The 144,179-nt window shown below is 43.1% G+C and overlaps 2 long non-coding RNA genes across 2 annotated transcripts; both read left to right on the top strand.

Annotated features, from left to right (window-relative positions):
• Window positions 1–11,486: 11,486 nt before the first annotated feature.
• LOC132694474 (uncharacterized) lies at window positions 11,487–48,921 on the top strand. The gene is made up of 3 exons (XR_009617316.3): window positions 11,487–11,633; window positions 48,395–48,466; window positions 48,676–48,921. It is a non-coding gene; the product is annotated as an uncharacterized LOC132694474 (long non-coding RNA).
• A 19,191-nt stretch (window positions 48,922–68,112) lies between these two features.
• LOC132694479 (uncharacterized) lies at window positions 68,113–123,073 on the top strand. Its single transcript, XR_013556776.2, has 5 exons — window positions 68,113–68,435; window positions 85,007–85,068; window positions 105,344–105,522; window positions 107,043–107,131; window positions 122,591–123,073. It is a non-coding gene; the product is annotated as an uncharacterized LOC132694479 (long non-coding RNA).
• The last annotated feature ends 21,106 nt before the right edge of the window (window positions 123,074–144,179 follow it).

Below are 144,179 nucleotides of genomic sequence, written 5' to 3'. Positions count from 1 at the left end.
TCCCCCGGCTGGCAGCCCCCCTCTTCTGTGCCCAGGCTGGGCCGTTCTCCCTGGGGAGCTGCAGCTGGACCGCTCTGCTCTTCCCTGTCAGGGGGGGAGAATAAGTCTCGTCCTGCAGGCCAGCGGGAACCTCTGCTGTGGTGGCAAAGGGCATATCGCCCACTTCCCCGGATCTCCCCCCAAACTAGGCTGTTTTTCACTGCAGTGGAAGAGAAAAGGATGCATTCCGTTACTTCTACAGGGATGTGTTCAAAAGGATACGTATTTCTAGATCTGCAAACTTATGACCTGATGAATAAGTTGAACGAGGGGAAAACAAAAATGAATATACTGAAAACACAGCACGATTACGAAACCAGGCAGTTTCCAGGATGATCACCCACGCCCCACGCTGCCGCAGCAAAACAGAAGACAAACAGGCACTGCTGGACGTATCTTCACCACAGGCCCCCACGCAGCCTGTCCCGGCTCTGTCTACGCCCACCACGTGTCCTCTCAACTTCAACAAGCCGGTTCAACCAGCCAGGCCCCTTGGAAGTGCGGGACCAGATGATTGCCCAGTATCCTTCCTTGGGACTCTGAGTCCTTCACCTTTTCCAGACAGCCCGGTGGGGAGCATCGGGAAATGGCGTGACAGGACTGGAAGATGAGATTTGACTGGTACCGTATAGCTAGTTCTTCCTTGATGAGTGAAGAGCAGAGCCCCTAATAGCACAGCTTTTTCGACATTGGCAAAGGAGAGGGACCTTTGAGAAAAATGTCCCAGTTGAGTCAAATGCTCTGCTAAGGTGGCTGTAATGGTGGGCTTGGGAGTTGCTCATGGGTGACTTGGCTCAGACTGGATTTTGATTTCTCTGGGCCTTTCTCCTGCCTTTTTTGCCCCTCGTCTTCACCCCGGACCTGAAGATGGTCCTCTCAAGCATTGCCCTCCCTGCAGGTAGCACTCAGGGCATGTGAGCAGAATGGGTATCCCAATGAAAGTACGTATGGTGCTCGGGGAGAGACTGGAAGGACAAAAGGGGGCAGAGGTGAAGGGTCAAGGCACCCAGGACAAAGAAAAGCAGTAAAAACTTCTATGCAGCACTCTAAAATTGTTTGTGGAGAAAACCAAAGACCAGGCCCCTTATGGAGGCTTGCCTGGACAAATGCACTGGCAAAGCATTTGGGTAGCTAACATGTGATTTTAAGGATTTTGAGAAAAGTGACTTTGGTGCCAATTTGAGCTTCCAATAAAGGAAAAAGTGGAGTGACATCATAAACTCAGTGGCTGGATAGGCTCTTCTGCTTTACCAGTTCCGAGTTCCTTCCTCTGACTTGTTGAAGGGGTCTTTCTCTTGCAGAGAAGCCGCACCCTTGGGGCCTGAGCCCCGAAGAAGGAGCCAGGCCAAGTCTTCCAACGAGGGCCTCCCCCTTCATGCCAGCAACAAAGGAAGTATGTTCCAAGCGTGGATTTTTCTGGCAGTCAAAGGACAGAGGGTGGGAGGCTTTCTTGAATACGTAACAAAGGATGGTAGTCACGTCCATAAGGTGGGCTGGTTAGGCTGTCCTGTTGCAGGACTCGCTTGTGCTGCTTCATGTGTTCATGGGAAGGTTGCATTTAGGGCTCTACGCATAATTAGGGTCTTAGCCCCACAGCCAGGCCTCATGGGCACTGAGGTATGGTAAAACAACCACGCTCCAGGAAGACATGTGACCAACATCCCTCAAAATGCAGAGCCACTCTAGGATTTTCTGGCTGTCACTTGAGTGTTTCCAAGTCCCAGGGCCCAGTGCTTTGCTCTTCCTCTGCTCCTCTTCATAATACAATACGTAGAAAACCCTAACAACTCCACCAAAAAACCATTAGAACAAATAAATTCAGTGAAGTTGCAGCATACAAAATTAACATACAGAAATCTGTTGTGTTTCCATGCACTAACAATAAAGTAGCAGAAAGAGAAATTAGGAAAACAGTCCCATTTAAATTGCACCAAAAGGAATAAAATGCCTAATAATAAATTGAACCAAGGAGGTGAAAGACCTGTAATCTGAAAACTGTAAAACATCAATGAAAGAAATGGAAAGCAATGCAAAGAAAGGGAAAGATATACCATTTTCATGGATGAGAAGGGTTAATATTATTAAAATGTCGGGGCACCTGGGTGGCTCAGTTGGTTGAGCCTCTGACTTCGGCATAGGTCATGATCTCACGATTTGTGGATTCGATCCCCATATCAGACCCTCTCCTGTCAGCACAGAGCCTACTTCGAATCCTGTATCCCCTTCTCTCTCTGTCCCTCCCCTGCTTGTGCTCTCTCTTTCTGTCTCTCTCAAAATAAATAAATAAACTTAAAAAATAAAAAATAAAATGTCCATACTACCCAAGACAATCTACAGATTTATTTATTTATTTTTTTGACAATCTACAGATTTAATGCAATTTCCATTAAAATACCAAGAGAGCCTTTCACAGAACTAGAACAAATAATCCTAAAATTTGTGTGGAACAACCAAAGACTCTGAGCAGCCAAGGCAATCTTGAAAAAGAAGAACAAAACTAGAGGTTTCATAATCTTAGATTTCAAGAAATACTATAGTAATCGAAACAGTATGATCCTGGCACAAAAACAGACAGATAGATCAATAGAACAGGTTGCAGAGCCCAGAAATAAGCCCATGCTTATTTGGTCAATTAACCTATGACAAAGGAGGCAAGAACATAAAATGGGGAAAGGCAGGCTCTTCAATAAATGTGCTGAGAACACTGGACAGCTACATGCAAAAGAATGAAAGTAGGCCAAACCATACATACAAATACATTCAAAATGAAGGCCTGTGAGACCTGAAATCATAAAACTTTTAAAACATTGCAATAATCTCTTGGCAAATGAGACTTAGCAACATTTTTCTGAATATCTCTCCTCAGGTGAGAAAAAGAAAAGCAAGAATAAACTATTATTGGGAACTACAACAAAATAAAAAACTTTTGCACAGCCAAGGAAACCAACAAATCAAAAGGCAAAACTACTGAATGGGAGAAGATATTTGCAAATGATGTATCCAATAAAGGTTAATATACAGCCAAAATATACAAAGAACTTATACAACTCAACACCGAAAAACAAATAATCCAATTAAAAAAAGCCGAAAGCTTTTCCACATTGAGTAGGAGGTTAGCCATGCGTCTGTCATACATGACCTGTCATATGTGATATGTCATATATGTCAAATAATATACTTTTTGATTTGGAAGGGATGTCGGAGACTGCCCAACTTTCTTGTTTTATATGTGTGGAAATCGATGCCCTTGAGTGCCAGGCATGAGGTCATCAGGGCAAGCTCCAGATATAATCACGGCTCTGTGCTCCTCCTGTCTCTGTGTCTAACTACTTTATTTTTCACCACTCTTACCATTCTATTCAGCATCCATCAAGCAAGAATCACTATTAGTTGGCATTTTCATATTTTACTTGCACCAGGATAGTTAAGGTTTCCAGTGATGACCCAAGAGATAAACAGGTAAAACTGTGTTCAGTGTTTGATTATTCCATCATTTGCCATTTCCTGAAAACTGAGCAACTCTTGTTACTACACTTGGTAACACTTCCTAACCCCTAACCTCATTTTCATCTCATTCTATACTTGAATGGTTCAGGAGGTATTTTAGGAGGATTCTTCACTCTTTCTTCTTTGCTGTCCTCCTTTTTTGCTTGGTGGAATTGAAGTATTTCTTTTTTGGGGTACATGATCCTTTGGTCCCCCACATGTCAAGCTCTTAATTAGAATTTTTAGAAAGACCTTTATTTATTTTATTTTTTTTTAACGTTTATTTATTTTTGAGACAGAGAGAGACAGAGCATGAACAGGGGAGGGGCAGAGAGAGAGAGGGAGACACAGAATCTGAAATGGGCTCCAGGCTCTGAGCTGTCAGCACAGAGCCCGACGCGGGGCTCGAACTCATGGACCGTGAGATCATGACCTGAGCCGAAGTCGGACACTTAACCAACCAAGCCACCCAGGTGCCCCTAGAAAGACCTTTAATTGGGCAGTATGGATTAGACTAGTTTGGACTGTGCATAAATGTTCAGAATCACACCTCAGGTTTTAAGAGTCCCTCAACTTTGCTCACAAGTACTGGCTGGATCATATTTCACTTTCTTGGTACCCCTCCCCCCAATCCACCCAGCCTTCCTCAGTTCCCTTTAGTGGAATTCTCCAAGGCAGTATCTCTTCATATAAAACAAACACACACAAAAAAGTTGATAGGAGAAACTAACTCCTTGGCTCTTTTATAACTATGTTCTCTCTCTCTCTCTCTCTCTCTCTCTCTCTCTTTTTAAAACTTCCAGGCTACTGGCTCAGACCTGTTCCTCCTTCTGATCTCTCATGGACCTTGCCCCTTTTAGGAAAATAAAAACCAACATAGATTGCTTTGAAACTGTATTCCCCACAGAGGTGATCTCAGACATCTAAGTATACCTTGTTCCTTTCCCAGAATAGATTAGAGACAGTATTTTAATCAATCGGTAGCTATTACAAACACAATTAGTGTTTGCTCAGCACTGTGCTCAAAGCTGTGGGTTGACAAACAAGTATGAAGTATGATCCCTGCTCCTGTGTTCCAGAAGGGAGCACGATTTAGGGCCCCAGTTTAAAACCACTTACTACTTGACCTTGGGCTTGCTTCAACTCTTCAAGCCTTAGTTTCCTTGCCTGTAAATGAGGTTAATAATCCTTCTATTCCATGGAATTTTAGTAAGAATTTAATGAAAGAGTGAGTGAAAATGCTTAATGTAGTGCCAGCTGCATACTAAAGGCTCAATAAATTTAGCTAAATTACTATTGTTATTTAGAGAAGTAGAAAGATATATTTGGGGTAGATGATGAAAACTGCATAAAGAACTTAGATTTCATGGGGTTTGGAATGTTAGAAGGGCATTTAATGCCTTCAGTCTTCCTCATCTCCCTTTAATGGAATTCTCCAAGGCAGTATCTGTCTCCCTCTCTCTTCCCCTCCCCCCACCCCCCGTCTGAAAATAAATAAACATTAAAAAAAACTAAAGAGAGATTACTAAAAAAGGAACTGTATCAGTCAGGCCAAGTTATACTGTAGTACATACAGCTCCAGAATGTGATGGAACACCACACGTTTCTTTTTCATTCCCAACACATGTCCAACCCAGGTTGGTGGGGGACACTCTGCTCAACCTGGTCGCTCAGAGACCTCTTTGGACACAAAACTGCTGCTTCCTCATATGCTCATTGTCTGCATTATTCCCCTGTGATTCTTGTAGATTTCTTTCCAGTATCAACGACTAGCCTTCTCCCTATGGAGGCATATTCAAACTTTCGAAGAGAGGAAATCTAATCGACTCAGGAAGTCAAAACCCTTCCAATTGCACCGTAGGCCACTGCCCAGCCTCCTGTTTGCCTTTTTGTCTAATTCTCTGTGGCCAAGAGGTCACGTTAAATTAAGTGACAGCCCAAAAAATTAACCTAAAGTCCTCAGAGCTTCAACTCTAGCCACAGGAGGTTTGTCCTGAAGCAGCCCCACTTACAAGGTTATTCCCAAAGGGAGACCATGGAGCCAGTATTCGAGTGAGAGCCCAGTGCTTTTTAGGGGGCGGGGTGGGGGGGGAGCTTGGTGTATTTGTAAACAGAATTCCAACTAATTTGCACTCATAGACGTGTTCTTGTTTTCCTCTTTTTCTTCAATTTCTAAAGTCATCTCAAGGTAAAAGCATCTCTTTTTGTGGTCCATATGAGTGCAGAAAAAAGAGGTAAGAAATGCTTTAATTTACTACCTTTGGTTTATTTGTAGTATGAATGCAATTCAGGGAAAATACATAAACTGAGTTATCGTTGCTAGAAGAAATGTTGTAATGTCAACTATCATATTTGTGAATATACAATGGCGAACAAACAAAGGCAATTGGAAATCAGCTCCCAGATGCCTTTCCGCTGAAACTCAGCGTCTCGAGCTCAGACACTCAGTAAATTAGAGGCCTGACCAGGGCCTAGTCCTACACGCAGCAGCCAGAGTGCTTTGCTACCTGGAGAGAAATGCCTTTCGTTCGTGCAGAATTTGAGAGCTAACAAACTGCTTTTCCCTTTTCCCTCACTGGTGTTATCTCCAGTCTTTTAAGGTAACCAGGTCTCACTTACCCTCGTTGTCAGCTGAGGAAACTAAGGCCAGAGAAGTTGTAATTTCGCCAAGATTTTGAAAGAAATGTAGACACACATTAGTATGCAGGCCTTTCTAATTCCCAGCGTTTTGTTCTTTGGCCTTGTAAGATGCTGCAGACCCAGCCCTCTCCCGCGCAGCACCTCCTGCAGGGACTAAAATGCAGATGTGGCTCTCAGCACTGCCAGCTGTGTGACCTTGGACAAATCACTTGGCTCTCTATTCTTCATTTTCCTTCTGTATAAAATTGAAGTAATTATAACCTAACTTCAGGGCCTAATGTGATTTAGATAATGTCTTTAAAGTACTTAGCATATGCTAACCGCTTGCTAACCGGTGGCTATTATTACCATTAGACCGATCCCTTTGGGTTAAGCTGTTGCTGTTGTGTCAAAATGTAAATAGGTCTTTTAGCAGGTCAAGTACATTCACCTCCAGCCGCAGTGAACTTATTAAGAGGGAACTGAGGCAGGCAGGACAGCTGCGTTACTAGAGAGAAACACGGGTGGGAGACAGTGCCCGGAAGACATGTCCAGGTGGGGCTCCTCAGGTAGGGGCCCAGACAGCCAGCAGAGTGGTTAGGAAATTGGGGCATGGCGGCTCAGAGCCCTAAGGGGGGAGTTGGGGTCACGACAGAGATAAACCCCACACTGTCATCTTTTTTGCCATGGGTTGGCGTTTGCTGCTGGGAATCCCTGGGATCTCTTCAAGCGAGTGAGGTTAAGAATGTCTTCAGTCACAGCTCAGGAGAGGCCATTCATTTTTGAGGACCATTAAAGAAAAGTTCTCATTCAAATGAGGTGGGGACACACTTTGAGAACGGCCAGGGACTAGTCTGCCTCCCCACCGCCCCACCCCCAGCCCCGTTCCCAGATAACAGCTGTAAGGAGGTACGAAGTCAGGCTGGAGAGCAAACTTGTTTGGGGAGAAATAGAGACAACTAATGAACTGAAGAAAGTATTCTCACTCTCACTAGAAATGCAAGAAATGAGAAGTGTACTGATTTTTAGATTAATAATAACATACTTTGGAAGGGTTGTAACCAAGGGAGGATTGTGGTCAGAACGCTTTCTAAAAAAAATTTGCCTCTAACTCTCTGGTACGTCAACATGGAAATGGTCAAGACACAAAATTTGTATTAAAAAAAAAATAACAGAATACCCCAAACTGGTATTGCAGTCACTATAGACATCATGCTCAGTGTCTCCTCCACTCACTTGGATGTGCCTGCCTCCCTCTGTGCCTGGCCCGACACACCCCATCGCTCCTCCCTGAGAGATGGAGAGAGACAGAACATGAGTGGGAGAGGCGCAGAGAGAGAGGGAGACACAGACTCTGAAGCAGGCTCCAGGCTCCGAGCTGTCAGCACAGAGCCTGACGCTGGGCTCGAACTCATGAACCGTGAGATCGTGACCTGAACTGAAGTCGGACGCTTAACTGACTGAGCCCTCCAGGTGCCCCCCTTTTAGGTTTCTTGTCTGTGTTGCACAGTTAAAGCATTTCACCCACTGCACGTGTTGGAGCGCTTTGCAAACAAAGGCAGAAATCTCTGCACTCAAGTTGTTTACAGCCCACTGGAGTTGAAGAGAACTAGGATACATGTCAATGTAACACAAGACAGAAGGGGGAAAATGTCCCATTTTAAATATAAATGAAATACTGCAGTCTTTCAAACAATGAGGAAGGTAGAGTTAGCTGTGAATGTGTTTTTTGGTCTCCCATTTTACAGAAGGTAGGGTTGAGACCCACAGGGAGAAAGTGATGATCTTTGGTACAAGGAACTGGTTTGGGTACCTGAACTCAGGCACTTCCTTTGTATCCGCCTTGGGGAGCAGGACTCTGAGTTGGCCAGGGTTCCAGTGAGCATTCTGAGGAACTTGAGTCAACCAAGGGGCTCCGCTTTGGTGGTCAAGTGTTTGGGAAATGTACGCCCTTTCCTGGGAGGGTCAGAGTGGCCATTCACACATAAAGTTTCTTAGAAGTTCAACAGAGAAGAAAGCTTTACTCAACCCGGAGAGGCTGGAGTCTCCCCACACACTTTCTGACCCCTGTGGACCCAGTTTTCTCTTCAGAGAGGCTACCAAATACCCCTGGAGAGGCCCTGTCTTTGTCAGTCACTCAATGACCCTTCCTCTTCCCTTAAGTTGGAAAACTAAGAGGAAAGGAGAGAAAAGCCTCTGAAGGTGAGCTTTTCCCGATTCCTTCCTCTGGCTAGCTTGCTTCTAAGGCACTTATTTGTGTTTTCATTACGAGTAATCTTTACCTAACTTTTTCGATGAAGGACATTTATCTCAGCGTGTTGGTTAGTGACAAAATTCTGGATCACGTGTCTGAGCCCATTTGCCATTACCCGTGATATAATTAATCCCTTCTCTGGGAACTTTCTATTTCAATTTTTTCTATTTAATTCTTTTCTGTTTAATTTTATATGCCAAAATAATGTGTTAACTTTTATTTATTTTAATATTGTTTGTTTTTAAAAGAGGTAATACAGTCACGTGGCACAAGGTCCAAAAGTCAGAACAACAACAGCAACAAAAAACCCAAAAGAACACCCAATTTGTACTGTGTGTGTGTGTGTGTGTGTGTGTGTGTGTGTATTTTCTTTGCCTTTCTTCCCACGCAAATGGCCAGATACACATTGTTAGCTTTTCACTTCTTGCGCTTACGGCTGCATCTGGAACAGTGCATTTTGAGTGCATAGAGTGTCCTCATTTGTTTCTCTGGCTGCATGATGCTGGATGTGCTATTTATTTAAACATAACGTTTAGGTCATTTCCAGCCTTTTGCTCTAGTCAGTGCTGTAGTAAATAACTTGAGAAACTGAGGACACTGGTAAAATCAGTAGCAGCCTCCTGCCCTCAAACCTATCCAGAAAGTTAGCTGCTGATCTATAAAAACCCTCTTCATAATGTGCAACGTAGCAAGGTGGCCTGGATAAACCAATAAATGGGGGTGGGAGAAATTCAGGCCATTCATGTGCACTGGTGAGCACACAGCACACAGGGAGCAGAAGACAGGATTCAAGACCCCCAAAGGGTCTGGGGGTTTTATTTCAGCGTGAGATGGAAGTGCCTCGTGGATGGTTACCAAATGCTCCCTGGGTGCTTAAATGGCAATGAAACTGTTCACGTAGTATTAATATGTACCGGATTTCTCAATTTTTAAAACTAAGAACGTTAAAAACTTCTTACTTTTGCACAACGTGGGGGGTTAAGGGCGCCAACCCCCTCACAGTTGAAAATCCGCGTGTAACTTTTGACTCCCCCCCCCAAATCTAAGTAATAGCTTACTATTGACCAGAAGTCTTACCAATGACATAAACAGTCAATTAATACATAGTTGGCGTTTTATATGTATTATGTACATTGTGAAATTGAATACATATTATATTCTTACCATGAAGTAAGCTAGAGAAAAGAGAATGTACTGAGAAAATCATAAGGAAGAGAAAATACATTTGTGGTACTGGACTACAGTTCTAATAAAAAAAGAAAATCTGTAGAGCCACATCGTTCAAACTGGTAGTGTTCAAGGGTTGACTGTAATTTTAGGGGCACCTGGATGGACGTTTTAGTCCGACTTTGGCTTGGGTCAGGATGTCACGGTTTGTGGGTTTGAGCCCCATGTCGGGCTCTGTGCTGACAGCTCAGAGCCTGGAGCCTCCTTCGGATTCTGTGTCTCCCTCTCTCTCTGCCCCTCCTTGGCTCACATTCTCTCTCTCTCTCTGTCAAAAATAATAAACATTAAAAAAAGGGTTGACTGTAATTTTAAAAGCTATCATTTATTGAGCACTTACCATATTCAGACACAGTTATGAACACTTTACAGGCATTACCTTATTTAATCTATTAACATCCGATGAGACTGGCGTTATTATTATCCCCATTTTAGAAATGAGGAAATTGAGGCTGAAGGAGGTTCTGTAGCTCCATCAAGAGCACACAGTCAGTGGGAAATGGAGCCAGGTTTCTGAACCCAGAGCTTCCCCCCACCTTGGCTACTGCTTGGTACCTACTGTGGGTCTTCACTTTTAAGTCTTCTCTGCTTTAACCAACAGCACAATAAAAAGAGATTTGAAATTTTTATATTCCTAAATGTGTCATGGGGTTTTGTGGTCAGCTTTGAGGACGTTAAAAGCCGTCTGAGTGGCCCATAATTCAAATAGATGAGCCATTGATTGTTACAGAACAATGTTTTCCTTTCCTCCTGTGTTGCTCTTTCTGCTTCATGTTGCCATGATTGTATTTCGATTCTTGTTTTTGTTCCCTCAAAGTAATCTGCTTGCAGCCCAACATGAAATCAACACTGAAAACGACTCTGGCATTTTGTTAAAGATAAATGTCCTTCATAGGCTGTGATATTGGGTTTATTCTTCCCACCACGTTCTTTCAAAGGCTGAATTTATCCTTCAAATAAGCTTCCAGCTGCTTTATGGAGGCAGATGGTGGTGCAAATCCCCTCTCTTAAGGTCCAGTGGGATCACCGAAGGCAAGGGACAAGTACTGGGAGGCTCACAAAGACGTCAGGAAAGATAACGACCAAGAACGGTTTACCAACAAAACGTAACGCCTCTCTGCGGGCTCGTTCTGTCCCTGTTGGTGTTAGAAATTTGGACATCTCTTGCGTTTCGAGTAGGATTTGCTCTAATTTGTAAACCAAATTATTGGTGATTCGCGCCAGTCGAGACTGGCGGAAGTGGTGTCCTGCCGGCCGAAGGTAGTTATTTATCATCCACACACCATCCAATTCCAAAAAGCACTCGAGTGGCTACTCAAGTGAGCTAAGCATCCATGAGGTAGAGACTTGAAGACCTGTCGGTAAAACCAGTCCCACTGGAGCCTCCGGTCACATGTCCTCTCCCGCAGAAGGCCGCCTTTGGTCTTTCCAAGGGGAAGCAGTCTCAGCGCATTCTTGGGGAGCCCAAGTGCCAGCTTTCTCCTCCCTTGAAAGGAATTCCTTTGGCGCCTTTGGAAAAAGGGAAGTCTTTGTCAGACGCTCTTTCTGGTGTCATTCAAGGGCAGCCGGGGTCACGTGCTGGCACCAACGCGGTCCACTCTCCGTGGGCTTCTCTTCCTTCTTGGCTGCGCACAGCGCTGGTACCGGTACCGAGGGGGGCAAGGGAGGCAACCAGGGTCCCAGGTTTAATTTCAGGAGGCATTTTCTGTAGGGATTGTGTAGGCTCAAGGTCCATCTGCACCGGTCCTGGCCCTACCCGGCCGCCCTAAACTCCACGGACTTCAGTCCTTTGTTGAGCAGGATGCAGGTGCGGTCTGACCCGCGTCACCTCAGCAGCAACGTTACCCCGGTGCCGGAGGACACGAACCGGAGGGATGGACATATTACTTCATCTCTTTGTACCTGGGCGTCCTCGTGCCTAAATGGGTTGACGACGGTAAAAAGCTAGCCCACCTTGTCGGGATGCTGTGCATTCAGACAGGTGAAGCACGAAGAGCAGCCTCGGCACCCGGTAAACCCCCAGTAAAGCCCACCTTTCTCCCCTCTTACTAGTCTTCCGGTTCCTGTCTCACATACTTCCGGGCCACCGCCCCAAGCTGTAGATGTGGATGAAGCTTTCTAAGAAGGTAGGAGGGGATTCAACAGAATTTGAAAGGAGAATTTTCAACTGTCAACCAAAACATTATTTCCTGGAGACTCAAGGGGAAAGGTCCCAGCAGCGAAGGGCTAACAGGAAGTGACGCACTTCCCGACTTCCTTTCTCTTCTCGGGCTTCCGTGTCTCCCCGGGTACTCCCATTTTCAGTTCTTTGTTTTCTGGATCTTCTGCCACCGCCTGCTTTGCGGCAACGTCATTCTATCCCCACAGAACTCTCGCCTCCAAATCCGTCCTGTTTCCCCAACTGAATACTTTCCCACCCCAGACTTTTCAGGCCAGAATAGCACCTGGAGCCATCAGCAGCCCAGTCCAGGGTGGGCCGTGGTAGACCGTATCCAGTCTCCTACGAGGTCCCCTGGGCAAATGTGCTTCTCAAAGGGACATTTTCTGGTTGTCCTCCCCATCACCAACACCACCTTGATTTTCTATTGAGGGAGTCACTCCTTCCCTATACTCAGTCCTGAAGTCAGGGTAAGATCTTCTCTTTCCTAGATCTAGCGCTGAACTAAAGCCAACAAGTCTATTCCATACTCCTGGCTCTGGTGACTGGTTCCAGATAGAGCTCCATAAGGCTAGTCCCCAACAATGAGGTAAGAGGAGACATTTGCTGGGGCTTCTGACAAAGCTGGCTTCTTCTGCAAAACTTTTTATAAAAATGTTTATTTATTTATTTTTGAGAAAGAGAGAGAGAGAGCAACCATGAGCAGGGTAGGGGCAGAGAGAGAGAGAAAGAGAGAGAGGGAGTCAGAGAATCCAAAGCAGGCTGCACAGAGTCCAAGGTGGGGCTCAAACTCACCAACCGAACCATGAGATCATGACCTGCGTGGAAGTCGGATGCTCAACCAACTGAGCCACCCAGGGGCTCCCTGCAGGACATTTCTGAAGTGGCTTTTGACCCCCACAATCTCCCTCCCTCACCAGATATATATGAGGAGGGATATAGCCTTGGAGTGCTGCAGCAGGAGGGCAGAGCCTGCCTAGGGATGATGTCAACACCAGATACACTCACACACACAGAAAGTGAGGTGAGGGAGGGAGAAAGAGAGAGAGGGACAAACAGAGACAGGCAGAGAGAGAAAGGGAGGGAAGAGTGTTGGGTTCTATATCAAGTCTCTTTTGACTGTTCAGTTATGTGAGACAATAGATTGCCTTTATTGTTGAAGCCAGAGTTATGTTTCCTATTATTTACAGCATAGTGACCTAATTGATTTTGGTGTCTTTGTTTTCTAAGAGTCTAGCAGAGAGTGTAAGGGTCAAAATCAATCTCTCTCTCTCTCTCTCTCTCTCTCTCTCTCTATTTCTCTGCCTCAATCTCTCTTCTTCCCTTCATGAAATACACACATTCCTTAGGGAAAATATTAATTCTTAGATGTTATAAAGTCACTGTCATTCATAAGAAGGAAGAGCAGCATTTTTTCGCTTAGCTGAGAGTCTTCAGGGCATTCTTGCCCAGAGAAATGATAGTCTCTGTACATTATTATGCACGACCATTTTAGTACATGTTTCTTATCTGCACCTCAAATCTCAACTTGTGCACTTGAGACCTGCCTGGAGTAAGAGACGAAGCCATTACTGAGCTATTCACTTCTTAATGGCTGCTTTGTAAGCTCCTTGAAAACTAAGTTAAAGCTTCAAAATTATAACTTGTAAAGGCCTGATTAGTTTTCCCACAAGGCCTTCTCTTCCCTAGTTGAGGAGGCTGGAAGGAACCTGTGTCCTTTTTTTTTTCCCCCCCAATACTTCTAGTTATACTTATTCCAGAGGTCAAGTTGAATTAGGAGCGTCATCACATTGCCTGAAGAATTGTGCGGTCTGGTTGATCACATTTTCTTATCTACTAACCCAGGTTAACCAAACTTCTCTGAACACTTTTGATACTCAGGGCAATGAAAGATATTAAGCATTGTCCTTGACATCGACTCTGAAGTTTTTGCCCTTCCACAGTCTCTGAACTGGTTGCCCTTCCGGATAAGAATGCGGTTCAAGGACAACTTTCATTTCCCTGTAGGGCTTTGGAGAAAAATTAAACATTTGAGATAAAAATAATCCTCAGAATGCCATATTTTCATTCTATTTTACATTCATAATTCGGCAGGTCTGAGAAGGATGTGCCTATCTCACTTTAATGGAAAGGTTCTACTTTAGGAAAGCCTTTTGTCTGAATGTTGGGGAAAGTGTTATAAAAAGAGAATACATTTACAGCAAACCGGTTTGCGATGGTGTTAGCTATTATGTGTAAGTAGAGTGATGATGTCGTATATTGTGCAAAGCAAGCTACTTTTGAGGATGAAAGTGGGGAACTATTAATAAGGACATCAAGGAACACCTGGGTGGCTCTGTTGGTTGAGCATTTGGCTTTGGCTCTGGTCGTGATCTCCTGGTTTGTGAGTTCGAGCCCCACGGCGGGCTCTGTGCTGACAGCTCAGAGCCTGGAGCTGTTTTGTATTTTGTGTCGCCCTCTCTCTCTACCCCTCCCCCACTCATGCTCTGTCTCTGTCTCTCTCTGAAAAATAAATAAAAGTTGAAAAAAAAACCCACAAAAAAAACAAGGACATCAAGACGTCCACAACTGGCCAAGATGGAGAACAGGGACAGATTTACCCTCCCACCTGAAACAACTAAACAACCAAACAAAAGATATGAAACTACAGTTTTTGAGACATTGGACGTCAGACAGTGAAGGGCAGGGATCCCTGAGACATAGAAAATGCATGACGTGAGCCTGTGATTGCCCCATATTACTGCCTGGAGAGAGTTTCTGGTCTGTAACACTAGGAGAGGGGACCCAGGCAGAGCCAGGTGGACTCCCCGAGTTGAGGAGACATTGCTGGGCGCATAACACTGTGCTGCTGGCGTTCATGGGGCAGAGTACTAAAGAGGAAATAACTACAGAGAGAAAGGGAGAGAGAGAGAGAGAGAGAGGGAGAGAGAATGCACTCTGGAGATCTGCAAAAGGTCCCTGTTAAGTACTCAGCTGATGACTGATCGGTGCACAGGTTTGAGGAAACAACCCAAGGTCAGGGAAACAACGAAATGAATGGATTAAATGAATTTCTGGAGCTGACACAACGCGAGGGACTAGCTCTCCCTCTCATCAGCCCGAGTGGAAGACCTCATAATGCCTGGGGCCTCAGGTTGAGCACTCGGAAGATTTTTATCTCAGTAGTGGGGCGACATTAACATTCTGCTTTGGGGTCCCACTTAAGAGAGCTTAAAAGTGAGGCCCGAGATGCCCAAATTATTTCCAGCTACTTTAGTTCTGTCTCAAAGCAAAGTGGAAGAATTTTTATAGAAATATGAACATATCCAACACCCTGAAAGATTAAATTCACAGCATTTAGCATCTAATTAAAACTTGCCAACATTCAAAAGAAGAAGGAAAATACAACCCAGGATGAGAAGAAAATCTATTTATTGAAACCAACCTAGAACTGATATAGAACTAGCAGACAAAGACAATAAAGCAGTTGTTATTACTGTATCCTACATGTCCAAGAAGCTTAGAGAAAAGATTTAATACAGTCAGTGAAAGCATAAAGAAGGTTCAAATTGAACTTCTAGAGATGAAAACTATAATATGTGAAAAGAAAAGTATCCCTGGGGTAGGAGAAAAGATTAGTGACTTGACAACATAGATAGAAACTATTCAAAATTATACACAGAGAGGAAAAAAGATTGAAAAGGAAGTGAACAGAGTGTCACTGAGCTGTGGAAAGACTCCAAATGGCCTAATATACCACTAGGTAACCACTGGAGTCTTCAAAAGGGGGGGCAGAAACATGATTTTAAAAAATGAGACAAAAGTCCTCCCATTCAGTGAAAACTGTAACCCATGAACCCAAGAAGCTCAACCAACCCCATGCATAAGAAATGTCAAGAAAATTACACTGAGGTACGTTGTAATCAATTGGCTTATAAACAGTGGTGCAGAGAACATCTTAAATTTTTTTTTTTAACTTTTTTAAATTTATTTTTGAGACAGGGAGAGACAGAGCATGAACAAGGGAGGGTCAGAGAGAGGGAGACACAGAATCGGAAACAGGCTCCAGGCTCTGAGCTGTCAGCACAGAGCCCAACGCGGGGCTCGAACTCACGGACCGCGAGATCGTGACCTGAGCTGAAGTCGGCCGCTTAACCGACTGAGCCACCCAGGCGCCCCGAGAACATCTTAAAAGTAGCAGAGATAAAAGACACATGAAGTATAAAAGAACAAAGATGGGCATGGCAGTAAAAGAAAAAAAAAAAAAAAAAAAAACAAGCTTTCAACCTGAGATTCAAATCTACCTTCACCCTCAATTTTAAAAGATGGAGACATACAGGAGCTGAGAGAATTCACCACCCGCAGACCTGCCTATAAGAAATGTTAAAGGAAGTCCTTTAGGCAGAAGAAAAAGGGTATCAGATGGAAATCTGGATCAACCAAAGGGCTGAAGAGCACAGAAATGGCAACCACATGGATAAATATAAATACTTTTTCTTGTGTTAACAATCTCTTTAAAGATAATTGAAGGGCGCCTGGGTGGCTCAGTCGGTTGAGTGCCCCATCTTGGTTTCAGCCCAGGTCATGATCTCATGGTTCGTGAATTCGAGCTCCACATTCGAGCGCAGAGCCTGTTTGGGATTCTCTGTGTCCCTCTCTCTCTCTGCCCCTCCCCTGCTCACTCTCTCTCTCTCAAAATAAATACATTAAAAAAAAAAGATAAGTGACTTAAATGTTTTTTACATGTTTATTTATTATTGAGAGACAGAGAGAGACAGAGCATGAGCAGGAGAGGGGCAGAGAGAGGGGGAGACACAGAATCCGAAGCAGGCTGCAGGCTCCGAGCTGTCAGCACAGAGCCAGATGCGGGGCTCGAACTCACAAACTGCGAGATCATGACCTGAGCCGAAGTCGGGCGCTTAACCAACTGAGTCACCCAGGTGCCCCAAGATAATTGACTTTTTAATACAGACTATTAGCAGTGTATTGTGGGGTTTATAACATACGGCGACATGAAATGTGTGGCTACGATAGCACAAAGAAAGGAAGGAGAAATGGAAATACGAGTGGCGTAATATTACTAGAAGAGAGGCTGCATTGCCTTACAAATATATAAACTGTAATGCAACACTAAAGATAACCGCACAAAGTGATAGCTAATGTAGCAACAAAGTAGATAAAATGATATCATAAAAAATACTCAATCCAAAAGAAGGCAGAAGAGGAGAAAAGGAAAACGAATGGAGAACCTATGGAACGAATAGAAAAATGAATAGTGATCATTGGGGTGCCTGGTCGGCTCAGTTGGTTGTGCATCCGACACTTGATTTTGGTTCAGGTCACGATGTCATGCGTCTGGCTCTGTGCTGAGAGCATGGAGCCTGCTTTAGATTCTCTCTCTCCTTCTCCCTCTGCCCCACCCCTGCTCATGTGTGCTCTCTCTCTCATTCCCTCTCTTTCTCTAAAAAAAAAAAAAAAAAAAAAAAAAAAAAAAAAAAAAAAAAAAGACCTTGGTTGTCAGATTGGATAAGAAAAAAAGCAAGAGCTGACCATATGCTGCCTACAAGAACCACTTTTAATGCAAAGAAAATAGGTTAAAAGCAAAAGGATGGGGCTTACAACAGAGGCTGGAGCCATGTCACCTGGGACGTGTGGGATTTCTCTAGGGGAGGGAGGCCACCTGTTCCACAGAATCATGAATCCTGGAATATGGCCAATTTCTCAGACTAGAGAAAACTTATCAATGAGAATCAGGAGCCCAGTCAGCTTCGAGTAACTGGGTTGACTTGGTGTCTTTTAGTGGAAACTGGGTGTGACATGTGTGAGAATGATCCAAAATTAGGGGGAACTGAAAAGAGAGAAGCTATTCCCGGATTGACATAACAACCATGTGCAGAGATAAACTACCAAAGTATGAAGAAAATGTTCCTCTAGGAACATTAGAGGATGTTATTAGGAAATAACAGATGAATGCAAGAAACACTTGCACATGGAAACAGGAGTTGTATCTTGTTTGAGACAAGGATTAAGATACTTTATAAAGAACATCTATACTTGGATGGTGCAGTTCAGTATATCTGTGATCAAAGTGGATACTTGGATGTAAGGCATGCAGAGGACAAACCGATTCAGGTTTGTATGGAGAAAGGAGACAGAACGCTTCCTAGGAGGGACTTGTCAACACCTTACTCTGGATGAAAGGAGCCATAGAAGGGCAAGGAAGCTGTTTGTTGGAGAACGGAAACTGCTGATCACAACTGACCAGCTGACCATTTTGGTGTTCAAGGACAGCTTACAAAACCTGGGGGCACAAACAGCCCAGTGGTGCTCTCTTGAAACCAATAAACCCTTCAGAGGTCCTGAGTGTGATAATTAAACAGGAATTAATTACATCGTTTCCCCTTTGCTTTCACATTGTGAACTCGAAGCTAGGCTCTTTCTCCTTGGCTAGATCATCTGGTCAGATTTTTTTAAATGAAACAAAACTGGTTTTGACATGAGATAAACTGTGAAAGTGTGGATACATTACATTTATGGAATTCGTTATGATTCGTTTTCTTTAACGAAATCAAGAAGAGTGGTTCAGTAGACCTGTGTTGGCATAGACATCCAACCACAACCTGCATGAAAGCTTAGTCTTCCAAATTATGACGACTTAGCATATTGTACCTGAATATTACCCTGAGGCTTTAAGTCAAATATCTACTAATGCCATCATTGCCCTATAAGGAATAATAGTAAATAACATAAGCAAGCAAATGGAAGACACTTCTGCCCACCACCCTTCTTTTTCCTTATTTTGAGGCATTGGGGAGAAAGCCTATCATTGGACACGCTCTCAATTACTTACACAACTTTCTTGTTCAAAGATAACAGTCTTCATTTTACAGAAATGAATGTCCACGCCTTCAATTCACGCATGTTTAGTGCTTTTGTCTAGTTCCTTGAAATCACCTTTGTTCAGAGTCTTTGTTTCAGGTTCTGTGTATCTCTGTGAATGAAAAGGTGGCTCCAGCTCGGAGCAGAGTGCCTAGGCTAACTCCCAGCATCGCAGGGGGATAACAGGGCCATGTTCTTTGATGTTCATGTTCCAAAAGGGATGGTTCCCAGGACCTTGAGGTTGTAAAACTGGCAAAAATTTACACCCATGTCAAAGGGAGAAAGAAAGGATTCACCGACATTAGGCTTCTCGCAGAAATGCTCGTAACAAGAGAGGAGAGGATTGAAGCCTCTTTCTCCTCTGGCATTTGGAAAATTCTAAATGCTTTTATTTGCCCCTACCTTACCCAGAAACCAGGTGGACAGGGGACATCGCTGTGGAGAACAGAGGAGGCAGGAGACCAAGAACCAGGAATAAGTCAAGTCCCCTTCTCCCAATCGTCATGAGGATACAGAAATCCCTTTCTTAAACTTCCAGGTGTTTATCTGGAAGAACAGCCAGGGAGGAGAAGAAAATCTGAAGTTCTGAGCATTTATCCTGATGATATGAAGTTTCCTTAAGAGATTATGCTTAAAGTATTAGCTAGAACTGAATTTGTCAGACTGTGCTATGTTATTCTTTTGCTATTCAATGGAATTGAAGTTCATGGAAAAAAAAAAAGAACAGTTATGACAAACATAGAAGTAACATTTTCTTTACCACTTTGTATCTGATACATAGATTTGTGTTTCTGCTGGACAGTTATCTATAATTCACTTGCACCATTAATTAATTAATTAATTAATTATTATTATTTTTAAAATTTACATCCAAGTTAGTTAGCATCTAGTGCAACAATGATTTCAGGAGCAGATTCCTTAATGCCCCTTACCCCTTTAGTCCATCCCCCCTCCCAGGACCCCTCCAGTAACCCTCTGTTGTTCTCCATATTGAAGAGTCTTTTATGTTTTGTCCCCCTCCTTGTTTTTATATTATTTTTGCTTCCCTTTCCTTATGTTCATCTGTTTTGTATCTTAAATTCCTCATATGAGTGAAGTCATATGATACTTGTTTTTTTCTGACTAATTTCACTTAGCATAATACCCTTTAGTTCCATCCACGTAGCTGCAAATGGCAAGATTTCATTCTCTTTGATTGCCGAGTAATACTCCATTATATATATACCACATTTTCTTTATCCAGTCATCCATCGATGGACATTTGGGCTTTTTCCATACTTTGGCTATTATCGATAGCGCTGCTGTAAACATTGGGGTACTTGCACCATTATTTTTAATTTGCATAATTGGACCTGGCTTGGCTCATGTGTGGGAAAATCAAACCAAAACATAGCAAACAAAACCCAAAAAACTTTTAAGTACAGGATGAATCACTTAAAACTCATCTATGCATGGCTGTAGTATGAAATAAATACATACGCTTAGGAGTTAATATCAAGTCTTGAACACTGTGGACAGAGTGCAATATAAGACATTCTTAAGGTCTTGTTTGCCCTTTTCCAAGACTCTCCTTCTTTCTGCATACAAACAAATGAACAAAAATTTAAAAAACATGTTATCATACATATCCTACCATATCAGAGAGGAAGAACAAATATTATGTTGAAATATTTGTTCAGTATTTGGTTTAAACAAACTTCCCAACATCAAAGGTTCACAGCAAAAGGGGTAAAATGTTGGTGAAATTAGCCAGTGGAGCAAAGAACTCTTAAGTGGAATCCCATTTAAGCAAAAAGAAAAACACTTTCAGAACGAGTTACATGGAACGAAGCTCCCTAGGGCAATGCTTTTGGTGTAATTATTTGAAGCTTCCTATTAAACAGCGAGCACTCTGGAGATTGAGTTTGCCTGTTGTATCCCAGCTGAGAGAAACCCACACTAATGGCCTTCCAGCTTCCAAATTGGGGCCTAAAACACACAATACTGAGTGTAGCCGAACCTTTCCAAAGGACTGGTTGCCAAATCTTTTTTTCCTTTTAGAAGCAGTGAATCCAATTTCCTAGGAAGTCTAGAATAAACTGCAAGGAATAGATGGGATTTTTATGTTAAAAGAGCAGTAATTGGATTGTCTGCACACAGCTTCCTAGGACCCTGTGGCTCCACACTATTTAGAGAGGGTTGTGTTCAATTCATGTAAGTCATAGTCTCTTTGCTCAAGACATGGCAGTCAGTTGATTCCAGAAAGGAGACGAACACATTCTGCAGGCATGTGTGGAGGCTTAGAGCTGTCTAGTCCTAGGAACTGGTCCTTGATTTGTGCTGACTCGTTTTGTTCAGAAACAGTAAGGGGATTTAGATTTATGCATGTTATGCCCAGAATTCGTGATCCCCAAAGACCACCAGGGAGCCGAGTCCGATGCAAAAGCAAAAGAGCCTTTATTCGAGCTAGCTCGAGCTCAATCTCCTACCTGCACCGACGCAGCGGTGAGATCCCGGGGATAGAGAGCAAGTTTCAAAAGCACAAAGGTTTTATAGGGGTCTAGGGGCAGTTGGTGAGGTAATGGCTGTGGCCTCAGCTGATTGGCTGGGGAAGGGTCGGAGTCCTGTTACACAGGTCGCTGGGCTGTGTTTTGATCAGGAAGTTTGAACGGCTGAGCGGGAGGTTACTCAAGGGGAGGAGGCATGGTCTAGGTGAAGGACACAGAACAAGATGGAGTCGGTTGGCGTAGGCCCGCCCTTTCATGCACAAAGTGTCTCCCATTCAAGAATTTTGAGAAGTTCTCAAAAATGAATCACACTATTTTAATAAATCTTACAGAAAAAAAAAAAAAAAACCCACTGCCAAACTCAAACTCCTAGACAAATCAAGAGACTGATTTATTGAACTTTGTCTTGGTTCTTGGCCCAAGATGATTTTGTTATTTTTAAAAGGTGAGCACAGCCCATCCAGAAACATCTCACAACGTTGAATATTAAAAACATTTCTTTGCTAGGCTGCTTGATTGAGAAAGTATTTGCTGATAAAACCTCTTTGTTGCTGTTGCTGCTGTATTATATGATGAAAGGGATACATCCTGCTACTCACAGGCTAAAGACTTGGATTAGTTCACAAGCTTGTATTTGACTCCAAGATGTGTCTCTGGGACAGTGAAAGACAGCCATCTGTATATATCTAGATATATCTACATATAGAATGTATATATGTATAGAATAGATATACATATATCTATACGTAGCTATATCTATCTATAGCTATATCATCTATAACTATATCATATATCTAACTTGGTAGAGATTCTTGTGATTATTTGCTCAAAGAACATTTGTAATTTCATTCCAAATTCTGCTTCTAAGAGACCAAAACTCACTATTGTTACTAATCAAAACCCAACATTATGTCTGACAGTCAGAAAGGCGTTCATTTTTTTTTAACTGAGTAAGAGAGATTCCACACTTAACTTTCATTGGCTACCGCTCCTGAGAAATTTTGGAAATGGAAGAGGGGAGTGGTGAGAGAGATGACTGGCACTGTGATTTGAGGCCTATCACTAAAGCACATTTAGCACTAAGCTCCACAGTGCAACTCTACCCTAGGTACCAAAGGTGGCCATCAAAGGTTTTCAATGTGGAAAAGAGGGATGGGATGGGAACGGTATTTTAGGAAGAGTAATCTGGCCTTTAGAGACTTGAAATTTTCAATTTCAGTGCTGGGTGTAATTTAGGCATGGAAAACAATTGATCTACCCTGTGTCACAAACACAATTCCCTTTATCATCTCTCTGAGCCCTGTAGGGTCTTCTCACTGTTTCCAAACATGCAGAACTCATGCCCACGGTAACACCCTTGACCTTGACATTCATTCTCCTGGAACGTACTACTTTTTTATTGGCAAATCCTACCATTTCTTTAACTCTGCTTAAGCCTCAGTTCCCCCCAAGGAGTTTTCCCACCCCCTAAACACATACACTACTGTGATCTCTGTCTTTAGAGAACTCCAGTAACTCTTAGCTGCACCATTTCCAAAATGCTATCACAAACTACCTTGTAGTGCAGACTTTGTGTCTCTGGAATCAATGGACTACAGTGTCTTTGAGTGAAGGGACTATGACTTTGTGAATTGAACGTGGCCCCTCCCCCAACATTAAACTGTAGGTAGTACATGAGCTTGATGGATGCCATGTGCACAAATATTAACTGATTGCACCCCCACCCTTACCCTAGATACTCTGCTTGTCTTTTCAATGTAGTCAGAAACTAGAGATAAGAATCTTAGTCTCTCCATCACTTTGTACGTTTCATGCTCTCTGCAACAAGGTGGCTTTCACTTTCTCTAAGGAGGATTATATTTCAATAGTAGGGACAGAATGGCAATATTAGCTTGCAGTTCATCCCATAAAGAAGTAGAGTCGATTTCTCTCCCCTTGGAACTTTGGTTTGGCCATAGGGTTTGTTTTGGCCAAGGGACATTAGCAAGCATGGCATAAACAAAAGTTTGGCCAGTGTTTGTTCACTGGGACTTGTTCTCTGTCTTGTTGTTTTTGGAACCAAGCTGCCTAATAAAAAAAAAAAGCCCAGAGGAGCCTGAAAGACACTGGAGATATGTGACCCAGTTACTCTATGGCCCCAGCCAAACACCAGACATACAAGTGAGCCATGCAGCACCAATCAGTCCCTGGCCGGTCTACCAGTTGACTGCAATGAAATGTGTGCTCCTCAGTAAAATTAGCAGAGGAAGTCTAGTCCAAATGAGTGATCTACGGAGTTACGAACTAATAAATAATCATTTTTAGTCTCTAAGTTTGGGATGTTTTGTTACACTGCAAAATCAAACTGATTTTGTATAGAATACAAAGTTGATTTCATATATAACAAAATCAAGAGATTAAAACATCTCCTTTTCATGCATATTTGTAGAAGTCAGCTGTGCTTTGAAAAAGAGTGCACACAAGGGGCACCTGGGTGGCTCAGTCAGTTGAGCGTCTGACTCTTGGTTTTGGCTCAGGTCATGATCTGACAGTTTGTGAGTTTGAGCCCCACATCAGGCTCTGTGCTGACAGTGTGGGTCCTGCTTGGGATTCTCTCTCTCTCTCTCTCTCTCTCTCTCTCTCTCTCTTTCTCTCTCTCTCTCCCAATCTCAAAATAAATAAATAAACATTAAAAAAAAAAGAGTGCACACAACTTCTATAGAGCAGCCTAAGAATTAAGTTATTATCTATAGCTGAATCTAAGGAAAACAAACAAATGAACACACAAACAAACCGCAAAAGAAACCCATGACTTAGGCAAGTTCATTACTTCTAAATTCTATCACAGAGAGGCAGGAACAGCTTCTTTCCTCTCTTCCTAGAGGACAGAGTAGAGATAAAAGCCCTATACCATGGAAGAAAAGAACAGATTGCAGCTGATATGGTTCTTTTCTCCACAAATATTTCTTTTTGGTTGCCCCAATACTTCAGCAGCAGACAACAACGTCAACAGAGCTAACATGGTCCAGGCACTAAGCTGAGAGCTCTTCATAGATGGTCTTACTTAATTCTCTCTGTTATTCTATGAAGGGGGCAATGCTCTGATGTCTGTGTTAAGGATGAAGAAATGGATTTAAAGCACTGAACTAACTGAACTAACTAGCTCAGGAGATTATTGAACTAGGAAAGTGGTGAAGCTGGAATTCAAATCCAGGCAGTTTGGATTCTTAACCAAGATCTACACTCTTAAGGTGCTATGCTGCCTCCCAAACAGAGGGCTTAACCAAACACCCTGCAAAGACTGGTTTGTATTTTAGTATCCTACTTTGGATAATGATACGTGATAGCTTCGCTTTTATTTTAACTATAATTCGTAGGCCTGGAAGCTAAAAAGAAAAGGTAGAATCATTAGGCTACTTTCATGTTGGATACCATCATTTTCCACTTTCTACTATTTTAAATTATTTCCTTTTTTTTTTGTCTCTATGTGTAGAATTTCAGCCATAGCAGGAAATGATGTATCTTCACAATAATGAAGCTTTGGTAAATATCGGGATATCAGAGAAAATGGCCCCTTCTGTTCCAGAAGAGTTATAGCTATAGGATCCAAAGCATAGGATTAAAGAGGTTTACAGATCCATGCGAACACAGACTTTAACACTATAGAATTCACTTACAACTCCGTTTACTAAGCCAACTAAATGAATTCACATATTTAAAGTACTCTGTGTGTTGTAAAGTGTTATATTGGGTTTTGTTTCTTTGTTTGTTTGGTTTTTGGTTTTTTTTTTTTTTTTTTTTGCTAAATCAGTTCTTCAGAAATGTAGACACAATAGGGAAAAATGATGGCAAAGCCTAAAGGGTAACAACGATTGTACTTCGTTAGTGCTTTTGTTATGAGGTTCTGCCTTATAGCAAAGCATCATGGAAATATCTTTAGGCACCTTTGACTGCTCGATGCCAGCCTAACAACTCTATTACATGACAAGCTGCATCCTTGAGTCATTTTGTCGAGCCTATGTAGTGTTCTAAAACAGACAAGCATTTACATTCTCTTATCAAGTCATTTAGATTTTCGGAGCCTCAGTTTCCTTCGCTGTAAAATGGGCCTCATGAGATCATTGTGAGATAAGGATTAATGTATATGAGGATGTTGCTATAAGAATCCATACATCTCAACATTACAGTCACTTTATGTGACAAATATGGACCAACCCAACACAGCAAGTTCAAAACCACCAAGTCAGTGGTCCCCAAAGGCCTCATAACTATTCGTTTGCATCCAAATTAGAAAGAAGTAAACACTCTATCCTCAACAAATTCTCTCTGCCCTTACAGTGTTTCCTGTGTTCTTCTCTCTCTTTTCTCTGCCCTGTCTTTTTCAAAGACTCTTTAGCAACTACAGTTGTATATCTAGCCATCATTAATCTTTTATTATCACAAATAGCACTCTGTAACTGTCTCTCTATGACCTTTATTGTCCCTTGTTCACAGAAATGTACTGAAAGATGAGACAATCCTGGCCTAATATGTGAAATATGGTGAAAATATGATGTTTTCTCAGAAACTGGAATAGAGAACAGTCCTTGGTTAAACCACTCTTTATACTTAAGATCAGAATGTCCCTTTTATTTTATTTTATTTTATTTTATTTTATTTTATTATTTTATTTTATTTTTTTCATGTTTATTTATTTTTGAGAGAGAGAGAGAGAGAGCCAGAACAAGAGAGAGCACACACGAGTGGGGGAGGGGCAGAGAGTGCGAGACAGAGGGAAACACAGAATCCGAAGCAGGATCCAGGCTCTGAGGTGTCAGCACAGAGTCCAATGAGGGGCTCGAACCCACAAACTGCGAGGGCTGGAACTCACGAACCAGCCCTCATGAACCGTGAGATCATGACCTGAGCTGAAGTCAGCTGCTCAACTGACTGAGCCACCCAGGTGCCCTGGAATGCCCTTTTTAAAACTTACAAAGAATGTGTGTTGCTATTAATAAACATTCTTTGAGTACTGATTGAAAAAAGCTCTCATAACATAATGTTTAAAGTCTGACAACGTGCTACTGGTTAAAAAGATTATCTAGGAGGAGCTGACTTAAAATAATCAAGTCCACTGGGCCACAAATGAGAAGCTATTTGGGAATTTGGGAAGGTGTATTTCTGCTGGATCTGTCCTTGGAAGAGACCCTCAGAAATCTCCTTATCTTTCCATAGCAGGAATTACCCGAAGCATCAGTAATGACAATGATTTTGCTGTGTGTGAGACCTGCTCTCAGGTACCCTTCTATCTTTCTCACTGCTCCCAGGGGGCATTATTTATTTTTTTTACATGGTGACAGCCTACAGGTCACTGAGTCAGTAAGAGATGAGTAGGGACTGAACCCAGCACTCTGACTCCAAAGCTCTGTGGTTCCTCTTTGACATAACCTCCTGAAACTCCCTTCCTCATGGGAGGATCCTTCTCAGCTGTTTTCCAGGGCTGATCTTGGCCAACTGTGATGTCTTCTTCAGTACTCTCCTCCTTGCCTTTCTCCGTTCCCTTCCTTGCTCCTTCCCTTTGCTTGATCTGGCATCATCCAGTCTGCCCCCCGTACCGTGACCACTTAGCTGTCCTTTACAGGCTCTGGCAGGCTTGGACCTCTCAGATTCTACCAGGAGGGAGAGCTTCTCCATCTGCCTTCCTCCAGATCCGCTCCTTCGAGGCTACAAAACTCACTAAGGGTCAACAGCAGCTCAGTGTCATTCTTCTTGGGGGTTGTTTGGATTTTTCAATAGGAGATAGAATAATGGCAGAGTTAAGCAGCGCAGCAGGCAGAGATAGCTGGGACAGGGCATTCGGGCAGGGGAATTGTCCTAGCATGTGTTAGTTGGGGCAACGGATGCTTTGACACTGGAAAGAGTGTTGCAATCAACTGGTGATGCCAGCTTTAGCCAAGGGTGTGGGGTATAGATAGGGGTAACTGTGGCAGGAGCTGAGGCTTGAAAGATGTGTACCTCAAGGCATGTTCGGTGCATTGTGAATACTCAATTTAGTTGAAGGAGTCTTTCTGCTATAGTCACTTCTGGTTTTTGCCTATCTATATCTATATCTATATCTATATCTATATCTATATTATATCTATATCTATATCTCTATCTCTATATCTATAGATATATAGATGTATATATTTCTTCTTGCCTCCATTTTGACACTTGGTTGTGCACAGATCTGCAGCCCTGGGGCAGGGGGGTGGGGTCCAGCCATCCATCCATTCCTGGGCCTGTGGAAGAACATTGTAGGTAACAGACACCAAGCTGGCTGTGAAGCCTGCGAGGATGAAATGGGCTGGGAAGAATAATCATAGCCCTATTCGTTAGGACTCAAAGAATCAGGGTCCTGGGAAATTCTGTGGCTCTGTGTAGAGGGAGGACAACAGGCCCACTGCTCCAGAGGACCAGTGGGCACTGCTCGGTGCTTGTAATGCTGTTTCCTGGTGGCTGACCCGTCACCCTCTGGGACTCCCCTTTAAGGGGCAGGAGCCCAGAGATATGTGCAGCCTGTCCCCTGGAGATAAATGACCTTGGGATGATTCATGCCTTGCTTTCCTGCTTCTTCTCATTTTCATATCACCTGTCAGTTCAGTTTTACATGGTGCTTGCTACTTAAAGCATCATTTCACCAAATAACGGAACCATTTCCCACCCCCTTCCCAGTGTTATGCCTAAATTTGTGGGTTTGTTTTATTCCAAAAGTGTGAGTAGAGGTCCATTATATCCCTGTCTTTTTCAAATATGTAAAAAATAACAGTTTCTCTATGATTCAAGATAGCTGTCTACAATGACAAAAGCAGAAAAATAAATAGATGGGATAGAAAATAAAACTAATAGACGTATTATATTCTGTCCAGAAGGGCCTCCGTTTCTGGATCATCAGCAAAGATTTCACCTAGGTCTAGATGAGAAACAGACTGGTCAGTGGCTTTCATTAATTTATTTTTTTTGGGGGGGGGGAGGGAATATTTGTTACATTCTTAAAATACACAATGTTCTGAAGACAACTATAAAATATTTGAGGTATGGCTATAAGCCTGGGAGAAGATGACAAAACCATGATTCTTCTGCTGAAGCCTCTTGAGATACAGAAAATATTTTCCTCTTCCTCAAGACTATCTCTCAGGATAAATCCACTGGGATCACATCATGAGAGAGAATTATTCAAGTGAACTGAGGCTAAGGAGAAAAATAGGCATTAAAAAATTTTCTGGCATTCTGTCTTCCTAAAATAGAACGCTAGATACACCGGCTCTTATGGAGTATGTTAAACACGATGCGGAGATACGATTGCATCACAGAAGTAAAACATAAGTCCCTTCACCTTGTGAGAATTAAAATGTCACAGGCTAAATTATTTCTGCTTGCCACCCAAATGCTAGTGCCCTCTGTACAGGAAGACTTTTCTGTGTATTCTTACATATTTTTACTTGCGTTTACAAGCATTTGTTACTCATAGAAAATGTATGTTATTGTGTTAGTGAGTATGCTTGTTTTAATACGAATGATAACATTCTGCATGTGTCGTTCCGCAAATTTTTCCATCAACAATGTGCCTTTGAGATATTTCCATGTGAGTATGTGCAACTCTCTCTCTCGTATAATGTATACCTCACATCACACACATAAATGTCAGTTATTATTTTTGAACTAATCCGGAATGTACCATAATGAGTACGTGCGTAGGTTATGTGACCATTCAGCTCCTGATGGAAAGACACATGGGGTGTTTCCACTTTCACTCTTACATGTCTTCAACATGCCTTTTCCATCAGATGTGCAAAGTTTCTTTAGGGAAGATACTGAAAAACAGATTTGCTGGGATATAACATAGGTACCATTGTGGATTCTGTTAGCTGGTGATCAGAATAGATATTTGCTTACGTTCTCTACCTGCACTAATATTATCAAATGTTTAAATGTTAGCCAATCTGATGGGTTAAAAAACGATACGTTACTGTTTTCATTTTCATTTTCTTGATTTCCAATTGAATTGAGCACTGTTTTTGAGGTGCTTCATGCCGTTTGTAGTTCCTTTCTGTGAGTTGCCTGCTCACATGTTTGGGGACTTTTTTTTTTTTTTTGTCTGTTTTTACACTGGGTTATTTGCTCTCCCTCCCATTTTTAGAGATTTTTTTCTTTGTCTATTCCAGAAATCAATCTTTTACCTATCACATGTCAAAGTATCTTCTCCTAGTCTATCATTTTTTAAAACTCATTTTCTGCATGATGTTGTCATGATGTTATATTGTCATATTGAAAGTAGCTAAGTGTATGAGTCCTTTCTAATGAATTTTTTGTTTCTGTATCCCACAAGGACTTACCTACCCAAGGTCACGAATGTATTTTCATTTACTTGTTTTGAATACTTTCATGTATTTTGATCTTATCTTTAGGACTTTACTCCAGTTGTAATTTATTTTGTAACTAGCATGAAATGAAAATATATCTTTTTCATTTCCCAATGGATCTCCAGTGCACCTGATGCTATTTATTTTATTTTTAAAAATATTTATTTATTTTTTGATAGAGAGAGAGAGTGCGCATGCATGTGAGCAGGGGAGGGGCAGAGAGAAAGAGGGAGAAAGAATCCCAGGCAGGCTCCAAGCTGTCAGCGCAGAGCCCGATATGGGGCTCGAATTCACGAGTGGGGAGATCATGACATGAGCCGAAATCAAGAGTTGGATGTTTAACCTCCTGAGCTACCCAGGTGACACAACACAATACTATTTATTAAGGAACCTTCCCACTGATTTGAAATGCTTTCTTTTGGAAATACGAAAGAAATTTCCATATGTGTGGAATTTCTGTTCTAGTCCAGAGAGGCACTTTATTCCTGTTCCAATACCACATTGCTTAAAAATTGCTGTATCTTATAATAAAGTTTGATACTGGAAATATCAAAAGTCCCAGAATTTGTTCTTCATTTCCAAAATTACCTCGATTACTGCTTGCATTTACTGTTTCATGTGAATTTTAGCATGATCTTGCCAAGTTACATAAAAAGATAATTTGAGGATTTTCATTAGAAGCACGTTGAATTTACAGATTAATTTGTGGAGAGTTGAATGCTTACAAACACTAAATCTTCTTGTTCACAATCAGATATATTATTTTTTTTAATGCTCATTTATTTATTTTGAGAGAGAGAGAGAGAGAGAGCAAAGTGACAGAGGGGCAGAGAGAGAGGATCAGAGAATCCCAAGCAGGCTCAGCACCAACAGTGTAAAAGCCTGACGCTGTGCTTGATCCTGTGAACCATGAGATCATGACCTGAGCCGAAATCAAGAGTCGAACGCTTAACTGAGCCACCCGACGCCCCACAATCAGATATATTCTTGAGTAATACTTTTGAATTTTCTTTAAAAGGGTCTTGTGCATCTTGGTAAGTTTATTTAGATATTTTATAGCTTTGTTACTGTTGCAAATAGCATATTTTTCAATTGCTTTTTGCATGTGTTATAGGAAAGGATAGTACTTTTAAATTCTTTTTTTCGTAACAAGTTCCCTATGCAAGGAAGACTTACTCTTTTCAGTGCTGGGAAAAATGTATTTGAAACTTTAAAATGTCTTTAAAGCTTTAAAAGAGTGAGCAGAAATGCATACAAACATTTTTTCATCAAGAAGTTGGGTCTGCTTTCACCAACTGTTTGCAGTAACGCTGGGAGTTACCTGTTGTTCTAATTGTTTTCAATACGGATTCTGCTGCTCCTCTCATTTCCCTTAAGAAGGAGTTCTGATGTTTAAGTCAAATAAGGTCAAATAGATATTAATCTTGAATATATTAGCCTTAAAGCAAGGTAGATAGATTTTTTTTTTTTTTTTTAGATAAACCAGTAAATATGGATTGGAAACTTTTTGTGCGAGACATAGTTACTGTGAAACATATAAAAATGGATCAGATGTTTCCCCTGCCCTCAAGGAACCTACAATGGAGTTAGCACTGAATGTGTTCTCAAGAAGCTTAGTGGCCACAAATTCAGCAAAATAATAAGAGCTAAAGTTACTGAATGAGTGAGTACTCTATGCCAGAAACACGTATTGCTTTATTTAATCCTTATAACACTCCCATGCAGAGGACATATTACTATTCCCATTTTAGGGATGAATCTTTTGAGTATAGGAGTATACAATAAGTGATTTGACTGGCCTTTGTTCTACATTCCCGGGAGGGAACTTGTAAACCCTTGGAATTTCCTTCAGCAATAGAAGAATCTTTGTTATTCACAGTGGGTCCTCAGATCACAACCAAAAGTTTATGACAATAAAGTGACTCACGAGGGCCCCTAGATAGTTTGCGCTAAGAAGATGACTCAACACGGGGGCTGGCCAGCCAGAAAGACCAACCATGTGATGAGAGGGTTGAGGCTTTGAGCCATGATGTTAGTCTGACGTCCAAGGAGACGAGGGGCCTGGAGATTGAGTTCAGTCATCTTGCCAATGATTCACTTAGCCATGCCTACGTAATGAAACCCCAACAAAAACTCTGTGCACTAACGATCCAGTGAGCTTCCATGGTTCGGAATACTCTGAGGATTACCACAGATCATAGCCAGGAGGAGGCAATGCTGTCCAGGACTCCACGGAGAGAGGATGATTGGAAGCTTCATGTTTGAGACCCGCCCAGAACTCACCCTATATGTCTCTCCCTTTGACTGGGTTTTGATTTGTATCCTTTTGGTATCACAAAATTATAATTGTAAGTATAGCACTTTCCTGAGTTCTGTGAGTCATTCTCGTGAATTACGGAACCTAACAAAGTTCGTACGGACCCCTGAATCTTATAGCCAGATGATTTGAAGTGAGGGTGGTCCTGGGAATCAAACTTGCTGGTGTCTGAAGTGAGGGCAGTCTTGCAGATGACTGTGCCCTTCACCTGTGAAGTCTGGCCCAATTCTGGGTAGTTGGTGTTATAAGTCATTGCAGGAAGTTCACTGCTTGCAGAGACCCCCTTGTGCAAAGTAAACGACTCCCCTCTAATCAATCTCTCTCTTTTTTAAGTTTATTTTTTTATTTTTAAATGTTTTATTTATTTTTGGGAGAGAGAGAGAGAGAGAAAGAGAGAGAGAGAATGAGCAGGGGAGGGGCAGATAGAGAGGGAGACACAGAATCTGAAGCAAGCTTCAGGCTCTGAGCTGTCAGCACAGAGCCGAACGTGGGGCTGGAACTCGTGAACCATGAGATCATGACCTGAGTCGGAGTCAGAAGCTTAACTGACTGAGCCACCCAGGCGCCCCAACTGTATTTATTTATTTTGAGAGAGACAGCGTATGTGGGAGGGGCAGAGAGAGAGAGAGAGAGAGAGGGAGGGAGAGAGAGAGAGAGAGAGAGAGAGAGAGAAACCCAAGCAGGCTCCCCACTGACAGTGCAGAGCCTGATGCAGGGCTCAAACTCCTGGACCGTGAGATCACAACCTGAGCTGAAATCTAGAGTTGGATGCTTACCTGACTGAGCCACCCAGGCACCCCTCTAATCTACCTTTCTTAAAGTTTTGGTCTTTGTGTAGTTGGTACCCAGCTGGGAGAGGGGCACATTCCCCTCACTGTTTTCCATTCTCTGCGGCAGAGGTAGCCACACCACAGCCTTCATGTGCGTAGGCAGTTGGGGATGAGTAAGGGGAAAAGCTCCCTCTGTGCTAAATCTCAGTCTAAAGGCTGCATTTTCTGTTTCGCATCAGAGTGTGCCAAAGAAAACCAGACATCAGGGCTGGTGGAGAGCTGGATAAGGACTCCTTAAAAAGAAAACTCCCAGACAAGGATTCTGTGAGCCTCTCAACCCATATTCATCTTGTACCTTAATTAATAGGCAGCTAAGCACAGAATGTGTAAAATGCAATTAAGATGCAGACGTGAGTCAGTTTTACAGCCACTGGCTTAGAAAACATATGCTTTCCTAGTTGAGAGCCACAGGATTTTTTAATACTATGCAGCAAGAACTACACACGTTAACATTTTTTTTTTAAGTTGGTAGTGCCTGTGAACAATGTTCAGTCTACACTGACTGACCCCAATACGCATGCGTGCCCTCCATATGAACAGCAAGCAGTCCCCCCTCCAACACCAAACTGCCCTCCTAGGGCATTTTCCTACTCAGAGTGGTCCAAGAATTTTAGTTTGTTCAAATGTAGTTCTAGAAAAAGAATTCTGAAGAAATTCTCCTTTCTTAACTACTGGAAGTTTCTCAAAGTGTCATCTATGTGTGAGCTCTTGGGCAAGGTTGGAGCTCCTGTCCATTTCTCTGGGGGTGGAAATGGCACCGATGTCTTTTGTGAGCAAAGCCTCAGCATCACTCAGTGCATTGCTCTCTCCCACGACTGGGGCAGCAGAAGCTATTTCTTCCAAAGCTGGAGGGTCACAGCCGGATTCTGTGCCTCTTTCTCCATAGAGGGTTGGTTTGAGGACATCTCTGAGCTATGGCCACCATGCTTGTAGGAAGGAAGGAACAAGTAAAGGAAAATCTCAGTATGTGACATTTTGTATTAGTTTTCTAGGGCCGCTGTAACAAGTTACTACAAACTGGGGGCTTAAAATGAGAGGAATTTATCCTTTCACAGGTCTGGAAGATAGACAAAATTAAGGTGTCATCAGGCCACATGTCCTCCAAAGGCTATAGGCCAGAATCCTTCCTTGCGTCTAGTTTCTGATGTCACCAGCCATTTCCTGGCTTGTGGCTCTATCACTCCAAATTCTGCCTCTGTCTTCATGTAGCCTTCTTCCAAATCTCCCTCTCCTTTCTCTTATGAAGATACCAGTAAGTAGATTCAAGGCCCACCCGAAATCTAGGATGATTTCGTCTCAATCTCCTTAACTAATTACATCTGCGAAGATCCTATTTCCAAATATAGCCACATTCTGGGGTTCTGGGTAGACGTGAATTTAGGGGAGGGGGACACTGTTTAACCTGCTACAGCATCCAAAGATGCAGGTTTGAGTGATGCATTTTCCTGATCTCATCTTTCTTGAGCCTCAGCCCTGATTTGTAAACTGAGTCTGTTAATGACCCTTACTTACCCCACTACCACCAACATTGTTAAGATTGAATGAGATAGTTGATGTGAAAATGCCTTGTAGGCTATCACAGGAGTAAGGGGATAAATACGTAATGCAATATCTTAATAGCTGGCGATAAGATGTACTATTTTTGTTCTGGGAAATATTTTGATAGGGCTGCCCGCCGCGGCCAAGAATTTGTTGTGGGTAGTAACCCAGGTAACAAACGCGGGTGCCCAGACTGCCCTGTATATGTCAAGAAGAGGAAGATTGCATTTTATTTTATTATCTTATTTTATTATTTCATTTTTTATTTCCCTTGAGGAGAGTGTGAGCAGGGAGAAGCTCGGACATAATCTGGGTTTAAAGGCTGTGCCTAAAAGCAGGGGAGCTGGGAATTCTTAAAAACGGAATGTGTGCTTTAAAGTTATTTGCTCTGTTGGTGTGTGGTGAGACCCCTTCCAATGGTGCTCAAGTCCTCAGAAATGTCAAGTGTACTCAAGGCTGCTTTCGGGAGGCAGGATTTGGGGGAAATTTGGGGGGAATCATGTCAGGAGATCAGTTTCAGGCTTCGGCCGGTGTGATCTTGGACAGAAATTGCATACGTATAAACTGAAACCATGAGAATATCATCTTTTCCCACATCCCTCCAGGAATTGGCCAAAAGTTGATGGTTGGTCTTCAGGCATGCAATTTGGGGCTGAGCCCAGCTTATCTAGAATTCCCAAGACAGGACATCCCTAGGTGACACTGTGTTCTACAGCACCGGATATAGGTATTAAGGAACTAAAATGGTTTGCAGAGAAACAATACTTACAAGCGGTAGAGAGGTAGGTCCTTCCCCGAGACTGCACCATTGTGCTCGACACTGGGCTCACAGCTACGAAAGGCACAGTTCCCAATCCAGAGAAGCTCAGGGTCCAGAAGGAGAGCTGGATCTGTGAACAAGCAGCCACACAATAGTAAGCACGTCGCCAGTGATAGGGTAGAGGCTACAGAGGCAGCAGGTGGGGCCCGGGACGGACACCTAATTCAAGGTTGGATTTTGGGTAGAGGGTTGTCCTGACGGCTTCTGGGAAGCTGAGAATTTCCAACAGTCTTAACTAATGAATGATAATTGGCCAGGAAAAAAGAAAGTGGGGGAGATCCTTCTAATACCCCTGGCCCAGCCTGCTTATCTTTCGGTACCTCACTTTTCAGTAGGAATATCAGGGGCTGCGTGAGGGCTGTTTTGGAGATGGCAGGGTCTGGCTGTAGCCCCTCTGCCTATAGCTGATGATCAATCGCATTGCAGTTGATTGATTTTCACTTCACAGGAGCCAACACGAAAGGTGGCCTGCACTTCCAGTTATAGTTACAATAAAGCAAAAAATAGTTCCAAGGAAAAACAGAAGTAATAAAAATATATTACTATTAGAGCAGGTTGTAAAAATCCATTAGGTAGCCAAAGAGATTGTATGAGATAAATTACTGATATCCACTAATCACTTGCTTAATTGTGAAGGAAATTACTCCTGATGTTTCAAAAGCCTTGTAGCACCAAGTTAACAGTCCTTCTTATCGAATTGTGCCTCATTACTTATTCAGCTTGGATTGCACCAGATGAATTATTAGTTGTCAGTCTGGATCCGGTTGCCATTTTCTCCAGAGAATGAGGCTTCTACTTCCAAAAAACATGAATATTCTGTGCGTGTGTGTGTGTGTGTGTGTGTATGTGTGTGTGTGTATATATATATATGTATATTAGTTTTATTCATATATATGTATGTATGAATAAAGCTAATATTTTACAAAAACATATAAAAATACACCATGCATGTAGTCAATCCTCATTATTTGAGGATTCCTTATTTGAGAATCTGCCTACTCACTAAGATGTATTTGTAACCCCCAAATCAATACCCTCACTGCTCTCCTACTGATTTGCAGACAGGTGCAGAGTGGTAGAAACTTTGAGTTGCTTGAACAGGCATGTTCCCAGCTCAGGTGCAATAAGGCAACAGCTCCTGCTTGTTCTGGTTCTCCTGCCGGGGTGACCAGAGGATGGTGACTGTGGGGTGGTGCAAGCTCTTGCTCTGGGGCCATCTGGGCCAGGTTTGAATCCCAAGTCCAGTTCCTGCTCCTGGGGCATCCTCAGGCAAGGCACTCAACATTTTCTGAATCTTGTTTTCACCTCTATAAAATAAGGAAAATAGAATCTACCAAGATGAGTTGTTTTTAGGATTTAAGATGATAATCTCTATGGGGGCACCTGGGTGGCTTAGTCAGTTAAGCATCCGACTTCAGCTCAGGTCATGATCTCACAGTTCATGGGTTCGAGCCCCACGTCGGGCTCTGTGCTGACAGCTCGGAGCCTGGAGCCTGCTTCGGATTCTGTGTCTCCTTCTCTCTCTGCCCCTCCCTCACTCATGCTCTTTCTCTCAAAAATAAATAAATATTAAAAAAAACTTTTTTAAAAGATTACAATCTCTGTGATACACAGTATATATAGACATGTATAATATACAGATTTTTTTAAGTTTATTTATTTATTTTGAGGAGGGGCAGAGAGAGAATCCCAACTAGGCTTCGCACTGTCAGCTCAGAGCCCGACATGGGGCTCAAGCTCACAAACTGTAAGATCATGACCTGAGCCGAAACCAAAAGCCAGACACGTAACCCACTGAGCCACCCAGGTGCCCCAATATTTCCTTTAGATACAGTTAGTTTACAGAACATAATGACTGAGAATAATTAGAATCAATGATACACATTACGTATGTATGTATATGTATGGATTTACACATGCATGCACATGCACAGACACGCATGGGGAGAGGCACACGTATACTTGAATATTTATAAATGAAGATAGAGTGTGTTTGTCTATTTGCTTATTCTCAAATACATACAGATATAATCAATAGGATATTGCTCATGGCTCTTATCTCTTCCATTTTCAGAAGTGAAGAAATTATCTCTCAAAAGAACTTTCCTCCTTATGAAAAAAGAGTAAATTGCTCACTTTTTGTAGGTACATTAAGTCTTTTGGGGAAAACCTACCTGAGCCTACTCAGTAAACTACCTCTTTTAACACACTGAATGATATCCCATTAGTCTTACCAAGTTAATGCAGCTTCAAAAGGGAAATAATTTACTCCTTTTTCAGAAATATGAAGAGAACTATAATGCACATTTTCCCCACTATTTTTCTGTAGTTTTCTATTCATTGGCTAGGATTGCTAGCTGAGACTTCCATTATTATAGTAAAAGGATGGCTTCCCATGACAGGTAAAACACGATGCCACTGACCTAACAGTAGCCTAGGAACTTTGAGAGATTTTTTTGCAAAAGTGATAATGGGTTTGTTATATTCCATTCCTGTTCTTCTGCTATGGCTCTTGATGAACAAGGGAACAGGTTTGCCAGACGGCTGGAAAGTTCCGGGCCATCCATCCTAGGAACTGGGCGAACAAACTATGAGAGATATAGACTTTCAGTCTTGACCTCTTGGAACCCAAAATACAAAGCTATTGACCCAGGGAAAACATTTTCAGAAATGGAAGTGAGGTTTTTAACCTGTTACAGCCGAGGGCAAAACCAGATATTTCTGTTTGATGTCAAGAAGAAAGAATCTCCATCCAGAAGTCTGCAGTTTTTACTAGAAAAGAGCTAGAGCTGTTTGCATTCCAAATGCTGTATTGGCTGAGGTAGATTAAGTTCAAGAATAAGCAGGCCCCCGAATTGATGATGACTCAAACACAAGATAAATGAACCTCTCAGTCATGCAAGAGTCCAAATGGTTGCTTCTGGATGGCAAGCATATTCCCTCCATACAGTGTCTTGGGGATCCAGTCTCATTCTGTGTCTGTGTCACCTCCTAGGCCCTCATTGTCATCTGCATCTAGCCGGCAGGAGGAAGAGTGTGGGTTGGCATAGCCACTTTGTAAAAGCTTTGGCTGAGAAGCCCCGGCCATTATGTGCGTGTTCCATTGGCTAGACCTCAAGTCTGTGGCCGCCCCAAACTGCAAGGGGTGCTGGGAAATATAGTTTACCTATGTACCCAGGAAGATAGATATCATGGATTTTTGTGAGCAGCTAGCCATCTCTGGCATGATGTTGTTATGCTACTGAATCTGGAAGGGGGCTATAGACAACCCCTCACCAGAGGTGGAGAATAAGATCTCAGAAAAGAGGTGGGCCATTTGTGGTATAAGTACCCTGGGGAGGATGCTGGTTTCTGTTCAGAAATAAGAACTGAGACAAAAAGGTCAAAGGCAGAAGGTAATCCATTTCTGTCTCTCAATTTTCTTTTAATCTTAGAATTGACGGGAAAAATAGTTGAGATGTTTAAAAAACAGTTCCTCACATGAAAGTGAGGAACCCAGGCAATATGTCTATGAAATTATGCCAGCAACTTGAAGCTAGACACTTCTGTCTCCTGGTACGTGGAAAAAAGTAGTGACATTTGTGGGTGTAAGAGGACATCCTCATAGATTTTTAATAACTTCTTCACATTTTTGTAGTTCTTCATCTACTTAGAGTCCATCAAAGGTAGTCGTATTTTCCAACCTTCCTTGCCTCTGGGATGCAGATGTGTGCCTTTGATTCTCCAAACAAATGCATGGGGGTGATTTGGAGACAAACTGCCTGAGGGGAACGAGCAGAGCATTGGGGCGTCTGTGTTCCTGGTGAGAGTTGTCAGGATAGGGTATTTCTGGGATCCTCAGTGATGGAGGCGACCTCCTGATCACGGAAGAGGAAGTCAGTGGTCGCAGCTACTCTGTTACCAGGCCAGCTCTGCGGGCTGATCCTGGGAGTTGCCCTTGGAAGCTTAATCTCACACTAGTCCTCCAGATCTTCCAGTGATTCCGTGAGCTTTTTAATATCCCTTAATAAATGTCTAGCATCAACTGGCTGGAATGAATTCCATTGTCTGCCTGCGACTCATAACCGAAACGAAGCTGGCTGTAGTAGAACCACATTCATTGCTTTGTCTAGAAGACCACTTAACGTTCCTTAAACTCAGACTTCACATTTTCTTATTCCACCCAGAATCAACACGGAGCTAAAAATATGCAGATGAAAAGCTCTGTCTATATTGTGCCTGAATATTAAAGCTAGAACGGAACACACTTGGAAGATTCATGGTTGTGGCAGGACAATGTCACGGTGGGGGGAAGGTACATTTCAGGAAACTAAGTCAGGGCCACTTATTTGGCTGGCCCTCCACACCAGGGAATTATTCTTCCTGAGTTAACCCGGAAGGTTCTGGGAGTATGATTTATTAAAAGGGATAAATTCCTTTATAGATAGACTATAAAAAGAAATCAACTACTCTTTTTTTTATTTAAAAAAATTTTTTTAATGTTTTATTTATTTTTGAGACAGAGAGAGACAGAGCATGAGCAGGGGAGGGTCAGAGAGAGAGGGAGACACAGAATCTGAAGCAGGCTCCAGGCACTGAGCTGTCAGCACAGAGTCTGACGCGGGGCTCGAACTCACGAGCTGTGAGATCATGACCTGAGCTGAAGTCGGACGCTTAACCGACTGAGCCACCCAGGCGCCCCTCAACTACTCTTTACAAACGGGTATCTCTAGATACCAAGATGGCAATGGTTACTTGGATCTCGTGTGTGGAAAAGTTATTTATTTTATTCAAATATTTTATACCGCAAATAATGTTTCCAGGGAAATGCCGGCCTAATGGAGCCCTAGACCAGGGGTAAGTACTGGATATACAGAAGTGGCCGTGGTTTGTGAGAGGAAACTTGGTGCAGTAGGAAGAGCATTTGAGTTCTGTTATTTAAAAGCTGCGTGTGACCTTGGTCAAATTACTTGACTTCCCTGAGCTTCATTCCTCATCTATAAACTGGAGGTAATAATCATAGGACCTTACTCACAGGATTATCATTAGGCTTAATTAAAGGAATGTCATGATTCTTTGTGACAGGCGATAGGAACCAACCCTGGCTGACATCGGCAGAAAAGCAATTATTGGAGGCTATTGAGATGCTCACAGAATTGACAGGAAGGTGAAAGAACCAGGGTCAGAGAATGAGTGGGCGTTGGGGAAAGGTGGGCAAAAGAAAAGAGTCAAGGTCACCAGCAGGTATGGTTGGTGGAGCCCATCCCTGGCTCCTCTACCACTGACACCAGTTCCTGCCGTGGCCGCCACCTGGCACTGTCAGTCACTGGTGCCAGGCTCTTCCCCGAAGGTGTCTAGGCATCGTCCCCTGTCAGAGCTGTACCGCATGGGAATCCAACCTGCTCGTGAGAGACTACCGTGAACCATTCAGGAGTTTTGCAAAATGGGTGTTGAAATATTTGTCGTTTGAAATCAGCCACTGTAATCAACACCACAGAAATTAGCAAATGATAAAAATCAGGGCTGGGTTTTGTTTTCCCAAGAGACCCAGTTTCCCAGCCCACTGCTGCCTCAAATACGGAATGTTGAACGTTGGGCGTGAGCACCTGATCCCTTGAGTCCTGGACACATGGCTGTGCATCAGCCCTAAGGGGATGGGGAAGGGGAGAGATGGCCTTTTAGATTGCAGGAGGAAGTGGCCGCTCCCTTACCAAGACTGAAACCAAGAATCCAAGAGGATTCTGCCCAAAAGGCTGGAGATTTCACCGCTGAATCACCTCCCCAAATTTCAAGGATTTTCTACGGTATAGAAAGGGCTCATCTAAAGCTATGCCTTTACTCGTAACGAGTTCCCAATACGTGCTGGGTCCCTCCTTCTTTCTCTCTTTTCCCCAGTTTGGCCACATGTATACCCCTTACTTTTCTATTTGGTATGTGTTCTGAAATTCTGGCTGTAACAAAGCCTTAATAAAGCCTTGCCCTAAGTTGTATGAAGTTAAGGAGTTAAGGCCAGCTCAAAGCTTCCAACATTAAATCAATAACTGTAAACATTATGTTCTCCATTAAGGAAATGAACATCTTTTGATGGAAGAGTTATTGTCCTTAAATCTGCACATTTAAGTATTTTTGAAATAAAAGTAACTAATATAGGCAAACACTTGAAACAAGATAAATTTCTTGCGAAGATACTAAGGGTCTGAGGTGCCTGGCTGACTCAGTAGAGACAGCATGTGACTCCTGACCTGGGGGGCATGGGTTAGAGCCCCAGGTTGGGTGGGGAGCCTACTTAAAAAAAAAGATACTGAAGGTTTTTCTGTGTATTAAGTTATACAAAATCCTACTGGGAGAATTTTTACTTGAAAAAATGAAAATAGAGCAGAGAAATCTTCCAAGCGAGAAGATATGGCAGACAGTCCTCTTTTTCCTTCACATTAATAAATAAGTTACCTGGTTAATCAGCCAGAGGTTAGAAAAAAAAATTCATAAATTTTCATGAAATTGCTTATTTATAATATCAGCTACAAATGATTTCTGTCCTAGGACTTGAATGAAGAGGAGGAAAAAGTGCTTTTCTAATAGAAATTGCATTGCCCAGCATGCTTTTTCATATGCATCTTTAATTTATGTTTAATTCATGTTGCATATTCAACATTCTGTGTGTATAGTTGGAGGGCGCCTGAGCTCACATTGGAAATTAGGAAAATTTGCCACTATTCAGAGTCAGCTTTAATTTTTTCTAGATGGTTCAAGGGGAAGAGACTTTTTTTTCCCTAGGTGGAATAACTCATTCTGAAAGAGGCATTTGGAAGTTCCTTTACCTGCAGCTTTTGCTCAAGGGTCTGGAAGGGAGGATGTGGGGGTTGAGGGCAGGAGAGGCACCACGGGCTGGGAGAAGGGGCTCCACTTGGACTCAACCCCAGTGTGTTAGTGACAGGAGCAGGTCTCCTGGCCTCCTTCAGGTTCCCCATCTGAAAAATAAGGGTGCATTCGGTAGTTCATTTCTATTTCTGTCCCCCTGAACATTTGCGTCCCAATTACTGATTCTGATCCCACCTCTCAATCGAAAAAGAACCCTCCATTACTTGTAGTTCAGTTGGACGTTAATGAAAAATTGGCAAACAGACATGAAGGGATTTTCAGTCAGTGGTGCCCCAGTTCAGACCTGCATTTCAGAAACCCCTGCTTGTGACCGTTCTCAATGAGTACACACGGATTTTTTGGTAGTGCTGGCCGGGGAATAGCGTCTCTATAGAAACCAGGTGAATGCTTCCTTGCAATTAAGTATCTTCTCGACATTTGCGTGTCAAGTTAATTGATAAAATGGGGAGCTCTTCCAACATCTCCAAGTCCTTCTGTCAGCTTACGAGTCAAATCCTAAATTAGATACAACACCTGAATGGGGCATGCAAGCTGAGAGGAGCCCTCAGTGTTGTCATGACAACAGGGAAATGCCAGGTCTCCCCACACATGCATATTCCACTGTCAGGTTTTTACACACCGGTTGTTATTATATTTTCTACCGTGAGCAGAAATGAAGTAACATCCTGGGTTTTCCCTAAGGGATTCAAAGCCATTTGTATTCTTGTGGTCGGTCTGCTTCCTTCCTCTTCTATAACCCCCAACCTGGGTGTTTTCAGAGTTGCGGCATCTGCTAGGACTCAGCTACCACAGGGCATCTCTAGAGGCTCCCAAGCGACATTTGGGGGTTGGGACCGGAGCAGTGCAGATCTAGGGAGCCTACGCATTCATACTTCCGAGTCTAGCTTCTCTGGAAACCAGCTTTATAAGATGGTTTGAGAATAAATAGAAATAATGGAAGCCCCCAAATGCATCACTGGTGGTAGGGCTATTACAGCCAGGAAGAGATTTCATTCGTACCCAAACTATAGGGCTAAACTAGGTAACACACATACAGTGTTATTCCATTTTCCCTCCTCCAGCCCATAATGTATAGATGATTGTAAAATTCCAGAGTACTACCTGTCTTTTGGAGGATGGTGGAATGATAAACTCTGGAAGGGAACATTTTCTGATGGGTCAAGTCCAGTTTCCTTGCACCTGTTACGTTTGAAAGAATCAAGAAGCTAAACCCCCCTAAGGTTTGGTTTGGAAAGCCAAGCAGGGTGTGTATCAAGGCACTGTGATAGGAAGATGTATCTTATTATAAAGAAATTGGTGTGCCAAAACTAGTCATAGTTTTGCGCCGAGCCCTTTGTTTTGAATGTCGGGTGAACAGGGAATCTCCATTCAAGAGAGATCAAGACTTTCTGACCTGGGGCTGTGTCACAGGTAGGTTTAGATCAGTTTAGAAATGTTGGTTTGATTTTTCACCCTGGAATGCTCCCGGTGCTCTGACAAGAAGAGAAACACGCTTTGTTCTGAAGCATATGCCGTCCCAGCTCTTCAGGAAGGTTTGAAACCAAGAGCCCAAATGGATGCACGCACTGTTTTTAATATTTTGTAGCAACGCATGTCTCCGCATTCACTCTAAGCTGGCTCAGTTTTCCATTTCCTGTGTAGATTTATTCTCAGACTGGGAACAACTTCATCATCTACTTCTGCAGATTAATTCCTGAGTCATGCACAGTTTCTCTTGAAAACAGATCACAAAGTCTAGATTTTGAGAACTGGAGTTTGACCATTTCTTAGTCTCAGTGTTCCAGGATAGGATGATCCGTGAAGATCTACTGTGACAGAACCACTTCTGATTTATGAGGTGGCCTGAGAATCTCCAATGAGGCAGAGAAAAGAAACAATGACAATTCCATAAGACTGCTACCAATTATTAGGAATCTGCTAGATTCCAAGCATTTTGTGTATCTTAACCTCACTTAATCTGCATTTGTGCATCTGTGCATTTGAACTCGTTTTCAGAGGGAGAAACTCGTTCCAGAGATGAACTTGCCCAGATTACATGGCTCTGGTTTGCAAAGATGCAAACCTGAGTGGGCCTGAGTCTTATGCCCGACAGTTATACACTAAGCAGTGCTGTGTCACTAGTCAATCGACCACAGAGCATGCTATATTTCTGTCTGTACCTGTAAGCTTAGTAAGTATTTTTAACGTTTGTGTTCTAGAAGACCGTGGCTCTCTATTGCACTGAAGGCCATAGAATCTATCATAATAACAGAGAGGCAAGCCCTTGATGAATAGAAATTGAATAGCGATAAATTGGAATAATACTATGTGGAAAGGAAAGAAGATATTTCTTACTAACTAGATGAGATTGTGTCCAGGGATGTAAGAGCCGATCCTTCAGTATTTATTGGAATGCCAACAGAAGCAGAGTCCCGTATTAGAGTCGTTAGCAAAAACTCAGTACAAAACCTTGGCTAACAGCTACCGGGGTTTCACTTTTCATGAAGTACAAGCGGAAGGTAAATGTTGCTTGTGCTTTGTCAAGTGATATTTACCTTGTTTGAAAGGGTCTGCCGACATCAGAGGTCAGGAAAAGGACGAGTTGCTGCAAAGGAGACTGAAAAAAGGGAAGCGCCAGTGAAACACAAGGCAAACTATGAGTTTCGTGTCCAGGATGAAAAATAAGAGGAGGGCTTTAAGGAGAGACAGATGCTGGTCATGTGCTGCTGAGTATCGGTGAAGTCCAGGGATTCCTTCCCTCTGTATTTTCTGAAGATGCTTCCTCCTCCTCAGCCCCATGACTGCTTCCTTAAATACATAGATACAATGTAAATTCATAAATACAACAAAAGTAAGTTCCAGAGTTATCTCCTCTCTAAAGTCTCCCCTGACTTTCTCTGAACAGACTAGGCATCGTCCATCTTAATATCCTGTAACTTGTCATATGTACCTTGATTGTAGCACCCCATTTGTATTATAGCTGATTTTTATTGACATTAGGATACCAGCTGCTACCATGAAGCCATGAATTCCTTAAGTAGGGATCATGCCTCCTCTTGTAATGTCCCTAGGGTTGTGTATAGCATTTGATTTCCTATGAGAAGCTCCACAAGTATCCACTGAATGAATAAGACGTCAAAGACTTCATAACAATCTGCATTTTCACATTGACTCTACTTTGGCAAAGCTTTCTCTCAGGGGATTAGTCACTTATTAAAAGTCATGGCTAATTACTCACCTGGCTCTTACCTTGCATGCTCCGGGTGAATATACTGCCCAAATACTCCCAGATTTGGTCATTGTTCTGTTTTGTGATTCATCAGGGTACATTGTTGATCATTTCTTGCAGGGGCTCACAACTGTGAGTCATACAGTTGGTTCCTTATATTAGGAAAAAAAAAAACCCCAAAACAAAGCCACTTGTCTCATTTATTGAAAGCTCAGAGTGGTGTTGCTTTAATTAAAATGAGCCAGTATTTGTCAAAGTTCCTCCAGCTACAGAGAGTATACCTTGAGACATAAGAAAACTTACTCTATTAAGTCTCCACATAAAAAATTTTTTTTTACTGAGGGTTGATGGGGGGTGGGAGGGAGGGGAGGGAGGGTGATGGGCATTGAGGAGGGCACCTTTTGGGATGAGCACTGGGTGTTGTATGGAAACCAATTTGACAATAAATTTCATATTAAAAAAATAAAAATAAATAAATAAAAAATAAAAATAAAAAAATTTTTTTTACATTTATGTATTTTTGAGAGACTGAGAGAGACAGAGCGTGAGTGGGGGAGGGGCAGAGAGAGAAGGAGACACAGAATCAGAAGCAGGCTCCAGGCTCTAAGCTGTCAGCACAGAGCCCGACGCAGGGCTTGAACCCATGAATTGTGAGATCATGACCTGAGCCGAAGTCAGAAACTCAACCGACTGAGCCACCCAGGTGCCCCAAGGCTCCACATTTTTATTAATATAATTTTTAAAGAAAATACCTTATATAACTTAGCCGTAACCCATCTAGAATAGATATAGGGAGGAGAGGTGAGTAGACTACATTAGTTTAGAGTTGCAATAGTTTATTGAGATTTATGGAAAGCACAACAAAATCAGATTCTGGCATTTAAGTACATTCCAGTAGAAAATATTTTAATATTTCCCTGACACTAGGTTGCATAATATTATGAATATGATCATCCCTCTCTTGTTTTTTTTTTTTTTTGTCTTGGCATCTATTAAAAAAAGCTATTTCAAGATATATTTACTGCTAAAAGATTAACAAGATAAAATTCAAGCTTTAAGTGTTATTAAAGCAGGCATTTTGACCTCTCCAAATTTGGCCTTTTAGATATATTCTGGCCCTTCCCTCTGTTTTGTCAGGTGTTACTAAATTCATACCAGAAGAATGAGAATCTGTCCAATTTTTAGAGGCCTAGAAAAGAAATCTCCACCAGGAACTCATTTGAGTATACACTAACCCTCTAGGACTTCTTTCTTGTGTCTTCTCAAAGCATGTCCCTATGCTTCTGCCAAAGCCCTCTGCCTTCTCCAAACCTGAACACCACCATGCATAAACCCACATCTTCTATGGGAGTGCTTTGACTTCACCTAACAGAAATCTGAATTCAAACGGCCTTACACAGTCAGAAAACTTATCACCTCTCATAGCAGCAGGTCAGAGGGTGTGTGGGCTCTGGACTTGTTTGATTTGGTGGCTCAAGAATATCCTTGAGGGCACAGATCTTTCCATGTTCCCTTGACCATCCCCAGAGCATGCTTCCATCTTAAGCAGGCAGCAAGATGGCTGGACAAGTCCTGAAGACAAAATTCAGAGGGAGAAGAGCGGTTACTTCTTCCTATATCTCCTTAGAAGAGAGGAAACCTTTTCTAGAAATCCTCCTGCACACTTCTCCTCGTGCTCTTGGTCAGAATAGGCCATTCTTGAACCAGGCACGGACAAAAATGATATGTCTATGGTTGACCGATCACGGCTGGAGTGAATCACAAAGGCCACCACATCTGCCTGGCATTCCTCTGGCATTCCTCTCTGGCCTCTGGACCTCTCCCATTACCCTGTGCCATTTCCTTCAGTGAGCGGGAAGAGAAGGACCAAGGAGAGGAGGACAAGAGAACACAGAGAGGAAAGCGAGGGTCATTCAAGATTCTACTAGAGATTAACAGCTTCAAAATGGAGAAGAGACTTGATTGGAACAAATCCTTTTGCATATTTATTAAGAGAGTTAGCTCATGTGATTGGAGTTCCTATTTAACTCTAAAATGCTCGATAGGAGTCTGGACAGTGAACTTAGACAAGCGTGTGTGTCTTAAGGTCAATTAGTTTCATTGTGTTGAGCCTCAGTTTCCTCATTCGAAAAATAAGAGTAATAAGCATCCTGGGGGTTGTCATGAGCACTAGAAATATTTTACAACAAGTGTTAGCATCACACCTGGAATTTTATATGCAGGTAGTTAATATGTGACAGCTGTTGTTTATAATAATAAAGAGAAGGAATTAGAGATGCTAGGACAGTTACCAGTACAGTCAGCAGCAGGGGCCCCAGGAAGGCAGAACACTTTTGATTGATTATCATGAGATGGTAACTGTCAATATTGAATTATTCATTGTGCGAACTGCATTATTTATGCTGTCTCATTTAACTCTTTGTTGCTCTTCTCCTTTTAGAGACGAGCATTCAGAGGGTCACAGGGGTGGTGAGGGGAAGAGCCTGGTCTAGAATCTGGATTTACCTTGGGTCAAAGCCCAGGGTGTTAAGCATAACATGATAGTTTCCAGACATGAATCCCTTTTCTCAAGGTCACCTGGCTTGTACATTCTGAACAAACCATACCAGCATAGTACTCTCACTTTTATATTTCTTTGATTTTGCTCTCTTTATCCCATTTTGAATCTTTTAAAATTGCATGTATGTTGATAATCTGTTATCATAGACAGTCTGTTTTCACTCCTTGTCGACACAAAACCTCTCCATAATCCCTACAAAGAAATCTGCTGGCACCAATGATTCGTGAGCAAAGCAAATTTCACTAAAGACTTTATGGCAGGGACAGAAGGGGGGGATTATATTATACACTTCACAGCAAGCTATTGATGATTCTCAACCAACCCATCTGCTCTCAAGATTCTTTCTTGACCACCGAATCTGCAGTGTGGTGGGTTATTCTCCTCGGTCCTTCCCCGTGTCAAAGCCCTCTCTGCGTCTTATCTCCTTTCACTTGATCCCTCATCTCCAATCCAATGATCCCATCCCCCTTTTCTTTGCACGACATTTAGCACTTCTCCGCCTTCAGCCTTCAACTTACACACCCGGCCCATCTCTGGAATCAGCTAAAAATGTCTCCTCTGCATAGGAACCCAATGTCCTTAGGAAATGGGCAGGGAAGAGAGATAAATAAGAATTCCTTGTCTTTTAAATGTATAAACTGCCTCAGATCATCTTGGGTTGAAGTGGGGGGATACATAAATAAGTATCTCATTTCCCTGGTTACACATGCTGGCCAGGTTCGCTCTCCAGCACTTATGGCCTCTGGCTCTACTGACCTGCTTCTTCATTTGTTATCAGGGTAGCCTCCTGGAAAATGTTTATGAGATTACGCGACTATTAGAAGAACAGTTATCCTCTTTATTTCCACAGGTATTTATATATCTTTTAAAAATATTTCCTCTGACTCTCCAGGTAGTACATGCTCATTATACATTATACAGAAAATCCAGGAAAGTATCAGGGAAAACATAAAATTGACTTACAATTCTACTGCCCATAGTGACCCTCTGTTAACATTTGCGTATATTATCTTACAGATTTTTTTTTTCTTTTCTGTCTCTCTTTCTGTCTACCTTCAGACCTCTTAAAGAATTAAAGAAGTGTTCAAGAACAGAAAGCTCCCTTTCCTTCACGGTGGAAGATGAAAGGAAAAGAACCAATTCGACAAATGATCTCCAAGATGAGCATCAGAACGACTCTTTGCTCTCTGCGATGAGAAGGGGAAGCCACACAAGATTAAAGAGAAAACTACAAGGGCACCTAATTTCTATAAGGACAGTCCCCAAATTCCTGCCACTCAGGCAGCAATGGTAGAATACAGAAACACAAGAAATATGTGTGTAATTTTTACATTTTTTAAAATGTTTATTTACCTTTAAGAAAAAGAGAGACACAGAGTCAGCAGGGGAGGGGCAGAGAGAGGGAGACACGGAATCCGAATCAGGCTCCAGGCTCTGAGCTGTCGGCACAGAGACCCACACAGAGCTCGAACCCACAAACCGTGAGATCATGACCTGAGCTGGAGTCGGACGCTTAACCGACTGAGCCACCCAGGTGCCCCAGTAATTTTTTTTCAAATAATTTTAAGAGTTTTATTTATTTACTTATTTTTAAAAGATGATTTATTGTCAAGTTGGCTAACATACAGTGTATACATTATGCTCTTGGTTTTGGGGATAGATTCCCGTGATTCATCGCTTACATACAACACCCAGTGCTCATTCCAACAAGTGATCTCCTCAATGCCCATCACCCATTTTCCCCCTCTCCCCCGTGCCCGCCAATCAACCCTCAGTTTGTTCTTTATAGTTAGGAGTCTCTTATAGTTTGCCTCCCTCTCTGTTCGAAACTATTTTTTTCCCCTCCCCTTCCCCCATGGTCTTCTGTTAAGTTCCTCAAGTTCCACAAATGAATGAAAACACGATATCTATCTTTCTCTGACTGACTTATTTCACTTAGCATCATACCCTCCAGCTTCATCCACGTTGTTGCAAATGGCAGGATTTCATTCTCATTGCCAAGTAGTATTTCATTGTATATGTAAGCCACATCTTCTTTTTTTTTTTTAATTGTTTAATGTTTATTTATTTTTGAGAGAGACAGAGAGACAGACAGAGCATGAGCAGGGGAGGAGCAGAGAGAGAGGGAGACACAGAACCTGAAGCAGTCTCCAGGCTTTGAGCTGTCAGCACAGAGCCTGACGTGGGGCTCGAACCCACAAGCCGTGAGATCGTGACCTGAGCTGAAGTAGGATGCTTAACCGACTGAGCCACCCAGGCGCCCCTAAACCACATCTTCTTTATCCATTCGGTGCCCCAGGAATTTTTACATTTTAAGAATATATAAAACAAATATAGCAATCATCCTGAACCTGTGATTTATTTTTATTTTTTATTTTATTTTTTTAAGTTTACTTGTTTATATTTAGAGAGAGAGAGAGAGAGAGAGAGAGAGAGAATGAGAGAAAGCGTTGAGAGAGAGGGAGAGATAGAATCCCAAGCAGTCTCTGCACTGTCAGCACGGAGCAAGCCCAACATGGGGCTCAAACTTATGAAGTGTGAGACTATGACCTACACTGAAATCAAGAGTTGGATGCTTAACTGACGGAGCCCCCCAGGCCCCCCAAGATCTTAAGTTTTGATAGTAAAAGCACAGCAATAATGAATTTCATGAAACCAACAAACGAAATGAACCCCAAATGTCTTGTTTGGTCTCCTATAGGAGAAAAATCTCTTTTATTTCTTCACTAATAAACTCTAACTTCTTTTTTAGTTTGAACTCCAGTTTTTTTTTGTTTTGTTTTGTTTTGTTTTGTTTTGTTTTGTTTTTTACTGACTTCCATCCCCTCTCTTCAGCCATATCAATGTATTACACATCTTTTATGCATACCTTCCATTTCTGATCATGCCTATCCTATTGCTACCTTACCGGCCTTGTCTTTCCTTCTTTTCTCCTCCCATGTAATTCTGAGACTATCTTTTCAGGCTTAGTTCAAATATCTTCTCTTCTGTAAAAATGTCACAGACTAACAGTTCTTGCCATACTCTAAACTCCAGTAGCAACTTTGGTCTAATTTCCCATCAGTTAGGCATTCATTCAGCAATTATTTATGTTGGACGTGATACCTTAACATTTGACGTGTGTATACACTACTTCTTCAAATGATTATAAAATTTTTCAGAACTGGGCCTATGCTCTATCCTTCTTTGTCCTCCTAGCTTCTTTCTCCTCCTTGGTGGCCACCTCCTCTACCAGCAGGTGGGATAGCACCTTGTAAAAAGTAATCAGTTAGCACTCGATGGATTGATTTATTGACCACAGTGACATTCCAGGAGACAAGACAATAATGACCCTTTTGAAGCAATGCTTTACCTTGGGTGAAGGGGGCTGTATAAAAGCCAGTGTAAACCCCAGGGGTGGTAGTTCATCCATGTTTGGGGCTTGATGTGAAATCAGCAGAAGTTATGCCAGCCCAGGTAGCTCTCAGAGAACAGAGATAATGTAGATGCCATCACATGGGACGTTCAGAGCAATCCATTTCTACCGACATTTCTACAAAGTCAGGCAGTTTTTCACTATTTCAAACTTCAACGACCTGTTCTTATGATTAAATGTGACTCATTACACATATTTAACGAGTTCCAGTCAAGGGGGAAAACACCTCGAACTGGCAGTGGTGCACGATAGATGCTCAGAAATCTTTCCTTTGCCCCCTTAGCTTTGGGTGGCAAATGTTCTGGTTGTTTCCAAAGATGGCCCCTCTTTACCCAATTCCCCACTCCTGCCTCAGAGATTTCATGGGATGAGTTTTGGGTTGTGGATGACAGTTCTTTATATTATAGTGCTTTATGGTATACTAAACTACTTCCAGGTGCACGATTTCATTTGGGTGTCACATGACTCCAGTCAGATGGAGATTATTAATCCCTACTTTTTTTTTTTTAATTTTTTTAAATGTTTATTTATTTTTGAGACAGAGAGAGACAGAGCATGAATGGGGGAGGGGCAGAGAGAGAGGGAGACACAGAATCGGAAGCAGGCTCCAGGCTCTGAGCCATCAGCCCAGACCCTGACGCGGGGCTCGAACTCACGAACAGTGAGATCGTGACCTGAGCTGAAGTCGGACGCTCAACCGACTGAGCCACCCAGGCGCCCCAATCCCTACTTTTCAAGTGGGAAAATTGAGCCTCAGAGAACTTACATGGCTTGCTTTTGGTGAATAACTTGAACTTGGATTTTCCAATTTAACAAAGGAGAAAGAATGAAAAGAAGGAGAGGAAGTTTTGTTTTGTTTTGAATGGTATTACCTTGAGAATACCACGGTGGTGGAGAGACTGCTGATGGTCTCCCGAATACAGGTAGATGTACCATTAAGTGAACGTGTTGAGTGGGGCTGGATGTTAGGGAGCCTCAGAGAGCCTCAAACATTTCATGGTTTTCCATTAGCACAAAGGTAAAGATGTACCTCTGTAACATGGCTCAAATGCTCAACAGGATGTAGCCCAGCTGTCCAGACCCATCAAAAGCTGAAAACCATGAAATGTTTGAGTGCGGGGTGCGAGGAGAACTATAATCACATAGGCCTTAAAAATTAAACAAAACAAAACAAAACAACCCACTCCTTATTGGTGAGTAGTATTCCGTGGTGTAGAAATACATAGCTTATTTAACCATTTACTTACAGAAGGACGTTATGATTATTGCCAGTTTTTAGCTATTACAAATAAAGCTGTTATGACCAAGCATGTATAGGTATTTGGGTGGACATAAGTTTTCGTTTCTTTGAGATAAATGCCCGGGAGTACCATTGCTGAGTCACGTGGTAGCTCTATATTTAACTTTAAAAAAATCGGCTCAACTATTTCCCGGAAGGGTTGTATCATTTTACGATACCATCAGCAATATATGAGAGATTTTGTTTCTCTCCACCCTCGCCAGCATTTGGTATTGTCACTACATTTGATATTAGCCATTTTTATATCTCATCATGGTCTTAATTCGTACCTCCCTAATGGCTAGTGACGTTGAAAATCTTTTCATATGCTCAGTTGCCATCTCTATACCCTCCTCAGGGAAATGTGTCTTCGTGTCTTTTGCCCATTTGCTAATTATATTGTTTGGGCTTTTTGAATGTGAAGTTTTGAGAATTCTTTATTCCAGGTCTGAGTCTTTGTTAGGTATGTGGCTCATCATTTTTGTCTCCCGCTCTGTGCCTTGTCTTTTCATCAAGGTTTTTCACAGAGCACAAGTTTTAAATCTTGATGAAGTCCAATTTATTAACATGTTCTGTTATGGTGTCATGTCAAAGACCTCTTTACTGACCTTTGACTCTCAAAGATTCTCTTCTGTCTAATCTTCTAAAATTTTTATAGTTGTTGTACATTTAAGCCTACAACCCATTTAGAGTTAAATTTTTTTTTATATATGAGACAAGATGTGGGTCAACCTTTTTATTTTTGTTTGGTCTGTGGATATCAAATTGCTCTAGCGTATTTCTTGGCAATGCTATCCTTCCTCCATCAAACTGCTTTTGCACTTTTGTTAAAAGTCAGGGAGCCATATTTTATGGAGCGATTTCTTGGTTCTCTCTCTTCTGTTGATGGACGTGTCTTATCCTTTTGCTAATACCACACAGTACTGACTACCACAACTACATAACAACTCTTAAAATCAGGTAGACTGATTCTTCTCACTGTTTTCTTCTTTTCCAGAATTGTTTTAGCCATTCTAGTTCCTTTATCTCTCCATGTAAACTTTACAATAGTCTTGCCGTATCTACAGAAAATCTTGCTGGGATTTAATACAGATAGCGGTAAGCTGTATATCAACTTTGAAAAATGGACATCTTTATTATGTTGAGTCTCTTGATCCAGAAACAGAGAATATCTCACACCATTTATTTCGATCTTTGATTTTTTCCCACCAGTGTTGTGTAGTTTCTGGTGTACGAGTCCTGGACATGTATTTCACTTAAAAATTTTTTTTAAGTTTATTTATTTACTTTGAGAGACAGAGAGATAGCAACCCAGGGAGGGGAAGAAAGAGGGAGAGGAAAAGGGAAAGAGAGAGAATCCCAAGCAAGCTCCACACTGCCAGTGCAGAGCCTGACATGGGAGGCTTGAACCCATGAACCATGAGATCATACCTGAGTCGAAATCTAGAGTCAGACGCTTAACTGAGCCACCCAGGTGTCCCCATGTACTTCACTTTTTAAAGCAGTTGTAAATGGTTTTGTATTTTTTGATTTCAGTTTCCAGATGGTCGTTGCTAGTATATAGAAATGGAATTGATTTTTGCATGTTGGTTTTATATTTTGTGACCTTGCAGAACTTGTAAGTTCTGGGAGTTTTGTGTAGATTCCTTGATATTTTGTATGTAGAATATCATGGAATCTTCAGATCTGGGCAATTTTATTTCTTCCTTTCCAATCTGATGTGCTTTATTTCCTTTTTTTTGCCTCATTGCTCTGGACAGATCTTCCTGTATTTTGTCAGACAACAGTGATAAGATTCTTCATTGTATGAGGAAAGCATTCATTCTTTTATTGTTAACTGTAATGGTAGCTAGAGATTTTTTTGTAGATATCTTTTACTAAGTTGAGGAAGTTCCCCTCCTTTCAGAAAGTTTTTTTAAAATCATGAATGGTTATTGAATTTTTTTCAAAAATTTTTTTTGCATTTATTGATAAGATTATGCAACTTTTCTCTTTTAGCCTGTTAATGTTGTGATTCACATTGATTTAATTTTGAATATTTAACCAGCCTTGCATTCCTGGAATAAAGCCCACTTGTGCATAGTATATAATTCTTTCTATATATCGCTGAATTCTGCTTGCTAACATTTTGTTAAAATTTTTTGGACAAATACTAATGAAGGTTAATTGGTCTGTACTTTTCTCTTTTTTTGGAACTGTCTTTGTCTGGTTTTGTTATTAGGGTAATACTAGCTTCATAAAGTGAATCGAGAAGTTTTCCCTTTATCTTTTATTTTGTACATGAGATTGCATAGAAATCTGTGTTCATTCTCCTTTAAGCATTTGGAAGAATTCTTCAATGAAATTATCTGGGTCTAGAGTTGTTTTGTTTTGTTTTTGTTTTTTTTTTTGGAGAGTTTTAAAATTACTAAGTCAATTTCCTTAATAGTCATCGGGCTATTCAAATTGTCTACTTCATATAGGATAAGTTATGGTAGTCTGTGTTTTTGAGGTATTACCCTTTTGATGTGTACAGGTTCTGACTGGCATTCCATTTCATTCCTGACACTGGTATTTTGTGTCTTCTCCCTTTTTTCTCCTTCTCAGTCTTGCAGGATGTTTGTCAATTTGATTGATCATTTCAAAGAACCACCTTTTTGTTTCATGAACTTTCTCTAATGCTTTTCTATTTTTAACTTCATTGATTTCTGCTCTTATCTTCATTCCTTCCTTCCTCTTTCTTTGGGTTTATGTTGTCCTTGACTGTACGACATCACTGTAAATCAGCATCTCAAAAGACAGGGACCACCTGACTTGTGATTGGGTAACTGGAAGCCCGGGAAAACTGAAAAATATACACACCCCAATCCACTTCTCTCCCCTTGGGTAGAAACTGAGAAAGATAAAACCCTTCAGGTAAAAAATTAAGAGTTCTAGACAATAAACTCAAAACATTGGCAAATTTCTGCATAAAAGGAGTTGTCTTTAAGAGTCACTCGGGGGTGCCTGGGTGGCTCAGTTGGTTGAGCATCCAACTTCAGCTCAGGTCATGATCTCGCGGTCCATGAGTTTGAGCCCCACGTCAGGCTCTGTGCTGACACCTGGGAGCCTGGAGCCTGCTTTGGATCCTATGTCTCTCTCTCTCTGCCCTTTCCCCGCTCACACTCTGTCTCCCTCTTTCCCTCTCTGAAACATAAATACACATCAAAAATTTTTTTTGTAAGAGGCATGCAGTTGGCCCTGAGCTCATTCTTTATTCTTTTAGGGCCCCAGAAAACACAATTTGAAAACAAAGAATGAAGGAAAGAAACCAATACAGCTCCACGTAATAACGTGACATAGTCATTCCATTGTGACATGCTCGCTGTGAGAGAGGTTCTGCGACATGCAGGCTGTGCGTGTGTTCTCCTTTAGCGTCAGCAGGATGGTACCATCAGAGGAAGAAGAGCTTCAACTCAGTCAACCAACTCTTCTGAGCATCTAGCATGAGCAGGACACTGAGGCAAGGTTCGCATATGGTACAAAAAAAAGAGTTTTAAAAGTCAAGAGGGGGTGCTTATCTTTAGCGAGGCATTAGAATCCTACGCACTAAAATGGCAAGTCCAGCTCCAAAATCACAGTCCCATGGTCTCTAATCCACCAGCGTATAAAATACCCCAATCCTGGCAGATAACTGAGGCAGGTGGAACACGCCAGTGCTTCTGGATCCTGTGAGGAGTGGGCCCAGGGAGTACCGAATCAGGACTGTGAGAAACTGCTGGTGAATATCTGTCACCTCCTTGGGAAATGGCTGAGGATGAAGTGTGGCTGTCATTGCCTTTCTTTTACTGTTATTGTTCAGCATGCTCCTCCAGAGCTAGCGAGGAGGAGAAAAGGCACAACATCCCGACAACATTTGTTAACACTTGGAGAGCTAGATGCAGCTCCCTGGGGACTTGCAGGTGCTTCGCTATGCTCTCTTCCCACACTAGATGTCATCTCGGATGGGCCTGGGTCCCCCAGGTGGCTTGCAAAAGTCTCGCGACACTGGGGGCACATTTCATGGCATTCCCCTCAGAAAACTCTAAAGCCAGTATACACACTGGAGAACCGTCCTTCATTTTGCACTTGTGCTGTCCTTATTCCACAAAAGAGAGACCTGAAAATGTCAGCGGTTGAATATAGAACGGGGTTCTTAAACATGGGTTTAAAAATGCATAGTGGCAAATTTAAGTTCACAATTAAGGAAGGTCCAGGATTCTGCACTTAGTAGCAATTAGATCTTCCAGACTCTTTATTTTGAAGTGCATCACCTTGTAAGGACTGTAAGAAAGATGTCCCCTGAGCCGGGGGCATGAAGATATACATCCCCAGGGAATTCACAGAAAACACTGAGGAGGGTGTTTAACTGTCTAGAGTCTGTGGGAAAGGTAAGGTTTTGCACATTTCAGTAAAATCCCAGAGCTAAATAATAGCTACCACTGAGTACTTACCCTGTACCGGCACCGGCATTAAAAAAGACCTCAGTCAAATAGGTATTAGTATCATCCCCATTCTCATGATTGTAACGTCGAGGGCTGGAAAGGCTGGGTAACATGCCTAGTGTCAATTAGCTAGTACATGTTTACGCCCAAATGAAGCCCCAATATATTTGATCTCACTGCATCTTCTGACTAGTGCTTCATAGTCAAATAAATAAAAGAGCAAGGAATCCAATTACCGATTTTTTCTATAAGTTGTTACTTGTGGTGCCATATCTGTGCCCCAGCTGTGCCTGAGAACATTAAAAGCGGACCACTCTTGGGGCGCCTGGGTGGCTCAGTCGGTTGAGCGACCGACTTCAGCTCAGGGCCCGATCTCACGGTTCGTGAGTTCGAGCCCCTCATCGGGCTCTGTGCTGACAGCTCAGAGCCTGAAGCCTACTTCAGATTCTGTGTCTCCCTCTCTCTCTCCCCCTCCCCTACTCATGCTCTGTCTCTCTCTATCTCAGATATAAATAAACACTTAAAAAAATGTTTAAAAAAGAAAAAAAAAAAGTGGACCACTCTTTCAGACCAACAGTGGGACAAATCTACAATAAATTTTATTTCTACCTACTCTACCCCATACATTAAAATTTTTCCAGGGGTCACCTGGTTAGCTCAGTTGGACGACTCTTGATCTGACTTAGGACATGATTTCATGGTTCTTGAGTTCAAGCTCCGCATCCAGCTCTGTGTTGATGGTATGGAACCTGCTTGGAATTCTCTCTCTCTCCCTCTCTCTCTGCCCCTCTCCTGCTCGTGCTCTCTCTCAAAAATAAATAAATACACATTAAAAAAAAAAAAACTTTTCCAAAGCACAAAGCCTCTTTCAAAATGTCCCTTAAATTAGGCGGGTTTCCTCTTTCTGAGCATCAGCTGTGGTATTCTCCTTCACGCACAGTATCAATTGCCATGGTGAACTGCATTCTGGAAGCCCACGGGCCTCCTTCTGACATACAGTCTGAAGGTCAATAGTAGCCTTGGGCTACGTCACAATACCGACATCATTCACCTCACTCATCTCATCATTTTATCCTCTCACATATCATCACAAGAAGAAAGGTAAGGGCAGAACAATAGGATATTTTGAGAGAGAGAGAGAGAGAGAGAGAAACCACATTCCTAAATAACTTTTATCAGCATGTATTATTATACCTGTTCTATTTTATTATTTCTTATTGTTGTTAATCTCTTTCTGTGCCTAACTAATAAATTAAACTTTACCCTAGGAACGTATGTATAGGAAAAATCATAACGTATATAGGGTTCAGTGCTATCTGGTTTCAGGCACCCAGTGGGGGTCTTGGAATGTATCCCCCGCAGATAAGGGGGGCCCACGGTACTTAGAACTAAAATATTCGTGTCTGTTGGGGAGTACAACCTCAATTCTTAACTGAATGAGATCAAAAGAGATACCGGAGTGGCTTTGTTCTTTTGCTGTTTTCTAGTTAGTGACACGCCAGCCTTCGGGGCTCATGAGTTAAATTGGAGAGTGTTCTCCCACTGCCTCAGGAACTTGTTTTTTGTCATCTATAAGAATCTTAGGGACTTTACTTGTACGGACAAACTTCTTTCACCGATGGCATGAATATCGACAGAAAAATGTATAAACAGACCGGGACGTACTCTGATTTAGAAGGTAGAACAGAATAAAACAAAGTGAATATAAAATTACCTCTGGTAGTTAGTACTATAGTCTTTGAAATGGATTGGGGGCATCTCTGGGGAGAGTGAATTAATGACAATCCCTATTTATGGTAGTGCGTAATAAGTAAGAATGATTAAGAAAATGAATATGCTGCATGGAGTTCCCCCCCCCCCCCTTTTTTTTTCCAGTGGACCCACAACACTGGGTGATTCAGCTCCTGCTGGAGCTGGATTCTTTTCCCAGGATCAACTGTGGGCCTCCCTGATGACACTTTAATAGAACAAGTGGGCACAGAGTGACAGTTGATGATGGGAAGCTCAGGCACAAAGTAGAGCTACCGTCGCCTGGGGCTAGGCAAAAATTATACTGTTTAAAAATTCAGAGTCCAATAGCTGATATGTTGTCCACAAAAGGAGGAAAGGCAGAAAGTTTCCACTAAGAGGGGTAAGTTATAAATGCCAGGAAGTCATGAAGTGTGTATTTTTGATTGAGGCAAAAAGAGCCGATATAGAAAAGGAAACAGACTGAGGACAGATGACTTCCTGAAACTCTCACACATTGTGCCATGGAAACAAATGTGGTTCTGGGGACTCACACCTGCCTGGGGGCCGAGAGGCCTTTGAGAAGGTGACTTTGTCTTTGCAGACCTCAGCCTCCTCACCTTGACAGTGACATCCTCTGATGTCCATGGCGTTGAAAGAGGCTCCTTGGAGAAGCTCCTCTCTACAAAATCACCTGTGCCAAGGAAAGAATTCTCGGGGAAAATGGAGCTGACTTGCTGTTCGCTCTAACAAATGGCTTTAAAATGCATCCAGAGAAAGATGGAAAGAGGAAATGCCACTGTGGCAATAACAGGTCTTCATGACGTTCTTCCCCTGATAATTTACTCTAAGTGAAGGGAGAAACCAGGACACAGAACTTTTGTCACAGATGGAAAGAGGAAAATGGAAGCCGGTCATTTTGTTCTAATTCCTGTGCATTAAAGAAAAAAAAAAAGAAAGAAAGAAAAGAAAAAAAACATCTCCTTCATGGTTTCCATAGCTACCCCACCCCACCAGTTTTCATTTGCAGCCAGCCTAACGCAGAGGTCAGGGACTCGTGGCATCACAGCTTTCTCGCCCTCCCCACAGCACCACATGCCCTGGGTGACACTGATCAACACCCCCGGATGTCACCCGAGGAGGGCAAAGCAAATTCAAACTGCTAAACAATTACCCTTTTCCCTTTTAGCTCTGAAATTCTTACCGAAAAGTGGCTCGAGAACGTCCTTCAAGCTAAATGCAAACTAGAGCACTGAGGTAAACAATGATTGTCTGTAACAAAGTAAAAACATAGATTTAAATATTGCCAACAAATATGTTTCGTAGCCACAGTTTGAGGCACAATTTAAGATAATATGTGTTTTAATATTGCAATACAACAATGAAAAAATACTCTGAGTGACAAAATCAATTTTTCTCCTAGGGTTCCCTCCCTGAGTAACCAGGAACATATTCTCTGGTGTTCTCCTGGGCTTTTCACACCTTCTCTGATATTACTCCGCAAGACTGTTTTCTGTCCCATTGTCATTCCAAGTGTCGATAGAGTCCACAGTCTCCATGTTCCCAAGCAGAGTAGGTCCAGACAGGGATGTCAACCACCTTTCCGGAACGTTGGGAAATGCTGGATCTTGGGGCCTTGGGGCCCTGAATAAAACCTCAGGGTCTGTGCCTGGTTCCTAGCAGGCTCCCACGCGACTCACCCTCCCATAGTGAGAAAGCTGTGGAATGAGGGTCCTCAGCCCAAGACGGCTCCTTGCTTCCAGTCCAGGGCAAGAAAATCCACCTGAGCACGCTCCCAGTTCTTGGATGAGAAGCTCCTCCTCTGCCCTCCTCCCCGCTGAGACATGCAAGAGCAGATGATCTTCCAGGAGCCACATAAGTCTAGACGTACATTTAGAGGTTTCCTGATTAAGGATGGTTTTCTGATCAAAGACCGAACACACACGCTCATCTTCCTTCCGAAGGTCCACTGGAGAGATATAAGGAAGAAACACCAAAAGTTGCAGCTCCAATGGCGAAGCGAATGGAAGGCAGCCTCAGTAGGAGAGTCATTTGAACAGAAGTCTGAAGGATGTGAAGTCAATGGGGAGTGTGAAATGGACAGAGGAAGCCATAATTTGCATTGTTCACAAAGGGGCATCTAGACAGTCTGCCCCATAAGCCAAGCAAGGACCTCCTGCACATTTGAAGGCACCCGCCAACAGGGGCGAGGTGGGGTGTGTGGGCCCAAAAGAAAGAATGAACATTCAGGGAGAAGAACGGAGGTTTCAAATGAAAAAGAAACTATAATAACTACTCATGGTATAGGAAGGTCTCCTGGAAGAGGGTTGGAGCAGGTCTTGCGTGAGCCAGTCTGAAATCTCTCCGTTCTACAGGCACACAAAATAACTCAATCTGACGTTGAGTCAATTAACAAGTATTGATTATCCATCTTTTGTGTGTTAAGCTCATCCTGGGCATTGATGGTAGCCTATTTTATTTTTAATGGCATGTGATCAATTATATTCGTGGCACTAATCACTTTCATCTGTCCCAAGGCTCTTTTACTGAGTGCAGTCTGCCCAACGGGGAGTGGGAATTATAGGAACAGAAGACCTCCTTCTCCCACACAGACATTGGAAACAGTCCCTGCAAGTGAAATGATGGAAAACGGTAGAACTAAGTACCACCTGACCTACTCTGTGATGCTTCAGAGCTTGCGAAAGCACTTCTTTATCTCACGTTGTCCTATAAGGCTGTAAAACAGGATATTTTTCCAATTGTGCTTTCCCTCCAAACCAGTGTTGAACCTACTGGGAAACGTAAAGATCGGATGATGTGATGCCTGCAAAGAGCTCCACGAGCCTGCAGTACCAGTGCCTGGTAAGAGGCGGCGGCTACAATGAGGCTTGGGACACAGAAAAAAGGAAAGTGGGGCAAAGTTTGCCTTTTCTTGCCATTACTCCCCCCTCCCCATGCTTGCATGACTTCCTCTTTCTCTCTGTACCCCAATGTGTCTAGATTTTTACGCCCGGGTGCCCAAAGTCCCTTAGGTGCCCCCCACCCAGGCTTTAACCTCTGCTCCTACCTCCCATTCAAAATACATCAGTCTTACATCTTTTCTCTTACTTTTCTCCCCCCCCCCCCCCCCCCCCCCCCCGCCCAGACTATTTGGTATTTCTGCTCTTAGCTTTGCAATCCCTTTGTGAAGGCAAGGGCTAGACTTGACCATCCCGGCCAAAGCAGACTGAATCCTTTTTACACAAGTCATAATAAAATTTAATCCGGGGCTAATGGCATAGACACCCTTTCAAATGGGTTGGAGGAAAGGAAACAAAGTTCAGAGATAAGGAGCTTCTTTTAATGGTGACAGTGGTTGATCCTGGATCCCGAAGGTTTGTTTCAGAATCACAGAAGAATCTTCAACATAGGACATTTCTGTCTTTTTGCAAATGGAAAGTCGCAATTATTCGGGTATTCGGGAAAGGTCGGGGTCTCTTGGCATTGGAGATTGTACCGCCCAGGCAGGTGGGTGCCTGCTCTGTGGGCCCAAATAGCTTGCCACAGGATTAGCTGAATGGAAGAAGATTCAGACTTTCCTCAGAAACACGTGTTGAGGGTTGGGGGGAAGAAAAGGGCTTTCCCTAGAGATTTAGCCACTGACCTGTGGAATAAATTTCAACTTTCTTCAGAACTTTTTTTTTATGTTTATTTATTTTTGAGAGTGAGAGTGAGAGAGAGAGAGAGAGGGAGCATGAGCAGGGGAGGGGCAGAGAGAGAGAGGGAGACACAGAATCTGAAGCAGGTTCCAGGCTCTGAGCTGTCAGCACAGAGCCCGACGCGGCCCTTGATCCCGCGTCACGCATCACCAGATCATGACCTGAGTCGAAGTCGGAAGCCCAACTGACTGAGCCACCCAGGCGCCCCAAATTCAACTTTCTTCAAATAGAGGAAGCAGCTTTAAGTCTTTTCCACAACAAACTCCACCTCTGAGCCTGGCACCACATCAAATTTCCTAGACGGAATATATAATTTTTACAACTACGTGGTAGAAACTTGGGTGAATATACGGTAGAGACCTGATTCCCATATGAAGACTGCTTGGTGTATAATGTAGGGTGGGTGCTGTTGCTGAGTGATAGAAATGGTGAATCTGAGTGAGTGTGTGTGTGTGTGTGTGTGTGTGCGTGCATCCATCTGCAATGAAAAGGAGAGTGAGACAGTGGAATATTTACCTACAAAATTTGGCTTCAAACCCCCCCCCCCCGGCATTCTATTTTGTTGTATATTATTACAACCATTTTCAGCCAAATAGGGCTTGTCTCACTTGGATTTTACAGGAAATAAACCCAGCATCCCGTAGTGGTGGGTGGTTGTGGAGGGATACTGTGATAGGAATTAACCATCTGCTGAATGGCTAAGCAAGGATTGTTACTGCCCAGATTCTAAGTCAGAGCTTCCTGTGGGGTCAGATGATTTCAGAAGAATTTTTATGGTGAGAATTAACTCTGAATGGCCCATCTGCCCACATTCCCTGGTCCAAATGAGAGCTGCCTCAGCCACACTGATCAACTACCTCTGAGGTGAAGGGATCCTCCTAGGTTACTGGCACCAACTGGATGTGGACCCTGAGTGCGTCACAGTTAGTTTTTTTTTTTTTTTTTTTTAACATTTATTTACTTTTGAGACAGAGAGAGACAGAGCATGAACGGGGGAGGGTCACAGAGAGGGAGACACAGAATCTGAAACAGGCTCCAGGCTCCGAGCTGTCAGCACAGAGCCCGACGCGGGGCTCGAACTCACGGACCGCGAGATCATGACCTGAGCTGAAGTCGGCCGCTCAACCAACTGAGCCACCCAGGCGCCCCCACAGTTACTGTTTTTATCTCCGGTGAGCTATGGTCTGCCTGTGACTATATATTAATAAAAGGAAGAGACAAAATGATTCTGTGCAGATGATCTAATTTTCCCTGAGAAAATCTAAAAGAATTAATTAAAAGGTTAGAACACAGTAGCTGAATACATTAAAATCAACATGCAAGATTGTGATGAGGAAAATAGGACAGACCTGGCGTAACCAGGATGAAGTCTAATGGAGGGATACCATGAGCCATTGCCCGGGGACAGCCTGTCCTCTGAGCTCCCTGATAAACGCTCTTGGTTCAGGGAAGAATCCATAAGCAGTTAAATTCTTTCCTTTGATAACCCTCAGCAGCCTATTCGGGACAGACTGTCCAGACAGACTCCTTTGCTAGACACGAGCTAATCAGTTTACTAGGAAATGTAAATAAGATTCCCTCTCCTCTTTCTCCTATAAATTCTGAAATTTTTGCCTTCCTTCCAAGACAATAGTCGATCTATTGTTCTTGCTCTTATGAGTAAATTTGCATGCTTACAGCAAACTATTATGCCATATCAATAATCACTTGGAAAATACAATTTTAAAAGAGGAATTGCAGTGGAAAAAGCAATCAATCGAAATTTAAACCTGCTATCAATTTTAACGAAAGAGGATATCTTTTTTTTTTTTTTAACGTTTTTTATTTTTGAGACAGAGAGAGACAGAGCATGAACGGGGGAGGGTCAGAGAGAGAGGGAGACACAGAATGTGAAACAGGCTCCAGGTTCTGAGCTGTCGGCACAGAGCCCGACGCGGGGCTCGAACTCACGGACCACGAGATCGTGACCTGAGCCAAAGTCGGACGCTTAACCGACCAAGCCACCCAGGCGCCCCAAGGATATCTTTTTTTAAAGGTGTACATGGCGGCTATGTTTTCATTGCTATGTAATAAGCAAACTACCCCAACTTGATGACTCAAAACAGTGCCATTTTATTTGTTCGTCATTCTGTGGGTTGGTTGGGACTCGGCTGGGTGGCTCTTCTGTTGTCTCACTTGGGGTTCTTCATGCCGTTTCAGTCAGATGGTAAATGGGGCCAAAACATTCAAGATGGCTACACTCACGTGTCTGGAAACATGGAGTTTCCATGTTTCACCAATTCATGGGATTGGTGAGGACAGCTAGAAGGCTGGAACCTCTCTATCTGTCTTTCTTTCTCTTCATGTGGCTTTCTCTGTGTGGCTTGCTTGGGCTTCTTTACATGATGGAAAGGCTCCCATGTGCAAAAGCTTGCCAGTCTTCTGCTTACATCATACTTACTACTCTCTCAGTGGATGAAGTCTGTGTGGGTGGGGTCTATACAAGAGTATAAATACGGGAGGAATGGCCAAAGTATAGGTCTACCACAATGGCTCTCTGCTCAGCCTCCAGGGGCATTGGTCAGCGCTGTAATTGCTAGTTTCTTCCCAGACTCTAAGTGCCATGGGTTACAGTCTTGTTTAAATATATTCAGAGCCTAGCATAGTACCTGGTCAGTGATAAACACCCATCGGTTGAATGAATGAAGGGATGAACACGTAGAGTAACATACTCCAGTCCTTGCTGGGAGAACTAAAGAGGAAGACATGAAACCAGCTCGTGGTCTCTAATGTCTCTAGTTTCTACCCTGCATCCTTCCTGTGCCCGCTGTGAGGTGGCAAAACATACAGAAAGGAGTGCCTTCCGCTAAGGTCTGTCTTGCTTTTGTCACAGCTTTACAAATCTCTGCGTCGTATCTCTCGTCAGTGCTTTCAGGAGACAATCGAATCCTGCAAACTATGGCATCCCGAGCTTAGCAATTTTTCAAAAGACCAGTTGAAAAATGAATGCTAACACCGGCCCAGAATGAGGCTGGCCGGGGCCACCAGGCACACGGCAGCAGACGCAACGCGATGACTAGCGAAGGATGAGGTGTTTCTCACAAGACGGGGTGGTACTCGGAAGCCCGTTGCGCCTGGCCCAGGGAATTCTCTTTGAATATATTATTCAATCCTTTTGAAAGGTTGCTTTAGTTGAAAGGATGAACCAGTCTCAGGAACCTAGATTTGGGTGTCAGCAATGAGATTGCCTTATTTGCCCTCGTGATACGGGCTGGCGTTTTCCTTGTCACGGCCTGTGAAGTGAGAGGGGAGGCCGGCTCGGGAGCTTTCCCCCTGCGCTCCTGTCTGGGTACCAGGGAGGCGTCCGGGGGGTTGAGGGGCCAACCTGACTTCAAGCAGGCCTCCTCTGCTTTCATCTCTCTCCTGTGTACGAACATGTTCTTTCCGCTTAATACTTTGTTTGAACAAAAGGTCCTGCTACTCAAATCCATCGTTTTTTAAAAAATTCCTCTCATCTCTGGAATTCTGTGGCCCTTCTCAAAATCCACAGACTACTTTGAATAATCAGTTATATAATTTCCTGTTGCTTTTCTTTCAGGGAAAGAGAAAAAAATAGGGAAAGAAACCACATTAGAAAAGCAGCCCCCGGCTTTTGATGTTGTTTTGTGTTTATTATGACATCTATAGCAAGGGCTAGGTGGGTGCTGACCCAGCTTCTGGTCTCCAGGACGGAAAAGCAGTTTGCAAACGTCCCTTTACAAGCCCTGTAACAGGGCTTGTACTTTCCAAATAGTTACTTTCCAAATTATCACCAGTTTCAGAGCCTTTGGAATCCGAAGACTACGCTATTTGTGTTTTGTATTCTCACATAGTCTCTCCTTCCCAATATTTTGGTTATGTAGGCTTATTAAATAGAAGATTTTGTGGTGTCTGAAGGGCCATCTTTCAAAGCATGTCTCATTTTCTGATTGTCAGGATTCCCTCCTGGCCGTCGTGTGCAGAAATGCTTTCATTTATTCAATCAATTGAAATCAATTGAATTGAATTCAATCAATTGTCACAGTATCTATGTGACAGATACTGATCTCAGCACTGGGGATGCAGCTGTGAATGAGAGTCCCTGCCCTCATGAAGTTTACAACCTGCATGCATGAATAGGAGAGGGAGACAACAAGGAAATAAATCACGTACTTTCAGATATGAAGAAAAAAAAAAAACCCAGTAAGAGAAAGATCATTGGCATGATATGGTTGTAGAGTAATCAGGGAGGACTCTCTGAAGAGGTGTTCTTTAGTTGAAAGATAAAAAATGAGTTCAAAGAGCTGGGGACATGGAAGGGGACTTGGTGGGGGCGGAATGTTCCAGAAAGGGGAAGCAACGAATCCAAAGCCTGGAATAGAAATGGAGCTTTATATTTTTGAAGGACAGAAAGAAGGCCAGAACAACTGGAGATTACTGAAGGAGGGACAGAATGGTAGGAAAAAGGTTGGAGGGAGGCCAGATCATGTAGGGCCTTGAAAGACATGAAAAGGAGTTTGGATTTTATTTCAAGTACAACGCAATTGACAGCCGGGGTGTGAAATGAGCCGATACCCATTTTTAAAAGCTCACTTTGGTTGCCGAGTGATGAATGACTCTCTCTATGTCAATGCCCTATTTTATCTTTTTTACAGCATACATCATAATCTTTAAAAAAATTTTTTTAATGTTTATGTATTTTTGAGAGAGAGAAAGAGTGTGAGTGGGGGAGGGGCAGGGAGAGAAGGAGACACAGAATCTGAAGCAGGCTCCAGGCTCTGAGCTGTCAGCACAGAGCCCGACGCGGGGCTTGAACTCACGAACCATGAGATCATGACCTGAGCCGACGTCGAATGCTAGACCGACTGAGCCACCCAGGCGCCCCGCATACATCACAATCTTAAATTAACTTGCCTGCTTATGTATTTACTTGTTTAGCGTCCGTCTCCTCTACCTGTACACTAATAAAATGTAAAGCCCAACTGTGATTAGTTTCCCTCTTTTGTTCACTGCTACACAGCCCAGTGTCTAAAATAGTGCCTGGCACATAGTAGGTGCTAACACTTGCTTGTTGAATGAAAGAGTGACTAGATAACTAAACCTGAGAGGAGCGTTTGTGGTATACGGGTGGGTGATAAAGTAGGAAACGATGTTATTTTGTGACCCTTTCCTAGTTGTACCTGGGGGCAATGATTCCCTGAACAGCCCTCACCACTCCTGCATCATATACAGGTGCAGTAGGATCACAGCGGATCTTAAGTCTATTCCCGGGGTGCAGGGACATACGTGTGTGTCTTCTCACAACACTTGAACTATGATGAAACATGGAGAGAGCAGACACTGGAAACAGGACAGGTGTGGCGTCCAATTTCTCCTCTGACTCTTGCCAGCTGTAGGGTTTTGAGTCAATTGCTCTAAAGTCACCACCACCCTGACCTCATGACTCTGTCACGAGCGTTTTCTATGAGGCAGTTACCCTGTTCTGTGCTTAGTAACCACACGAACCGGAAACTTACTCAGACAAGTGCCACTTCCCAATGGGAGGAAGGGGCTTGGGTGGGGACGGAGAAGTTGTAAGGCAGTTAGAGGTGGGGGGCAGGTATCCTCGGGATACCAAACACGCATCGTGATAACAGATACTCGCTGTGCCAGGTGCGGTTCTAAGCATTGCTTGTAGCGACTCACTTGGTTGGTCCTCATAAGGATCCCCCTTTACCGTGCAGCTGAGGGAACTCAATTACAGGGGTCAAGTAACTCACCCAATGGCCCAGAGCTGGGATTTGAACCAGACCATCCTGGCTCCAGAGCCTTACTCTGAGCCACCCTGCTCTCTTCAGACCCCCGGGGAACGAGAGGTGGACTGACAGGTTGGGAAGATGGAAAGTCTGTAACCCGTGTCTGTGGTCTCCAATGGTATTAGCACCCCCCTCCCCTTAACATCTCCAGGACCCACTGCAGGGCCAGGCTCCTGGACAAGCACACCAGAGACGCTTGTCTGTAGAGTATTTGCTATGTCCCAGGCCAGCCGCTGCAGAACGGTCCCAGTGTGCCACACCCCGCATTTGCATCTAGGTGGGCAGAAAAGCACACGGTTTGCAACGGCTGGTGTCTGTCGCCGTCTGCCACCTCCTCCGCACGGCAGGGGGGCGCCTTCCTCATGACACCTGTGCTGCCATCACAAACAGCTTTTAGTCTGTTGCTGTCTTCTTTCACCTCCCATCTGACTCGGATTACCCCGCACGCAGAGTGCCCCGCACACGGTAGGTGCTCAGTAAATAGAAAATGCCAGGGGTGCCTGGGTGGCTCAGTCGGTTAAGCGGCCAACTTCGGCTCAGGTCACGATCTCACCGTCCGTGAGTTCGAGCCCCCCATCGGGCTCTGGGCTGACAGCTCAGAGCCTGGAGCCTGCTTCAGATTCTGTGTCTCCCTCTCTCTCTGCCCCTCCCCCGTTCATGCTCTGTCTCTCCCTGTCTCAAAAATAAATAAAAAAAAGAAAGAAAAGAAAATGCCAGAAGAAGAGAATTTCGGACCACAGTGCAGAACCGTTCGGGACCCGGCGCTCCTGCCCCCTGCAAGCCCGAGAGGTGCGCCCTGTGAAGGGCTGACGTTCTCTCTTAAAGAGAACCCCCTTAAAGTGCGATGGCAAATTTAAACATTAGAGCATGAGGAATATTTTTATTACTACCCCTTGCCAAATGGAACTCGATATAAAAATTGATAGGAAGCAAAAGGAATGAATAAAAATAGAAAAGAAATCACTGAGCTTTGAAAGGAAGTACATAAGATGAAAATGGAATTAAATCTACCTTGACTAGAGGAGATTACATAAAAATGAAGAAATCGACAGTAAATTAACAGGTAGCACATCTACACTGTCTTGAGGGAATAACAGGAGATATTTTTATTATCTCTATGCAGAAGTTCAGTTGATTCCCCCCCCCCCCCCCCATTGGCTCCTGAAATGAGAGGTTTCGTTTTATATAGAAACAAGTGTTGTGCTTTGCCCAACTGCCGGGGAGTCTGAGATGTGTTTCTGTCTCAACCTCCCTGGATTTTCTTGGATGAAATTTTGTGTGAAGCTGACAGCAATTGCCTAGGGGTTGGAGTGTGTGTGCACATGTGTACGTGTGGGCGTGTGTGTTGTTTGGGGTTGCGGGAGACGAAACATTTCAGAGTTGAAACCCTCAGAAGTCTGATATGGCAGCTGCAGAACCTAATGAGGAAGCGGAAGACCGGGTCCCTTCTCAGAAGCTTACAATAGCTTCTGTCGGGTAAGTCGCCTCATCTCTGGGTCTCAGTTTCACTAATTATAAAATGAAGATGCTAATTGCTACTTTCCCCATCTCATTTACGAAGATCAAATGAGATAATGGACGTGAAAGTACTTGGAAGAGTCGAAATACGAGGCTAATGCAAGGAATTGTTTTATAATTTCATCTCAGTAATAAAATTATTGTAAGTGCAATTTCTAAGACAGCAAAGGTTTATTTTGAAAAAGCAGAGGAATAGAAGTACGTAGTAATCGCTTATATTTATAAATTACCCTGTAATTTGAAAACGCCACAATCCGCATTCACCTACCAGGTTCACCCAATAGTCCTGTGAGATAAGCAGCTCTTTGGACAGATGGAGAGAGGCAGAGTAAATTGCACCAAGTGCCCCGGCTCTTGAGCGGTGGAACCAGCCCTAGATACTCACATGCTGCTCAATGAACAGCATCATGTGAGATACTCTCACAGCTGATCCAATAGCTGCCATCTTGAAGTCGTTGCCATTCTTCCTATGTGTGCGAATAACATTTTTGGATTAATAAAGACACAAAAGAATGGATGGTTCCATGCTTTCCTTCCAGTGCTTTCTTCTGGACACCTCTCTCTCTCTCTGTTTTTTTTTTTTTTTTTTGACATTTGGTGACATTTTTCAATAAATATGTACCATACCGGAGCCCAAGATGGCTGCGTGGTGAAGAGGTCATTGCCTTGGTCTTCAGGAGACTTCTGATCTAGAGGGGAGGAAGGACATATAAACGGGCTGGTGCACCAGGTGACAGATGTTACAACGAGGCAAGATGACTTCTGGGTGCCTGCCCCGATTCTGTGCGGGCCATAGGGGGCCTCCAGAGACAAGTGGTGCCTTGGATGAGACTTGAGGAAGGGCAGTAGCCGGGCAGGTCAAGGAGGAAAAAGCGTCAGGCAGAGGCAGTTTCAAAAGCCTGCAAGGAGAAGCAGGATATTTGGGAGACAAAGTATTTGAGAAAGGCTGAGTGTAAAGTGTGGGTTTACGGGAAGGAAAGGGGGGGGGGCTGCTGGTGAGAGGTGAAGCTGAGACACAAGCCGGGGTGTTGAGATCTCGATCAGTTTGGTTAGGAGAGTGACAGACTATTCCAGAAGTGTGCAGAGAATGGTATGGACAGGATTCAGTGAGCAAACAAGGAGATAAGAACAAACAAAACAAGAAAGGATAAGGGCCTGAACTAGAGTGAAGGCATGGAATGGAGGACATTTGAGAGAGATTGAACCTGTTGGAGAAAGAACGAGAAGTCTTTCAAGGACTTCTCTTGAAAGAGAAGTCAAGGATGACACCCAGGCCTGCAATCAACACATGCGGACGGTTCATGTATTTGAAGACATCTCAGCGATGGATTGGCTTTTTCACGAAATGTTATGATTGCCTGGAGCTACAACCCCCCAGAGGCCACTTTATTTTACTTCCGTCCAAACTACTGAGCAAAACATACGAGTGGGAGCGTGATTGCCTCTGCCTTCCCTCTTTTCCTCCTAGGGAGACAAATCCACTGCTCTCTCTCCTTTCCCATCTACCCTTTTCTCCTCCCTGACGTCCCCCCCAGTTCTTAAGCTGCAGGAATTTAAGCCAACCCATCATGGACTACTTCTATTTATATTTGGAAGAGGATATTCACACACAAAAAAAATCTGAAGAGAAACGAAAACGTGTGCATGCAAAGACTGGTCGTGAATGTTCATGGAGCTGTATTATTCAGATCTTGAGACAGTGCAAATGTCCATCGACAGGTGAGCAGAGAAGTAAAACACGGCGTATCTGTGCCATAAAAAGGACTGAACCCCTGAAACATCCACGACATGGATAAACCTCAGAAACAGTCCGCTAAGGGACAGAGGCGAGGTGCAAATGACCACATATGATATGATTCTATCTACATAAAACGTCCAGAAAAGGCAAATCTATAGAGACAGAAAGTAGGTTAGTGGTTGCCTGGGGATGGGGGTGGGGATAGATTGCAAATGAGGGATCTTTTTGAGGGTGCTGGGAATATTCTAATGCTGGAATGTAGTGATGGGTGCACAACTCTTAATTTACTTTTTAAAAAAATCAGTAAATGTCAATTATTCTTAAATAAAGCTGTGAAAAAAACACTGGCTGGGGAGGGGGTGACTCAAGGAAATGAATGATAGTGTACATGTGCACTTGAAAGGGCCAGCTGTTGGAGAGGAGGTCTGGGTCTTAAATTAGATTTTCTCACAGGTGTGAAGGTGGCAGGAAGCCAGAGTCTAGGCCAGCTAAGGAGTGCTTCAAGGAGCAGTTAGTCTCTCAGGGTGTGACAAACTCTGCTCCCATACCTGAAGGACCGCGGAACAGACGGTTTGTCCTAACATGGGCAGCGATCAGTGGATGTCCGTGAAAGGATAGTCAGGCAGGCTGAGGGACTGGGCTGTGAAACCTCAAGGTGCCTCATTCTGGACTGGACTCCAGAGGAGTTTTTAGACTTTGGGGATGGCTACTGTCAAGGACAAGGGCACAACCCTGCCCCCAGGTTTCCAAAACCAGACTAGCTGAAGAAGAGGGAGAAAACAGGCCATAAGCATTGGAGCATTGGGGGAGGATGGGACTCAGAAAGACCAGCAGAACAGGTGTTCAGAGTCAGGGCGTTTGAAGATCCACACGAGTCACAGGGCCGTAGTGGAGGGCTGTGGTCTGTCCACCATCAGGTGAACGCCAATGATCAGAACTGGGACGCAAGGGCCTAGGTGGACAGCGGTGACCACACTGAGCTCAGACTGAGGCTAGTGAGCACATTTAATACCCCTGCTTCAGGTCAGGGACAGGTTAGGGACTCCAAATGCTCACTTTTTCCACCCCTACATGGAATTCAAAATACAACAATACTGAACCTGATCATAAGTGTGTGGAGGTCTGACGAAATTCTGATTTTCCTTATGATGACCACATCAGTACTTTTTAAGAAAAAAATCAGCATTGTTTGTGACCATTCTCCAGTTTCTGGCTTCTTCCTACTCTGTTTTCTTCATCCTCTTCATTACATTTCATCACTTTCTTTTTAAAAAAAAAATTGTTTTAATGTTTATTTTTGAAACAGAGAGAGACACAGAGTGTGAGCGGGGGAGGGACGGAGAGAGAGGGAGACACAGAATCCGAAACAGGCTCCAGGCTCCGAGCTGTCAGCACAGAGCCCGACGCGGGGCTCGAGCCCACGGACCGCGAGATCATGACCTGAGCCAAAGTCGGATGCTTCACCGACTGAGCCACCCAGTCGCCCCTCACTTCATCACTTTCTAATATACTATATAATGTGTTTATCTGTTTTGTTTGTTGTCTGTCACTAAAATTTAATGGTATAAACTCACTGCTGTGCTTCTAGAGCCGAGAACAGTGCCTGGTGAAGTAGTACTCCTTAAGTACTTGCTGAGTGAATGAATCAAACATAAAACTCCCCATTTTTTTCTCCTCTGCCTTGCAGATGCTTTGAGAATAGCTTAGGTTACAAGTTGGGTAACTTGGCACTGCCTCAGGTCACAATATGTCCTGAGAACTGATAGCCGGGCCCTTCTGAGCCCGGAGTGAAAGATCTAGTGAGTGCTGGCAGAGGGTGGAGTGGAGAGGGGCTGCAGAGGCCAGGAAGTACTGATGGTGGGATCTCAGTACCTGAGGCAGGCTGGTGGGGGGCTATTTATGGGGGGTGTTGTCCTGGCCTTTTCAAATGGCACCAGCAGGGGTTCCATTGTTGTCACTGGCAACCCAGACAGGTTCCCACCTTTGGCAGACGAGCCTAGGGATGTCAGCAGGAGCTGTCTGCAAGGAGGGCAGTGAACATCTGGCCAGAGTTCCTCTGGGTTCCATCCTTCCCATTTTAGACAATCAGGAAAAAAAAAAAAAAAAGGAAGGTAGACATATGGTAAGACACAGTTGCTCTGCTAGGGTCTTTAAAGAAAGAGGACAGTCTGATTCAGTGGGAGTCTCAGGATAATTTTGACAGGCTCAGCAGAGCACTGGCTTCTGTTACATGCGTCACGTTACCTACCCCAGACGGTCCCTACCCAAGTTTTTGTTACATTGCTCACATTTCAGATGTTCTAATAAGTCTCTGAAGTTTAGCAGTGATTGATTCCTATTTTTTTTTCTTTTAGTCAAATTAAGAACATGAATGATTTTGTATTATGGGAGGAAAGGTTCATTTGCTGGCGAACGAGGATGCATTTTTGGAATCTCTTTGGGCACCAAGGATGAAGTCATATATCTTCAGTAGGCAGACGCTTTGACGTTTGACGAACATCTTTGGTTCAGAAGTAATTGTTTAATCTTCTCCAAATGTCTCGATAACATTTTTGTTGAAGTAAACTTTTTATTGAAGTATATCTCTGCTCGTTCAGAGAGGAACACAAATGCAAAGAATTTTCCTGAAGTGAACACATTCGTGTTACAGTGTCTGGACCAAGAAACAAAAAGACCAGCTCACTGAAAGCCCCCTGGAAATTCCTTCCAGTCACCATCCCCCTCTGTCCCCCCCGCCCCCCATCATGGATAACTACCATGATGGTAGTTTGCCTGCTTGAGAATTGCTACAGGAATACAGGCATACAGTATGCATTCTTTTGTACCTGGACTCTTGCTCAACAATTTATTTGTAAAGACAAAGTTCTGGACCTGATAGCGAGGGAGGTAGAGGAGAAGAAAGGGCAGACAGTCTGGTCTAAAGGCTGGTAGACCTGGGATCAGGCAGACGGTGGCCTCGGGCAGAAACAAACAATGAAAGGAGAACCCAGATTTGCATCAACGCTATCCCCATTCTACTCCTCCGATGCCACCGACTCCTCCAGTGCCATTTTGATTATATTTGAAGGGACACCTGAGAGGACTCCCTGAAGGAGTGATTACAAGTGTGGACAGGAAAGGGGAGACATCAAGGATGATCCTTTAGGTCCCACTTGAAAACCGGGTTGCTGCTAATTACTGAGCTGGGGAAGACTGCGGGAGACACAAATCTGGGGGGAATGTTAATCAGCTGTCTTGTTTTGGCTAAGACAGGTTTTGAGATACTTCTTAAAATCTAAGTGGGTCTGGAGCTGGGTGGGAGCGGGAGGAGCAGTCAAAGTTTGAGTTGCAAATTTAGGGATCATCAGAATGAGGATGATTTTTAACTCTATGGGCGGTCAGGGGGCAGTGTTGATATCACCTGGGGAGAGACAGAAGAATGGAGTGAACAGCAACATGGTGCCTCAGGATGAAATCCTGTTTCTGTTCTTTCCCATCAGCCTTCTCCATATACTGTGCTTGCCTTGCAAAGTGCATCCACTCAATCCCCAGGCCCAAAACCTCCCCTTGACCTCCTGCCCCTTCAGTTCCTCTCCTCCCCCACCCCTTCCTATGTTTGGTATCACACAAGTCCAAACAAATGAGGAAGAGGAAATTTTCTTGAGAAAGGGGGAGGGTGGGAGGGGAGGGAAGAGGGTGGTAGGTCTGGCTATTGGAAAACTTTTTTTGACTAGAAGGAGGAAGAAAGCCTTAGTACACATACCAACTCATACTGGCGTCCATACTAATATTTTTATATTATATTAACCATGTTTTTATTATGGTGATTCATATGCACGAGTTGTTCCCAGAAATTTCTTAAAAGTTGTTCCTCCCTGTGTTCCAAGACAGTTCTACTATGGTGTAAACCAAATAGTTTAACAAAATATATTTATTGGATAAATTTTCTCCTTGCCAAAAGGACTAAATTGCTTATTTATATATTTATTCCAATACTTACCAGTTCAACTGTAGTAAGGTAAATATTTCCTGGGTCAATGTGTACATGTGTGCGTGTGTGTGTGTGTGTATAACTTAAGGAATCATAAGTAGACTCCTACATTGTGTAAGCAGTGGTATTTGGGAATAGAAAAAGAATCCTTTCAAATTAGACTTCCTCTTCATTGTTTAAGTGTTGGCATCCATTGCTGGTTAAGTACTTATTTTTCAACCAGGGATAGGACGCTGGAATGAGGCCCTGGCAATCTCTGGTGACTAAACCCAAGAACAATATGTGCCTTCCCCCTCAGATATTTTTGGGGATTAATTCACTTACATGCAACCTCTAACAGATGTAGCACTTGGGGGGAAAACAGAACCCTTCTTCATGCCTAGATTTCTCTTCTCTTCTCATAATTAAACCATAAAGAAAATAAAAGATGAGATGAAATATGCATCCTTGCCTTAAGAAGACACAGAAATGCTGAGGAAATGGCACAATGGGGGGATTGACAGACTCCCTGGGAGTCCGCACCTTGGCCAGCTGCCAGTCTGCTGCTTCTCTAACTACCACCTGCCTCCCTCCTCTTTGAGTCTCCACACGAAGCCCTGACTTGAGTCCCTGGGCTCTTTGTCATCTCTGCCCTGATGGTTATTTCTCTTTCTCTTGTATAACTAGTATTTTCACATTTCCTCAGGACAGACTGAGAAATAAGATCATATTAAAAAAAGAAATTCTATATTGTGCTAGCAAAATCAGAGATTGACAAGTTGATGAGGGCCCAAGCAAGTTGATTCGTAAAAATGAAGTCATGGACAGTACCTTCCTTTCAGAGAATACACATGCATGTTTTGTTTTCTTTTTTAACATTTTTTTTAACACTAATTTATTATCGAGAGACAGAGAGCATGAGCAGAGAAGGGGCAGAGAGAGAGAGAGAGACACAGAATCTGAAGCGGGCTCCAGGCTGAGCTGTCAGCACGGACCCCGACGCGGGGCTCAAACCCACGAACCACGAGATCATGACCTGAGCTGAAGTCGGACGCTCAACCGACTAAGTCACCCAGGCGCCCCAATGCATACATGTTTTTAACCTTTGAGACTCTGTGGGGACCCAAAGACATAGGATAGGTGGATATAAGATAAGTTTACTCACAGATGGGGACCAAGTGATGCTCCACAGAATGAGAGGTCTAATGAGCTCTAGGAGTCACATACCCTAAAATATGTCTCCCACTTGCTCTATGACTAAAATTTCTACTTGAGAACAATATTGGTAGATGCCTTACACTTGATCAGTGTTGTGAATCCTCCTGTTGTGAATATATTGTGAAGCTTTGCATTTGTACACACCTGTCTGGTTCATTGCTGCTTATGAAGGGCCTTCCTTATGTGGCCCTCACTGAGCTAAAGAATGGTGTCCCCTGTCTTCCCTGGTTCTCAGAACCACCCTAGAAAGGGGGCACGGTTTAACCGATGCCCATTTCACAGATCAGGCAACTGAGGTTCAGAAAGAACTTGTCTAAGTCAGGCCTCTTCCATGTGGTGGGGCCAGGAGTTCTGACTCATGCCTCTGGACCCTCCTTGCCTTCTAACCCAGCCGGGAGCTGGCAGTTTTAGCCATTTGTTGAGGACACGGATGTATGGTTGCCAGGGAGCCCTGACTTGTTCATCAGACTAGCTTTATTAGAGGACCACACCCTCAGAAGGTGGGAGAGGCTGGATGGGAAATAGAAGGGCAATCATGGCAGGCAGGGAGGGAGGAGGAACGGAAGGCCAGATTCACGTCCTGGATCACCACGATGTACCCAGGACCTCCCTGCACATAGATGAGAGTGAGGAGGAAAGAAAAATGGTATACTTTTGCTGGAATAGGCATCCTTCTTTCAGTCAAGGTGACAGGCATTGTACAGGGGTCCTCTTAGACCTGGGGAAACCCACAGCCCTTCAGCCTTCTGTGGTTTCAGTCCTCAGTCTGCCTAGAACAGCGGCTGACCTCCTTCACTGTTGCTGGGGAGCACCGTCCGCCGGGGTGTGGGTGTGTAAGGACAGCCCAAAGGAGGAGCCGCACATCAGCAAAGACCCCAGCAGAGGGACCCGTCACCGGCTCAGCTCTGGTCTGATCTTAACTGATCCGCAGCTACCTCTCTGTCAGACCCTCAAATGTGGGAGGAGGGGGCCCCCGCGTCCCCTTTGCCCATCCTTCTCTCTCCTTTGGGGCTCCAGTGTCCATGATCTCTGATGCTGGCCCCTGTGAATCTGCCCGCAGCACCTTTGCACTACAGAGCAGAGAATAGCTTTGCGCTATGTCCTGTTCAAAGGTCCATTTTCTCCCTTTCTTTTTCCTTTTTTCCTTTTCTTTTCCTCTCCTTCCTTCCTTCTTTCTTTCTTTCTTTCTTTCTTTCTTTCTTTCTTTCTTTCTTCTTTCTTTCTCCCTCCCTCCCTCCCTCTCTCCCTCTTTCTCTTTCTTTCCTGCACATTTTCTCCATTATAAGATCCACTACTATGTAAGCCACATGGAAGAACCCTTGCTTTCTCACACAGACCATCGCTTCCATATACTCTGGTAGGTAATAAAATTTGAATCTCCAAATAAGGGATTTCCCATAACTGCTGCATTTCTAAAGGTTTCTCTTTGTTGTGGATTTTGTGGTATCTATTGCAATGTGTGCTAGGGAGTGGTTTTGTTGCCTGGGTCACACGTAGATCCGTCTGCGTGATCAAAGGCTTCCTCACATTTACTGCGTGTGTGTGATGATCTGCCCTATGGTTACCGGCGTTGCCATCCTCTTCAAGAAATAAGCTATTGCTCTGCCATCCAGTCCCTCGTGTTGAGGGTGTGGCTTGTAAGTGACCATTTCCCGCATTCATGCTTTTAAATGGATTCTCTGTCCTGAGATTTCTCTGATTTCCAATAAGGTACAGGTTCTGCCTAAAGGGTTTTCCACAGTGATTACATTTAAAGGGCGTCTCCCCAGCTTTTGTTTTTTGATGTTGAGTAAGGACTGAGTTCGTGTACAAACTTTCCGGCACTCGTGACACACAGAGGTGTGTATTTTCACATGCATTGTACGATGGGATTTTTCCGGCATGAGTTTCCACAGTCACTGCGTAAGTAAGATTTCTTCACTTTTCCAAATTTTGAAATAGCAGTGTTATTCGCAATCGCCAAAAGGTGGAAACAACCTTAATGCACATTGATGGATGAATGGATGAGCAAAATGTGGTATGTACCTCAGCCCTAAAAAGGAAGGAAATTCTGACACGTGCTACAACGGGGTCGAACCTTGAAGATATCATGTTAAGCTAAATGAGCCACACACCAAAGGACAAATACTGTATGATTCCACTAACGTGAGCTTCCTACCACAGTCAAACTCGTAGAGACAGAAAGAGGAATGGTGGTTGGCAGGGGCCGGAAGGTGGGAGGAATGGGGAGTTATTGTTCAACGGGAACAGAAGTTCAGCCTGGGATGATTAAAAAGTTCCGGAGATGGATAGTCACAACAATTGTACACCAAGGTGAATATACTTAATGCCACTGAGCTGTACGCTTGAAAATGGTGGGGGCGCCTGGGAGGCTCAGCCGGTTAAGCGTCCGCCTTCCTCTCAGGTCATGATCGCACAGTTCGTGAGTTCGAGCCCCACGTCGGGTTCTGTGCTGAGGCTCAGAGCCCGGAGCCCGCTTCGGATTCTGTGTCTCCCTCTCTCTCTCTGTCCCTCCCTGCTCACACTCTGCCTCTCTCTCAAAAATAAATAAACATTAAAGAAATTTTTTTTTAAATGGTTAAGGTGGTAAATTTTATTATATGTAGTTTACCACAATTTAAACAAAGAGTACAAGAGCTTTATAGGATCCTTCTTTCAAAATGCTGGGATTTTTCTCTAATATCGTTTGTTTTATAGACTCTTTCTCTGGTGGGGTTTTCCTTCTCTTCCCCCTCTGCCGTCTTTTAGAGCAGCCCCTGTCTTCAAGGGATCCTCCAGAGGGCCATACACATCACCTCTGCACACATTCTGAAGCCGACAACCCCTTGGTCTCAGTGTCGTCGGCCCACTCAGCAGACAGAAAATGCTAGCTTTGTCAGTCTTAGGGACTCTCAGTTCCCTCAGTCAGTCTTAGGAACTCCCTCTTAGCTCTGTGAGAAAACAGAACTCTGGGTTCTTGCAATTTAGAAATCACAGCTTCTCTGAAAGGTGAAGAGGCCGGGGAATCTCGGGTTTTGCTATTCTCCAGCCTCTCAAGATACAACCTTTCCTCTCACATCCTCAAACTTTAAGGGATCCCCACACAATTCATGTTCACTGCAGTGGCCAGGTCCCAGAATTCCCAGAACAAGAGCCTGCTGTAGCCTGGCAGAGCGAATGGTGGCTATTACTGGAAATCCTGGACTTTCCCCGAAGCCTGGGGGATCAGGTGCAGCAATTTACCTGAGTCCTAAAATAATCTGCGGGCTCTGGGACTGGAGTGAGCCCGGGGGCCCTGCAAAGCTCCCCTCCGTGCCATTTGCACTTTGAGAAGGGATCAAGTTCTAACGGAGGCATTTCAAGCTGGAACCAGCAGGTGGGGTTGTATTTCTTCTGGTAGCAGCGCCACTGAATTTTACCTATTGCCACCTGCACGTTGGTGCCTCCTCCAGAAGTCACAGATGCTAACTAAGCCAGAGCTAGTCATGAGACTTGAGTCTGAGCCCCTGGTCTGTCCCTAACTATCAGGCCTCGGGGGTGTCATTTAACCTCGTGGATCTGCTGGGGCTACACGCTGTCCACCTGCCTAATGGGGCTGCTGGGAAGATAAAGAGCTATTTCAGGAAAAATGGGGAAATCTGTAGAGCTAAGCTTTATAGGGGTGTGTGTGCAAATCGGGAGCTTTTTGTAATGCTGCCCATATTGTATCTGAATCATTTAGCTCTTATAGCTGGGCCACATACTGGCTGGTCAGATTTACGGGAAAATGTAGCTAGGCATGGCTGGAGATGGAAAATAGAATGGGAAGCCTAGGGCACAGTGTGTCCTTTGGGTCAGATTAATGGAGATAATTTCATAATGTGTTTCGGTGACTTCTTAGGACAACACGAAAACAACATCAATGGCTCTGCACCTTGGTTCCGGGCAGATATACAGGGGCCAGGAAAGCGGTTGGGGGAAAATGGTCTCACAAAGGTCCAGCCAGGGCGCTGCTGGTCTTCTCCCTAGAGATGGCCCTGGTGGGCCAAATGCCTGGCTGTAAAACCCCGTGTGGGAACAGGATGAAGAACTAATGAGAGGGGGAGTCAACAGCACCCTGTGTTACTTTCCCATTGCTGCTGTAACAAATTACAGCAAATTCCGTGACTTACAACAACATAAATTTGTCCTCTTATAGTTCTGGAGGTCAGAAGTCCTAAGCTGGTTTCACTGGGCCAAAGTCAAGGCATGAGGGGAGAATCTGGAGGCGCCGAGGGGAGAATCTGTTTCCTTGCCCGTCCAGTTTGTGGTGGCCCCCTGGATTCCTTGGCCTGTGGCTCCTTCCTTCATCTTCAAAGTGCATGGCTCCAATCTCTGCTTCCTCATCTCATTGACTTTTCCTTTGACTCCCCCCTCCTGCCTCCCCCTTATAAGGATATTGTGATGACATCGGGCCCATTCAGATAATCCAGGAGAATCTCCCTATCTCAGGGTTCGGAATTTAATCACATCTGTGAAGCCCCATTTGCCAAGGAAGGCAAGATTCACAGCTTCTAGGGATTAGGATGTGGACATATTTGGGATTATCTTCTGTTATTCTGCCTACCCACCCCCTCTTTAATCATTAGTAGAAGAGTGAGAGAAAAAGCTGACTATGGATTAAGAACAGAATGGAGTCCCCAAGACATTTTACGCTAAATTGGCTTAAGAACAATTCACTGCGTTTCAATTTCCCAATGACCAATTTAACTAACTTTTAAATTTTATTGATATTCAAAAGATTGTCTTTTTTATTTTTTTTAAGTTTATTTATTTATTTTGAGAGAGAGAGAGAGAGAACATGAGCATAAGCCGAAGAGGGGCAGAGACCGAGAAAGAGACCCAAGCAGGCTCTGTGCTGTCAGTACAGAGCCCAACACAGGGGCTCGATCTCATGAACTGTGAAATCATGACCTGAGCCAAGATCAGGAGTTGAATGCCCAACCCACTGAGCCACCCACATGCCCCAAAAGATTGTCTTTTTTAATGATTTGAATGTCATTTTTCTATTCTTCAATGCTTAGTATTCTTTGTCAATTCCTCAAATAGCACGTGAATGTTAATTTTGAACTTCCAGCAATTAAAACGTAATTATGTTACATTAAGTCAAATTAGATTAAAACTGTAAGGGCTTAAGATAAAGGGATAAAGTTTTAGCTGGGGATTTTCGGGAAGAAACTGCAGATACAGTTGTATTTAAATTTAAACTTAAAATTTAAATTTGAGAGCAAAAAAATGAGCGGTAGTCCAAACTACCCTACAAAAAAATGACGGCATTTTAAATTTCTAAGAAGAATCAATTGAGACAAAACAAACCAAGGCAGCAGAAAGGAAGTGAGGCAGCCCAGAAGATTGTATCATAATGATTTCTATGACCAGTGCCTCAACTTTGATATTCACTGACTGTAAACACAAAATATAAAATCCTAAAATGCTGGAGAGATTGGTAAGGTGAGAAATAAACTGCAAGCTACAGGAACAATCACATCACAGAGTAGACTTGAATTATTAAATTGTTGGAGAAGTTGGGTTGACAACATACTTGAGAAATTGGCAGAATCATCACAAAACTGCTGAAATGTTTGCAAAACCAAAATGGCATGAAAGAAATCGGTACAAACTGAAAAATTCTTGCAGGAAGCAAGCACTGATATTTCGGTTATGGGATGATTTCTGAATTTGAAATACAGTTCAAAAACACTTGAAGACTTCTTTAAATGTCTCTATGATGACAGAATGAAACCTTGTCAATAAAAACTACAGAAATCCTCCTAAACTACTAAAACTGTTCCATTGGAGACAAACTAATTTACTATGACGGTTTATAAATAATTAAGAGAAGCAAGTTTTGTTTTTGTTTTTGTTTTGTAGAAAGGTACATTTGATGAACTGATGATTTTACAAATTATTTTTTGGCAGACTAAGCTTCCAGTAATTTGAGTAACCCACCCTGTTTCCCTTGGTGAGTGGGGTTTCTAGGCAGTGGGTGGGGCGGGGGGGGGACCAGTAGGGGAGGCAGAACTGCTCTGAATTCTCTCTTCTCACTTCCTGGGTCTTTCTCCGGGTGCCTGAGTTGACTGGGGGCTTTTCCACTTCCAAGGTCTGGTCCTCTCCTACCAGTAAATGTCTCCCTCCATGGTACCCGGACCATCACATGCTTCTATCACATCTCTAACACTTGATTACTCTTGTTATTTACATGTCTGTGTCCTTCAACCAGACCTTGAAGCTCTTGGGCTATGGCAATATCTCATCCAACATTTCCTTTCTGGTCCCAAACCTTGTGCCTAGCATATTGTAAGTGCTTAAAGAGTGATTATTGAATGAATGGATAGATGGGGGAAAGACTTTTTATTTTAATAATGTGTTAGTTCTCCAGGAGTCAATTCCTAACTCCTCGCAGCTGGATTCCATGTCCCTGTCCACCTCCTCCTCACTAAAGCAGGGCAACCCTTTTCAACTATACTTTTTTTTTTAATGTCTATTTATTTTTGAGAGACAGAGAGAGAGAGAGACAGAGCGTGAGCAAGGGAGGGGCAGAGAGAGAGGGAGACACAGATCTGAAAAGCAGGCTCCAGGCTCTGAGCCGTCAGCACAGAGCCGGATGCGGGGCTTGAACTCACGGACTGCGAGATCATGACCTGAGCATAAATCAGACGCTTAACCCACTGAGCCGCCGCAACTATACTTTCTATAAACAAATATGGGCGCCCGGGTGGCTCAGTCAGTTAAGCATCTGACTCTTGATTTCAGCTCAGGTCATGATCTCACAGTGTGTGAGATCGAGTCCCTCCTAGAGCTCTGCACTGATGGTGTGGAACCTGCTTGGGATTCTTTCTCTCTCCCTCTCCCTCTGCCTGAACGCGCACTCTCTCTCTCTTTAAATAAATAAACTTTAAAAACAAACAAACAAATAAAAGCAGGGCAGCCTTTCTCTCACGGGTGCCTCCCCCGACTCAGCAGCAGTGGGCCCTCAACATACGTCAGTCTAAACTAATTATTTAATGATCTGAAGTGAGCCTCCAAAGGTCAGAAGGAAATTCTCTGTGCGTGGTATTTCCAACATGACATTCCAAACTCTTTTTTAATGTAGACATCTTGAAAGCTGACTTTTTCCCACTCATCTTATTATTTATTATCTTTTGACTGATAAGCAACCAACTTAATAGCTTCTTCTGAATCTACTTTGTGCTACAGTCCTAAGCAGTAACAACAGTTGTGAATAAAACAGATGCTCTCTTTCATAAATATTATATTCAGCAATTTCTTTTGTTCTAAATATTTTCTTACTAAAAGCAACTTTGTTAGAAATAGCCGTCCCTATATTTTCCACTCCTACTGTCTTTGTAACATGAGTGGGATTTCCCAGATTAATCTTTCATTTTTTTATGGCTGAAATGAACACACTACAAATTTTTAATTGCTTAGTTCACCCATGAATATTGGAAATAATTCATCATCATCAAATGAGATGTTTTCTCATTTCTCTCTTCACGGAAACAAACCGTTAATGTTAAAAATGTTCTCTCTTCTCTTTTACATTTTTCATTTAATATTTGAAAAACCCTTGTAGTGTTAAAGGGGCATGATTTTGTCATAATAGATTCTAAAAAAGCTGCTGGTGTAAATCCCGAGTTGCATTTGGGTGAATCAACATGATGACTTCAGGTTTCTATAAATATTTTCTGCAAAGGCCTTTGTATTTTCCCGAAGGCCTTTTCCATGAATCTTTCTTCAAGTTCCCATAAAGTGTTATGTATAGTTCTATAATGGCACTTCATGCACAGCCGTTATTATTTACTTGTTTCCCTCCTTTGCTAGATTGCATGGATCTTACCCACATTTGCATGCCCAGTGCCCCGCGCACAGAAAGTGCGCCACGGCATCACGGCGTGAAGGAATGAATTCACAGAGACATTTTCATTTCTTTTAAAAATAATAATACCAATGTATTAAAAATAATAATACCAATAATACTGGTGGTGGCCCGGGTACCATGGAAGGAGACATTTACTGGCAGGAAAGGACCAGACCTCTGCAGCTAATGTTCAGTGGCTACATTCTCTGTGCCGGGCATTAAGCTAATCTCACTGGATGCATTATTTCCTTTAATCGCTACTGCAGCTCTATCTGTGGTGCAGATATTCTTATTATCTCCCCCTTTTACCAGGAAGGAAACTGTTGGAGATTTAGAGAGGTTAATTAGCTTTCCAAAGGTTACACAGCAACAATGACCCAGTGGGATGCGAGCCCCCATCTGATTCACTGGAGGCTCATATTTTAACATTACTCTGTACTGCAAAGGCATTTCAGTTACCCATAACTTGAAACTGTTTCAGAAGGCTTCCTCTACTAGCATTCTTTTTATATAGGACACGGATGGCTGCATTCCATGGGCATCTGACCAGTGGCCTCAAAACAAAAGCCAGTCGAAGGGGAAGAACCCAGAGAAAAAAGGAAAATAGGTGGCAAAATAAAGGGGTCTATTTGGTGCTAGATGGGGCACGGAAGTGGAGTTTTTACCTAACCATTGTGATGTTTCTACGTATCCATCCCTAAATGCCTGGTGATTATATCCTGATGATAAATGAGAGAGAATTCTTATCTTTTTTCTAGGTATGTTATTCCAAAGATTCAGCCAAATTAAGGACAGAGAGGAGAAAAAGAAGGCAGGGAAGGTAAGTAACCATTTACACAAGAGTGTCTCAAACTCAGTGTTGTTGACATGTTAGGCTGCGTTATGGGTTGACTTGCGTCCCCTCCCCCCAAGTCATATGTCGAAGTTCTTCTAACCCTTAGTACCTCAGAAGGCAACCTTATTTAGAGATAGGGACTTTACAGAGGTTATCAAGCTAAAATTAGGTCATTAGGGCCAACCAATCTGATATGACTGCCGGCTTACAAAAAAGGGGAAATTTAAACACAGAGATGCACACGGGGAAGACAACGTGAAGAGACACAGGAAGACGGACATCTGCGAGCCCTGGAGAGAGGCCTGGAACAGATGCTTCCCTCACACCCTTAAGAGGAACTGACGCAGACTCCAGAACTGCGAGACAACACATTTTTGTTGTTCAAGGTGCTCATGCTGTGGTACTTGGTTCTTGCAGTCCCCGCAAACATGTGTCGATCGGATTTGTCTTTGTTGAGGGGCTGTCCCGTCGTGTGTTGTAGGATGGTTAGCAACATCCCTGGCCTCGACCGGCTAGGTGTAGTGGCACCTCTTTCCCCCAGTTGCCACAACCCCAAATGTCCCCAAACACTACCAAATAGCCCCGTGGGGCAACCGGTCTAGACTTTCTCTGGCCTTGAGGCAGACGTTGCTGTCAGACATCCGAGGCTAATTTCACAGCCATTCTGCAGGCCCTGGTGATTTCTCATGCAGAACAATATACTTAATCTGGAACATTCAACTTCGTCTCAACAGGGACCCCTCACAAATCATGCTGTAAGACCGGAAAAGTTCTCTAATCAACTGGAGATTGAGATAAGATAGAAAAACCCTGAGTCATGCTCAGGGAAAACTCCTGAAATTTGGACAGCGTTTTGTCTGAAGATCAAGGAATCTGCAGATGTCACCGTTTTGAAAGGGTGTTAGTCTTGCCGTTGTACAGGAGCAATTCAAGAAGGGAAGTGATGCTTCTGGGCTTATGTGAAAACACAGATAAGTCACTGCTTCAGCGTAAAAGCTGTGGGAGAAGGATCTGAAGAGAGAGTGGAGTATTATGCAAGTATTTTAATAAACTAGCACAAAGGCTTTGATTAAGTTGCTATTTATTTACGTGTGAGTGGCTAGTTGCAGTGAATGAAGCGGAAGAACAGAAACAAACAGCAGCAGGCACGGCAGTGATGCGGCCAAATCCCTTTTGCAGCCTGTAATTCCAGAGGGATTCTAAGAGGTCCCATCTTCAGAGCTACCATAATTTACGTTCTGTCCAGAGCCAACTCTTCTTCATGGCTATGCTGCAAGCTGTATTCAGGTGGCGAATTTTTTCCCAACAGGCCAATGCATCATTTGTAACAGAAAACTATTTCTCTTTTGCTAATAGTTTAAGCTTGTTGACAAAGTCTAGGTTATAAATCTGTAAGAGATCCTTTTAAGTAGGGACACCTACGAATTTAATTAACTCCAGGATTTACTTGATGGTCCTGGTCTGTAATTGATCAGGCATTATTTATCTTTTTTCCCACCTTTTAAATGCGTGCTTCTTTCTCTTCTCATGCATGCAAATGCACACACGAGTATTTGTCTCTGTGCCTGTATGTTTTACCATGAGTGACTAAAAAGACTGAGACATTCCGATCCCCTCTATCTATTTGACTGGGGAGTTCCCCAATATGACCCCCAGCTCATCACCCTATCATTTCTAGACGTGGTGGAGTGTAAGGGTCACAGAAGCAGGAGACAGATCACATGATTAGGTTTTGGCTCTTCTCCAACCTGGCTGTGTTTCTGAGCTCCTCCTTCTTCGTGTGGAATAGACGCACTGATCCCCATGTGCCCACCTTGTATGACCGTGAAAATCAGAGAGGGGCAGTCCAGATAAACACGGTTTGTAAACTGTCACATGCTTCCACATGGAAGATACTATTGTTGTGTTAATGTCCCAGTGAGTAGGGAGGTCACAGGCCTATGAAAGTAGAGTTGGGGAATTACAGACCCAAGTCTCCTAGGAGTCAGTCAAGTGCTGGAAGGAACTAGGGCACCTTGGAGATACGTCTCTCTGGCCCATCAGGGCTGGATTTAGGCTCCCAAAGTAGAAATTCATAACCCTCTACTCGGAAAGAGGAACTTTCCAAAGCTTTGAGATGCACAGTAGAGAAATTGTTAAGACACTGAGATACAAGGCAGGTGCCCCTAAGAGATACCTGTACGCCCATGTTCACTGCAGCCTTGTTCACAATAGCCAAAAGATAAAAGTGCCCTAAGTGACCATCAACAGATGAATTGGTAAATGAGACATGACACGTACATACACTAGAATATTATTCAAAAGGAAAGGAATTCTAACACTTTCTACAGCATTGGACGAACCTCGGAGACCTTAAGCTAAGCGAACTAAACCAGTCACGAAAGGACGCATGTTGTATGATTCCATGTCTCCGAGGAGTCTAGAATAGCCCAGTTCATAAAACAGAAAGTAGATGGTTGTTGCCAGGGGCCACAGGTGGGGAGGTATAAACAGGGAGGTGTCATTTAGCAGAGATAGAGTTTTAATTTTTGCAAGCTGAAAATGTTCTGGAGATTGGTTGTACAGCAGGGTGAATATACTTAACATAACTAAACTGCATACTTCAAAATGGTAAAGAGTAAATTTTGCATGACATGTGTTTTACCACAATTTAACAGAGAAATTAAAAAAAAGAAGTTAAGACACCGCTGCAAAGTCAAATAGCCAGAGTTAAAATGATTTGAACTCTACCTATGACTCAACGTCTGTAAAGCTTTGCTGCACTACAGGGAAGTGAAAAAGAAAAAAAAAAACAAAAAAACCAACCAAAGGGGAGTGCAGTGACCCCACCCTCTCCTCTTCCTTTTCATTTTCAAAGTAGTGGAGTTCAGTATCTGGAGAGTTCTAGAACAGAACTCCTTTGAAAGGGGTGGGATCATAATATACCTCTTTCTTTTCCCTTTGTGTTATTGTAGATTTTCTTAGATTTCTGTAATGACGATGGATTACCTTTGTAAGTGGAGGCAGAAAGTACCAATCCTCTTCTAGAACAAACCATGGTGCACAAACCTCTGACATGCTTGAGTGATTACAACTTAACAACGTTCTGCTGGTGTTTCCTGTGTGCCACCAGGCCAACCCCAGGAAGGATCTGGCCTCATCACATGGCTGCTCTCGTTCTAAGGAAGAAAAAGAGACCCAGAGATGGTGAACGACTTTCCTCAAGCTCCAAACCAGTTGTACCAAGTCAAGGCTTGAAGTCAGCTCTTGCAACCTCCACCCAGTACCCTTTGCCCGACTTCACTATTTCTCTGAATCTGAGGTGCTCGGTGTTATTGACGTCATGTTTACATCTAGGCCTGCCCCATTTACCTCTGGGGTTTCTCAGCTTTGACGCTATGGATAGTGGGAGCCAGATAATTCTTTGTGGAGGGGGGCTGCCCTCTGTATTGTAGAAAGCTTAGTAGCACCTTTGGCCTCTCTCCACTCTTTGCCAGTAGCACCCCTGGTCCCACTCATGTGACAATAAAAATGTCCCAAGATATTGCTGAATGTCCCTTGGAGGGGGGGCACAGTCATCCCGGGTTGGGAACGAGTGATTTACTCTTGGTGAAAATTCATATTCATTCAGCGGACTTCTCCTTTGGACCTTTGTCCTACCTGTTCATAGTTTACTAGAGTCTGAGAGGTTTATGTCCAAAAAAGAAAATCCTGCACAAACCTCTGGCCTGTTCCTTGGGCTTTACCACAGCTCAACCCTGCTCCTGCTGTGTGGCTGCTAAAGGGATCCTGGGAGGTCAGAGTAGGAGGTTGCGTGATGGCTTTGCCACCTCTGCTGCTATCCAGGTCCAGTCTCATCCTTAGCCAAGCTTCCTTGTGTCTCACCTGCTTTACCAAGGTCTGGGCCCCGCCCACCTGGAGGCAGCCTTTGTCCATTTCTCTCCCCGTGGTGCAGGGACCCTGTCTGGATGGCCCTGGCTTCAGGAGTAGAGGGACACCCCTTGGGTAGCCCTGCGGGGGCAGGGAGCCAGCACTGCACTCGCATCAGGTAAACCTGCCTGTGACTCCTAGCCATCTGATGTGTCCTACCTTGTAGGATTGTTGGGAACACAAAACGAGATGATAGATATAAAAGGCTTAGTGCCATATCTGGTCAAGCCACCCTCGTTGTCATCCCTGCCACAAAGCCACTTGACCTTTCAGGCCAACATCCTCATCTGAAAAAGGAAGGGATTGGGTTTGGTTAACTTCTAAGGTTTTCTTCAGCGTCAGCTTTCAAAGACTATTTGGTCGCTTCAACTGTAAGACAGAACAGTTATAACTCCTTGCGAGGTTGTGGCACAAATAACATACTATGGGAAACACTTTGCCGACCGTAGTCACGTCATCATGCGGTGGATTTGGCCGGTTGGGTGGAAGGACCGTGGTCAGGTGGGACGGACACCAGGTCATGGGGCTGCTGAGCCTCAGGGCCCACGCTCCGGCTGTTCAGGCCAGTGATGAATGAACCTCATCTCCCCCCACCCCTGCCAGTCTCTCTGTGGCTCTGCATACGTGGGCAGCCTCCTGGAACCTCTAGAGCCATGGGAAGTCAAAACGAACTACCAAGATGGAAAAGAACCGAGGAAACGCTTCTCGGTCATCCCTCCACAGAGAACTCGTTTTCCCATTCTCAGAGGGCTGAGGGGGGCCAAAGTGGAGGCGGTATGTTCCTGGAGGTGATGAGAGGTTGCCCAGTCCACCGGGAGAGGCCAAATTCTCAGCAAGAGAATGAAGAGATCTGAGTGAAGCAGAGAAGACGCCCAACAGCTCCGACAAATCCTTACAGAAGAATGCTGTTCTGACTGATCATATTCTGGCTCTAATGGCCATCAACCAGGCGGCGCCAGTGAAGTCTTTCAGTTTTTATGAGAACAGTAGTACCGCGATTCCTTCTAATAGTACCGGTAAGGGTACCACTTGTAGTGTGGCACTTGTGTCAGTGGTACTGGTAATGGTGGTGATATTGATGATAATGGTGATGATGGTGATGATGGTGATAGTGAAGATGATGATGACGACAGACTCCACCAGCGGCTGTTTTAAGGGCTTTACGTATGTTACCATTTGAATCCTAATAAGAGGATTTAGGTGTTTCAGTATTAGCGCTCCCAGTTTATAGAACACAAAGCCAAAGCCCAAAGGGGTTAAGCAACGGGCCTCAGTTGTCTGGTGCACACCAATGGAGTTTATCTTGAAGCCTTCAGTGGGCGTTGGACGAGAAAGGTTACTACCATCTCCCATGTGACATTGACCTTGTGTGGAGCTGCCACCTGTGCTGGGTAGGCCTTCCTTCTCCTCCAGTCTCCTTTTGGGACTTGGGCTTCCAACATTTAGAACTATTTTTATATAGATTGCTACGTTTTGGCAATATGAATGTAACTCTCGATTCTGGCACCAGAAGCATATTTCGCCGCGATCAGTCTATTTTCACGAAACCTTTAGTAATGTAGAAGACTGCAAAAACCAGTTGAAGCAGGCATCGTGGACCTAGGCGTCTAAACAGGGTCGACTTACGAGCGCTGGCATCCGGGGCCAGACAGCTCCCTCCTCTCCATCTTGGTTTCCTTGTCTGTACGTGGGAGTGAGTGGTTTCTCCAGTAGGTCGGTATGAAGTGCCCCTGATATGATGGATCTAAAAGTTCTCCATAAAGAGTAAATTCTCATCAAAAGGCAAGGCATTCCTTGTCCTGGGGGGGGGGGGGGGGGAGGAATCTTTTAGTTTTGCTTTCTTATTACCAAATCAATACTAGTTCACATCATTATTATTCACACACAGAAGGAAAAAAATCTATAATCTCTTCGTGCAGAAATAGCAGGTAACATTTTAGGGTACATGGCTCCTTCCTGACTTCCTATGGAAATGAAACGTACCCTTGTCTTGTAATTTTAAACAACGGATGCAGATGAGGTAGAGGGGGAGAGCGTGAGAGGGCAGCAGGTGGCCCTATGGGAGACGAGGCTGCGGGGGAGCCGTGGACACGTGTCCTCGGAAGATCCCAGACCGGCAACTAGTCAGGTAATCAGTTATAGTAGATATTCAGTAAAAGCAGGGAGACAGTAAAAATGAAAAAACAACGTGACTATTTTATTGAAGTAAAACATCTAAATATACCTTCATGTAACAATATTTTGAAAGGACAAAGCCCCTTCTTCAAGTGTGTGACAGCTGACTGAAGTTTTGTACAGACTTAAAAAAATTTTTTTTTAATGTTTATTCATTTTTGAGAGAGAGAAAGACAGAGCCTGAGCAGGGGAGGGGCAGAGAGAGAGGGAGACACAGAACCGAATCCAGGTTCCGAGCTGTCACCACAGAGCCTGATGCGAGGCTCAAACCTATGAACTGTGAGAGCATGACGTGAGCTGAACTGACTAAGCCACTCAGGTGCCCCTGTACAGACCTTTAAAAAACTAAAAGTTTCTGGTCCTAACAGCTCTTTTTTAGAAAAAAAACCAAACAAACCACTTTTTAAAATATCTATTTATATTTATTTATTTATTTGAGAGAGAGAATGAGAGCGTGAACAGGGGAGGGGCAGAGACAGAGGGAGACACAGAATTCGAAGCAGGCTCCAGGGTCCGCACTGTCAGCCCAGAGCCCAACACAGGGCTCCAACTCATGAACCACGGGATCATGGCCTGAGCCAAAGTCAGAGGCTTAACTGTCTGAGCCACCCAGGCACCCCAGCATCTTTTTTTTCCCTTTTAATCTTTATTTATTTTTGAAAAAGAGAAAGACAGCAGGGGAGGGGTAGAGAGAGGGGGACAGAGGATCCAAAACAGGCTCTGCGCTGACAGCACAGAGCCCAATGCAGGGGTCAAACTGACAAGCCAAACCCAGAGATCATGACATGAGCTGAAGTCTAGCGCTTAACCGATTGAGCCACCCAGGGGCCCCCTGGTCTCAACTGCTTTAAAAAGTAGAGAGATGACTCAAAGATAGTCAGGAAACCATCTGAGTTCAGAATCTTCTAGATTAAACAAAATTTCCCAATTATTGTATACTTGTCTCACCCTTGCCAGTAGTAAAGCTACTTTCCTTCTACTGTTTAGTAAAAGCATTCAGTGTGGCTTTTATACAATTATTCTTTTCCTCACGCATCTTTCATTGGTTCACAGAATAACAAAAACAAGTTCAATTGGCCAAACCAGCATGTAAACAAACATGCGTGTCTCTTGGTGATCCCAAACTGTAGGGGCAGAAGTGCCACGGTGACCCTGAGTCCTGCTTCCCGGACACACATATTCATGCTGCCGTTAGACCGTATGTTTAACTGAGCACAAGGCGAGCACTGGCCGCCTGTTTGAAGATTTCTAATATGGTGTAAATACAGGAAAACAATTGTGTCCATGAAGATGCTTTCGCTGCAAGTAGCAGAAATCCTGACTTAAGCTGGTTTTTTAAAAAAATAAGGAGATTTATTGTCTCAAATGACAGGAAGTTTAGAAGTAAGATGCGCTTTGAGGCTGGCTGATTCAAGGATTTAACAATGTCATTGGGGCCCCAGATTATTTCCATCTCTCTCCACTGCTGTTGATAGCATCAGCTTCGTTTTGCAACTGCGGCCAATACTGGAGCGTTAGGTTTCCTTCTTCTGGTTAAACGGGAGAGAGAAACAATGGGCGTCCACCAATGGGATCAAGTCCTTCCCTTCCATCTGATTGGCCCAACTTGGGCCCCATGCCCCATCCCTGGACTACTTACTAACCATCATCAGAGAAATGGCGTGCGTGGATTGGTTTCGAATATCAGATATGACCTCACTCCTGTCAGAACGGCTAAAAGGAACAACTCAGGAAACAACAGATGTTGGCGAGGATGTGGAGAAAGGGGGACCCTTTTGCACTGCTAGTAGGAATGCAAACTGGTGCGGCCACTCTGGAAAACACTATGGAGTTTCCTCAAAAAAATAAAAATAGAACTACCCTACAACTCAGCCATTGCACTACTAGGTATTTATCCAAAGGATACAGAAATGCTGATTCGAAGGAGCACGTCCACAATGCTTATAGCAGTGCTATCGACAATAGCTAAATTATGGAAAGAGCCCAAATGTCCATCAACTGGTGAATGGATAAAGCAGATGTGGTATATATATACAATGGAGTATTACTCGGCAATCAAAAAGAATGAAATCTTGCCATTTGCAACTACGTGGATGGAACTAGAGTGAATTACGCGAAGGGAAATGAGTCAGTCCAAGAAAGACAAGTACCATATGATTTCACTCATATGTGGAATTTCAGAAGCAAAACAGATGAACCTAGGGGAAAGGAAACAAAAGTAAGATAAAAACAGAGAGGGCGACAAACCATAAGAGACTCTGAAAGACAGAGAACAAACTGCATGTTCCTGGAGGGGTGCTGGGTGGGGGGGATGGACTAAATGGGTGATGGGCACTTGGTGGGATGAGCACTGGGTGTTATATGTAAGTGATGAATCACTAAATTCTACTCCCGAAACCAGTACTATGTTATATGTTAACTAACTTGGATTTAAATTTTTAAAAATTAAAAAAAAAAATCAGCATCCATTCTTGGAGCTGGAGACGAGCTCAGTTTCCTATTCCTGTGAATCTCATGAGCTGGGTGAACCCTTGAGCAAACTGGATTCTATTTTGGAAGAGGAAAGGAGGACGGGATGCTGGGAAAGACGTAGTGACTCCTACAATAGGCTTTCCCTAGTTCACAGTATGGCTGGAGGCCAGCTCTGTTCCCTCAGATACCATAAATGTACATTCCTGAAGCCTCTTTGGTCCTGGTCAGAAGTCCTACCATGGAATCACCCACTCTTAGCTATAGCAGCTCAAAGTGGCAACGTCAAAGTATGGAAACTAGTCTCACTTTAATTCATGACCACAAATAGGGATGGGCTCTCCACAGTGCCAGGCGACCCACCCACACGTTCCTTGCTCCTGCAAGGAAGCACCTCACAGCTTCCGTCCCCATCCACTCCAACACCTGTTTTCTTCTCTTCTCACATGCTCTGGCTGACGCCTTTCTGTCAGATCCACTGAGAAAACAGAAGCTGCCAGACTGTTCCATGACCACCTCTGCCATGCGGCCTTCTGTGTGGGACTGTAGATGGCCTGGCTCCTGACTCAGGCCCGCCCTCACCCTCCACTTGCGCCAGGATCCTCTCCCTCCCCACTCACCTCGTCAGGACCTCGCTCTGGCAAATAGCATTCCCCCCCCACCCCCAACCCTGTCAGCATACAGAGCCTCCGGGAGCTTGCATCTTAAAAACAAAGCAAAACCACTCTTCCTTGACAGTCTTTCCCACTCTTTCCACAACAGAACATCTTTAAAATGTGGTGTGGAGTCACTTGACTCCACTGTCTCGATCCTTCCCCTCTCAACTCACTGCCTTTGACCCTCTCACCACCCCTCCCCCATGCCACTGAACTGTTCTAGGCACAGTCAGGAGTGACCAGGATTTTACCAGAGCCAGCCGCTTGCTACATTTGTCAGACGGGATCCCCAGCGCTTTCCTCAGCCTGTCTCTGTCTTCTCTCAGCTTCGACAGCACATGCTCTCCTGGGAAGATTTCCTCAGTGTGTTTCCTAAATCACTTCTTGTGTCTCACTCTCCCCTCTGAACATTCCAAGTTTGACGTGGGGCCTTCTTTTCTCCTTCCTTCCTCTACCCTCTTGTCCTTCCTCTCTCTTCCCTCTTGTCCTTCCTCTCTCTTCCCTCTTTCCCCCTCTTAACTCCCACATTCATTCACCCCAATTTATATGCTCTGCTCCCCTGTTTAAATGCCATTCACTGGAAGGTGACGGGCAGATTCAGAGTTCCAACGCTGAGCTACCCACCAAGCTTCAGGCCTATGGAACCTACCAGCTCCCGGCACCGTCTTAGAGCATCTCCAACCTGCTGTGCCCCGCATGGAACTTCTGGTTCCTCCCCTCCCCCAGTGTTCTTCAAACGTGTTTCTCCTCACCTTCACCACCTCAGTGAATGACACCACAATCTGTCCCCTGCTCCTCCCTTCATATATTCATCAAGTCCTGTCATCCCCTCCCTAGGAAAAGCCTAAATCCACCTGCTTTTCTCCAGCCCCAGCTCCAAGCCACAGCCACCTCCCTGAACCGCTGTGATAACCTGCCTGTTCTCGCCTTCCGCACAGGGGCCAGAGTGAGCTAAAAATATTAGATCAGATCATCTCACTCCCCAGTGTAAACCCTCCAATGGCTTCCTGTTGTGGGCAGAACAAAATCTAGATACCTTATCATGGCCTGTGAGGCCCTAATGGACTCAGTCATGACCCCTCTCTGCCCTTTTCTGGTGAAACTGGGCTCTGGGCACCTGGACCCTCTTCCAGCCAGACTCGTTCCCATGCAGGGCCTTTCAGCTTGCTCTGCTCCCTGACTTAAATGACTGGCTCTTTCCTGTCACTCAGACCTCAGCTTAAAAGTGACTTCCACAGAGACCTTCCCTGGCCACAGAATCTAAATTAGCCTCTCACTCCCCATCACTCTTTACCCTTAACCTTGTTCTGTTTTTGTTCTAGAATGTATCACCATTTAAATGATCTTTTCACTTATTTATTTGTTCTCCATCTCCTTCCCCTTCATATTAGACTACAACCACCAGGGAACAGGATGTTTGATCTTACTTTCTATGTGGTCTCAGCACCTAGAACAACAGTAGGAGCCAATAATAATAATAATTTAGTGAATGAAGAACTCCATTTGTCCCACTTACATCTGACTTTCCTGGGAATGGTCAACCGAGGTTGCAGGACAAGTAGCTCACTCTTCTTTCAGTCACCACTTAACCCATGTAGCAAATATCACCAGGCTGTATGCTTGGACCTGGAGGAAGCCAGGTGGAGAACCTCTAGAACCTGACTTCAAGCCCTCACAAATAAGTGGGTGGCGAGAGACGAAGCATGAGAAAGTTTGAGTGCCGTAGTATGGCAAATACCAGGAGAGGGGGAAGCACAGGGCGATACTGGAAACTCAAGGAGGAGCATCGAACACAGGAAGGTGAGGTCAATGGTAGGAGTCAGCCAGGTGGAGAAGGGATGGAAGGTAACACTGTAGCAGAGGGAACAAGGGAGGCTCACAAGCCTCGGGAAGCCATGGGAGACACGCAAGGAGGTTAGGAGGACTGGAGACTGAGTTCAAGGAGGACAGGAGGAGGGCACGGAAAGGTAAGAGATGGGACCAGTAGGAAGAGACCATATCATAAAAGGCCTTGTAACAACAGCCACCGCAGCTAACATTGACCGAGAGCACACTATGTGCGAGACAGAGTTAAGTGCATCACATGCGTGTCCCATTTAATCCCCATGACAACCCTGTGAGCTAGGTTCTATCACTATCCTCAATTTACTGGTGGGAAATGTTAAGTTACTTTCCTGAGGACACACAGCGTTGTGGAGTCAGCATGGAAGCCCATGGAAGCATACTGCAAATGTTTTGAGACATAAGCCCTGGGTCTCTTATGACGTTTCTTAATTTCTCTCTCTAGAGCTTAGTTTTCTCACTGGTAAAATGGGGCTGATAGCAGTGCTCCTACCACGCGGAATTTGTGAGAGCAAATTTGTGAGAATTTAACGAGGGCGTTCATATAAAAGTGCTTAGCACTGAATCCATATTAGTCCCTATTCAATAAATATGAGCTACTACTGTTATTATTAAAAATTTTTCTGGAGGGGCGCCTGGGTGGCTCAGTAGGTTAAGCGTCTGACTTTGGCTCAGGTCACGATCTCATGGTTTGTGGGTTTGAGCCCCACGTGGGGCTCTGTGCTGACAGCTCAGAGCCTGGGGCTTACTTCAGATTCCGTATCTCCCTCTCTCTGCCCCTCCCTTGCTCTCTCTCACTCTCTCAAAAATAAATAAACATTAAAATTTTTTTTTTTACATTTTTTGGAAATATTGATACAGAAAGGCTACTATTTACACCTGGGGATTTTTTTCCTTGCAGTGGAAACAGGACTTGACAGTTCCTAAAGTTTGTGGCTCTCCTCTTTCATTATGATTCGGTTTACTCATCCGTACCATATTGTGAATGTCTAACTTTGGTCACTTTTCTCCTCTTCCTCCTCCTGCTCTTTCTCCTTCATCTTCTTTTCCTTCTCCTTCCCCTCCCCCTCCCTCCTCTTTCTATTTGCTAACATCTTTTTAGATCCAGATTGACAGGTAAAAATGTAGAATTGGTATTTCCATGGAAGGATTAATGGCTTGAATTTTTGTTTTTTAGCATAAAATAGTGCATGCACAAGTTTAAAAAATTCTAACAATACAAATGGATAAAATATGAAATGTGAAAGCCAACCTCTTTACCTACACCCTCATACATAATGTAATTGCAGCTGAACATAATCATAGCTATTATTTCTTTTTTCCCAGAAATTTCTATGTGTGTAAGTACATGTATATAAATATATGTATAAAAAGGTGACCCTTGGAGTTTCATTTATAATAATACTGTATTCTGCCTTATTTTTTCACCTTAAATAATTTAGTTTGGATAATTTTTCGCATCAATATGGATAAATCTACTGATTCTTCTGAACAGCTATATAGTATTCTATTTTATAAGTTATTGTAGTTCATTTAATCCTTTCTTGATGGGCATTTAAATTTTGTCTAGTTTTTTACTCTTACAAATAATATTATTTGTAATATTATAGACTAATTATATTACAAATGTAATATATTACAAATAATATAATTATTTGTAATACATGCTGCCCCAGTACAGTATATATTTGCCTCCTTGTGCAAGTGTTTCTGTGGGCAAAACTCCTAGAAGGGAAATTGCTGAGTTAAAGAAAATGTGCTTTTAAAATGTTAATAGTTATTGCCAAATTGCTTCCCAAAGATGTTGTAGCAATTTGCATTCCATTAACAGTATGTGAGAATTCGTATGTTTCCCATACCCTTAAGTATGAGCAAAATTAAATTTTTACAAAGATTCTAAGTAAAAAGTGACATCCTGTTTTATCTTTATCTTTTCTTTGACTATTTAAAAAGCTGAAAAAAATCTTTTCATATGTTTATTGTCTATTTGCTTTTTTTTTTTTTTTTGCCACAAACTATCATTTGCCTATTTTTTCTTGAGTGTTTCCTTTTCTTTTTGCTGAGTGTTAGATCTGTTTTTGTATTAAAGAAATTAATCTCCTTCCTGTTATATAAATCGCAAGCATTTTTTTTTCTATCCTGTGGTTTGTTTCTTAACTTTGTGTATGGTATTCTCTGTTTTGCAGAAGTGTTAATTTTTATGTAATTTTGTCAGTCTTGTAGTATCTGTCTCCTGACCTTCTCCAGTTCAAAATCTGGGAAAAAAAATTACCTGTGATTTTTCTAGAGTTGTTATAATTTTGTGTTTTATGTTTAAGCTATTGATCCATTTAGAAATTATTTGAACCGAAGAAGGGAGGTACTTTAGCATCCCCCACCCTTGCCTTGTCTGTCACAACATTTCTAAATTATTCATATTCTTCCATTGGCTTAAAATACCATTTTGTTTATATTCAAATGTATTTGGGTCTATTTCTGGGATCTCTGTTCTCCACTAACATCTTTGTTATTTCCTGTACTTTCTGTGTAATGTCTTTCTGTGTTTCCTGTAATTTCTCTACTTGTAACATGTCTTAATGTTGGGTATAGTTAGTTGTCCTTCATTATTCTGTTTGTTCTCATACTGGCTATTTTCACTCCATTATTATTCCACATGAGCTTTGTATCATTTTATCAGATTCTCAAAGAAATCCTACTGACATTTGGATTGGAATTACGGTTGTTCCAGGGAGAGGAAGCTGTGTTGTTCCATTCACTCCTGTCTTCTTTTATGTTCTGAAACTAATCGGGATAGGATGGGCTATGCTGCAAGAATAATTAAAGCTTTAAATCTCAGCAGATTAATTCAACAAAATTTTGTTTCTCACGCATACAAATTCCAATGTAGCTCAGCAGCTCTCCAGGATAGGAGTCCATTTCTGTAGTAATTTGATTTTTTTTTTCTTTTTGAGAGAGAGCAAGCAAACACGTGTGTGAGTGGGGGAGGGACAGAAAGAAAGGGAGAGAGAATCCCAAGCAGGCTCTGTACTGTCAGCACAGAGCCTGACGTGAGGCTCGAACTCACAAACTGTGGGAGATCATGACCCGAGCCGAAATCAAGAGTCAGGTGCTTAACAGACTGAGCCACCCAGATGCCCCAAGGCCAACTTAATCTTATAGCTTTGCTTTCTCAACACGAGGCCTCCATGGACTGTGGAAGAGACATTTACTGTTCAATGACTATCCATGTGCTCCTTTAAATTTCTAGCCCCAGAGTACTTAGGTGGGGACATGAGACTAATTCTGGCCAATGGGTTTTGAGCTAAAGTGATGTGTGTCACTTCTAGGTCAAAACTTAGAAAAACAGATGTAAATTTCTCCTGTGATCTTTTCCCTTGTTGGACAGTTGCTGAGACCATCAGCTGAGATGATTTGGCCAAAGACAGATAGACCCCTCCTCAATAACTGAGTCACTTCATGGAAGGCAGTTGCCCTGGAGAATTACCTGGCTCATAATCAAACCTAGTATGCATATGAAATAACCCTTATTGTATCAAAGCCACTGAAATTCTTGCCATAAGTGTGTATGTATATGTATATATACACACCTATATACACATATATATACATATACATATATGTATGTATACACACATATACATATATATGCACTCGTATATACCCATGTATGTACACATAAACATAAATATATGTATGTGTATGTAATATATGTATATGTGTGTGTGTGTGTATATATATATATATATATACATGTATATATATATGTATGTATATATATATATGTATTGGTCAAGATAGGTTTCATTTTATGTGTGTGTGTACACACACACACACAAAATGAAACCTATCTTGACCAATACAAAAATTAGTACCAAAAGTGATACACTGCTGAAAAATACACTTAAAATATTGACTTAGCAATCAGTTGGTAGCAATGGGAAAACTGATATCAGAGGCTGGGAAGAAGGCAAAACATTCGGTAAAGGTGTTGCTTTTGATTATCTTGAAGGTGGTTCATTTACCAAACTCATAGTTCAGTGGGGGAGATGTCAGGAAACAGAACCTTAGAACTTATGCGGTTGCTACTGGTTATGTTTGGAAAAGAATTGAAAGAGAGAGAGAGAGAGAGAGAGAGAGACTGACTAAGAGAAACAGAACGAGTTGGAGAGGGTTGGGGCAAAAAAGCAAAGGAATAAAGCTCATTTAAGAAGTCCCTCAAAGAGAATATTGATTGTGGTTCCTTGCTCACGGAGATGTCTGGACACAGATAGACAGAGCCTACTGCATTTTTGAGAGAGTTGTAGTGACTGCCAAAGAGGTCCCAACCTCAATTCCTGGTAGGAAATGGGCTACGAGAGCTGTGTGGCCCTATGGAGGGACTCCTCCAGCCCCCACCCCACGCCCACTTCCGGTTTCACCAGGGAAGGTAATCGAATAGGAAGGACTTCCCAGATGTGGCACCAAGGAGCTCTGAGAACTGCCCCACAGCCCAGGAATGGACCAGGAAGGTTGTGTTTGTACCCATGGTGTGCTGTTTGAACCAGTGTAGGGCAGTTGTCCTGCATTTACCTAATCTGATTCTATCAGAAATTTTGAGACTGGGACCGAAATGTTCCCGTTAATCTGAGAGGCTTTCTTGTTTTGAGGTAATAAGAACTAAGGCTATTGTGGGGATTGGCCATCTCTCATCCATCAAGCATGCTGAGAATTCTGTAGAGAAAGCTGATTTTTAATTTAGAGAAAAGAAAAAAAAAAGCTTTTTGTGCAGAAGAAGAGATAAGAAACCATATTTATAAGGGGAGGAGAGAAAGAGAGAGAAATATGATGTGGGTCCTTGGGAGCTTTCTACTCCCCCGGCTACCCCTAGTTCAAGTCCCCAGCTATATTCCCATGGGTTCCAGGAGACACCCCTGTATCATTATAGTCCATCTCCTTTTCTTGTTTAAGTTTGATTGAGTCAGTTTCTAGTTCTTAAAATTAAAAAAAAAAACGTAACAGAGGAAGTTCCCATACCTTATCATTGCAAAACATCTCCAGGAAGGGACCACCCCTTCCTTCCTGCTGCATAGGTTGTGGTCACAGCCATGCCCATGAGATTTCTCAGACTGGTCTGATTTCAAAGTCAGTATGGGGGAAGCTGGAATATTGGCTCATGCTTCCATCCCCACCTACACTGGCCAATTTTAACGATGGCCTCTTAGTAACAACATTGAGAAAACTAAAAATAAAGCATAATGATTCCAATTTTCCTTGGAGGAAACTCTCTTCTTTATTTCCCTTACGCATTTGCTTTCCTGTCCTCTAGAAAGTTAATTTCCTACCATCTCCTTTCTTCCCATCTTGCAACATCTCCCTCCCCTTCCTTCCTCACTGTCACTTGATGACCTTACTTCTTATTCCACTGAGGAAAAATAAGAAATAGCTAGAAGATGACATTCTTATCCTTCCAGACCAAATTTGCCAGACTACCATCAACTGTACCCGTTTTCTCTGCCCTCCCTCCAGCGCTTATCAGCACTGTCCAAGAGAGCTGTCCTTGATGATAGAGATGTCCCGTACTGTCTCTGTTCAATACACCAGTCCCTTGCCACATGTGGCCATGGAGAACTTGAAATATGGCTGGTGCAACCTAGGAACTGAACTTTACCTTTTATTTGATTGCAATTAACTTAAATTTAAATAGCCACATGTGGCTAGCAGCTGCTGTGTAGAACAGCACGGGGATAGAGAACTCTTGAGTTCTGCCATGAAGCGAACAAAGAAGTGAATGGGATGGATAGTCGCAGCGGGATGGGGTCAGAGCTGCATTTTTAAAAAGATGGATAAATAATATTTTAGCCAAGCTGATGGAAATAATCTAGCAGAGATAGAAAAATAGATGAAGAAGGAGAAAGCAGAGTCAATTATAGAAACAAAGTAGATCCTAGGCAGGAGCAGGTCATTGCCTATGGCGGCACTGTCTCATACGGCAGCTGGTGGCGACCCGTGCCTATTTAAATTTACATTAATTCGAACATAATGAGGGGCACTGGGTGGCTCAGTTGGTTAAGCATCCGATTTCGGCTCAGGTCATGATCTCGCAGTCCATGAGTTCGAGCCCTGCATCGGGCTCTATGCTGACAGCTCAGAGCCTGGAGTCTCTTTCAGATTCTGTGTCTCCTTCTCTCTCTGCCCCTCTCCCACTCACGCTCCCTCTCGCTCTCTCTCTCTCAAAAATAGACAGACTTTCAAAATTTTTTTAAAAAGGATGTAATGACATGTTAAATTTATTTCTCAGTCACACTAGTCACATTTCAAGTAACTTCCATATTGGACATAATTTCCATCATCGAAGAAAGTGCTGTTAGAGACTGCGGCTCTACACTTTCTGTCTTCATTTCATATTACATTTCTCTTTCTTGCATTTTTAAAAAAAGTTTTTAAGGTCAGCTTTATCCATGTTCATAGTTTTGAGAGCCAGAAAGCCTTACAATTTGTTTTTTCATTCCTTTCCCCATTTTCTACTCTCCAAGTAACTGCATTCAACTCGTTCAGCTTTTTAAAGAATGTTTGTGTCTCTGATTCTAAATAATTTTCTTGTACTGCTTCTCAATTGTTTTCCAAGGTCTGGGCATTGCTGTGATTTCTTTATGAAACGTATGGATCTAGCCTGCTTACACCTCTCCCCTATGTCACTGCTCACGCACGCGTGAACACTTCCTGCCCCTAACTCTCAACGGAGTCAAGCAATTTTTATGGTTAGATCAGTATTTAGTGTTTTAACTCTCCAGCAACTTTTAATCACATTGTAAAACCCCAAATCCTTACCCTGATGTGCAAGACCCTCCCTCATCTGTCCCCTGGGCACCTTTTTCACCCTTGTTCACCACACGTCGCCCACACTACAACCTTGAAGTACCTCTGACACGTTTCTATTTCAGGACCTTCCCACTTACTATTCCCACTGCCTACAATGTTTGACTCACAAGGCTTTCCCCTCAGGCCATTCGACTGTCGCCTCCTCAGACAGACTGTCCCTGGATACCTTACAGGATGGAGGAAACTCTGTCATTCTCTATCCCTTTGTTCTGCTTAATTTTTTTTTTCTTATGATCTTGAATAATACCTGGCCTTACATTGTTGTGTACCTATTTTTTTATTTTCTCTGTTCTCCACTAAAATGTACGCTTCATGAGAGCAGGATCTTAGACTTCTGTTTCACTCCAGTGTCCCCAGCACCTAGAACATTGTCTAGCTCATAGTTGGTGCTCAAAAATTACTTGTCCAAGTAAGTGATGAGTGAGTAAATTGATGAGCTTAACAGTTTAGAAGCTGAGCCCGTTTTGCATTGGCACTGGTGGGAAAAGGGAGTTCTGTTCAGGCAAACCCAGGGAAACAACTCAAATGTTGGCGCACGTCCATTTCCCACGGGCCAGGACGCTGTCCTGAGCAGCTAGAGGGTGGCGTTCTGACACGTGATCTTGTTGGCTCCTTAAGATGACCTCTTAGAGGAGCACAGAGCAACTTGTTTCTTGGTTCTTTAAAAATAATCCTGTCCTAGGAGCCCCTGGGTCGCTCAGCCCATTAAGCGTCTGACTTCGGTGCAGATCATGATCTCGCGGTTTGGGAGTTTGAGCCCTGCGACAGGTTCTCTGCTGTCAGTGCAAAGCCTGCTTCTGATCCTCTGTCCCTCTCTCTCACTGCCCCTCTCCACTCTCTCCTCTCTCTCAAAAATAAATAAACATTAAAAAAATAATAATAATCCTGTCTTAATTAGGAGGTAACATGGAAATTCCTTTTTCATCACGGATCATTGGTACTTTGCCAGAAGATCACTTGTGCAGCTACTGCCCATGCTGGTACCAAAGTGTGATAGATGGTGTTCACTTCCTTGCTCTCCACTGGGCAGAATTCAATGTTATAACAACATCCTGTCCATCCCTCCCAATAAACCAGAGAATGTATTCAGTGAAGTTAGGACAAGTACCCAGCTGTCCAGAAAGGTAATCCAGCCTCAAGGTTATGGACTTAATAGTTCATAAAATCCCACAGATCCTATAAGTGTACTTAATTATCAAACCTCCTTGGCTTTTTTATACATATAAAATATGTATATAAGTCTTTGTTGACTATATAATTCTAGTGCTCAGTTGGGATACATTCTAAAATCTAGTACAAAACATATTTCAAAGGTAACTTCTATTTATTTTTGCAAATGTAATTTTATTTTTCTTACATAAGTAATACTTTTTATTTTTTAAATCTTAGAAACTATAGTTAAACAATCAGAAGAGAACTGAAAATATCTATAATTACTATTGCACCATTGACATTGATTTGTATAACTTCCAGGTCCTTCTGAGAATACGTTTTGATGTAGGCATAACATTATTAAGTAGATAAGCTTCACATTCTTATACTGAGAAGATCCCCTGGAAAATACAGGGGTTAGAAGAAAAAACAAATGCTTTTGGGTAGATACGTTTTAGCAGCATTAATATCAAACTGACTGTTCACAAAAGTTCTGCCACTTGAATATCGCTTTAGCCATTTTTTGCAAAACAATAAAAAAAAAAAAAGAAAGAAAGAATGAGAAAAAAGAGAAAGTGTGTGCTGTGTGCCAGGCTGCTGTGATGCAAATACCGTCAGTCGACATAAAGTAATGGCCAGAATGAAAACCCCAAACACATATGGCTGGTAGAATATCTGTGGCTAATAATTATTTTTAAGGGTTTTTTTTTTTTTTGAGAGAGAGCGCGCACACGCATAAATAAAACATTGAAAAATAACAGTAAGTCCTTTTGAACTTACTTTGCTTAAGAAGTAGTGGACCAAAGGGAAACATTCAAATATCATCTGGATTGAATCTAAACCAAATTCATAGTCCTTTTGAATTTCTGCTCTGAGGATCTGTGAGACTGAAGCAGGGTTCTCCACATTTGCAGAGACAGATGAAGGGTTTCTGGGTCGTGCTGTGAGCGTAACTGGTCATCAGAGGAAGTGGTACAGTCTGTCCATAGGCTAGAACACACAGAGCGATCTCTACGTGTACTTTGTATCTGGTGTCGCAAAGGCTTTAGGGATATGGGGTGAACAACACAGAAATGCATTCCACCCTCCTTGAGTTCACTGTCCAGTGAGATGACCATTAAACAAACAAGTACTTAGTCCCAAAGGAGAACAAATGACTTCAGTAGTGAGTAACTGAAGAACCAATCTTTGTCTCCAAGCTTCAGATGAAACTTCCCAGAGGATCCAGTGGAATGCCAAAGGTGAAGGAGGAGTTGGTCCCCACCTCAGCCCTTCCCCGGAACTTCTGGCAAGAGGCAACCGAACACCAAAGGCTCAGAGGCAGACATTCACAAAACTATAGGAAGACCTCTGTGGCTAAAGAATAAGTGAAGGAGAGGTAAGTTCTTGGTTCATTCTACTGCTATACACATAAACACCATTATAAATAGGGGGTGCTGGATATTTACGAAGAGAATCATCAAACTATGGTGTTAAATCGACAGAATACAAAATTCAGCCCCTTCTTTCTATAATTCTGATCAGCCCTCCTCAGTCTCCCTTCTTTGTTCCCACTTTGAAGGTTGATAAGCTCCATAGTTCTGTCTTTGGTCTTGGTCCTCTTTTGTTCTTATGCTGCACACTCTCCTGGAAGATACCTGGTGTTTCTCAAACAAGTCTGATAGCCTTTGCCCATCCAGGACACTCCTCCCCTCTGTCTTCTCATGGGGTGCTCTCTCTTCCTTTAGGTTTCTGCTTGGATGTAACCTCTTCAGAGAGGCCTTCTGTGATCCCTTACCACTCTCTGTTCCCTTAATGTCCTGTATTTTTCTTGAGAGCACTGATATATCTGGCATTGCATGCTATTGTATTTCTTATTGTGGGTCTCCTTCCCACTCGAATGTAAGTTCCATGATGCCAGAACCTTCGTCTTCTGTTCACTGCTGCGTAAACATTCAGCTACCCATACCATGTTGCTGGTATAAAGTAAACAATAAATATTTGTGTCATGGATAGATTAATGGGTAGATGAATCAAGGATAAAATGCATTTCATGCTGTCAATGGATTGAGCTACTACCCACATGCCCTCGACTCCAAGACCCAGACTTCCTGCCTTCTCTTTCTTGAGGGCCAGATCCACTTATCCAACTTCCTGTGGGACATCTGTGTTGTCATGATCTAGAGGCACTCAGATTAGCATACCCCAAATAGAACTCATCAACCCCAGTAACCTCATCGTGCTCTTCCTCTTGCCCTCCTTTCTTTTGTGATGTGAGTGACTCCCCCGTCTGCCCAGTTGCCCAAGCTAGAAGCCTGAGAATCGTGTTCCGTTTCTTCCTCTCCCTTATCCTCTTCATTCGGTCACTAAATCCTGCTGATTCCGTCCTTTTGACTTGATTCCATTCCTGTACAGCCCCACCGACAGCATATGATTCACTTGTTTCTCATTTCTTTCCTGAATTATTGCCCCTGACTAGCTGGCCTATCACGAATCTTGTCTCCACCAAATTCATGCTTTGCCATGCCGTAAGGAAAATCTTTCTACGGTACAACTGCAATCATGCTTAGCATTCCCCAGAGGCTCCCCTTTGCTGTAAGGTAAGAGTCAAGTTGCTACGTATGGCGTGCAAAGCCAATTAAAATTCAGCCCCCATCTAAATTCTAAAGCGTATCTCTCACTAAGTCTCCTTTTGTCTCCATCTTGCTCCGCCACCACCATTCACACGAGCACAATGACGTGCCAGAAATATTTCCAATAAATATTTCTGGGTCACATTCTCAAAAAAGTATGTTTTTCTTGGTTTCTTTGTTGACCCTTAAGTTTCTGGATAAAGGGAAGGGTCCTTAGAGACAATGTGGCTTACAATGACCTCACTCCCGGCTAAAACCTTTCTGAAAGTCTGCCTCTTTGTGGAAGGTGGAGAGCTATGCTCTCTGAAGGAGCCTGATCAAAACTGTGAAAGGAAGACCAGTCGTGTTCTCAATTTCTTCATTTCCAGGGAAGAGGTAAGCCTTCAATTTGTAATCAGGGGATCGTCCTGACACCGAGAACTTCTCCATCTCACTGACGTGCCTCCGTTGATACTGGAATTGTTTCCTTAAAGAAACATCATGCCTATCTCTACATGGGTCCACACAGCTTTCAAGCAGAATAGGGTATCTGGTTAGTCTTTATAAATCTAAGTGGAATAACCAGGACCCACGAGTAGAAGCTCCAGTCATGCCTATTCATTCCTTGGACTTAATAAAAGGGATACATCCCTGGAAATTCAAGCTGTCCAATAAATGAATGAGCCGTCTGGCAAGGTAATGAGTGCCCCATCATTGAGGATACGCAAACAGAACATAGATATCCACTCCATGGTTATTAGATGTTTCAAAGGAATCTTACATCTGAACAGGTGTTGAGTCAAATGAGCACAGATGTCCCTTCCTTACTCTGATATTCTTATTTGTCTCTGAGTCAAAGGATAATTACACAGTCCTCCATTTTACTTTGGCTGTAGAGACCTAGACTTTGGTTAACAGATGGGAAAACAGACTTCGAAACTAAAAGCCCAGGAATTATTGTGCCTATTTTTGTCAGTTGGTTTTGTATAATCCTGAGATTAAAAAAAATACTCCAAAGAAAGTAGAATGAATTTCATCATAGTGAGTATTGTCACAGTAAAACATTTCCATGGCCAGTATATTGTCAAATCGCAAATGATGAGGCACTGTGATGAACTGATGAACACTTTTCAATGCATTAAATAATTTGGGCCTGTTTTTGAGGTTTACTGGAGTCTGACAAGAACACCTTTTTTTTCTTTTACATTCTGTTGGTTGATTCTGTGAAATGAGCAGCTGTTTGATACAGACTTTTCAAGTTCCAGGTTTCAAAATTAAAGATCATAGAGAAGCTTTCAATTAGTTTAAGGATTCAAGCTCGGACAAATTATATATAGTATTCGTTAGGATATACTTAGGGAAAGAGAAACCGTTTAGATATTTCAAACAGAGGGAACTTAATATAAAAATTGGTTCCAAGGGCGGGGGAAAGGCTGGAGGAGCAAGAGGGAAAACAAAAATCAGGTTACTGAAAAGAGCAACCCCAGGAAAGCAGTTCCTCCCCGAGCCAGGGCCGCTGTGACTCAGGAGTCAGGAGTGGACACCCCAGAGCAGGCCTTGCTGGGAGCTGCCAGACCACTGCTGCAGCCGTGGGACCCCCCTGTCCCCCACCAGGCGCTGGCCCGGCTGCTGTAGCTGCTGCCACTCTTGCTGCTGCCCCTTCCACCCAAACTGACAGCCAAGATGGCAAGAGAGTCGGTTCTCTACTCTTTGTACCTTCCAGGGTACCTCCCCAGGGAGCCTGCATCCAACGGGAAGCAGGGGACAAGGGCTCAGGAAAGCATGGCCGGCAGGATCTCAGCCCCTAACTGTCCAGAGCAGTGCACAGGGGAGCGATTGAGCTAAGGGCACAGGGGCAAAGCTCACTAAAGCTTAGAGGCTGGTGATTGATTTGAAAATGTTGGGGTTCAGAGGAAACGGCTGCTAGGAAAGAATTCTTGGGACACCGTCAGTGCAAAAAGGTGGTTTTATTAAAGTGCAGGGACAGGACCCGTGGGCAGATAGAGCTGCACGGGGGTTGTGACAGGTGACTGATTACATACCTTCAAGTTGGGAGAGGGTTAGGGACAGTGAAAGTCTCTGAGGAATTTTGGAAGCAAGGTTTCCAGGGCCTTGAGGGAGTTAGCTATTGTTTGGAAAAGGTCATTTATTACTGTTTAGTAAAACCTCCGTCATGAGACCCTTCAGATGTGTATCAGTGGGCCATATGCTTGGAGGGTGATTCCTAATATATATCTTGGAGGTAGAGATAAAGGAAGTTCCCAAAGGAATTTCTATATGTTAAAGAAGACTTACTGTGTCTTGGAGATGGGGATAATGTTAAGCTAACATTGCCTTTTGCCCTTAGCAAAGTATTAACATCGAGGTAGCTGAGTTCCTAGAGGAAGGTCACTCCGCCCATATCAAGGACTTGTCATTGGGCTGTAAGTAGTAAGGAAATTTAATTTTTTCTTTTACCTTCGTTTCCCACATCAGTGACTATTGTCCTAATTTTCAAAGAGGGGCTAACAGTGATTTCTGTCAAGAGTAAACCAATTAGAATGCACCAACCTCTAGCAAGATTCTAGAATAGGTGACTAAGTGATTGTGGGACTGTTATTTTATTGTGTTTAATACCTCTGGAAACCAGAGAATTGCGAGGGCCAAATCTTAGCAATTCCAAAAATGGAAAATATGGGCCATCTCAGGGTACAAGGGTCTGAGAAACTTGTCTCAAATCCGAAAGCAGACATTCTAGATGAGCATAGAGTCCCCTGGTCCATTAAAGTCCATGCATATGTAACATTTCACAGATGGAGAGGGCTTTTGAGATCTGGCAAGACCACCAAGATCTCCTTTATCTCTGTAGCAGTGGCTGGGATTCAGATCACTGAGCGCCTTGTCTGAGGTCACACAGCTGAAGTTGTCGAGGTGGGTGTACAAGTCAGCTTGCTGTCAGTGCTCTACTCCACGCCAGTCCCCACAAAGGATGGAACACTATGCAGCTAGGTGGCATCTCTGTAAGGATGATTATTGTCTTTGCTGTTGAGATGGAAGTTTTGCAGGGAATCATCCAAACCCTAGTTCTCCAGCCACTGTGTGACCGATAGCAAGCTTTGGTGAAGGATTGCAGGAGTCGGGAATGGGGTTAAGATGTGTCCTTGACATCAGGGACATGCCTGGGCAGGCTCGAGCCTGCTGGGTTCCCTTGGTTCCATATCCCCTTCCTAGTTGGAACTAGAAACTGTGTTTGGAGACTACTGTTTACACTAAAGGTATTGCTTCCTAAATTTATTAAAGTTTGCCTGAATAAATTTAAGCATCACTACTGAAAGTAGCACCTAGTTCACCTCTAGGAAAATTTAATTAAGTCAAAAGGAAATTTGAAAGGAAAACTAGCCATGCCCACTGTCTTCGTTCGTTGGGGCTGCTATGAAAAATACCACTGACCGGGTAGCTTATAAACAACAAAAATGTACTTCTCACCATTTTGGAGGCTGGAATCTGAGATCAGGGTGCCAGCATGGACAGATGAGGGCCCTCTTCTGGGTCACGGACTTCTCCTGTGTCCTTGCATGGTGGCAGGGGCTACAGAACTCTGTGAGGTCTGTTTTATAAGAACATTAATCCCATTCATGAGGGGTCCAGCCTCATGACCTGAGCACCGCCCAAAGGCCCCACCTCCCAGACCATCACATAAGATGTTAGAATTTCAGCATATGAATTTGGGGAGATGGAGGGGACACAAACGTTCAGACATATGCAAACCTAGCATCCACTTAACTGTCATTCACTAAACTGCCCCTTGTACACCTGCTTTGTGCCTGGCTCTGACTCTGCCTTTTATATGCATTGCTTAAAGTCCTTAACCACACTTCTAGGGGCCCCTGGGTGACTCAGTCAGTTGAGTGACCAACTTGGGCTCAGGTCATGATCTTGCAGGTTGTGAGTTTGAGTCCCGCCTTGGTCTCTATGCTAACAGCTCGGAGCCTGTGTCTCTCTCGCGATCTGCCTCTCCCCCACTCTCTCTCTCTCTCTCTCTCAAAAATAAACATTAAAAAAATTTTAATAAATTCAAATAAAATCCTTACCACTCTCCTGTGTAGGTATGATGTAAGGATTGCCTGTCCTTTAAGGATAAGAAACAGATTCAGAGGGTTATCACATGCTAGTAGTGGTGAGGTTTGGGGGTGATGGGGGGGCGGGTCCGGAGCCGGTGGCCAAGAAAGAATTCTTGAAAACGTCTTTGGTGCAAAAAGGTGATTTTATTAAAGCACGGGGACAGGACTTGTGGGCAGAAAGAGATGCACTGGGGTTGTGAGGAATGGTTGGTTCTACACTATGGAGTTGGGGAGGCAAAGTCAAAAAGGAGGCCTCCAGAGGGACTTTGATATGCCAAAGAGGACTCCTAAGATACCTGACGCCTTGTTATTGTCAAGCTAGTAAAGCATCAACAGTAGGAAGGTAGGGGGTTCCTGGAGAAACTCTATACTCTGCATTTGCCCCAAGTGTCCGCCGATGGGCTGCAGGCCATGAGGAAATTCAACTTTACCTGCCATTTTCCTCTTGCCTTTGTTTCCCATATCATTATTGAGGGGTGATGTTGGAGTGTATAGGTTTCTGGAGATCAGGCTATTGACAAGATCACCTTTTTCTTGTAGCTTACTAAGTTATTTATAAACTGATGGAGACCCATGTCCTGTATGACTGTGATCCTTATCGGTTGGCCATTTGTTTTCTTTCCTTTGTCCTTGAGGAGCCAGGGGTGCCTGGGGAATATCACACCTATCCCACCTGGGGAGGAGGGGTGCGGCAGCTTGCACTGAGCCCTCAGCCCGCCCCACACTGCCTCATCGGTAGAGGAGGAAAGTCTGAGAGCTGAACCGAGTCCCTCTGAGCCCAAAGGGCGTCCTCTTCCCACTCGGATACACCTGGTTTATGTCATTTTTTTTTTCTGGAAAAGTCACAGGAATTGTACCTCAAGTATAGTACTCGAAAATGCATTTGTTAAAGAAATAGAAATCCATTTATAAACATGGGTCAATGTCACGTTCTAATAAAATAAAACGGGCTCTTAGGTGCTTGCAGCGAACTTCTGAAATATTTATGTGGCTCCCAGAGAGAGGTTATTTTGCCACTGACGAGATTCTGGGACTTCATTAACCTTAATAAAATTACGTCTGATTCTTTAAATCAAGCAAGAATAACGTAAAACTGAGGACAACTTCTGGCTTAGAGTAGAACATTGCCCATGGCTGGGGGACATGTCACTGTAATGATACTAAGTATTTGGAAGGGCTGGTGAACATTTGCAATCTGCACTTAGCGGGAAACCAACCGTAAGGCTAATGTGTTACTGTGCTAGGAATCTATTTTATTGAAGACAAATGATCTCTTTGGGTAGATATTTTAAGAAAGGAGATTACATTTTTTCTTGTTGCATTTATTTCCAAAGTATCCCCACTAACTGCAGCAGAGGTTGGCTATTTCTGCAGAGGAACAGGGAGTAAACATTTAGGCTTTGCAGATCACATGCTTCTGTTGCACCTATTCAATGTTACCACTGTGGCGTGACAGTACCTCAGACAATAGGGAAAAGAATGAAAATGCCTGTGCTCCAATAAAACTTTATTTACCAAGTGGGAGGCCAGGGAGAGGACTATAGTTTGCCCACCTCTGGACTACAGTGTTAGAAGGCACCATCATAAAAGTTACTTCTACCTATATGCCCAAGAGACTATCAAACCAAAGAAGCTTAGTGACATTTATTAATTTTTTATGTCACTGTACCTACTGGGACATGCAAAGCCAACACAGAATATGACGTTTATGTAATGTGTTACCGTACTTAATTTAAAGGATTTGGATGAAATCTTTCGTGTTAATTTATCTGTTGTATTTCTTAGTGACTTTGCATAAAAACAAAAGAATCTAGATGCAAGTGATGGAAAGAGGCCAGGATGAGTTTCCAGGTGTTCAGAATCTAACAACTGATGGCAGTGCTAGATCAATATTCAATTAGGAGATAATGAGTATCTTTCCAGCTTCCATATTCTGCCATCTCTGAGACTAGAATTGTGCAGGTTAGGGGCGGGCTGATTTTACTTCAATAAGTTATTAGAATTTTCTGTGACCAAAGTATATGCTAACTCTTCTAAAGTGTTAATCAAGATTAAGCAATTTTGGGGGCACCTGGGTGGCTCAGTCGGTTGAGCATCCGACCTCGGCTCAGGTCATGATCTCATGGCTCGTGAGTTCAAGCCCCACGTCGGGCTCTGTGCTGACAGCTCAGAGCCTGGAGCCTGCTTCATATTCTGGGTCTCCCTCTCTCTCTCTCTCTGCCCTCTCCCACTCATGCTGTCTCTCTGTCTCTCAAAAATAAATTAAAAAAAATTAAAAAACTTTTAAAAAAAATTAAGCAATTTTTCATGAAGTTTCTTGGTTTTGTGTCTATGTTTAACCAATAAACGGAAGTATCATCTTTTAGAAAGCCAATAATAACATATTCAATAAGGTTTAGTGACAATAATAAATTAATTCAATTATAGGTCTTTTCCTTAGAGATTTTTTAAGGGTTATGTTTCTTATAAAAAAAATGACACTCATTTTACATATTTTTCTTAGTTATGATGGAGAATCTCTATGATAATATGAAAAATTCATTATATCATTCCTTGGAACCTTGGTTATCAATCTCATTACGATGTCATAGCAGGTTAGATGTTGGAGCTCAACTGTAGGTAAAAAGAAGAGATAACTTTGAAAATGTAAAAATCATTTTGAAATCAAAGTTATTTTCTAATTGAATTTAGTAATAACAGTTTGACTTCATGCAGTGGATTAGCCTTTGCCTGTTCTTTTCCAACTGTGACCTCTTCCGCTCGGCAATATCCAAGGGCAGTAGGAAGGCTGTGGCCATCCTTCACCCTGTGTACTCTGGGATGCAAGGCTCACGTCTTCCACTTCTCCCTGGGTTCCTTGGCCCTCGAGTCAGACTGTCCTTGGAGGTGGCCTAGCCTAGCTCCTCCAAAGGCTTTCCAGACCATGGCTTGAGAATGAATAAGGCTGATGGGCCCTTCTGATCAGTGTCCTGCTTTGCCTCCTATGCCTACGGTGGCCCTTGCTCTCCTGGAGCAAGGGACCAACACTTCTTACAGAATGTGACAGCTTTACTCACTCGGCCCACAGACCCCTTGCCTATCCTGGCTGGTGGGGATGTGTGAAAGTCAGGCGTGTGATCAGTAGGGACAGGGGTCACTTTCCGAGATTGTGGTGATTTCAGCCTAGAGTTCAAGAGAAGACAGAGTGATCTGGAAGACATGCTGTTCCCTCTTTATGCTATCAAATTCCAAACTGTGAATTTTATATGACCCCCAAATGGAATACTGTTCACATGTTCTGGAATTCCCTATTCTCCCTACGTGAGACTTGCATTTGTGGCCATTATCAGTGAAGCACAATGATGACTTTGTGACAATCATTGGAAACCAGTAATCACAGGTCACAGGATGCGTGTTCCAGGACCATGCGTAAGTGATATAACAAGGCATTGAATAAGTGCAGAGATGAGATTCGTATGGTTTCAATATAAACAAGTTCCAAAGGATCGTAACATTGTGAGTAATAACAACATTGCAACCCTTTGCTGTAGTGGAAAATAAAAAATTATCCAGAAGTGGCACATCCAACAATAAAGAACGTGAGTGATGATTCCTGGACCTTTTCAGGAAAAGATGGTCCCTGGACATTGGCCAGACTGAATAGTAAATACACCCCCAAAGTATCTCTTCCACTCCTTCCCATTATTCTGCATCTTTATTGATAAATTCCTATACTTTCCAGGGGCCTACACATTTTGTAAAACTATTTAATCAAAGTCCTTAGTTAGACAGGGCCTTGCAAAAAAATTTTCCCTGGGTGCCATATTCCGCACATGGGGCAGCTCTGCTTAGTTGTGACCTTTTCTTTCAGAGTGAATAAGTATTAATTGACTCACTGCATTGTACCGTGTTCTATGACAAATGCTGTGAGGCCACACCTTATTAAAACCTGTAGGATGCAACCACTGCCCTCAAGAGCCATGGTCTTTCTGGCTACGCACAATTAAACACATGAAGTGGATCAAGGGAACTAGAAGACCAGACATTAGTTGGCACTTATTAAATCTCAAAACACGGCAGAAATGGTTAATGCTTGGGGTTCAGGTAGGGCCAAACTCAGGCTGGGCTGGTATCTCCAGGAAGGCTGGTGGCACTTAACACAGGCCCTAGGCCTAGGCTGGGTGTAGAAGACCTCAGAAAGATACAGGTGACAGGTTGGGCAGTGGCAGCAGTGGGAACCCCTTGAGGAGGGAGCCCCACTTCAGGATTCAGACTCAAAGACATTCTGAATCGAGGAAGGCATGGCCCCTGGCCCTGAAGAGCATTTGACTGGCCTGGAGTGGGGGTGGTGAGCTATTAGGAAAACACTGTGAACAGGAGATATTGATAGAACTCCTTTTGGGGTATAAGTCTTTCATCAGAAATATCTTGGTCGGGGGCATCTGGGTGGCTCAGTCAGTTAAGAGTTTGGCTCAGGTCATGATCTCACGGTTTCGTGAGTTAGAGCCTCACGTCCGGCTCCGTGCTGACAGTGTGGGCTTGCTTAGGATTCTCTCTCTCCCTCTCTCTCTGCCCCCCCCCCATTTGTGTATGGTTGTGCTCTCAAAAATTAAAAAAAAAAAACCTTAAAAAAAAAAAAAAGACATCCTCTTGGTGGTTTCTTCAACACCCATTTCTTGGCATAGACCTAGCCCAACAACCACTCTCTTCCCTGTCTCTCTCTCCACCTTGTTCCTATCCTCCCACCCCCTACTGGCAGGGTGTGATTTCAGTGCTTTTCTGCCTGCCATGTTCTCTAAGCATGAACGCTGGTTTTTCACCTTGCACTCCTAACCAAGCCTCACGGAGTGCTCATATGATGGCATGAGCCCCAGACGTGACATCAGAAGACCGGTGGCCGAGACTAGGTCTGTCACTTGCTGGCTCTGTGGCCTTGGACAGGTTACTGGATGCCTCTGAACTTCTGTTTCTTTTTGCATGGACATGGTGATGCTTTACTACTTACTTTACAGGGCATGGTGAGGAGCAAATGACATTCTTGAGCTTAAGAGAATAGTTTCTAATACTTAAATAGAGCTTACTTGGTGCCAGGCAATCGTCTAAGGGCTTTAGATATACTAAGTATTTTAATTCTCACAATAACCTTGTGAAGAAGAAACTATTATGATTACATGTGCAGTGGGGAAGCGTAGGCACAGAGAGATTAAGTAATTTCCCAAAGATTACCGCATTCATTCAGGGTAAGCGCTGGGAGTTAAACACTGGGGAGTCTGGTTCCAAAATCTATTCCCTTAACAAGCACATTATACTGTTTATCTAATAACAATACGAGAGAACACTTAATACAAGGCTCACTACTTGTCCGATACTGTACGAAAGGCCCAATTAATTCATTTAATCCTCACGATAGCCCTTTGAGGTATCTATGAGGCGGGGACGTTACTAACTGTCGGAAAATGATTTGTAAAAACTTCCACATTTAGGAAGGGAGAGTAGATGAAGCCTTCCCTATTCTTCCCGCTGAGTACAACTGAAAGCCTGTGCAGTGTATATAAAACAAACACAAGAAGACTTTGAAAGGTGGAGATGAGAAGGCAGATCAACTAGGGACCTTGGAATCAGAGGAGCAGGATGCTTTGAGTTACCTGAGTTTTCTGTTTTGCCTCATCTATCCCAGAGCTGGGGCTGAAGAAGCTGGCAGCCTGGAAAAGCCAATGAGTGTAGCCCCCCGAAAGCCCCAACGGAAGCCTGCTCTTGGGAGCCAAGGGAGCAGCCTAACAAGACGGAGATCTTTATCGACAATAGCTGCTCTCCTGCAGCCAAACCCTGCACAGGAATCTGGGAGCCCGCTCTCACCCATGCCAGTGAGGCCCAGAGGGAAGCCTGGACTTCTACCCTTGTGAGGCTTTAACAAGGAGCCCAAACCTCTCTGCCGGGGCTTTCATCCCCCGAAGGTAACGAGGCCCCCTCTGTGTAGTCGTGTCAATGGAGACCAGTTGGGCACCCTGGACTTCTGTCTCCATCCGGAAGTGCTGAGGCGCCTCTCCCCATCCCGACTGGGATGGTGTCAGAGAAGGCCTCATGCAGAATCAGGACTTTCAGCACTGCCCAGCAGTAGTGAGGCCCCTCCGGACATGCCCGCCATGATGTCAGTGGAGACCATGAGAGGAGCGGTAATGAGGCACCCCCTCTTCTGCCCGGCTGGGGCGAAATCAGTGGAGGCCCACTCCACTGCTATCCTCCCATGCCCCGCTAGCTGGGGCATCAACAAAGGCCAAGTGGAAAACCTGAACTTCACCCTCAGCTGGCAGTAATGAAGTTGTCCCCTAGTCTCCGGCCATAGCACCCTGAGCGCACCCGATCTCGTCTGAAGTTGTCCCCTCATCTTCCCCTGCCAAAGTAGTGTCAGAGGAAGCCAGACAATATGAAGGTTTAAACAAGATTCAGAGTCTCATCACAAAATAGTCCAAATGTCCAAGAAAAAGAAATTGCTCATTATACCAAGGGCAGGGAAGAGCTCAGACTAAATGAAAAAAGACAAGCAATAGATACCAACACCAAGATGACAGAGGTGCTGGGATTATCTGACAAAAATTTTAAAGCAGTCGTCACAAAAATGCGTCTGTGGCTTATTTCACTTAGCATAATGCCCTCTGGGGAGGCCTTCCTTAGGAAGGAGAGTGAAAAGAAGAAAATCAGGTCCACATGGGCTCCTCTGCCCTTATTTTTCCCTCTAATATCTTGAAGAAATGTACGTACTTTGACAGTTTTCTGAAATACAGTGTTCCAAGTGTTCCCTGAACGTAACCGTCAGGATTTCTCTAAATCCATTTAACTAATCTCTTAATAATTTAAAATGTATGTGACAGGGGCATCGGTTCAAAGATATTTCCAGGTTTCTCATGGATTTGCTTTCATTTTCTTATCAACAACTCATTTGACACAATTTGCCTCTTTCATTCCCTCACATTTCTTTTTCTGATTGTTTCAGCCAAAGGTAGAATTTAACAGGGTTGTACCCCTGAGATTTCCAGTCATAGCGTCATGCTGTTCATCCCTGTGGGTTCTGTCTGTTACCTCTACTAGAGGAATTAGTAAGAACTCCTGCATCTTTGAAGAATCTTGGCGATCATGAACAATCTCCTGTTTTCCTTGCCAGTTTTATATCTGTCCTCCACATCTTTCTCAAACTATAATCTGGCTTTGCCGTCCTTTCTTCTTTATTTCCATCATGGGATTTTGCTGGTAGCCTCTTCCTGTCATCGCACTGGAAACACATTATTATTTTTATTTCTTGTCCTTGAGAATAATAAAAAAAAAAGATAAATATATTTCAACACCACAGGACACTTTCTTCTTTTTCCAAATTGCCTTAGAACTAATGTTTCACATCCAATGCCTTATAGAACACAAATCTCAAAATCAATTAAGAAAATTTTTTACTGAAATTAAAGGTGCCAGAATGATTATATAGAATCTTCTTTCCTATTCTCAAGTACTTAGAAAGAAATGCCTTCTAAGCAGGAATGGAATTCAGACATATTTGGGATTAACCTGAGGTCCCTGTGGAATCGTATATTGTGGAGGTCTGCTGTGTCCCGAGAGTCTTGCAATAGATGATTTCAGTTGCCCGACCAGTGCCAGGCATCCACACTGAAGTGTGTAGGGACAGTGTTGGTTGAAGTCTGAGTGCTCTCATCCTTCATTTTTCTGATGAAGCAGCCTCAGCAGTGAAGCAGTCTTGAGTAACCATCATATCTCAGGCTGTGAGACTCTGAGGTATTTATTCATGAGATTTGATTTTATTCTCCCAGAGCTGGCTGCTGATTCAGAGAGCAAATTCCACTCCACTCGGCCTGAGCATAAAGAACTTATTTTAAGTTCTAGACAGCTTCTGGAATCCTAGGGAAGTCGGGCCTCCTCTGACAGGAAGTGGGAGCTGGAAATCCAAGGAGCTGTCTCCAGATCTCTCTCTCTCCTGTGGTCTCTCCTGTGTCTATCTGCTCTCCCTGTGTCTCACTCTTGCTCTCTCTCCTTCTCCCTGTCATTTCATTCTCTTTCACTGTGAACCTGTACCTCAAAATGTCCACCAGCCCCAACACTGCATCATCTCCTTCCCGCCCAACATCCTCCTGTAGCCTGACTCTGTCTCTCAGAGTTCTGATTCCAAATCCCCGAGGAAGAAATTCAGTCTCGACACTGTCTTTTAGAGCCCTGCTGTAAACTTCTAGAAAGCCTATCGATGTGATTTAATCAGTGACTGCCTGGGATCTAGGGCTTTCTCATTGACTCAGAAGCAGTGCACAAGATTAGATTATATGAAAAAAGATGGGGCAATTGATTAAAAAAATTTTTTTTGAGAGCATGCAAGTGTGGGAAGGGCAGAGAGGGAGGGGGGACAGAGGATCTGAAGCAGGCTCTGTGCTAACAGCAGTGAACCCAATGTGGGGCTCGAACTCACAAACTGTGAGATCATGACCTGAGCTGAAGTCAGTTGGACTGAACCACCCAGGTGCCCCCGGGAAATTGTTTAAAATACTAGTGTGTTCTCTAAGGTCACTTACATTTTTTTTTTTTTTTAGGTTTGTTTATTTATTTTGAGAGAGAGAGATAGATCATGCATGCAATGAGGGAGGGGCAGAGAGAGAGAGGGATAGAGAAAATCCCAAGCAGGCTCAACACTCTCAGTGTGAGCCCAACTTGGGGCTCGATCTCATGAAACAGGAGATCATGACCTGAGCTGAAATCAAGAGTCAGGTGCTTAACTGACAGAGCCACCCAGGCACCCCACTAAGGATACTTGTTTGTTATATTTTGGTAATACCTTTCAATAAGGCTTAATACTTGCTGTACAGGGTGAAGTTTCTTACAATTCAGTCTGAGCCAGACGAGGACCCTTTATTCTCTCTTGCAGTAGAGTCTGTGGGAGCTGCTATGTAATTGAGAGGATTATGGCATTCGGGGGATTGGACTACTGGAAAGAGCAATGGGTTGATACTTGGGAGCCCAAAGATTATGCCCAGGTCCCAACATAATACTAATTTATTAGATTGCTAAATACAAATTTATATTTGTAAATACAATTTATATTTAGTATTACTAAAATACTAAATACAAATCAAGTCATTTTCTGGGTCTTTCTTTCTTCTTTCTTTCTTTCTTTCTTTCTTTCTTTTTTCATTTATAAAATGATGGGGCTTGTGTTAACCAGTGATTCTCAAATTTTTGGAGTATGAAAACTTTTCTTAATTTCAAAAAGTTATGGATAACACGTGATATGGTGTTGATTTTGTTGCCCAGTGAAAGAAATTAAAACAAACAAACAAACAAACAAAAAACCTGTAAACCCTGGTTCCAATACTTGTAATAATTCCAGAACCTCTGGGAGTCCAAATCTCTGGGGTTCCACAGCCTGGAACCCCCGGTTTAGCTGAGTTTGAGGTCCCTCCAGGCTCTGATATTCTCGTATTCAAGTCAAGCGAATATGGGGTCCTTAGAAAAACATTCATTTATTCAAGAGGAAAGCTGACATTCAATACTACCAGATCTGAGAAAAGCACGAGTTTTTGAGAGAGGTGAATTGTGGCAGATTTCAGGGTGTACGAATCTGAGCTGAGAAGATGGGAGGAAGAATCAATACTAGTCGCAGTGGGAGTGGGGTGACATGATGGCGAACAAGGTTCCAGAATGTGGCTCATGCCAGGAAGAGGGTCAGATGCCATGATCACTAACAGAAAGAAGCAGAGGAGAGGCAATCTCACCCCCAAGGCAAGGTGGATTAACTCTTCCGGCCTTAAAAGTGAATATATTATATATTAGTATATTAAATATAAAATAATATCTTTTTTGTTTTCAATGTTTATTTTTGAGAGACAGAGAGAAACAGCATGAGTGGGGGAGGGGCGGGGAGAGAGGGAGACGCAGAATCCGAAGCAGGCTCCAGGCTCTGAGCTGTCAGCACAGAGCCCCACGCAGGGCTCGAACTCACAAACTGTGAGATCATGACCTGAGCCGAAGTCAGATGCTTAACTGACTGAGCCACCCAGGCGCCCCAATAGAAAATAATATCTTAATGTAATATGATAATATAAGTAATAATATGTACTCATATGTGTTATGTCAATTAATATTCATCTGTAAAACACCAGGGCAGTGTATGGTATAGAGTAGGCTGGTCTCCCCGCTCCTCCTTAATCACAACGACAGTTAAAGTGTTAACGAAAGCCTTCTAGTTAGACTTCTCTAAAGACGAATACCAACTGAGTTGACGTCACGACATTACTGGCAATGTCTTAGGGTAATGTCTGCAATATATGTACAAGAGAGAGGCTCACGGAAAAATACATTCGTGAAGCGTGCCCCAACACTGTCCCTTTTATGTTTTCAATACTTTGCATGCTTCATATCAAAGAAGAGATTGATTCTGAAAGACATTCTGCCTCACAGCACTCTTCATGAATTTGAAAGGAGATCTGAACTTGACAGTGTACGTTTCCCAGAGTTACATACAGATTTGGGTATTAGGTTGAGGATATCAGGTCAAATTTCTACCCAGATAGTCATCTAACTGCAAGGAGAAGCAAGATGGGCAAATAGGGAAAATTCTTGAAAAATCTTTGAGGCTATTAATTCTCAGGGTTTTAAAAAGTTACTAATATTTCAATTCCCATGTTCTAATAAACATTCCGTCTCTCTCCATGCTCCAGCAACCTCAACTGTAGAAACTCTAAGAGGGGCACCTGAGTGCCTCAGTTGGTCGTGTCCAACTCTTCATTTCCTGAAGTCGCGATCTCACAGTTTGTGAGTTCGGGTCCTGTGCTGGGCTCTGTGTTGACAACACGGAGCCTGCTTGAGATTCTTTCTCTCCCTCTCCCTCTGCCCCTCCCCTGCTGTCTCTCTCTCTCTGTCTCTCTCAAAATAAATAAATATGTTTTTTTAAAAAACACAAAGTTTCTAAGAAAGTGTCGGTTCAAATGCAAACCAAACCGAAATGTGGTAATATTCTGAGCAGCCATGGGATGCAGGAAAAGCAGAGCCTCTGCATATTCTATTTCCTTTCTAATATGAATCAAATCATATTACTTTAGCAAAGTGATGAAAAAAATGTTCAGTGAACACTTCCGTGAAAAAAGTTCGTATATTCATCTATCACGAGTGTTGTGTTCTGTTTTCAGAATCAACCGATAGGCAAAATATGTTCGAAGAACAGAATGTGTTTTAATCTAATCATCAAAAACTGCCAATTGATGCTATGGCTGACAGAAGTTGAAAGTGGAGAGAGGAGGAAGAAGAAAGGAGAGTTCCAGAGGGAGAGAGAGAGAGAGAACAGAGAAAATAATGGGGAAAGCTTATTAAAGAAACAGAAGAAAATTTCCCCCAAATAAAGGGCATGTCTCCAGCCTGAAAGGTCAGACTGATTGTTTAGTTCAGTGAATAAAAAATATGTCCACCGTAAAGCTATGACACTGTGAAAGTTCGAATCCCCAGGGATGGAGAGAAGATCCCCAGAACTTCCAGATAGAGAAGGAGAAAATCAATGTACGTACACAGCATTGGTTATAAGAGTGGCATTGTTTGTAGCTTATAAATCTCGCTACTCACAGAGAGCTTTTCTTCCACTTGAGCTGATACTGTGCTCCTAAAGACCTGTCTTCTAAGTTTTACCTCTGATTGCTTCTCTGACAGTCCTTCTTATTCCCCGCCCCCGTTGAAAATATTGCTACAAGTTTCTATCAAATATTCGACGTGACCTCTTCTCCCTTTGACCCATTTCCAGATCTGACACAAGTGTGCACTGGCCTGGATCCGCCTCCTCTTGGTTAAGGAGCCATCTCTACAGTCATCCTCTGTCCTGGGCAGTGGCAAGTGTGGATTTTCTTAGCCCAGGTCAGCTGACCTCAGACACCAGCGTATCTGCGGAGACAGACCCCAACCTGCTCTTGGCACGCGGAGATGTTGACAACACCTCTTCTTCTGCTGCTGGAAGCAGATACAGTCTGCAAACACCATCACACCATCATGAGAATTCTCTCGGCCTCTTCCCACACCACGGACCCGTCCACACAGCATTACCATCAGGCAGGCAAGCTGAGGCAGCAAGAGTCTGCTTATGCTGACAGCCGACGCGTGGGTGGGTAGGCACCATGCCCTAGAAGCAAGTACTATTAAGGCTTAAGGATGCAGGCTTGAATTTATATATTTGTATAAGATCAACCCCCCTCCTTCCTTTGTTCTGTCTCTGCGCTCCCTCATTTCCCTTGAATCTCTTTCGTGATGGTGGTACAATAGTACCTACTCCAGGGTGCTGTTAGGCAAGGATTTCTCCTTCTTCCCATTAGCATTTCATTGTTCCATAGATTTAGGTGTTCCTGTGCCCTGCTAGTCTGAGGACACCAGAAACTGTTCCCATGGTCACTTCTACCAGTTAGTGTTTACTACATAACAAATTGCCCCTTGATGGCTTAAAATAACAACCAGTTTTTAGCTCACAACTCTGCCGTTTGGCCATTTGGACTGAGTGCATGTAGATAGTTCTGGGTGGGGATTAGCTGGTTGAAGGGCCTCAGTTGAAATGGCTTATCTCTACTTTGCACGGTTTCTCATCTTCCAGCAGGCTATCCCAGAATGGTCACCTGGTGACTGCAGTTTTCCAAGAACAAAACATCGGAAGTTGCAAGGCCTCTTCCCCCCCCCCCCAGTTTTATTGAGAAATAATTGGGATATATCATTATATAAGTTCAAGGTGTAGCACATGATGGTTTAATTTACATATGTCATGAAATGAGCACCACAACAGGTTTAGTTAATATCCATCTTCTCATATAGATACAATAAAAAGAAAAAAATTCTTACGACGAGTGTTCTTAGGATTTACCATCTTAACGATTTTCCTAGATAGCATCCAGCAGCGTAGGTAAAGTCATCATGTACATTACATCCCTAGTGCTTATTTATCTTACTACTGGAGGTTTGTACCTTCTGACCACCAATTCCCTCTCCCTTCCCTCTTGCCTCAAGCAGCTACAAGGCTTTTTCCATATCTCTTTTCTTACGAGTTTGATTTTTAAAAATTTTTCATTAGAGTCTACGTATAAGTGAGATCATACAGGATTTGTCTATCTCTGACTTATTTCACTTAGCATAATTTCTTCAAAGTCCATCCGTATGTTGTAGATGATAAGACTTCCTTTTTTTATGGCTTACTAACCTTCCATTTTACACACACACACACACACACACACACACACACGTATGCGTGTGGGCCACCTCTTCTTCATCCATTCATCCGTCAGTGGACACTTAGGTTATTTCCAAGTCTTGGCTATTGCAAATAATGCTGCTAGGAACATGTCGATGCAGATATAGTTTCAAATTAGTGTTTTCATTTCCTTTGGATATATTCCCAGAAGTGGAATTGCTGGATCATACAGTAGGTCTATTTTTAATTTTTTGAGGAAACTCCATACTGGTTTCCATAGTAGTTGCACCAATTTCCAATTCCACCAACAGTGCACAAGGGTTCCCTTTTCTCCACACCCTCACCAGCACTTGCTATCTCTTGTCTTTTTGATGATGGTCATTCCATCAGGCATGAGGTAATGACTCAGTGTGGTTTTAATTTGCATTTCCCTAATGACCAGTGATATTGAGCATCTTTTTATGTACCTGTTGGCTTTTTGTAGTTTTTCTATGGAAAAATGCCTCTTCAGGTCCTTTGACCATTTTTTTAAGTTGGATTATTTGTATTTTTAACTATTGAGTTGTAGGAGTTCTTTGTGTATTTTGGACATTAGCCCCTTATGTAGTTTGCAAATATTTCCCCCATTCTGTAGGTTATCTTTTCACTTTGTTGATGGTTTCTTTTGCTGTGCAGAAGCTTTTGATGCGGTCTCAATTTATTTTTGATTTTGTCGCTTGTGCTTTAGGTGTGGTTTCCAAAAACTCACTACCAAGGCCCATGTCAAAGAGTTTTGTTTCTGTTTTCTTTTAGGAGTTTCAAGGTGTCTGGTCTTATGTTTAAGTCTTTAATTCATTTCGACTTAATTTTTGTGAGCAGTGTGAGATAGGGGTCTGGTTTCATTTTGTTACATGTGAATATCTAGTTTTCCTAACACCATTTATTAAAGAGACTATCATTTCTCCATGCTCAGCACAGAGCCCGATGCAGGGCTCGATCCTATGACCCTGCAATCATGACCTGAGCTGAAACCAAGAGTTGGATGTTCAACTGACTGAGCCACCCAGGCACTTCTTGTCCCAAATATTTTATGTATTACTTAAGTTACACACCAGAATAATAATCTCCTGACATGTTGAAGGATTCGTGATTTTGAGTCAAAACACCTAATTCAGGGTATGTCTCCAGACCTCTTTTAACTATATGTAAGGCCAAGTAATGGCAAGTATTATGAAATCTTCAGCATGGGGCTCAGCACATAAACGCTTAACAAATGTTTGTTGAATCTGAATGAAAAGATGGGAGCAAAAATGCTATATAAGTCAGAGGAAATTAGCCTGAAAACCTATCCCATTAATTCTGTGTTTATGATCAACTTTTATCAGGGAAACTTGGAATTTAATAGGTGAGAAAAAAAGATTTGATTTAACTTCCATACTTGCGGTATGGGCTGCTGGATGGAACAGCAGCATGTCCATTGCTGTACGTAATAGTTGGGAATTATAACGAAGGGCAGAATGAAGAGGGTCCTTAAACTTCAGTTCACTAAGTCACCAACTGAATTAAGAAATCACGTATCTTTACAAATTCCAACAATGTTCCTCAGCTATTTCGAGCGGGACCCCGGAGAAGCACCTAAACGAACTATTTTTTAAAAACCTCCTTTCTTTAGAAGTTGCAACACAAATTGGCAAGAAGCAGAAAGTGACCTCTTAATTTTGTTTCATAGGCCCCATATTCAGTTTGGTCTGATGCTCTTTCCGGTCCTGTTTCTCCAAATTAAAAATTGATCAATAGAAACAATAAGAATACATTAGAGAAAATTTTTGCAGATTCTTAGTCTAAATATATTTTCCTAAGTCCTATTTAGTAAGCAACTGCAAGAGTAGGCTGGCTATTTACTTAATGACCATGAGAAGCCATCCTGACCCTTCCCAGGAAGGTCAAAGAGCAGCTTGTTTTTTGGATGCCTAATTTAATTGGACAAAGGAAATTGCTTTCATCATTTTTGTTTTGCCCTTCCTAATTGGATTGAATGTCAACTTTCCACGCGATGTTCCCCAACATACACTCATGTTCCTAATGCAACCAGATTAGATCAATCTGCATCTGTCTTCATTGTACCCTGGGACTGCATAAACTTTGAATACATATTTATTTTGTGGATTTCATTTCCATGTTAATTAGAATTCAGGTTCCTGGAATTTCCATTCTGAGTATGATAATCTTCTTATAGTCAGCATGATAGAAACAGCTGCATTCGTTTACTTTATGAAAAATGGTGTTTCTGGCTCAGATGATCATTGGATATATACTTTCTAGATCAAAGATTGTGCCCCCATTCCTTCCTATAGATTTATCAGAATGTATTAATGTATTGAGAACTTTCAAACTCAATTTTATGAGGTCACTGTGTTTTTTGGAAGACAAAGTGAACAACAAAAATTATTGGGAAATGATACTAAAATGCATCTCATTGCTTTTTCTTCTACTGTAATCACTGCTCTCCAAGTAGACTTTTTAAAAAGATTAACTAGTTTCTTAATTATAAAAGTTGTCTACTACTGTTAACGTTTTGATGGCTTTCTTTTCATATACATATAGTAGATTTTTGTAAAATGTTATTACTCTAAACAGATAAATATGATCTCTGTCCCAAAATGTGTTTTTTAACAGCCATCTTTCTAATCTAATCAAGAATTTTTTAGACAAGCAGGGTGCCTGGCTGGCTCAGTTGGTAGAGCACGTGACTCGATCTCAGGGGAATGAATTCGATCGATCTCCAGGTTGGGCATAGAGCTCATTATTAAAAGAAAAGTTAAAAACAAAACAACAAAAAAAGAATTTATTAGACAATAAAATAAAGGAGATTATTCAATCCAACATCAACATGTGCTAAAGATTTACTATATTACTATGTCACCTGCCTTCCTCTTTGATGGGGGAGAAGGGCACGAAAATAAATAAGACACATCCTTGCTTTGAAAAAGTTTGTAAACTACAGAAAAAAAAAAAACATGGTAAAGTAATTATGTAAATTATGTAAATTACATAGTAAAGTAATGATATCAACCATTTACTGGGCACTAAGTAGGTACCAGTTACCTTTTATTCCTCAGGACATCTCTGATGTGGGGACTATCACACTCCTCATCTTACAGATGAGGAAACTGAGGCTGAGCGATGTGGAGTATTGTGCCCCAGACCGCACAGCCGGTTGGTGATAGAACTGGGAGTTGAATCCAGCAATAGGGTTTCAGCCAGGCCCTTGATCACTGCATTCCACCATAGGGGAGCACTTCAGTTATAACATGCCTTCCATATATTGGAATAAATAAAATTCTCTCTGAGTCTTCTTGACGTGAAAGATAGATCCAAGTACTCTACAGGGTCTGTGCACGGTACCTCACTCTAATTTTCTCAAGAGAAGGGACTAGAACATTTATCGTTGAGCCTGTCGGTCTATAGAGGAGATCCCATCCTTGCCGTCATGGAAAGGATAAAAAAGTCAAATGGCCTGGTATTTCGCCACCCTCAGGATCTGGGATAATTTTCCCTGGGCCTGTAGAGAGTGAGTGCAGGGCAGTTTTATTGTCGGTCTGTGCCCAGGGCACACTCTGCCCCACCCTGGGCGCACGATGGTTAAAGGAGATAAGGAGTAATGAGGCCCGCTATTACGTATAGGGCTCCCAGGGACCATCTCTCTCATAAGGTACCATTGGCGCAGAGACCTGAGGCAAGTGAGAGAAGGAGCCACCCACTCTCTGGGGAGGAGGATTCCAGCCAGCACCAATGTTCCGAGGCCAGCATGTGGCTGGTATGTTGAAGAAACAGCGAGAAGCCGAGTGGCTGAAGCAGAAGAAGAGAAGGGAATGCAAGAGCTGATGAGGTTAGACAAGCAGCGAGTCAGGAGGTAGGGGAGGAACACAGGAATGCTGGAGGCACCGAGTATCTGTTTATATCACATTCTTTCACTCAGGTGATGGGAGCCCTGCCCGATGAAATTACACGGAATTCCCTGTTGGAAAACTTTGCTTGAATTAAATAGCTCCCACTCAATAGGACTCCGTTTTTCCAGCATAGAAATTGAGAATAATAAAGCCTGTCTCATGGGGCACTGTGCTTATTAAATGAAATAAGATAATGTTTGTGAAAGTGCTTTGTCATCTGTAAGGCACTGTGATAAAGACTACTCTTGTTTTTGCTGTTAAGAGAAGTCGATGGTTAAGTTGCTCAAGAAGCAAGGGAGTGGAGACAGTTCTAAGCTGAGTGCCCTGGATCCTGTGGTCCTCTTCCTTAACTGTTTCCTCCGTTAATTTCCAGTGTCTTTCCCAGTCTCCCCTTCAGCAGGAGGACTTGGTGAGCAAAGGCAGATAAGCAAGCTTCTCATCGGCATGATAAGAGGTGCATAACCACCCCCAGCGATAGCCAAGCCACACGGTGTTAAGATCACCTTCGTTTGCAAATTTGACCGGCAAAATTACAGTGCGGTGCTCGTAGTGGGGGTGGGGGACCTCAATGAAGCTCAAGATCGTTATTTCCACATCTAATATCAGCCTCTGGAAAACACAGTACATCTGTATAATGACAATGTCAAAGATCCCCGTTTTTGTGTGTGACACCAGCACCCACACAGAACAGGAATCACTCCAGAGTAGAAAGGTAGACATCGTTCTCTGAGTGGTCATGTCAGATGGACATATCTGAGTGTTCAGCACATATCAGACCAGACTACCGTGATGTCATTTCTTGCAATTACTGATAGAAGTCTGCCGAGGTCCAGCCCCAACGGGTCCAGGGGTTCCCGAAGGATGAACGGCGTGGGCGAGAATGCAAACAGACACAGACAACAGCAGTGTGTTAGACTGGCCGCTTTATTGTGGCAAACGTGGCATTGTATTTGTTAGCAATTTCCTTGTAGCGGGCGTCATCTATGTTTCTCCGCATTACGTAACTCTAAAAATGTTCCTTTGTGTAATCACCCATTAAGGAACATCACGGTTATTTCTTTGTAACGTTCCCTCCTGCCTTTTTGTTTGTTGATTAATTTCTTCTTACTACTTTCATTATGCATCTACGTTTATTTATAGTTTATAAAGAGTTTGCTTCGCTATTGTCATGAAAGGTCATCTAGCTCTCAACACCTCAAGTGGAACAGTTACAGGGACATGACTTCTTAATTGTTCCTTTGAACCGTTTGCGGCATAAGGAACAAAAGTATTCTCTTTGGTCTGGGGTGCCCGGAGGGAGCCAAGAGGGCCCTGGGAACCCACGCCTTATGTGCTCCCAGAGAGACAATGTATACCTAGGAACTAATGAACCATTCTGTAGCCTAACCCACCAGGTCCAGTTACCATCTGGAACGCCTCCTGGGGGCCAAGTGGGCCTAGGGGTTGGAGTAACTTGTATCCATAGATACATTCCTTTGTTGCAGGAGTGGGGATTTCGAACCCATTTGTCCCCTCATTGGCTGGGAAATATATGGGGCTATCCTTCCTTTAGGTAGGGGACGGGCTGGCGGGGGTGGCACCGTCTGGATATAAGGTTTCATTATTCATATTCGGAGTCTCATGGTTTTTCCCTCATCCCCAGAATATATCCCTGAATTTGCCCCCATGGGTTTATTTTGAATCATCAGTGCCAGTGAGATCATGGGGATGGCCATGATGAGTAACAGGAGGGATACCAGTAGCTTCCCATTTGGAGGGTCGCTGTGCTTTGCCCTTGTGCCAACCACCCGGGCTGTGCCATCAGGAAGGCTGGATGGATCGGCTCCCGGCAAAAGTCATTGGAAAATACTCGCTAAAACTGAAGGAAAGCATGAGTTGTCTTTCCATTCTTTTTCTTTTTCATAGGTCAGAAGAAAGTGTTCTTCGCTTGAAGAAATACTCCCTTACGTAAATCAAGTAGGGAAGATGGGGATGGGAGGAATCAGTGTAGGAGTAAGAATTTGTCCCAGGAGAACTTGGACGGCATCTCCCTTACATCTCCTATTTATTTCTGCCTCCTACGAATTTACTAAGGGGTCTTGGCTTCCAACAGACCTGGGTTTGAATCCTTGTGCACCACGGATTTGTGAGGCCTGAGGCAAGCTATTTAACATTTCTAAGTTTCTGTTTTCTCCAGCGTTAACAAGAGGTCTGTAGGTAAGCATTAAGGACCTACCTAACAAGAGGTAGGTCTGTGGTAAGGATCAAATAAGGAAACGTATGTTAAGTACACTGTGGTGTTGGGCATACGGCAGGTATTGAATAAATAAATGTTAGCCATTTGTGTTATTATTGGGAAGAAATTACTGACAAAGGTTTATCAGAGGGAAAAAGCATAAGAGTGAGGGAAAAATAGTCAACTTGAAGAATCACTGCTCATTTCCTAGGATTTATCTAACATATGTGTATCTGTTATAATGCTTAGTCTAGGTGAACTTTTTTTTTTTTTTAATGAGCTTATTCAATATAGAGCGTTTCGGAATACATTTGGTTTTCAATTTCGAATACAATAAGATTCAGGATAATGTGAACTATTATTTAAGAAAAGCACACGTTGGGGCGCCTGGATGGCTCAGTCGGTTAAGCCACTGACTTCGGGTCAGGTCACGATCTCGCGGTCCATGAGTTCGAGCCCCGGCTCGGGCTCTGGGCTGATGGCTCAGAGCCTGGAGCCTGCTTCTGATTCTGTGTCTCCCTCTCTCTCTGCCCCTCCCCCGTTCATGCTCTGTCTCTCTCTGTCCCAAAAATAAATAAACGTTAAAAAAATTTAAAAAAAAAAAAAAAAGAAAAGCACACATCATAAAATTTAAATGATGGCATTAAGATTTCTAAAGCAAACATTTCTTTTTATACTACCAATAGAAATAATATTTCTCAAAATCTTATTTGTATGGAACCATGAGTAAATGAAGAACATACCACATAAGTAAAATTTCCAAGTTACTAAAACCAAACCCTTAACATAAAAAAACTTTAAAAGTATATTTTATGTTATAATAGCTATCATTTATGATGACACATGCAGATATATAATATTTTAGATAGCCATTTGGACAATATCCCTTCTTGTTAGCATTTTCTCACTGACTGTGGTTCATTGATCTAGACATCAATTATTGCACAATGCGGAAATAGGCATTGCCCTCAGGAGCTAGTAGAACTCATAAGATAGAAACTCACCAATCCAAATAGCCTCGCACTGAAGAATTTTTCAAGAAATACAATTCAGGGGCGCCTGGGTGGCTCAGTCGGTTAAGCATCCGACTTCGGCTCAGGTCATGATCTCACAGTCCGTGGGTTCCAGCCCCGCGTCGGGCTCTGTGTTGACAGCTCAGAGCCTGGAGCCTGTTTCAGATTCTGTGTCTCCCTCTTTCTCTGACCCTCCCCTGTTCATGCTCTCTCTCTGTCTCAAAAATAAATAAATGTTAAAAAAAATTAAAAAAAAAAAAAAAAGAAATACAATTCACATTGCTTTGTAATCATTTCAGGAAGGCAGGGAGGAAAACCTTTTCCCCTTCATGTCCATAGCTGTGCCTGAAAATTAAATTGGCCAAGATAGATTAACAGGACAAATGCATGCAAATAATGCTGTAAGTTTCACATGACACAGGAGGCTTCACAAGGAAACGAAAACACAAGGAAAAGGTTAAGCCTGGACATCGTTTATACTAGATTTAGTAAAGAGAAAAAAGTTATGGAAAAAAGTAATAGGACAAAGGAGCGTGAGTTCAGGACAGTAAACTGGGAGAAATGAGCAAAGTCTGTTCATTTGGATTTCCTCCATCTTTGGAGATGAGGGCGCTCCTTTCTTCCAGGTACAGGGAGGAGACCTCTCACAAGTGGGTCCTATACCCTGCTTCAGGGGAGAAGGGGAGGGGTCAGAGAGCTTTTCCTGCACCTGCTGCTCTCAAATTCCGTTAGCTGAAAATATCCAATATGCCAAGGTACCATATTTGAGAGTAGCATGTTTTGAACCCCATCCACATCTTTTTCCTCTAGCGGAAAGAAGAGAAAGATAACCTTTTTTGAAAGACAAATAGGACAGGTGAGCTGCACGGTGGCCCCCTCTGTGTTCTTCAGGGTCACCACACTGCCACACCATCTTCTAGGCTCCAGAATTCAAGGGTGATTCTATACCTTCCTGAGCACCCCCAGTTCTCATTTCTGAGCTTTCTCTAACCCAGCTATTTAGAGAGTCCTTGTCCTAGGCATAGGATTCACTAACACAGAATGCAGCTGGGTGAGGGAGGGTTCTGACTTTCTTTCCAAGTCTTAGAATATTCTGCCAATGTGGAACTCTGAGCTGATCATTATAGGCCAGCACATATCATTTCCGTGACCATAAGCTACTACTACCATTAGTAAAGTGCTTGTGGCTTTTTTAAAAAATGCTTATTTATTTATTTATTTATTTATTTATTTATTTACTTATTTATTTTGAGGGGGTGTGGGGAGGGACAGAGAGAGGGGGAAAGAGAGAATCCCAAGCAGGCTCCACACTGCCAGCACACAGCCTGATGTGGGCCTCAATCCCACGAACTGTGAGATCATGACCTGGGCTGAAACCAAGAGTTTGATGCTGAACTGACTGAGCCACCCCGGTGCCCCAAAGTGCCTGTGGCTTTTTAACGCCAGCAACATAGCAGATAGTCAATGTGTCTTAGTTGAATTGGGTTAGAGGGTGATCTTTCTTTTCATAAAAGCGTCCATAAGAGAATACTGGGAAAACTGTATTATAAATATTCAACAATTGAAATAAAATAGACTAATTCCTTGAAGAATACAAACTATCAAAAGTCAGTCAAGATGAAATATATGTTATCTTATAGTTATTAAAGAAATTAAATTTACAGTTTCAAAACCTCTGGGGGCGGGGGGAAGTCTCCCAGCCTAGATGCTTTCACTGGAGAATTTTACTAAACATTTAAAGAAGAAATGACACCGTTGTACATATCTTTTCTAGCAAGTAAAAAAGGAGAAAACATTTCTTAACTTATTTTTTTTTTATTTTATTTTTTAATATATGAAATTTACTGTCAAATTGGTTTCCATACAACACCCAGTGCTCATCCCAAAAGGTGCCCTCCTCAATACCCATCACCCACCCTGCCCTCCCTCCCACCCCCCATCAACCCTCAGTTTGTTCTCAGTTTTTAACAGTCTCTAATGCTTTGGCTCTCTCCCACTCTAACCTCTTTTTTTTTTTTTTTTTTTTTTTCCCTTCCCCTCCCCCATGGGTTTCTGTTATGTTTCTCAGGATCCACATAAGAGTGAAACCATATGGTATCTGTCTTTCTCTGTATGGCTTATTTCACTTAGCATCACACTCTCCAGTTCCATCCATGTTGCTACAAAAGGCCATATTTCATTTTTTCTCATTGCCACGTAGTATTCCATTGTGTATATAGACCACAATTTCTTTATCCATTCATCAGTTGATGGACATTTAGGCTCTTTCCATAATTTGGCTATTGTTGAGAGTGCCGCTATAAACATTGGGGTACAGGTGCCCCTATGCATCAGTACTCCTGTATCCCTTGGATAAATTCCTAGCAGTGCTATTGCTGGGTCATAGGGTAGGTCTATTTTTAATTTTCTGAGGAACCTCCACACTGCTTTCCAGAGCGGCTGCACCAATTTGCATTCCCACCAACAGTGCAAGAGGGTTCCTGTTTCTCCACATCCTCTCCAGCATCTATAGTCTCCTGATTTGTTCATTTTGGCCACTCTGACTGGCGTGAGGTGGTATCTGAGTGTGGTTTTGATTTGTATTTCCCTGATAAGGAGCGACGTTGAACATCTTTTCATGTGCCTGTTGGCCATCCGGATGTCTTCTTTAGAGAAGTGTCTATTCATGTTTTCTGCCCATTTCTTCACTGGGTTATTTGTTTTTCGGGTGTGGAGTTTGATGAGCTCTTTATAGATTTTGGATACTAGCCCTTTGTCCGATGTGTCATTTGCAAATATCTTTTCCCATTCCGTTGGTTGCCTTTTAGTTTTGTTGGTTGTTTCCTTTGCTGTGCAGAAACTTTTTATCTTCATAAGGTCCCAGTAATTCACTTTTGCTTTTAATTCCCTTGCCTTTGGGGATGTGTCGAGTAAGAGATTGCTACGGCTGAGGTCAGAGAGGTCTTTTCCTGCTTTCTCCTCTAAGGTTTTGATGGTTTCCTGTCTCACATTCAGGTCCTTTATCCATTTTGAGTTTATTTTTGTGAATGGTGTGAGAAAGTGGTCTAGTTTCAACCTTCTGCATGTTGCTGTCCAGTTCTCCCAGCACCATTTGTTAAAGAGACTGTCTTTTTTCCATTGGATGTTCTTTCCTGCTTTGTCAAAGATGAGTTGGCCATACGTTTGTGGGTCTAGTTCTGGGGTTTCTATTCTATTCCATTGGTCTATGTGTCTGTTTTTGTGCCAATACCATGCTGTCTTGATGATGACAGCTTTGTAGTAGAGGCTAAAGTCTGGGATTGTGATGCCTCCTGCTTTGGTCTTCTTCTTCAAAATTACTTTGGCTATTCGGGGCCTTTTGTGGTTCCATATGAATTTTAGGATTGCTTGTTCTAGTTTCGAGAAGAATGCTGGTGCAATTTTGATAGGGATTGCATTGAATGTGTAGATAGCTTTGGGTAGTATTGACATTTTGACAATATTTATTCTTCCAATCCATGAGCAGGGAATGTCTTTCCATTTCTTTATATCTTCTTCAATTACCTGCATAAGCTTTCTATAGTTTTCAGCATACAGATCTTTTACATCTTTGGTTAGATTTATTCCTAGGTATTTTATGCTTCTTGGTGCAATTGTGAATGGGATCAGTTTCTTCATTTGTCTTTCTGTTGCTTCATTGTTAGTGTATAAGAATGCAACTGATTTCTGCACATTGATTTTGTATCCTGCAACTTTGCTGAATTCATGTATCAGTTCTAGCAGACTTTTGGTGGAGTCTATCGGATTTTCCATGTATAATATCATGTCATCTGCAAAAAGCGAAAGCTTGACTTCATCTTTGCCAGTTTGGATGCCTTTGATTTCCTTTTGTTGTCTGATTGCTGATGCTAGAACTTCCAGCACTATATTAAACAGCAGCGGTGACAGTGGGCATCCCTGTCGTGTTCCTGATCTCAGGGAAAAAGCTCTCAGTTTTTCCCCGTTGAGGATGATGTTAGCTGTGGGCTTTTCATAAATGGCCTTTATGATCTTTAAGTATGTTCCTTCTATCCCGACTTTCTCAAGGGTTTTTATTAAGAAAGGGTGCTGGATTTTGTCAAAGGCCTTTTCTGCATCGATTGACAGGATCATATGGTTCTTCTCTTTTTTTTTGTTAATGTGATGTATCACGTTGATCGATTTGCGAATGTTGAACCAGCCCTGCATCCCAGGAATGAATCCCACTTGATCATGGTGAATAATTCTTTTTATATGCTGTTGAATTCGATTTGCTAGTATCTTATTAAGAATTTTTGCATCTATATTCATCAGGGATATTGGCCTGTAGTTCTCTTTTTTTACTGGGTCTCTGTCTGGTTTAGGAATCAAAGTAATACTGGCTTCATAGAATGAGTCTGGAAGTTTTCCTTCCCTTTCTATTTCTTGGAATAGCTTGAGAAGGATAGGTATTATCTCTGCTTTAAACGTCTGGTAGAACTCCCCTGGGAAGCCATCTGGTCCTGGACTCTTATTTGTTGGGAGATTTTTGATAACCGATTCAATTTCTTCGCTGGTTATGGGTCTGTTCAAGCTTTCTATTTCCTCCTGATTGAGTTTTGGAAGAGTGTGGGTGTTTAGAAATTTGTCCATTTCTTCCAGGTTGTCCAATTTGCTGGCATATAATTTTTCATAGTATTCCCTGATAATTGTTTGTATCTCTGAGGGATTGGTTGTAATCATTCCATTTTCATTCATGATTTTATCTATTTGGGTCATCTCCCTTTTCTTTTTGAGAAGCCTGGCTAGAGGTTTGTCAATTTTGTTTATTTTTTCAAAAAACCAACTCTTGGTTTCGTTGATCTGCTCTACAGTTTTTTTAGATTCTATATTGTTTATTTCTGCTCTGATCTTTATTATTTCTCTTCTTCTGCTGGGTTTAGGCTGCCTTTGCTGTTCTGCTTCTATTTCCTTTAGGTGTGCTGTTAGATTTTGTATTTGGGATTTTTCTTGTTTCTTGAGATAGGCCTGGACTGCAATGTATTTTCCTCTCAGGACTGCCTTCGCTGCATCCCAGAGCGTTTGGATTGTTGTATTTTCATTTTCGTTTGTTTCCATATATGTTTTAATTTCTTCTCTAATTGCCTGGTTGACCCACTCATTCGTTAGTAGGGTGTTCTTTAACCTCCATGCTTTTGGAGGTTTTCCAGACTTTTTCCTGTGGTTGATTTCAAGCTTCCTAGCATTGTGGTCTGAAAGTATGCATGGTATAATTTCAATTCTTGTAAACTTATGAAGGGCTGTTTTGTGACCCAGTATATGATCTATCTTGGAGAATGTTCCATGTGCACTCGAGAAGAAAGTATATTCTGTTGCTTTGGGATGCAGAGTTCTAAATATATCTGTCAAGTCCATCTGATCCAATGTATCATTCAGGGCCCTTGTTTCTTTATTGACTGTGTGTCTAGATGATCTATCCATTTCTGTAAGTGGGGTGTTAAAGTCCCCTGCAATGACCACATTCTTATCAATGAGGTTGCTTATGTTTATGAGTAATTGTTTTATATATCTGGGGGCTCGGGTATTTGGCGCATAGACATTTATAATAGTTAGCTCTTCCTGGTGGATAGACCCTGTGATTATTATATAATGCCCTTCTTCATCTCTTGTTACAGCCTTTAATTTAAAGTCTAGTTTGTCTGATATAAGTATGGCTACTCCAGCTTTCTTTTGGCTTCCAGGAGCATGATAAATAGTTCTCCATCCCCTCACTCTCAATCTAAAGGTGTCCTCAGATCTAAAATGAGTCTCTTGTAGACAGCAAATAGATGGGTCTTGTTTTTTTATCCATTCTGATACCCTATGTCTTTTAGTTGGCGCATTTAATCCATTTACATTCAGTGTTATTATAGAAAGATATGGGTTTAGAGTCATTGTGATGTCTGTATGTTTTATGCTTGTAGTGATGTCTCTGGTACTTTGTCTCACAGGATCCCCCTTAGGATCTCTTGTAGGGCTGGTTTCGTGGTGACAAATTCCTTCAGTTTTTGTTTGTTTGGGAAGACCTTTATCTCTCCTTCTATTCTAAATGACAGACTTGCTGGATAAAGGATTCTCGGCTGCATATTTTTTCTGTTTAGCACACTGTAGATATCGTGCCAAGCCTTTCTGGCCTGCCAAGTTTCAAAGGAGAGATCAGTCACGAGTCTTATAGGTCTCCCTTTATATGTGAGGGCACGTTTATCCCTTGCTGCTTTCAGAATTTTCTCTTTATCCTTGTATTTTGCCAGTTTCACTATGATATGTCGTGCAGAAGATCGATTCAAGTTACGTCTGAAGGGAGTTCTCTGTGCCTCTTGGATTTCAATGCCATTTTCCTTCCCCAGTTCAGGGAAGTTCTCAGCTATAATTTGTTCAAGTACCCCTTCAGCACCCTTCCCTCTCTCTTCCTCCTCTGGGATACCAATTATGCGTATATTATTTTTTTTTAGTGTATCACTTAGTTCTCTAATTTTCCCCTCATACTCCTGGATTTTTTTATCTCTCTTTCTTTCAGCTTCCTCTTTCTCCATAACTTTATCTTCTAGTTCACCTATTCTCTCCTCTGCCTCTTCAAGCCGAGCCATCGTGGATTCCATTTTGTTTTGCAATTCGTTTAAAGCGTTTTTCAACTCCTCGTGACTGTTCCTTAGTCCCTCGATCTTTGTGGCAAGAGATTCTCTGCTGTCCTGTATACTGTTTTCAAGCCCAGCGATTAATTTTATGACTATTATTCTAAATTCACTTTCTGTTATATTATTTAAATCCTTTTTGATCAGTTCATTAGCTGTTGTTATTTCCTGGAGATTCTTCTGAGGGGAATTCTTCCGTTTGGTCATTTTGGAGAGTCCCTGGCGTGGTGAGGACCTGCAGGGCACTTCCCCTGTGCTGTGGTGTATAACTGGAGTTAGTGGGCGGGGCCGCAGTCCGACCCGATGTCTGCCCCCAGCCCACTGCTGGGGCCACAGGCAGACTGGTGTGTGCCTTCTCTTCCCCTCTCCTAGGGGCGGGATTCACTGTGGGGTGGCGTGTCCCGTCTGGGCTACTTGCACACTGCCAGGCTTGTGTTGCTGGGGATCTGGCGTATTAGCTGGGGTGGGTAGGCAAGGTGCACGGGGGCTGGAGGGGCAGGCTTAGCTCGCTTCTCCTTAGGTGATCCACTTCAGGAGGAGCCCTGTGGCAGCGGAAGGGAGTCAGATCTGCTGCCGGAGGTTTGGCTCCGCAGAAGCACAGAGTTGGGTGTTTGCGCGGAGCGAGCAAGTTCCCTGGCAGGAACTGGTTCCCTTTGGGAATTTTGGCTGGGGGATGGGCGGGGGAGATGGCGCTGGCGCCTTTGTTCCCCGCCAAGCTGAGCTCTGCCTTCCGGGGGCTCAGCAGCTCTCCCTCCCTTTGTCCTCCAGCCTTCCCGCTTTCCGCGCAGAGCTGTTAACTTATGACCTCCCAGACGCTAAGTTGCGCTTGCTGTGGGAACACAGTCTGTCCGGCCCCTCCGCTTTTGCCAGCCAGACTCGGGGGCTCTGCTTGGCCGGCGAGCCGCCCCTCCGCCCCGGCTCCCTCCCGCCAGTCCGTGGAGCGCGCACCGCCTCGCCGCCCTTCCTACCCTCTTCCGTGGGCCTCTAGTCTGCGCTTGACTCCGGAGACTCCCTTCTGCTAATCCTCTGGCGATTTTCTGGGTTCTTTAGGCAGGTGTAGGTGGAATCTAAGTGATCGGCAGGACGCGCTGTGAGCCCCGCGTCCTCCTACGCCGCCATCTTCCGGCACTCCCCCTCTTAACTTATTTTTTGAGGCCTGTATCACGTGGGTACCCAAATCAGACAATGATAGTACAACAAAAGAAAACAACAGACTAGTGTTCCTTATAAACATAGATACAAAATCCTAAAAAAAAAAAAAAAATGTGAACAAGTTAAATCCAACATTATTTAAAAAGAATAACACACCATGAGTTGGGATTTCTCTCAAGAATGCAAAGCTGGCTCAATATTCAAAATCAGTCGATCTAATTCACCATATTTTTATTTCGAGCTGTCTCTGTGTTTTAAACATAGCACCCAGCATGTTACAGAAACACCATTCATAAACCCCAGTCACGGGTGTCGGATGGGAGCAGGGTACATGTATAAATAGCTTGTGTATGTCAAACAGAAGAAAAGAAAGGAAGCTTGGGGAATAAGGTGGAAATCATCGTGCCCAATTTAAACCATATTTACAACCTAATTTACAACCCTCCTGGAACGACTCCTCCCCAAAAAGGAGAGAACATCAAATAGAAAATTCTACATAAGCTAACATCCTCAGGTTGAACTAAACAGAACAAATGAGGCTCTAAGTATGTTGTTTCACTTCCTGGACCCTGGATGTGCCAAGATACAGAGTAGGCACTGCAGCGTTTTTGGGACTCGGAACCATTTGGGGTCCTGAGGAGAAGGCAGCTTTGACACTGTGGACCAATTGATTTGCATCCATTGATTCCGCGATGCTTTGGGATTGATAGAAGGACACTTCCCCAGCCTGATAAAGGGTGCCTGTGAAAATTCCCCGGCTAACATCATTACTGAATGGGGAAGGTCTGAATGGGGAAGATCAGTGACAAGACAAGTGTAATTTTTTTAGGGGGGCATACTTAGGCGGTGGAACTCTAGAGCAAACTCTTCAAGCCAGGCTAGCGGCTCCCTCTGGGAAGGGAAGAAGAGGGGCACTTGGAACTGAGAAGGGACACTCGGGGGTTTTCTGGGCGCTGGCAGAGGTCTATGTGGTTTCATGGGTGTTTACATTACAACAGTCTGTGAGTTGTATATCCGTTTTATGTACCTTCTACATTTGCATTATATTTCTCAGTAAAAGGCTATAGAAGAAATAAATTTTTTTAGAAATTTTAAATGTTAGTTTCTTTAGAAAAACAGTTTAGCCCCTTATTCCTCCTAACTCCCTATGTTTTTAATACTAACACTAACAGTTAATAAATAGTTGAAATAAAGAATTGCTCTCTGGAGCTTTTATGGCAATCAAACCAAAATCATGTTTGTTTGTTTATTTTTTAATTTTAGAGAGAAAACGCTCATGAGCAGGGGAGAGGAGCAGACAGAGACAGAGACAGAGACAGAGAGAATCTTAAGCAGGCTCCATGCTTAGTGCAGACCACGATGTGGGCCTTTATCCCACCACCCTGGTATCATGATCTGAGCTGAAATCAAGACTCAGACACTCAACCCATGGAACCACCCAAGTGTCCCCCAGATCATAGTTTTAACTACTCAGCTTGGAACTTGCTTAACTTAGTTTTGGTGTCATCGCCTTCACGGTGAGGGGTGGGTTGGGATGTCTCCCCTGGGTAGGGGTAGCTCCCATACTGGGCAGACCACAAGAATGTTAGCTTTAGACAGCAGTCTCTGTTCTCAGCCTCAATCCAAACCTTCTGACTGAAAAACAATGTCAAAAATTAGCCTTAATTACCTAAAAGCTTTTTATGTAAGTTCCTTAGCAGATTATTTATAGCAAAGCCATTTAATATCATTAAGATAATTCCATGTGCATTAAAAAAAACCTTATTTTAAGTTTTAGCGATGGCTCAAACTGTCTTTCCTAATTTTTTAGTTTTCCCTTGCTTAAAATAGTGCTTAGAAATAAAAATGTGGAGCAAGGGGCTAACAGGAATTTTGAAACACAAGCATGGATAGAAAAGAATGGGTATAAGTCCCATAACGACATCCTCACTTATATCACTACTATGGAAAAAAACATAAAGCAAGGTAGGCAGGCTTCAGCAAAAGTGCATGATAACTTCAGCTCTTTTTTTTCCAGAACTGGAAAAAATGATGTAAAACTTGAATTTTTATTATGAGCCCTCATTTACTCTAAAATTTAAAAAGTTCTTACTTTGAGAGAGATCTGAGGGTTTTCTTAAGTATATGATATAGTAGCCTATCTTTGTGTTTTACCTGTGGTTAAGTTTTAAACGCGTATGCAGTAAAAAGTAGAATCCCCTTTTTTGTGATTCCTTTTTATCTTTTCTTTCTTTTTTTTTTAAATTATTTTTAACGTTTTATTTATTTTTGAGACAGAGAGAGACAGAGCATGAACAGGGGAGGGGCAGAGAGAGAGAGGGAGACACAGAATCGGAAGCAGGCTCCAGGCTCTGAGCCATCAGCCCAGAGCCCGACGCGGGGCTCGAACTCACGGACCGCGAGATCGTGACCTGAGCTGAAGTCGGACGCTTAACCGACTGAGCCACCCAGGCGCCCCTCCTTTTTATCTTTTCTATGCCTAGAAAGCAGTTCCGCATCTTTTTCTCATCCACCCAATTAATCTCATTCATTTACTTAATAAATATTGAGCATCTAACATGTGAGTGTTCTGGGTATAAATCAGAAAACAAAACAGGCACTCTTTTGTGCCCTCATGGAGCTTATCTATAGAGGAAGGAGACAAAGAGAAAAATTAGTCAGTATGTTGCATATTAGAAGGTAGTTAAGGGTGATGGGGAAAAACCAGAGCAGGCTATGAAGATGAGTGCCAGGACAGGGGCTGGGAGGTGGGGACTTCTGGCAATTATAAACAAGGTGGTCACAGTAGAACACATTTGAGGAGATGACTGTTTTTTTGAGGAATGAGTAAGCCATGTAGATATTTGGGGGAAAGTCATTCCGGGTGAAGGAAACAGCATGTGCAGACCATCTGAGACCAGAGGGTGGCTGGAGCATTGAAGGAACAGCATGGAGTCCACTACGGCTGAACCAGAGGGGGCCAGTGAGACAGTGGTCAGAGATGTAAAAGGGATCTTGTGGGGCATTGTAAGGACTCTGACATCTACTCTGAATAAAATAGGAGCCATTGGAAGGTTCGTGATCTACGTGGGTTTTGACAGAATCACCCTGGCTGCTCTGTTGAAAACAGATTGTAGGACACAAGGGTAGAGGCAGAGGGGCTGTTAAGGGGCTATTACAATAATCCTGGTGAGATGTGATGATAGTTGGACCACAGTGTAACAGTGAAAGTGGTAACAAGCAGTCAGACGTTGGATCTATGCTGAAGGTAGAATTCCCAATGGAAGGATGGAGTTGTTGCCAACTGAGATGAGGAAGACTGTGACTAGAGAAGGAATGGAGAATATTAGCTCAGTTTCTGACACGTCAAATTAGATGCTTATTTGACGTTAATGACAATGCCCAGTAGTGTAGTGGATTGACTAGCATTCCCTCAAAATCATGTCAACGGTGAACGTCACAGTGTAACCTTGTCTGGACATAGGATATTCGCAGATGTGATCATTTCAATTAAAATGAGGTCATACTGGATTAGGAGGTGCTCTAAGTCCACTGACTGGGGTCCCTAAAAGAAAGACCCACAGGGGAGAGAGCGCAATGTGAGGACAGAGGCAGAGATCGGAGAGATGTGTCTACAATACAAGTCACTCCAAGGATTGCCTGTAAGCAACAGATGCTGTGGGAGAGGCAGGGAACGGCTTCTCCCTCCAAGCCTCCAGAAAGAATCAAGGCTGCTGACACCTGGATTGGGGATTTTTGAAGGAATAAATTTCTGTTTGAGGTAATACGTTGCAGCAGTCCTCGGACACTAAGCCAAGTAGGTGTTTGAAGACAAGAGGGTGAAGTTTAGGGAAAAGGTTGGATTGGGGGTATACATTTGTGATCTGGAACAATCGCAAATTGTTCCAGGGCCCTCAATATTAAGAGTCAGGGAAGACGAAGAGGAGTCAGGCAAGGAGAGGGACGAAGCAGGTAGGAGGAAAAGCATGAGTGTGATACGCTACAAGTCAAGTGAAGAAAGTCGTACGGGTGCCGGTATGTATATACGCATAAAGAATGGAATATTAGTCAGCCATGAAAAAGAATGAAGTCTTGCCATTTGCAACACCATGGACAGATCTAGAGAGTGTAACGCTAAGCAAAATCAGTCAGTCAGAGAGAGACAAATCCCATATGAGCTCACTCATGTGGAACTTAAGAAACAAAACAAATGAGCAAAGAAAAGGAAAAAAAGAGAGAAGGAGAAGACAAACCAAGAAACAGACTCTTAACTATAGAGAACAAAGTGGTAGTTACCAGAGGGGAGGTGGGTGGGGGGGATGGGTGAACCAGGGGATGGGGATTAAGGAGGACACTGGTCGTGATGAGCACTGGATGATATATGGAAGTGTTAAGTCACTGTATTGCACACCTGAAACTAATATAACACTGTATGTTGACTCTACTGGCATTAAAATAAAAAACTCAGGGGTGCCTGGGTGGCTCAGTCGGTTAAGCTCTGACTCTTGATTTCAGGTCAGGTCATGATCTCACAGTTCATGAGATTGAGACCCGCGTTGGGCTCCATGCTGACAGAGTGGGGCCTGCTTGCGATTCTCTCTCTCCCTCTTTCTCTCTCCCTCTGCTCACGCACACTCTCTCTCTCAAAATGAATAAAATAAACTAAAAAAAAGTCTTTTCAGTTGGCGAATCAGCTAAATCATCAAGCAAGATGGAAAATCAGAAGGTAGCAGTGAATTGATTAATAGAATGGACCCTTGAGAAAAAGCATTTTGGAATGCTAAAGGACAAAGCCTGATAGGGTGGATTTAGGGGAGATTATGAGGGAAGGAACTGTAAACAATGAATAGAGATGTCATTTTTCTTTAAAAGGAGCAGCCCAAATAGGGTTTCTCAAGAAATAAGTGGGGTCAGGAGAGGGCTATTTGAAAATGGGGAAAATTATAGCACACTTCTATGACAAAGGCAGTGACCCAGGAAAGAGGTGAAAATTGGTCCATGCGGGGGAGTCAAGGAACGGGACATGTCCTTGCGCAGTGGAGAAGGAATGGGATCCGGGGCTGTACTGCCCGATATGGGAATGAGGAGCCACCAGTGGCTGCTGAGTATTTGAAATGTGGAGTCTAACTGAGATGTGCTGTAAGCACGAAATACACACGAAATCTCACAGATTTAGTAAAGGCAAAAGAATGTAGTTTATTAATAATTTTTATGTTGATTACATGTTGAAATGATATTTGAAATATATTGAGT

Source organism: Panthera onca, chromosome B4, assembly GCF_046562875.1.
Source record: "Panthera onca isolate mPanOnc1 chromosome B4, mPanOnc1 haplotype 2, whole genome shotgun sequence".
NCBI classification, from domain to species: Eukaryota; Metazoa; Chordata; class Mammalia; order Carnivora; family Felidae; genus Panthera; species Panthera onca.
Note: the sequence above shows the minus strand (reverse complement) of the source record. Positions and strands in the feature narration are given on the sequence as shown.